At 38.6% G+C, this 116,349-nt stretch overlaps 9 protein-coding genes and 2 long non-coding RNA genes across 18 annotated transcripts; 5 read left to right on the top strand and 6 right to left on the bottom strand.

Moving 5' to 3' along the window:
• The first annotated feature begins 2,128 nt into the window (after positions 1-2,128).
• On the top strand, positions 2,129-7,768 carry ssr2 (signal sequence receptor, beta). The gene is made up of 6 exons (XM_028037032.1): positions 2,129-2,280; positions 4,117-4,278; positions 6,350-6,448; positions 6,985-7,093; positions 7,181-7,258; positions 7,376-7,768. The coding sequence occupies exons 2-6, from the start codon at positions 4,118-4,120 to the stop codon at positions 7,484-7,486; spliced, it is 558 nt and encodes a 185-aa protein (XP_027892833.1). The 5' UTR covers positions 2,129-2,280; position 4,117; the 3' UTR covers positions 7,487-7,768.
• A 1,251-nt stretch (positions 7,769-9,019) lies between these two features.
• On the top strand, positions 9,020-12,399 carry LOC114156087 (uncharacterized). The gene is made up of 2 exons (XR_003597904.1): positions 9,020-9,275; positions 10,125-12,399. It is a non-coding gene; the product is annotated as an uncharacterized LOC114156087 (long non-coding RNA).
• LOC114156085 (death-associated protein kinase 2) lies at positions 12,183-29,631 on the bottom strand. The gene is made up of 12 exons (XM_028036289.1): positions 29,172-29,631; positions 24,651-24,745; positions 21,211-21,432; positions 20,916-21,054; positions 20,708-20,837; positions 19,214-19,262; positions 18,998-19,024; positions 16,542-16,694; positions 15,607-15,652; positions 15,415-15,504; positions 14,210-14,296; positions 12,183-12,732 (listed from the first exon to the last, which is right to left on the bottom strand). The coding sequence occupies exons 2-12, from the start codon at positions 24,710-24,712 to the stop codon at positions 12,652-12,654; spliced, it is 1,086 nt and encodes a 361-aa protein (XP_027892090.1). The 5' UTR covers positions 24,713-24,745; positions 29,172-29,631; the 3' UTR covers positions 12,183-12,651.
• Positions 29,632-30,917: 1,286 nt separating this feature from the next.
• agr2 (anterior gradient 2) lies at positions 30,918-34,419 on the bottom strand. Of its 2 annotated transcripts, none has more exons than XM_028036290.1 (8): positions 34,322-34,419; positions 33,211-33,335; positions 33,041-33,104; positions 32,913-32,965; positions 32,745-32,821; positions 32,392-32,455; positions 31,266-31,349; positions 30,918-31,180 (listed from the first exon to the last, which is right to left on the bottom strand). In XM_028036290.1, the coding sequence occupies exons 2-8, from the start codon at positions 33,317-33,319 to the stop codon at positions 31,131-31,133; spliced, it is 501 nt and encodes a 166-aa protein (XP_027892091.1). In that variant the 5' UTR covers positions 33,320-33,335; positions 34,322-34,419; the 3' UTR covers positions 30,918-31,130. The 2 variants fall into 2 exon arrangements, with proteins under 2 accessions (XP_027892091.1, XP_027892092.1); XM_028036291.1 differs by having other exon boundaries at positions 33,211-33,331; positions 34,315-34,383.
• A 3,822-nt stretch (positions 34,420-38,241) lies between these two features.
• ppp1r10 (protein phosphatase 1, regulatory subunit 10) lies at positions 38,242-48,224 on the bottom strand. 3 transcript variants are annotated; one of them, XM_028036294.1, is made up of 20 exons: positions 48,107-48,224; positions 47,662-47,947; positions 46,504-46,572; positions 44,135-44,243; positions 43,951-44,037; positions 43,588-43,723; positions 43,447-43,498; positions 43,283-43,372; positions 43,077-43,205; positions 42,877-42,982; positions 42,665-42,768; positions 42,439-42,569; positions 41,638-41,797; positions 41,258-41,401; positions 40,842-41,088; positions 40,674-40,749; positions 40,382-40,588; positions 40,093-40,216; positions 39,663-40,022; positions 38,242-39,523 (listed from the first exon to the last, which is right to left on the bottom strand). In XM_028036294.1, exons 4-20 carry the CDS (start codon positions 44,239-44,241, stop codon positions 39,366-39,368), a joined length of 2,418 nt encoding a protein of 805 aa, XP_027892095.1. In that variant the 5' UTR covers positions 44,242-44,243; positions 46,504-46,572; positions 47,662-47,947; positions 48,107-48,224; the 3' UTR covers positions 38,242-39,365. The 3 variants fall into 3 exon arrangements, with proteins under 3 accessions (XP_027892095.1, XP_027892094.1, XP_027892093.1); XM_028036293.1 differs by having other exon boundaries at positions 46,504-47,947; XM_028036292.1 differs by lacking the exon at positions 46,504-46,572.
• Positions 48,225-49,672: 1,448 nt separating this feature from the next.
• Positions 49,673-53,655, bottom strand: LOC114156556 (uncharacterized). 2 transcript variants are annotated; one of them, XR_003597963.1, is made up of 3 exons: positions 53,532-53,655; positions 51,481-51,623; positions 49,673-50,633 (listed from the first exon to the last, which is right to left on the bottom strand). It is a non-coding gene; the product is annotated as an uncharacterized LOC114156556 (long non-coding RNA). The 2 variants fall into 2 exon arrangements; XR_003597964.1 differs by having other exon boundaries at positions 53,525-53,635.
• mrps18b (mitochondrial ribosomal protein S18B) lies at positions 53,346-57,048 on the top strand. The gene is made up of 7 exons (XM_028037059.1): positions 53,346-53,635; positions 53,728-53,890; positions 54,253-54,350; positions 54,430-54,498; positions 55,368-55,434; positions 55,510-55,569; positions 56,750-57,048. The coding sequence occupies exons 1-7, from the start codon at positions 53,555-53,557 to the stop codon at positions 56,947-56,949; spliced, it is 738 nt and encodes a 245-aa protein (XP_027892860.1). The 5' UTR covers positions 53,346-53,554; the 3' UTR covers positions 56,950-57,048.
• Positions 57,044-73,573, bottom strand: abcf1 (ATP-binding cassette, sub-family F (GCN20), member 1). Of its 2 annotated transcripts, none has more exons than XM_028037055.1 (24): positions 73,398-73,573; positions 71,914-71,960; positions 71,741-71,818; positions 71,297-71,420; positions 71,175-71,206; positions 70,677-70,763; positions 70,349-70,441; positions 70,174-70,272; positions 69,353-69,475; positions 69,058-69,158; positions 67,727-67,812; positions 67,512-67,651; positions 66,029-66,177; positions 65,478-65,561; positions 64,143-64,267; positions 63,723-63,835; positions 63,270-63,444; positions 61,766-61,840; positions 61,515-61,585; positions 61,400-61,432; positions 59,573-59,741; positions 59,428-59,492; positions 58,333-58,405; positions 57,044-57,366 (listed from the first exon to the last, which is right to left on the bottom strand). In XM_028037055.1, the coding sequence occupies exons 1-24, from the start codon at positions 73,456-73,458 to the stop codon at positions 57,200-57,202; spliced, it is 2,370 nt and encodes a 789-aa protein (XP_027892856.1). In that variant the 5' UTR covers positions 73,459-73,573; the 3' UTR covers positions 57,044-57,199. The 2 variants fall into 2 exon arrangements, with proteins under 2 accessions (XP_027892856.1, XP_027892857.1); XM_028037056.1 differs by having other exon boundaries at positions 70,174-70,269.
• Positions 73,574-76,611: 3,038 nt separating this feature from the next.
• Positions 76,612-88,247, top strand: c13h6orf136 (chromosome 13 C6orf136 homolog). Its single transcript, XM_028037057.1, has 7 exons — positions 76,612-76,815; positions 78,633-78,817; positions 80,219-80,908; positions 83,300-83,388; positions 83,473-83,673; positions 85,190-85,259; positions 86,523-88,247. Exons 2-7 carry the CDS (start codon positions 78,719-78,721, stop codon positions 86,664-86,666), a joined length of 1,293 nt encoding a protein of 430 aa, XP_027892858.1. The 5' UTR covers positions 76,612-76,815; positions 78,633-78,718; the 3' UTR covers positions 86,667-88,247.
• A 2,193-nt stretch (positions 88,248-90,440) lies between these two features.
• Positions 90,441-100,771, top strand: LOC114156554 (regulator of G-protein signaling 1). Its single transcript, XM_028037058.1, has 6 exons — positions 90,441-90,832; positions 93,121-93,662; positions 96,545-96,594; positions 96,754-96,887; positions 99,772-99,938; positions 100,263-100,771. The coding sequence occupies exons 2-6, from the start codon at positions 93,165-93,167 to the stop codon at positions 100,431-100,433; spliced, it is 1,020 nt and encodes a 339-aa protein (XP_027892859.1). The 5' UTR covers positions 90,441-90,832; positions 93,121-93,164; the 3' UTR covers positions 100,434-100,771.
• A 2,714-nt stretch (positions 100,772-103,485) lies between these two features.
• Positions 103,486-115,436, bottom strand: atat1 (alpha tubulin acetyltransferase 1). 3 transcript variants are annotated; one of them, XM_028036915.1, is made up of 12 exons: positions 115,079-115,436; positions 114,464-114,524; positions 114,123-114,214; positions 113,459-113,516; positions 113,265-113,378; positions 111,863-111,964; positions 111,353-111,398; positions 110,451-110,519; positions 109,125-109,338; positions 106,013-106,098; positions 104,557-104,611; positions 103,486-103,895 (listed from the first exon to the last, which is right to left on the bottom strand). In XM_028036915.1, exons 1-12 carry the CDS (start codon positions 115,168-115,170, stop codon positions 103,583-103,585), a joined length of 1,302 nt encoding a protein of 433 aa, XP_027892716.1. In that variant the 5' UTR covers positions 115,171-115,436; the 3' UTR covers positions 103,486-103,582. The 3 variants fall into 3 exon arrangements, with proteins under 3 accessions (XP_027892716.1, XP_027892718.1, XP_027892719.1); XM_028036917.1 differs by lacking the exon at positions 110,451-110,519; XM_028036918.1 differs by lacking the exons at positions 103,486-103,895; positions 104,557-104,611; positions 106,013-106,098 and adding an exon at positions 107,089-107,409.
• Between the last annotated feature and the right edge of the window lie 913 nt (positions 115,437-116,349).

Here is a 116,349-nt window from a genome sequence, read left to right as displayed (position 1 = left end):
AATATTGAGTGATGGAGAAACTGTATAAAGCACAGTACTTTTACAAAGAACTGTAAAAGTACTAATAAGCAGACAAAAATGTGATCTAGTGAAAGTAAAAGTACCACATCAACATTTTTACTTGAGTAAAAGAAAGTAAGTACTTGCTTTTAAAAATACTGTTGAATGTATGCTATGGTCTAGAAATATGAATACGTGTGCCTGTATGTATATATTTTTAATAAATCAATAGTATGCCAATTTAATGAACAATGCTGCAAATAATTCATGTTTTCATTTTGTTTACCTTCTGTGACACGGTTCACACTACTTGTGATTCTGTGCATCAGAATTTCAGAGATGACCTGCAGAGTTAAGTGTCGCTAAGCAATATAAGAAAGAGTAATGATTATAGCTCTGGAAGTTTTTATTTAACACAAAACAAAACCAATGTGTTACTTTAACGGCAGTAAGCACATCCAAGTAAATGTGGTCTGCCTGAGAAAGGCACTTTAAACACAACTAACCACAGAATAGGCACTGATCATTTCCACTGATATTTTAACTCCACTTTGTCATTAACTCCACAGATGGTCACGCCCAACTGCAGAATGAAAAAAATTGTGCAAAACATTTAAAGTTTCTGACACCATTTTCAAAACTTATGCCTGAGAGTTGCTTTTTGAAGCAGTTACCTCAAATAGTCATTGATTACTTTCCAACTATTGAACAAATAAAAGAAATCCCAACTTGACGTGAATGTGACATGTAGCGCAACATAAATTGTTGACCTAGCAAAACTTATCAGAGTTGATTCACACCATACAGTAATGTTGAGTAATCTGTAAAAGTGTAAAACATAAACTAGAAAATTCCTGAAGAAATTTAACCGGAGCCTGCCAAAGTGTGCTGGTTGGTTTAGACACAGCGTTCTGATGATAAAAATTAGCATCAATGCTAAGCTAAGCTAAAAGATTACACGGTAGCATGTGGAGAATCACAAGAATCTTGACTAACATGGACTTGCACCACTGAGTATGTTAAAGTAAGTGTATCAGTTGAAATTAGCCAAAATGCTAATGTTAGCATGTTGCATGTATGTGAGTAGCATGTGAGGTATCACTAGCATGTTGTCTTACATTCACTTCCTCCATTGAGTATACTCAATAGCTAATGTATAAGAAATAGCTAAAATGCTTATGTTAGGGAAAAGGCTCATAGTGGAAGGAAGTGAAATGCTAATATTTGTGCTAATGCTAATGCATTGCCTTGCTGCGCAAGGCAGCGCACTAACCTGAGAGGTAAAGTTAATTCAGGCTAATATTATTGCACCGCCGCTGGAGGTGCACTAACCTGAGAGGAATATTGAGGCTTTTATTTTGAAATTTTCAGCAAGCTTCATTTTAAATCAACGCATCAGGTATTTGAGATGGAAGCATCTCAATGTGGCTTTTGGCCACATAACAAGTGGCCAACAGCTTGGTGTGTGGGAGCCCAGAGCAGAAAGCAGGTTGAAAAACAGAAAGGTATGTCTTTATTTCTTACTCTCTTCAACATAGAGCCTTTAAAATCACAAAATAAAATCTGAATATTTTTCTATAAAACCCCCTGGAGCTTTGAGCATTAAGTCTAAGATATGATACTCCCTAGATATTCTACCTACCTGTTCTACCTATCTATAGGTTCTCAGTCATAATTTAAAGAAAGGTTTAAAAGTAAACCAACTTAAGTTTTAATTTAAATAAAACATCATTTGTATTGAGAGCCACTACAATAAATGAATGTTTATATGGAATTTTATTAAGAGGAGCTATTTTAGAGCCTTACATTTTTGTAAAAGTGTAGCAGATTAGGTCAGTGGCACTAAACCAAACTCATAGGTAACATTTTAATTTTGTTGAGTATATGGGTCTCAACAGTTTGCATTCCTGAGAAAAACACACGTTTGATGTGCATTGCAACTAGTGGTTTTTGGTCTTGCAGCTTGAACACATTAAAAACTTTTTAAACCACATTTTACGTTACATTTTACTGTGACTTTGCCGACCCCCCAAAACTGTTCTTAAGAAATTCCCCTGTTTATGGTCCCTCCCAGTAATGAGATGGAATTTACTCCCTTGGATTAATTCAGGAAACATAAAAAGTCTCTTTCCAATTCGCTTGCGCATTTCCACCGCCTACACAGCAGAGGCGCTGCCGCCTGCCCTGGTAACTTCCTTCAATAAGGAACACGTCATGTACTGAGCTCTCAGTCTGTGCCACGCTCGCTACTTCGTCTCTGCTGGAAGGAAAACACTCACGGTAACAGTCTGTCTTTAAGTTGTTTGGGTTGTTTTGTAGGTTAGGAACTAAAATGTTTACTAAACTAAATCTGTATTTAGCAATATAATTAGTTTATTTAAAGAACGGGGGTTTAATGCTTGTGGTTGTTACCACACTGGTTGGTCCACGTAAGCGTTTCACTAGAATGGCTGGGTTTTCGATTTCTCCCCAGAATGGCTGAACAGGGCCAAAAGGCCCTGAGTCCACCCTGACGACTCTGATGGCTCAAATTAGCATTCTTCTTCAATTGTAAATGTGGCCGTTGACCGTCAGGCCAGAATGTAGGAATGTGAATAGTCCATGTTGGGGGTGGGTATCTATGATACCTGCAGGAGATCAGATCTCCTGTAGGTCATGCTCTTCAGTTTAGTTTTGAAGCATACATGAAGTGTTTTTGGAGAGATGTGACCTTTTGCAGCTGATCCATGATGTTGTGCTGCATTATCCAGGTCATTTTGCCAAATGTACATAGAGTTTGCAAAACATACAATCTGTTTCAAGAAATATGCAAAGGTTTTTCTAAAAGAAATTAGTAATGTTTTTCTTTGAAATAAAGCTAAGAGGGTATAAAATGACAGTTTAGAAATAAACTAACCAAATTAATTGTGTTGATCCACCTCAAAAAAATCATGCAAAAAGTGTAAGCAAAAGAAATCTGGGAGACTTTGCACATGCAAATTTGCATGCAGCCTTTTGTGCTGTGGAGGATAAATAGGTGACTGCTTCACCTATTTAGTTCACAAGAACTAATGGCATTTATTTCAGTCATAATCTTGCGGGGGGGTGACCAAGGTTCCATCACTATGTGACAGCTGGTCAGCAAACCTGGCAAACATGATTGACATGGCAGCACTGAATGCACATGTGCTTTATCAGGCATGCATTGGGGTGCAGGAGAGACGGGTGGACTTCCTGGTTGAGCTTGCAAAAGAGTTCGGTAACTCTCATGTGAGTGAGAAGAAGGCACACAAGGAGAAACTGCTTCGGCAACAACCTTCCACACCCAGCTCAGGCAAAAGGGCGAAGTGTCAGGTCAACCATCGATGCAGGATGCATGTCCCGAGGCCGAAACATCATCAGTGACCCCTCACACCCCCACCATGGACTGTTCTCCCTGCTGCCCTCTGGAAAGAGGTTCTGCAGCATCCGGTGCAGGCCCGCCTGGTTCCGAAACAGCTTTTTCCTACTTGCCATCAGACTGCTGAACTCTTAACTGGACTGCACTCAAAAACTGGTCTCCACTTTATACCTTGCACATGTACATAGCTAAATAACTTCTATTTTACTGTCAGTCCTGCACTTTATATTTTATATTTAGATTTATATTCATATTTTATACTGTATTTTATTTTACTCACATTGGAACCTCAAACATTATCCTGAGCCGTATGCAACGAAATTTCGTTCTGTATACACCCTGTGCATTGAAAATGACAACAAAGTCAGTCTAAGTCGAAGTCGAAGTCTAAGGAACAATTGTGCAACTGTGAGATGCGTTGAGGCCATTACCAGGGTACTTCTAAGGTAATGGCCCTAGGTAATGGCCCTATTTACTGAACAAAAGGGCTTCAGTGCAACGGGCTTCAGGCCAGTTGGACTATCTCTAGCCTGAATAGGTATATGTCCAAATGGCCTAACTCCAGCCATTCTAGTATAACATATAGAGTCTGCTGTTTTGTCTGGAAATATAGCAGCATCAAAAAAAAATTATCAAATATTCCAGCTGTTTTCCATTTTTTCCCCTGAGCAATCTGTTGTTTTTAAGCTACCCTGATGTTTCAATAGAAACTGTGTATTGACTGTAACTTGCTCCAGGATGATCATGATGCTGCGTGTGTGTGTGCTGCTGGTGGTTCTCGCGCTGACTGCCGGAGAGGAGGGCGCACGGCTTCTGGCCTCCAAGTCTCTGTTAAACCGCTACGCTGTGGAGGGCCGAGACCTCACCCTGCAGTACAACATCTACAATGTGGGCTCCAGGTCAGTGCACGGTTATTGCTAGACATAAAACCGCTCTGCGGTGAAGCCCCCAGCTTTGACTCTTCTCTCTTTACCTACATGAGTATTTTAATTAGGCCTCCAAAACACTCAGCTAGTACTGGAACAAACCAGGGCTGAACAAAGATTGAAGAACCACTGCTTGAAGAAAGTGTCCTCTAAAAACTGGCTGTAGGTTTGGGAGTTGATTTTGAGTCCATGTTCAGCATGAAAAGGCCCAACTAGCTCATCTTTGATAATACCAGCCCATACCATTACCCTGCCTCCACCTTGCTGGTGTCTGATCTACTAGAGCGGCTTTAAATGGAAATTGTAAAGTTCCCTTTCATAGAACCATTTTTGCTCAAAGTGCTCTGTCACTGAGTTCTGCAGTTTGGAACTCACTTCCATTTTTTCCCCTGAGCAATCTGTTTAACAGTCATTCTAGTCTGTTGTTTTTATAAACAGTTATAGTAGGTTTATAAAACAAACAAAACTCTGGTTATGTCAAAAACAGAACTGTATCCATACTTAATGTTTTATGGTTCACTGTTTTATATGCATGATTATGTATATGTTGTCAACACTATGTTGTACTATTTTAAATTATTATTGCTTCATTTTTTACTAGTTTTAAGATGCATTGTTTAAAAGCCCATTTAGGGACAAATGCTGCGAATGTAAATTAGCTGTTTTAAGGACTATGGAACTGCTGTTCTGTTCAATTTGTCTATGTGTGTCTGTCCCTATGAAATAAACTTAAATTAATAAATATCTTAGCAATTTCAGTAGTGCTGCATCCCTCTGAAAGATTTTTTTTACAGTTTTGGATGTTTCAGAGTCACTTAAATTTCTTTTTTCTCATTTTGACTCAGGAAAAGAAGCTGCCTAATAATTATTCACGCATTGATATAGGTGTTGATCTCCTTAGGCCCCACCGTCACACATCAGCTGATATGTCTATATTCAATAACCATTCAAGTTTATGCAGCTTGAAGTTGGAAAATATGAATAAAAATGATAATATGGTCAAAACTAAAACTTTCCTAATAATTGTGCACACAGTCTATATGAAGAAACCTGAAATGTTCTGATGTAGATCTGTCAGCAGAAACTATTGGTGAGAAACTAAGCTTTTCTAATGTAAAGCTTTCAGTAAATGGCTTTTAGAAAAGTTTAATATTTTAATGTCAAATGTGCATCAATATTGATTCCTTAAGTTTGAGTCGACATAAAATCAACACAAATGTACATATAGATTACCGTTTAGATGATGATTCCTAACATTGATTCAATATAAAATAAACTAAATAAACTGCCTGCTTTACCACATTGAAACGTTGATTCACTCATATTTTGCTATCTGGGAAAAGACTTAGAGTAAATAATCGGACAGGTGAGACAAACATGATGTTAAAGAAATGGTTTAGACAAATGAATTAACTGTAGGACTGTGGAACTCTGGAAACCCAGAAGTAGGAGACAAAGAAGCACGGGAAAGACATGCAGCCAAGGAACCGAGGACCGGAGACGAACTCGGGTCAGCCGTGTATTTTATTACGCAGTTACTCTTTAAAACTTGTTTTTATTTAGAGCCTTACATATTTTGCAAGGTGTTAAAGAAGAGATTACATCTGTGACACTGACCACAGGAATCTATGAATAAACCAAACTTATATCTAAACATTTTAATTTTTGTTTGACTTCTACAGGGCTCAACAGTTTGTTTAATGAGGAAAATAACACGCATGTATGTGTTTTATCACTTACTGGTCATTATTGGTCCTGCAGATTGAACACTTTAAAAACTTTTCATATAAGAGATATGGGACTAATAAGGGACGTTATTGTAATCATATTACTATTGTGACTACTAAATACATCGCAGCCATGACATTTCAAGGTCCTTGTCAGCTCTGATAAGGTTCTAACTTCACATTTAACATGAAACATTAGATTTCACTGAGCCTTTACTGCCCCCAACCCTAAAGATGCTCTTAAGAAATCTCCTGGTTTATTGCCAATAATGAAATGGGATTTCCTCCATTGTGTGTCCCTCTTTCTGTCTCCTTAGTGCTGCCCTGGAGGTGGAACTTTCTGATGATTCCTTTCCTCCTGAAGACTTTGGAATTGTGTCGGGAATGTTGAATGTAAAATGGGACAGGATTGCACCGTATCCTTGAACTAAAATGCTGTTTGTTGCTGCAGTTTTCAAATTGTACAGATATTTATATTTAATCATAATCCTGTGATTTTATGTGTTTTAGAAACACTGGAACTTGTGGAATAGCAGTTTGATATTGTTTTTGGTGGTAATAAACGGATGTAAGCACTCACATAAAACTTTGATGTTTGAAAAAGCTGTTAAATTGCTTTGCTTGGTTTTACGGCATATGGAACGTACTTTTACACCAGTGACATTTTGATGTGAGTTTAATGATTATAATTATCACCAGGTGTAACAGATACATTCAAGAAAAGGAAACATGTCTGCCTTCAGAATACGTTCTAAGTCACTTTGGAACTGAGTGGTTTTCTGCCATTCATTCTTCACCATGAGTAAACTACAGACCCCAACCCGATTACCATGCAGAAAAAATGTTTGCTCATTTTTTTATCTGTCCTTACAGGCGTCAGAGAGGTTTGTGGTGTAAATCACATGGATGTTCTCTTCATTATGTCAGTTATCAATTTAACTACAGAAATCAGAGCTAGCAACGTGTCTCATACGGTGGTGTTACGCCCCCTAAAGGCAGGGTACTTTAACTTCACCTCAGCTTCTGTCAGCTACGTAGCCCAGGAAGGAGGACAGGTTGTGGTAAGATCAGATGTCTTTGTGGTGTGGTATGGTTAAAAAAGCTAATTTGAATATGAGTTTTATTTACTTGGTTGTTTATTTTTGAAGGTGGGTTACACCAGTGCCCCTGGCCAGGGGGGCATCTTGGCCCAGAGGGAGTTTGACCGGCGTTTCTCTCCTCACTATGTAAGCTGAACTGGAATTTTTTCCTCGTTAGAAAATATGCTGGTCATTTTACTTCTTTGCAATTTTATGCAACATATTTTGTTTGTGTTTAACTTGTTTGATTTGTGCTTCTGTTAGCTGGACTGGGCTGCCTTTGGTGTGATGACTCTGCCTTCTATTGGAATCCCTCTGCTCCTCTGGTACTCCAGTAAAAGGAAATATGACTCGCCAAAAGCCAAGAAGAACTGAGGACCAGTTTCTGGTTTTGAGGGATAGAGTGTGGGGACCCAGCCCATACCTAAACTAAAAGTGGAAATGGACAGTACCAAGGAAAATAACAGCAGAACGTCAGAATAAGAAGCCTAGGAAGTAAAGGGGGGAGTGGAAATGAACAAATTTTCACAAAACAGCACATCTGTGGTTGCTACTTTTCCAGCTATGTAAAATCGTGTAACTGTCGATTTTTGTAATCTGAATTTAATGTAAAAAATTCCAGAATGTTCAATTACAGATATTTGTTTTTTCTTCTAATGGCGCCTGCTTGTTTCTGTTCATCAGCCTAAAAGTGATGAACTTTTAGACTGAATCAAAATAAGATTCAGTTCCAAAGTAGTTTGGCCTTCATAATGTTTGACTTTTTCCAGGCTTATATTAGTATAAAAAGCTCTTTATTGAGCAAAGGTTTTTTTATTTGGAATTGCCATTTGTAATTTTTTTATTTTTTCTCCCCTCCAGGGGTCTTTTCTGGGCTCTAGTGTTCCTTATATGAAAGTAGGGTGACAGGAAAGGGGGAAGGAGAGAGGGAAAACATGCAGCAAATATCGCCAGGTCCGGGAATTGAACCCGCGACGGCCGCGATGAGGACTCAAGGCCTCCAAATGTGGGTCGCGCTATCCCCTACGCCACCACAGTACACCCCATTTGTAATATTTTTAACCAGTATGGTGAGTTTGGTTTACTACATTGGGGCAGACTTACTGTACTATGGAGAGGATCTTCAAAACTTTCCCCAGGACAAGATGAGGTTTTCAGTTTTATCAGCATTCTGCTGTTATCTTCATTATGAACGATTCTAGGTAAATACAATCTAATGTGAAATTTCTTTTTCTAAAGTTTTTTTAAAAGAAGCAAAACTGAATTTACAACATATGTTCAAGATCTTCATGACGTCACCGCCGTCCTGCAACTTTTAGATGTGCCTCTACTGCACCACACCTGAATAGAATAATTAGGTCATTAAGGCTCTGGAGAATTGATCTACACAAGGAGGAGGTAATTAAGCCATTTCATTCCAGTGTTTTGTGCCTGTGGCACATCTAAAAACTGTAGGTCTGCGGCCCTCGAGGACTGGAGTTTGAGACCCCTGGTCTCTATGGATACAGAAATACATTGCCATGTTTAAAGCATTCACATTTATTTTTCACTCTTGCTGGTTATTCTGTTTCATGATTTGGATCAAAATGAAATGAAGGGTTGCAAATAAACAAGCATGTAAAACAGTATTTCTTGCAGTGCAGGAACATAAAACATGAACACTGAACCAAAACTACAACTGTAAGTGTACGTACAGTTTTTATGACATGAGTGAATTTGCCCTCCCCAAACGCACACACACACACACACACACCTTCAAATCTAACAATTCCTGTCAAACGTTTGCAGTCATCTTTTCAAATATATTAAAGTTTTCAGAGGTCATCAATATCTTCAGAGCAAAAGCAGCACAAGCAAAAATTTTGCTGCATAAACGTAGCTGAGTTGATTAACAATAAATTTGTGTGTGTGGCTGGTTGACCTTTCATGACCTCTGGAAACATTAATATCTTTAAACCGATAGAACAAACAAGTTTTCCTCCACAAATGTTTGACTCCAATTTTGTTAGATTAGAAGAAGGTGGAGAGACCAACTTCACTCAGGTGTTTGTGGCAGTGATTGGGATGTACAGCTGGTAAATCACTGTCTTCACAACATAAGTTCAGACTCACCAAGCAGAAGCTGCAGGTCCAGACAAAGAAAGCCTAGAACAATGCACAGCAGGTAAGAGCTGGAACATTGCACTGGGCTGGAATGAATAAGCAGAAGATTGAATGTAGTTTTCTTTTTTAAGTTGCATTTAACTAGGGAAAAAAAAAATAGTTTTCCTAAAAAGCACTGAATTCAGCTGCAGTTGTAAGTTTTAACTCTTGGAGGAGCCATTTCTTAGTTTTATTTTGCTCTTTCAGAGGATTGTGCTTTACAAATAGGTTAGCACAATGTTTGCATAAATACAGTTAAGACAAGTTTACTTTGTTTGTTGCTATTTTTATCCCCTTTCTATAAACTACTTACTGCTCACATCTTGTGTCCAGAAACACGAGATGTGAAGCAGTGAGGTGCGGTGTGACCCCTAGTGGTTGGGCCGGGGTCTGCTGCTGCTTGCTTCATTAATCCTTGATCAGGAGGAGGGATTGCTGCAAAGTCAATATGTTTGTTTATTAATATCCCCATTAGCATCAGCAGCATGCTGCAACAACTATTCTTCCCAGGGTCAGTTAAATTATAGATTACATTTTCCAAAAATCATAATACAAATGAAGCATTAAAATAACACATTCTATTTTCAATCAGTTTTAAAGACAGACAAACTTTAAGATGAGATGTTTTAGATTCCTTTTGCATAAAAATAATTCCTTAATTTAAAGTGTACTCTACATGTATGATACTTGTACATAAAGCACATGCATGTTCAGTAACATATCTACTTTCATATACAAACATGCATAAACATCTTTTAAAATAAGTTATTTTAATAGCAGATTTTCTGCTATATGTCCATCCATCCATTTTCTGCTTATCCAGAGTCGGGTCACAGCATAAGTAAGGAGGCTTAGACTTCCCTCTTCCCAGGTGCTGTACTGCTTCCCCCTCCTGAGACGCTGGATGGCAAACCACGCTGGAATTGAACCTACAACTTCTTGATTACAGTATGACTGCTCCCCCCAGCCATGCTGATGTGGGAGCATGACTGTTGAGGGATTTTATTGAAAAATGTAAACTGTCTAACATGTTGGGGCCTGAGCGACACCTCCAGGCTCACCTGGTCCTCCTGCCTCTACAGGACACACACATTCATGTCGGCACATGCTGAATGCAAACAGGCACACACTTCTGTACACTGAAAATCTTGCAGTAGGAGAATATAATTTGAATGTCTTATTCTTGATGTTCTTGACAATCAGAGAGTTGTGTTTGATTTCACCTTCCTCTGCTGCTGCATAATGTTGTGGTGTTAGGCATGGCATTTAATCACAAGTTTCCTACTGATTGCTGTATGAACATGTGTGATTGGGTGAATGTAGCTTAAGGTGCTTCGAGTGGTCAGTAGGACTGGAAATGAGTGATTTAGCAGGATTTGAAGATGTTAGAACTAAATTAGTTGCCCTCTTTTGTAAGTTGTTTACTTTAAGCATTTAAAAGTTGCAGCATAGCAGCTCTCCAGAACTGGACTGGATGCAGCGTTGGCCCTTTGCAGACCTCATATTTTATGACTGATTACATTAGATCTTCAAGTTACCTGCTTTACATGCAAATAACCACAAAACCACATACAAATCCAGTTCAGCATATTTGTTCATAAAATAAATCTATATAAATAAACAGAGAAACAAATCTGTATTTTCCCAAAATAAAGTCACTATGCTTACAACTTGTAAGTAAAGGGACTGAGACATGCATATGTTTTATTTCTTCTTGACATTGATGTCATTTTAGAATAATTATTTGTTAAAGCCGAGTCCCATTCCAAAGGCTCATAAAAATCTATCACTTATTGTTTATTCCCATAATGTCTCATTTATAGGTATAAATGAGATATTATTTTTAATGTCTCATTATAAAGCATTCAAGATGCTACCTTATCCTTTTTTCTGACAGTAACAGATATTTAATCTCAACAGCAGTTTCGAAATAAGACTCAGCATATTAATCTCTCGTCTTTCATAAACTCACATGTTGATTCTGCTGACATGTTTCAGCAGCTTTGGCATCATAAACCATAGACCTTCTTGTTATGGACAGTGTGCAGGGTTATGTCTTGTCCTACTGCTTTGACTAATAATTCATCAGTAGCTGGTGCTTCACTCTATAACTGGATTAACATTCTAGACAAATGTGTTTAAAATAATGTCTGAAAAAGTTTAAGTTGTGCAGAGGGAGGTAAATAATCATGCAACTACAGTAGCAGAACGGAATTAGATGGAGTTCTTCATAATCCGTATTTTCTGTTTATTGGTCACCAAAACCATGCAGTAGTTCTCCGAGATGTTCTTGGAGATCTTGAGATGCTCAGACATCCCATGAGGTGAGTCATCTTTGGGTCTGTGACAGTTCCAGTACCAGATGGCCTGTCTTGGCAGCTTGGTTGGCCATCATCAGTGCCTGTTGGATGCCTCCTCTTCCCATGTGTTTCTTTAGCACTTATCAGTCTATGCAAGTAACCACATACAAACTGAGTTCAGTATCAGTTTGACCTGTTTGTTTCTACTCATTAAAGTCAAAATTTACACAGTAATCAGATTCTCTATTAAACTCTTACAAGTTGGTGGCCAGTGTTGTGGGTTAAGCTTTCTACTGTCTGTGTTATTGACAGGCTGCAGTATTTCTGTGAAAATATTTCTCTGTTGCGTTCATCTGCTGCTCTGGCAGCTCAACCATTTCTTTCTCTTCTTGAATTTTTTCCATCTTCTGTCCTTTTTAAAGGGAGGAAATCACTACGTTTGGCTTTTGATGTTCCCTCTGCACCCATTTATCTTAAGGATCATTTCTGCCTTGATGATATGGCTTGTTGGCCTCAGTATTAGGAATATAATATAGTGCAAACACATCCATACAAGATGAAACCTTTCTTACGCAAGTAAAAAAAAAAATTGTAATTCAATAATTTTAAGGAATTCCTTGACTCATGAGTAAACCATGAACTTAATTGTTTTTAATAAACAACACACAAACAAGCAGATATTGGTGGTTCTGTACTGGCAGGTGGAAGTGGAGATCCAGATCACATTGTGTTAAAGGCTGGGTACAACATTAAACTTGCTCTGCTTGCCTCCCACTTATACAGACAAAGAAACACCAAACATTAAAAACATTAAATCTTTCACAAACAATAGTACAAAATGAGTTTGAGCTTCATTGAAGACATACTATAGTTAAAGATTTTTAAGGCACATTATATCGACACATATTTTACAAATCCACCGAAATGCATTAAAACAAATACAAAAAATACAGAAACAAAAAGACTCCGACTTGGACGCCATTAGAACCAGTGAGTCCAGTTCGTTTGGGAGGCCCGATTTACTTGATCAGAGCAACAAAGTGTTTGACCTCAGGGATCCTTTAGAGCAGCCTGGACTCGCAGCACGTCTGAACAGTTCTATGAACTGCTGCTGAGTCTGCGGCGCAGCAGAGAGGCAGGCTTGCTCTCTGTTTCCTCTGTGTCACTTTCACATTGTCTCTGCAGAAAAATAACCATTTTATAATATTGTTAGGAACACTGACACAAGATACAGTTTACAAGCACACATGAAAAGTTTTAGTCCAAAATGATCTCCTTTGTTACATTTTTTTAGATCACTGCATTTTCTGGAATTTTTTGTTCAATGTTGGTTTCTGTCAACTAAAATGAACCCAAAGCTAACAAGCTAATGGTACAGCTAAAAATCAATATGTATAGCACAGTGACCAAAAGGTAATCTAGCCCCAAGCAATACATGACCTTGACCAATGACCTAGTAAGGCAGCAGAACTGAGATGGAGCTGATGTTAGTGTTTCCTGAGCTGACGAGGCTTTAATGTGTTTATTCCTAAACATTTCTTATCTGACTTGTGTCACTAAAAGCCTGGAAGACCCATTCAGAATTTCTCTCTAAAATAATCTTCATTATGATGCCGAGGGAAGATGATTTTACACTACATGGGCCTGTCCACTGGCCACTCAAGTCACCCAGCCCAAGTCATCTTAGCTCCACCTCAGGGCTTGACTTTGAGTCACACTCAATATTTCTTGTCATCCAAACATGAGTCAAGAAAACGTCAGATCTTAAATCACAGCTGTGCTGCATGGGAAAATAATCACACTGTGAAAGTCCAAATTCTGGTTGAGTGAAGGGTGTAACTCTACTTTAACATAATGTCAATGTAGTTTTATATCATACATTTTCTGGATTTTTTATGTTGAAAGTCGGTTCAATTAAAATTAAACCAGTATAAATGAGAAAAATCAGCTGATTTTGCATTGTAGCATTGTATTGTAGTTTCTAATAAAATAAACAGTTTTTTCCTCCTTATTCTGAATACATTTACAATACAAAGAAGGGATTAAATAATCATTTCCTCTAACATTTTTTGACACACCTTGAAATATTATAAAATGTACAGTACAGACCAAATGTTTGGACACACCTTTTAATCCAATGAGTTTCCTTTATTTTCATGACTATTGACATTGTAGATTCACACTGAAGGCATCAAAACTATGAATAACACATGTGGAAATATGCACTAAACAAAAAAGTGTAAAGCAACTGAAAACACCCCTTATATTCTAGTTTCTTCAAAGTAGCAACCTTTTGCTGTGATTACTGCTTTGCACACACTCTGCATTTTCTTGATGAGCTTCAAGAGGTCGTCATCTGAAATGGTTTTCACTTCATAGGTGTGCCCTGTCAGGTTAATAAGTGGGATTTCTTGCCTTATAAATAGTCATGAAAATAAAGAAAACCCATTGAATTAGAAGGTGTGTCCAAACATTTGGTCTGTACTGTATTTACTGTATAACATAAATAAAAAGGGACAAGAAATGAAGTAACCTGTGACAACTTGCTAATGTCACATCACTGGAATTTGATCAGTTTGTAGTTTAGAAATAGTCAACAAAGCTGTTATCAGACTGATCAGTGGAATCAAACTTTAGAATAGGTTTTATTTCCCACCTGCAGTGGATCTGGATTGGAGCTGCTCGTACATGGTAGCCTCAGACTGACGAGACGGTTACACATCAACACCATGTTGTAGGACATCTGAAGAACGGATAGAACTTAAGACTTAAAGCATGTTTGAAAATCATGTACAGCATATTGTATTAGTTGCTCTGTATTATATAAAGTATTCTAAAAAACAAAGAACTGTTTGGTTTACAAATCAGGAACTTATTCAGCATTAGGTAGGCGGTCCTAATGCTTGATAATCAGGGTCAATGTAATATTTTTCCATTATGCTATGCTTATTACCCCAAATACGCCTGAACTACATGAAAACAGCAACTCTCTGTAATTAGGTTGAACAGTTTTAACCAGGATTGTGTGGTTTGGTGTTACTGCAATAAGTGTGACAGTTAAACTTTTACTATTATGCATGTTTTCATTTTGTTAGTCTGTCATTGTGCCATACACCTCCTATAGTTTGAGTACTTAGAGTATGTCTGAAGGAGAGAAGAGTGTTATCAACTGATGCCGACTTCACTTCACTTTGCTTGTGTTCCTTCATAAGTGTAAAATCCTTCATTGCAGGACTTGGGTGGCATCCATTTTGGAGAACTGTAGATAGAATTAATACAAAAAATTGTCCACCAACCACTTAGCTCTTAGAGGGTAGCTGCAGAGGATCTGGCAAAGTTGCAGATCCAGAGGTGAAATTAAGAAATGCAAAAGACAATGCTGCTCAGATATTTCCCACATGAAATTGTAAGCAACAACCAGTGCTAAGGCAACACCTTTCACTGTTCTCCTGCTTACTGTCTGAAACTTTGCTTAACTGAACGCTGTAAACCACATTGACCCATAACCACACTGCAGAAATGTAGTAGCTCAGCCTCGGAAACAAACGGTCCCTTCCCTTCGTTGTTGGCCACACCTTTAAATAAATACCCTGAAAACTCTTAGTTTTGCTTCCCTCGCATACTTTACAGTGTAGAAACTTTCAAAAAAATTCAGTGTTCAAACTTTCAGTTTTGGTTCTGTGATTATTTCAAAAGAGACTTGGTGATAGCAGGGACTGTTTATCTGTCATACTGACTATTAAAAAGGCTCAGGAGTTAGCACTAATCATGCTGTATTCTCTTTACTTTATTGTAGAAAACACTTGGGGGGGTGGGGGGATCTTTAAAGATTAACATTTCACCGTAGATCTTTATACACACCTTCCATTTCCTTTTCGCGTTAAATTTCTTAAAGCTCCTCATATTGATTGAGGATCGGTTCCTTTTGTCCACCTGTATGCGAGTGATGGGCTAAAACAGATTAACAACAGATCTGTCAATTACTGGGAACTCCCAAAGTCATCATTTTAATACAATAAATATGCTATATGAGAAAGAAAGAGTTGCTGCAACCTTTATCCATGGATGTATAAGACATTCTTCAGCTGTCATTCTTTCACTGCAACATACAATAACATAAAATCATGATTAGATAGATGGATGAAAGGTGTTTCAACAATTGCCCTGATCTCCACTGTATTAAAATGTGCTGCAGCTCTTAAGTGCTGAGATTAATGTAGCAAGTAAATATTGTATTTACTTGCTACATTTTCCAAAACTACTGTATCTGGGTGTTGATGTCATTTATTTGTCTTTTAATGATTAATATGAGCCCTTCAGAGTGGACTGTTAATATAACATTCAATTAATTGTAATGAGACACAATTTGGAGCTTCAGGAAAAACCGTTTTATTTGAACTCTCTTCTTGGTGAAGACATGGTGTTTAAAAAAGGGTTTAGGCTGGTGGCCATTTAAAGTTCTAAAGCAGTTTCTGTTTGAATGCAGTTAACAACTCAATAGATATTTTTCTGCCATTATTTATCTCATGAGTAGAACAAAGAAGTTCAAACGGTACAATTTCTTTGTGCTTCTTTTTGACCTTGTGTAGCAATACTATTTACACTGCTTATTAGCATCATCTTCATTATTATAGCTTATAAACTGGCTGCATGTGCAAGCCATCCATTGTTATCCTCAAATGCAGGTTTATGTATTACATTCATTAAAAAGTAAAGGTCTAAAACCAACTAAAAGCTGATGAGGAATAATAATGAATGACAAAATTCGAACAAACTGTATGGTTGTACAAGAGGTCTAATGTAAAATATCATTCAAAACATGGAATCCATCAAACTAATGGGAACATTTAAATGAACCTTTGAATTTGATTTGTGTGAAGGATTTAAAACTAGAGTTCCAGATTATTTACATTGTTACTGCTGTTAAAGTTTAGTTTCTATGACATTTTATGCATGCACAAGATAGATACTGTACCTATGTTACATACTTGGGGTTTTTTATCAAAAGTTTCACGATGAAATCTTTGGCCATGGAGCTGGTCATGCTGAAGTAATGCTTATTAAACTGATAATTGGTAGCAATGACGTTCTTCAGAGTCTCTTCATCAGTCTCACCTTGGAATGGAGACAAACCACTCAATCTAAGGAGAGAAAGCACAGGATTAGAGAGACTACATTGTGTGCAGATCCCAGTTCATTCATTCAAAGTGTTTCTGCCTTTTCATTTAAGTGGATCTTCTTTGGTCATATGATGTGATATACAGGGCTTGAATCTCAGAGTAAAGACTGGACCAACTTTTTTCTGAAGGAAAACGAGTCAATAACTTAAGATCAGAGTCAGTAAGGTTCATCATTTTGTCTATTGTCCAGTAAAGGATACCTGAGCTGGTGTGCATACATATAGTTTTATAAACCTGAACATTTTTTTGGCCTACGCCATTTTTGCCTTTTGGGTGCACATACACTTGTTGTATCCTACACAATCCTTGTTATTCTGAGTTATTCTTTACACTTTGGTTGCTTTTTTATTCTGTCATGATTCATATTTTGTTCATTACTTTGATTTTGGTGTTTGCATTTTACTAAGTAGTTTATTTTTGTGACTAATGGTGTTCCATACCCAGCTCATTGAGTTAGTTCTTGTGTTCCTTTCTTAGTATATTGCTCTCCATTTTTATTTTAAGGTTATTCTCTTTTGTGGTTTAGTATGGTTCTGTTCACAAAATATCTTGTGGATTCATCAGATCCATTTGATTTGTTAAAACCAGATGGTGTGTGTTTATGAGTCACTTGTCCCTCAGGTCCAGAGTTTGGTCCTTCCCTAACAGTTAAAAGCCAGTCAGTTTAATTTCCTCATCAGATCCTTCCATTGTCCACTTCCTGACCTCACTTCCTGTTGCCTCAGTTGCATGTCATTATTGTTCTGTTTGCTTCATGTACCACTATTGTAAGTTCTTCAGAACTTTTTACTCTTGTTTAGTTCATTACTTGACCATTTTAAGGACTTGTTAACCTTAATTAACTCTGAGCTATAAATCATTGTGACAAACCCAGCCTGACGCATCTAAACATAAGAGATAAATCTGTCATAATCAATGACCCATTTTGATGTCTTTTCCCTTTTTTACATGTTCCTATCCAGCAGTTTAAAGGAGAAACCTGAAAGATTTACTTTCACAACTGTAGCATTACAGTTTCATCAAAAGAAAGGAAGAGATGTGGGATATGGGGCAAAAAGTTAAAAGGGGAAGAGGCGAATAAAGATAGAGAAAAGGAAGAACTATAGAAAATATAGAGGAAATACAAGGATACACAGTAGAAGTCTGTTTCTACGCCTGCAGAAAAGATAAAAAGACAGAATCAAGAAACTGCAGTGTCAAACACCACATGCATTTATAACAGCCATGTCAGTGGACAACACACGGTGGTACTAATTAATGAAAGATATACAACAACCCAAGAAAGTGTATCTGTGAACACCTGAATCCATACACCTGCTATGCATTTGTGACCAATTTCTTTATAAATACAAAAGATAACCATTCGACAAACAGAACATATTTCAGCCCTGATGTGCTTCTGACTAAAACCCTAGCAAAGAGATTATCAGCTAAATTTGATGAATCTGTCAGGTCTCACTATTCTGAAATTTTTTCCTATTTCAAATACTGGTGATCACCTGGAAATGTTGAAAAACAAAACTTTGAAACCCCTTCAAGAAGCTTACAGATCAAGGCAGATTTCAAATATTACAGAAATGTCTGACTAGTTATTAAGAATATTTTGCAGAATATTGTGTAAATGTATTTATTTTTCCTTTTGACGTGATTTGACAAACTAGTCATCTTTTTATTTTTTTTTATTTTGATTTTAATTTGATACCATTCTACTCAAAAGCAGAACTGGATACAACCATTTATTAAACTACACAAAGTTAGAGGCTCATAACATATATCTTATAACCTTCAATACAACTTAAATGATTTGCAGATTATTTCTATATAGAAATCCATTTATGTTTCATTAAGACGTTGTGCATTAAGTGTGTTTTTACAATGGAATACATTTTTAATTTTTCAAAACAAGAGATAAAGTTTTTGTAACCCATGACTTCTTTTAACTTCACACTTGTGGCCCTTGTTGAAAAAGGTTTGGACATCTCTGCTTTATGCATTTTCTCCTGTCCAGCTACAATTGAATAAACACCACTAGTGCCATTAAAACCTTAAAAAAATAAAGACCAGGCAACCCCTATATAAGCCAGGAATTAAAATTAAATCTAATGATGTGGAGACATCAACAGACAACAGAATAATCTCTGATCAGATTGAAGTAAGTCTTCACACTGCACCCTGTGCCATGAAAAGAAGAAGGAATACAAGTAGCAATGCAATGTACAGTATTCATGTCTTACAAGTGAGCCAATAAAATGATATCAACTCACAGTATATAGGTAATTACTCCGATGCTCCTGAAGAGAAGAGAAACACAAGATGCAGTCAATGGTTTGGAGTTCAGTTACTTCACAATAATAGTAGTAATAGCAGTAGGGCTAAACCTTTTCACAACTGTATTTCAAATGTAACAAAGATCCAGGTTTACACAAGCAGAAGGTCAGGTCTGATCATGTTTAAAAGGTCATTCAATTTTGAATTCTCACCACATGTCTGCTGCTGTGCTGAGAGGCTCGTCGCTGATCATCTCAGGTGCTAAAACATAAACAGAATCTCAGTTAAATTGGTGAACATTGAAGTCTGAAAACTAATTTTTATGCATCAAGAAGACTGAAAGACCTCATGTGTTCACAAAACCTTTTGTGGAGAGTTTTAATTATGATAGACTTATTTGATTCGTTTGTGCTTGTTTCTTCTTTTTTGTAATTTATTGTAGCCTGGTGGTAAAATGAATGTTCCACTTTGGTGGACAATAAAGATCCATCCTATTGCATGCTTTATTTTCTCAATCTATTAGTATGATAGTTATGTGGTTTTCCTGCTGCTCCAGTGCAGAGTGCTCTGTGCTCCCTTGCAAGTTGCTACTTGTACATATTATACAAGCATCTAAATGGGTGGTTTCTTCTTTTTTTCAGTGTGTATGTCTAGAAATTCTGCTGCATGCTGCCTTCTAAAGCAAAACCAAGAAAAAAAGGAATGAAAAACTTATGCTGTGAAGCTCAGTCAAAACCTTGGGGCTGAAACAAACAGCAACTGGATACTGTTCTAAGTTGAGCTGAAGTAAAATGAGTTTATGTCATCAAACTAAGGGAATGAATGTGATTAAATGTAATTAATTGTTTCATGTGGCTGGATGTGGATTTTCTGTGCTTTTATTTAACTCGGTCACAATTTTTACAATTCTACATAATATCCTCGACTGATGTTATTAAACATAATGGAAGAAATTAAAGTCTAAAACAATTAGTAGGAGACAAAATTAATTTCAGAAGTCAAACACTGGACCAAAAGCAATATTTCAAAAGTCTTCCATAAAAATGGCTAAACCTGGTGTTCTACTGGTGTTCTATTTGCAGTCTGGTAAATAACCTGTACTTGTATAGCACTTCATTTAGTCCAGAGATACTTCACAATACATTCAGTCATTCAGCCATTCACACGCTCATGATAGCAAGCTACACTGTAGGCACAGCTGTTCTGGGGCCGAGTGCCACCACTGGGCCCTTTGACCAAACCCAGAGCAGAGTTCCCCCAGAGTAATATAAGCCTGGCGGGCCACCCAGACTGCATGCGTCTCTCCTGCGCTCAGCATTTGATCAGCAGAGCAGAATCATTCCTGACAGAGGGTTTATAGTTGATGCATAGAACAGGGTATGAAGCTGAGAGCGCACCAATCACACTGCTGATTGGTCACCTAGCTCGCTGTCATGGCTACAGCTCTGAAGTTTGCTTCTCACTCAAACTACTGGACGATTTAGAAGGTGTTCTGACAGAAAAGAGGGCAGTCTGAAAGAGGCGAGGTTGCCATGCACCGGCGCTACCTGTTGGGCCCTCTGGCCACCAGCAGCAGCCAAGGAGGATAATGCGTCTTGCCAAAGGACGCAATGCCAGAGGTGGACAGAGTAGAAATTGAAAAGGGTTGAACTCCTCCCACCATCATGTGATCATCATTGCATAAAATCTTTTTTTATTGTCCTTACCAATGTACTGTGGAGTGCCACTTGTGCTTCTGTACTCCTCTCCTTGGCAAAAATGGTGAGCCAAGCCAAAGTCAATGAGCTTAATGTTGGGGTGCGAGGAACCTTTGTCCGACAGCATGATGTTTTCAGGCTAAATTTGGAGTAGAACAAATTTTTGTTATTTGACATTGTAGTGAAAAGTTGTTTTTTCAAAATGCCATGTTGTTACCTTTAAGTCGAAATGGGCAATGTTGTTCTTGTGCATGAACTTCAGTCCTTCCAGGATTTGCTTTAGAAACTCAATGGCCTCACATTCCAATAGGTTCTCCTTCTCAGCAATGAAGTCAAACAACTCTCCTCCACTAACACTAAAATGTTAAACAGAAGACTCTTACTATATATATATATATATATATATATATATATATATATATATATAGTAAGAGTCTATATACTGTATATATAAAACAGTATATATACTGTTTTAAATTAAACTTTTAAACAATTGACAGAAAAACACTTACAGCTCCAGGATGAGCACCACCTCTGATCGACTCTCAAAGACGTCTTTGAGGGCCACAATATTTGGGTGGTGTAATATCTGTAGTATCTCCACCTCTCGCTCCACGCTGGTCCTGTCCAGACCCAGACGGCTGCAGGCCGTTTTTCGAATCTTTAGGAACTTGCCAGCCCAGTGAGTCCTTGATGTCCTCTCACAGACTTTTCGAACCTGACCAAAATGCCCACTAAATGGGCCAAGAATACATTTAACAATCCAATCATAAAGACCCTACCTACAGGTTCTGGATTCAATGCCGCTTTGACTGTTCTAATACTAATCTATTGTGCTGTGAAAGAAAATCACTTAGCTCATATTATGTTGTATTGTATTTTAAATGTACCTGCTAATGTTATACCTGCAGTGATCAACTGAGTATGAATGTGGCTGAACTGCAGCAGGATGCTAAAGCTCTCCCATACTTCACCCAAAACCCAACAACACTTGGTCACCTGTTTGCAGGATTTTCATATAAGCACACGCTTTTCACACACAGCACAGACAACTTGGAGATACTTTGTTATATGTCAAAACCCTGTTGGTGACAAAACAGAAAGGGAGTGCCACCTTTCTGCAGACATACTCTTCTGTGGACAACGACTTTGCCATCTCCAGTCAGAAGATTTTAGCCATTTGACCATCTTTGTTTGTAGTTTGTGAAGAATCATATAAATGTACACAATTCCACATCGCATCTGATAAATGTTTCTCAAAAGTGTTCATGCTACCTGCAAATGCAGAAATCAGCAAATTATTAACATTGTTGCTTGAGTGCATCGGCAAAAATCTTTGGCTGACATTATCCTGACCGTTGCCTTCCTGCTCAATTCAAATCTCGCTTCGCGGACTGTCTGGGCTTTCTTCCATTCACGTGGTTTCCTCTGGTAGAATTTCCACCAGGCCAATCAGCAGACAGAAGGAAAAGTTGTGAACAATGAAGGTGGTTTTCTGTGTTGTTTTAGATTTGTAGTCTGTCAGTTTTAGTGATGCCAGTTTAGGAAGTGAACAAAGTCATTCAGTCCATGTTGGCCACGCTTCCAAATATTGGAAAGCAAGCGCCTTGTACCAATCAGCTCCTCTCTCTTTGCAGTAGAGGATGGTTGTTTACAGTGCTGGCAAATTCCAGTAAACTTCATTAAACTGCCACATTACATACATCACTGCCAAACGTTGGTGATTGGGTAAACTTTCAAACTTCAACAGATTCCTTTCGTCCAGGAAGTAATCATTTCTCAATAGACAAGAGTCCAGACCTTTTATGTATAGTACAGTAGAATAAGGACTGGCTTATAGGCTGACACATAAATTATCTGTAATTGGACAATAATTTAAAGGACTGAGAATCAAAGAAAATTTCTGGTATTCTGAAATATATGATGATGAAAATGGTTTACCTGGGAGTTATAAATGAATTAAGAGATTGGTGGTCTACTTGATAAATGAGCATGATCCAGTAATTATGCAATAACAGTTTTTCAGTATGACAAATTCATGTCTTTATAAATGCCACAAAACCAGCTACTTGTTCCTGTTACCACATTATTTATGAGTTTCAGGTTCATGGAACTATACCCAAACTTTCGGTACTTAACAAAAGGGGAAATGTAACTGCAGGGCAGGCTGATCAGAAATAGAGGTCAGATGATGGGAAAAACACAGCTAAATCTGAACTCCAAGGTGTAACTTTGTGATCACACCGCATGGTTTCAACTTAATACCATTCTGGGCTTTGTGGAAGAATATCAGTTTTGACTGAAAAACACAGAAAGACCAGACTTTAATAGACCAAAGATGAATGCTGACATGCTCCAGTTTCTAGGAGAATGTCCTTTGAGATAAAATTGAAGCTTTTATGCAAATCATAATGATCCAATGTATACAGAAGGAAAAATGAGTCTAGCTCCAGGAAGCAATCATTTCCTGGAACAAAACAAAACAACTGTTTTAGATAATCAAAACGATCTCAAGTGAAACATACAGTCCAGTGTCAGAAAGCTCAGTTTTGTTCACAGGTCAATGGGTCCTTCAATATGATAATAAACCCAAGCATACATCTAAAACAGGGATGTGAACTCCAATCCTGGCCCTCATGGACCAGTACTGCCCTGATCTAAAAACACTTAAGATCTTCTCAGATAGCCTGCCATGAGCCTTAACTGTCGTATTTGAAGATTGATGAGAACATTTTTAACAAGTAGAGTGGAAATCTGCCCTTTTAAATTTGAAATAGGTCGAGCCATTTGCTTAAAAGGAGTGGACCAAACTACCTGGACACCAATGCAGAATCTCTTTGGGAAGTTCATAGATCAGCTGTTGGCAATATCAATGGCCAGTGGGTTCATCCCTTGGCAGCACTGAGAAACCTGTCAGTCTGCCTTGTGTGGCTCCATCCAGAATCAATATGAGTGTAAATATGACTAAGACCAGATTTGTTTGTCCTACAGTCTCTAATAGTTTGATCTATTAGGCTTCTTCTCTGTTTAAGCAGCTGCTGGTTTTTGTGAGTAACAAACCAGGCTAACAGAGCCTTTATGATCAAGTGTTTAGTTAGACTGGCTTAGGTTATCCTGAATTACCTCTGTTGTATCGCTGCCTTGGCCTACAGAAGTACATACTGACTGATTTTCCTCTCTACTACTTTCTCCTACTACTCTTCATTTATGTTTTATCTGGAAATACTGCTGCCTTTAACTCCATGTTCTCTAGCAAGTTTTTTCAGTCTATGGAAGTTATACATGGCAAGTTATTTCTAGTTGTCTGTGTCTTCTCCCTGGAACAGATTGAGGTAATAAGTTCATGTTCTCTTTTCATATGAAGTGAGAAAAGCTGAAACTTTGAAATCTGAGGCAAAGTGCCAAATCTTCATTAAAGGAGAATGATGGAGAATGATTCATTGACTCAGCCACTGGCTTCACCATCGCTGAATGTCTGAATTAACTCCTGCAGTAAGTCACTAAGCTCTGCAGCAGGCTGTTAATGATTCATTTTTTGCCATTATTTGGAATGAAAAAAAGTAATAATAATAATAATGTTTCAATCACTTACAATAAAAAAGTTTTATCAAAACCATAGAAATACTAAGTTAGCATGAGCCAGCACTACTGAAGAACTTCAGAAGTGAGATGTGTTTATTTTAGACTTTGTAACTGTAGTGCTTTCAAAGTCAAATCAAACTCACATTTACTCCTTTTTTCTGCATATTTATAATGAATTTCTGCTCAAACACGTCACATTACAAGAAATGCAGTTTATCACTAAGTTGCACACGCTTGTTCATTTCACATTAATTAAACCAATCTCTAAAGGCCCAGATTGTTTCTAATACTTGATGCACATTGATACATACTGACTGCTTGTCAGTAAATCTACCAAACATTAAAACACACACAGTGTGTGTAACATTACCTGCCCAAAACTTCCTCAATCTCATAGAAGTCTTCCACATTCTCAGGCTTGAACAGGGCCATGTTGATTTGCTTCACATGGATCTTCTTTGTTCACTGCAGAAAGTAAAACAGTCCATTTTATTTTTGGATCACTAACAAAAATAATCATGCACTGTACAATGTCAACTCCACAATTTACGCCATGACCTATGAATCAGCTGGCCTCGGCCCCAATTTTATTCATTTTGGAAGATCGTTGATATTTGAAGCAGATCTTAAAAAAGGTGTAAAAATCCTCTTCTGCTCTGCTGTGAGAGAGGTTTGACTGACAGACTGGCCCACCAAGTCAAGTCAGGTTTATTTGTCCAGCACATTTCAGCAACAAAGCAGTTCAAAGTGCTTTACACCATAAAAACACAAAAATACAAAGTCATAGAACACAGTCAACAACAGAAGGATTACAATTTGTCAAGTGCCATCGTTACACATCGGAATGTTTATTAATGTTTCATTTTTTATGTTTCAAATGCAACTCTAAGCGGATGGGTTTTTAGTCGAGATTTAAAGGAACTCAGTGTTTCAGTTGTTTGCAGTTTTCTAGAAGTTTACTCTAGATTTGTGGTGCATAGAAGCTGAATGCTGCTTCTCCATGTTTGGTTCTGGTTCTGATGCGGAGCAGACCAGTATGGGGGACATTTTCTGCCATAATCCAAGAGCAATTATTATTGATTGCTTCGAAATAGGCACAGAAAGACCCTCAAATTTAAAAGCATGCACACAATCCTTCTCCTGATGCAAACACTATAAATTACCTTATTGGACATAACATCACATGGGTCTATTTCTTTTGTTTCTAAAGGATGGGTGGACGTGCATCAGATAAGAATATAACAGAAAACTGTGGCCTTCTCTCAAATGTATTACCTGGGAACATTGTATTATTCACAAAGGCTTTAATATTAAAGATAATGTGGGAATGATGTTTGCTGAGGTTAAAACGTCTCTCTAAAAGGGAGATATCAAATTTATGCTGAAGATGTTGAAGCACACGAACTATAGTACACCTTAAAATTCATGTGGGAAGAATGAGTGGCTGCATGAGAAACAAATATAAAATGCTACACAGAGTCAGGTTGCTGCTTACATATGTGTTAGGATCCAGAGTTATTTTGAGGTTTGTTTCTAATTTTGTGTTCCTTAGTCTCTGATTTGAGCAGTCTTGTTTTAGTTTTTAGATCTTCTTAGTAATTCTAACTTATTTCTTGTCTCTATTATGCTTTGTTATCCAAGTTTAATTATGTTTCTTAGATCTAGTTATTCTTTAGTATTAGATTTATTTTCCAGTTCTCTCTCTCTCTTCCCCCCCCCCCCCTGCATACCTTTAGCTCATCAGCTCAGGTCTTTTGTTCCAGCATTTACCCTCACAGAATTTCTCCTGCTCACACCCAATTCTGGTTCCTCTTCTTCTTCTATGCATGGAGTGACAAACTCAGAGGACAGAAACTTCAGTGGAGGACTCGTTACAAGCCTCCAATAAAAAAAACCGACTGGCAATCTTCAGTGGAGGATCCTTCACGGCATCGCAACAAACTCATTTTTATCAGTCATCAGTTCTGGGGTTTTGCAGACAAATTGCAAAACTCCTTTTTGTGGTTTGAGAGTGTGCTTCATGTTTTTGCAGGTTGTGTACGGCTGACTGTTTTTAAAATTTTCTAAAGAGCATTTTTAGCCTTTTTGGGATACTTTTTACCAATTTTGCTTTTAGCAACGGTGTACATTACAGTCGAGCCACTAGTTTCAAATCTCAAATTTTAAATTTTTTAATTGCAGGAGCAAAAGTGGCTATTTATTTAATTCGAATGGACAAAATGCAGGCTGGACCTCAACTTGATGCCGTGGCTCTGTGGAAGTGTAACAACAAGGCCAGGCTCAGGTTGGAGTTCTGCATCCACAGAGCCACTGGAGATTTGGAGGATTTTTTACAAGTGTGGGGTTTTAAGAGTGTTTTGTGCACCATTTCAAATCAGGGAGAGCTACAATATAACAAGCTGCTAATGTAAATATTTATTTATTAAGAATGTCCTGATTATGTATGTATGTATGTATGTATGTCTTGTTAAATTATTGTACAAATAAATGTTGTTAAAAAAAGATCTTCTTCTTCTTGAGATTTATTGATGGTTGGCAAAAAAACGTTACATGAGCAACACCACTGGTAAGGACTGTGAAACACATAAAAAAAATACACATTGTCCTATTACACAACTTACATGGTTTAAATAAACCAAATATAGCCTAAAACCTTCTGCTTCCTGAATCTTTTTGAAATAAATCAACAATGTCAAATTTCATTTTCATATCACTGAGGTTCATTGCTGGTTCCTTCTGCTAGAACCTGTTAAATCCCATTACTTCCCTGGTTTCTGTAATTTTTTTGTTCTGCTTTTGCTCCCTGTGTTCTCTGTGTGCTCCCGGTGATTTTTGGAAGTTCTGTTCATCATTTTTATTAAACATTCATCATCAAGGCACCGCTTCTGCCACTCCTGCATTCGGATCCTACTGTTAGACCACACATTATGACATTGTGAGTGTGAAGAGGTGACGCTTCTTGGCAACATTGTGTATGTGTGCTGCAGTTTAATGTGTTTGTAAACCTAATGCAAATGAAACCTGCACATGTTAATATGAAACTCCAATGTTGTACTGATGTTATATGTAAAATGCAGATTGGGGAAACAATATTGTCTGCACTTCTTGTGTTGAAATGTTTGTACAGTTGCTAGTACTGTAAACATAGATGGTAATAAAAGAAAATTGTATTTGTTGCACTCATTTTGAATTGAAATATTTGTGCAGTTGAATAATAAGAAAGTGGCTAAGTTGAATAATAACATGGAAGTGGCTGTTTTCTCTCATTTAATAAATTCATGTAACATGCAAACATGTCTTGAAGTAGAGCCTATTTTTAAGTAAACCAAATGTGTTGTATTTATTTGCATAAAAAAAATACAAAAATATTTCAACCTGTCAAACAGGAAATACACTTCTGGGATTTAGGGCAAGGTCATGTTTCATATGACCTAATAATATCAAATTATTTAATTTTTTTGTTTTAGTGGCAATGAAAGACTCTCTGATAAGAAGTCTGTAGACATCCCCAGTGAACATCCAGGGTTTGGACATTGTGGCGGAGCATCTGTACCTCAACAACAAACTGCACTGGTCCTCCAGCACAAAAACTTTGTACAGGAAGTACCTCCATCTACTGAGAAGACTCAGGTCTCAGTGTGTTCAAGAAACTGTTAAAAACATCTGACACTGTAGTGGCATCTCAAGTGTTTTATGCTGCGGTTTGCTGGGGATGTGGTAACACCAAGAGGGACACAAAGAGTGAGTGAGGAAAGCCAGCTCTCTCATCTAACTTATATGCTCTGCACAAGAGCAGGGAAAAAGAGGCACCAGTGGTGCAAATTGTAATGAACTGTACAACCATGAAGCTGAGGAATGGCAGAATACCAACTAGGATTTAGTTTTGGTTTTTGTTGTTTAACTAACGGTCTTCTAATTGTTTCATGAACCAAGCGCCTGAAATTCCCTGCCCGTGTCCTCTATTGTGTTGTCTATAGCTTTCGAAAAATACAAAGAAAGTCATGCCAAAAAAGGAATTGCAGTAAGAAAGTACTTCCTCATTAGGTGAGTTAGGTCAGCGAACACTGAGCTGTATTTCCCTTTCTACATGTAATGATCTGAGTGAGGTAAGGGATGTTTCAGTCACACAGAATTTATGATAATTTATTATTGTCCTTTAAAGTTTGTACTTGAAAAGTTGTGTTTTTGATTTCAAGTCAGGGGCCTATAAATTATATTTGTTCTATAATTTGAAGTACAGGACAATATAAACACCTTCATTATTTTTCAGCTGTACAAACAACTGTCCAGTAATGTGGAGTTTTTCATTTTTGTCAATTTTCTGTACTATAAAAAAGCCAGCTGCCCCTGGAAGTTTTTTAAGGCGACATTTTTCTTTGAACAAAAACACTTATTCAATAAGAAATGAGAATAAGTCATATTCAGTAACTATGACAAAACTTGCCATTGGCCCCTGGAACTTGGAATCCCCCCAATAAAGTCCAGCTGGTCACGAAAAAAGTTGCAGGCCCACTGGACCCACTGGACCCCGATCCAAACAAATGGAAGTTAGAACCATTACTATTTTATAGAGTAAATAATCTTAATGGTCAAAAAATTGATTGCTCAATAAAACACATACAACCTGGATGGCAACCAATTTACCCTTAAATGTTTATTAAAAGAGTAGTCATAATGTTTTTTGTTCTTTAACTCAACATGTTATGCGCTTCCGTCCCCAGTTCAAACCCTCTGAGTGTTTTCCCACCCCGCCCGCCGTGGAATGTCAGAACAAAATTAATGTGAGAAATAGGAGCAGTTTTGTTCCTCCGTTTAAAACAGGCCGTGGGCAACATCGCGGGAACTAAATGTATGATAAATAAAGCAAATGAATATTGATAGTAGTACTCACAGTCTCAGCCCCCGTTGTTCCTGCTACAATGTTCCGCTGTAAGGACTACGATCCCATGTATGACGGAAGCTCCCACCCAGCGGCGCGGCGGAGATCGGTGCTGGTCCCGAACCGGAGCGGAGCTGCGAGCTGACTGCAGGCTGCAGGAGGAATGCGGAAAACGCCACTCTTCTTTTCGGCTTTAGTGGCTCTTCATAAACGACGCACTGCTGCATTAGCTCCACCAGTTGGTAGTATAGGGCTGCGTATCCAGAAAATCCTGTTAGAGAAAACCGTCTACATCAGTTTCCCCTAGTGACATGTTTATGTTGCCTTGAAATATCAATTCCTCGTTTCTTTCAGAAGCTCACACAGAGAGTTAGAAAAAAAATCTACGTATCAATTCATTCAGTGGATAAAAATCACATATGAGTAAATTGTTGCATTCAAGAAAATTCCCTATTGCTAAAAATCTGTCAATCCTCCCGGCGTCACAACGATCACCCCGCCTCTGCCGGAGGGACAACACTCAGTCTTTTTACGTTTCGCAACACTCCACTTTTCTATCTATCTATCTATCTATCTATCTATCTATCTATCTATCTATCTATCTATCTATCTATCTATCTATCTATCTATCTATCTTATATATTCTAACAATAGAGAAAATGAAGTTAGTGGTTAGCATCAGTCCAACAGCTTCTGCCCCTATACAAAACAGCAAAATGCCTGCAAACACCAGTTCATTAAAATCCTACATATCAGTGAACCTCAGAATGATAAGTCCTTGTTTCAATGTGTGTGGGTGAGGCAGTCGAGTTGACTAGTCATGTTTTCAATATAACAGTGTTGTCTTGGTGTAGTTTTGGAGGGATGATAAAACAATACTTGTTTTGTTGACAAGTATGAGTTGTAATTGTGGGAGATCTATAGACTGGACAAGATTCACATTTATGATTTTACTGAAAGTTGATGACAGACCATGTCAAAAATAAAAAATAGCACTACAGAGCACAAGAAAAAACTTAAAATAGAAATGGGGACATGAGACAGTCCCCTGAACATTCAGTGCTGTAGGAATTACAGTGTCTATACTTTCCTTCTCCATGCTGAGAAAAATTCCTCAATAAGGTTGAAGAGTGAGGAGCAGAATGAGAGGAAGTCCATCAGAATCCTGTTATGGGTCACAAACCAAATCTTGATGTTGGACTGATGTTTTCCTCCCAACTATTTCCTCCTCAGCCTCACTCCTCTTCCTCTTCCTCTTCCTTTTCCTCTCTGGCTGTTGGCCTCGTCTAAATCTTCGTCCTTCTATTGTAAGAAATGTAAAATTGTGTTGTGCTCTGGCTATATTAACCATTTGCTTGCCAACTGATGGTTCATGAGATTCACCTTCAATCTATTTCAGAAAACTAATTGATCGATGGTTGATCTATCTATCTATAATAGATATTCTAACATTAGAGGATATACAGGATCTAATGCTCATGTATAGGAGAAAATCAGGATTCACATCAGAGCAATTTACCAATTCAGGTCAGATTTTAAAAAATTTTAAAAAGTCTAATGGAAACATTGTTTAAATGCTTGATACATTATGACAACTTGTTCAAATCTTGTGCATGTTAGGGCTGATATGACAAAATTATGTTTACATGTTGTAAAGGTTGAAACTATTTAAGGGAGACCCTTGTAATTCATGTAATCCCACCAGAGAGAGACCAAAGGACACCAGGAACACTGCTGAAGCACAACAAATAAGACACATTTTTGTTTTAATGTGTTGTATTGACAAACAAAAGAATTAATTCATATTACAGTATATTTGATTTATGTCAACATAAATCAAATATATGTCCAGACGATTAGCTTCACAAATTGTAAGAATCAGTACATTTTATTTAGGATGAAAATCATAAAGATTAGTGGTAAACAGAGTTTATCTGATGAGTGGTGACAGACTGGGTGGAGTCCAGGTTCTCACAGTTCACTCTTCAGGAGCTTCTTAGCTGTCTGCATGTTGGTTATCACTGAGGGAGAAACAAGAAGCAATGATTTTGTGCATTTCAGATGAATACACACAGCCTGCAGGTCACACACATGTGCAGCACTTACAGAGGCTGATGTCACCCGTTTCATAGGCGTACATGCGGTTAGAGTAGCGTCCATTGATGTCAGCCCTCACGGTCATGGATGGGTCTGTGGAGAGACGAGTCCTGGATGAGCGCAACTAGTCAACAACTGTGAGCATCTACTTTGAAGAGATGTCTAATAAACATCCTGGATTATGTGTAGGAATAAAAAAATGATTTGTCACTTATTCAAAAGGCAATTTGGTGACAAACTTTGTTTATTGCCTCTGCCTGTAAGTATATGGTTTGGGATTTGGAAAATGAACATCTTTCTGTGTACTAACAAAAAACACAGAGTGGGGGGTGGGTGGGAACAATACTTTGCTGAATGTGAATTTTACAGTATAACTTTTATTTAGGTATGAAGTAAAGCAGAGTGTCTGCCTTTAAACCAGCTGGCTGCAGTTTTTATCCCCAGAATGTTAACAAACACTGAGAAGGTAAATGATGAGCTGTGCAGGAGTGTGAGTGCTTCCACTATGCATAAATAAGTAAATACATAAATGTTTCATATATAGTATGCTTGTTTCTGATATGCAACTTAACTAGTTTGTATACGTGAACAGATAATTTGATCATTAGTGAATGATGGTGGTGAGTTCACAGCAAAGCAGATATCTTCTGCTTCTCTCCCTTAAACTTAAGTCTGTCCTGACAGATCAGAATTAAACCCTTGTATATAACAGAAAGACTTTGGCCTCATAATTCTTCTAAGACGGTAGCTAATTAAAATGTTTTAAATTTCTAAACCACTGCAAAGCAGAGGGAACAGGACCAGTGAAAGGTTTCCACAGAGATTCCCAGTTTGTTGATCGTGTGTAAACTGGTGAAATTGCTTTTTATTCTTCTTCAAAGTTAAACTACGGTTTAGTCAAGCAAAGGAAACACTGCTTATAATTATACTTAAACAGTTTCCACCTGGATTGGATTATTAAACCATATAAATCTTTAGAGAATCATATTGGCAACAAACAGCAGTGTTTGCTGAAAACACTGCTGTTTTCAGTGTGTGAAGGCTAATGTTTTAGACTTTAGTCTTCAGTCTACAGAATGAAATCTGTTAATTATGTAAAAGTATAAATAAAAAAATCTAGACGCAAAGCACTTACCAACAAAAAGGATCCGTGGAACATATTGTCCATCAGGGGACAAATGCTTGTCTGTGGTTTCATACTGGAAGGAAGAAAATCGACATGTTTGAGTTTTTCAGGACTAAAGCTGTTTGTCTGAACATCAGCATCTGTTCAGCTAAAACATTTCTGTCTATGTATGTATGTGATACCTCAAAAAACATAAATGAAAATTTGAGAAAGACAAACAAACTAAATCTGTCAGAAAACTGAATGATAACTGAATGGGTTGTAGTTGCACCTCAGTGTGAAGTATGAAGAATGAGCCATTATGCAAATTTAAAACACACTGGTTTCCAGGAAAACCTGACTTGGTAAATTGTGCAACCTACCATGAGATTGAGAACGACGAAATCCTCATCAAGAGTTTTCTGGATCTCATTGTTTTCAGAGAAGACCTTCTTCAGTGCTGCAGCAGGACATGGAACAGAAGCAGAGGCACAAGGTGAGGCACACATGACCAACATTGTTTCCCAACCACTAAAAACCCAGAGCCTTACCTTGGCTGTGTGGACAGTCCTCAAGGTGAAATATGACCATCAGAGGTTTGTTCCTGAAAAGCAGCACATTTCATTTACTGCTTTATTCAAGAAGCTCTGTGGTCATCCGCATTTCAACTGTTTCTTACCTTGACCTTGACCAGTAGAGAGCCTCCTCATATGTCTGAGCCCAGATCAGCTGGTCACCCCATCCTGGAAATGTGTAACAATATTAAAAGTTATAAGAAACTAGCTGGTCCCAGCATCTGTCACCATCCATGTTCATTCAGTCATGCAGTCTCAGCTGGTTGTTACAGACCTCTCGACAGAGTCTGTGGGATCCTCTTGCCAGTTTTCGGGATGTATTTGGCAATGGTGGAGGAAATGACCGCCAACACCAAAACAGCAGAAAGCACAGCCTTCACCATCCTTGAGGACTACTTTAAAGATAAGAGTCCATACAAAGAATACATGAAAATAAACCACAAATTTTGAAAAATCCCCCCAAAAAAAGGAAAAACGTTTGTAGATTTATATAACCACACTCTAACAACCTACCGCTGTTTCCATCCCCTGCTGGAACCGTTTTGTTCATTTTAAATAACATTTTTGCTATTTTTTACACACCTCTTATTTGCACAGTTTATAAATTATAAGAGGTTTATAAATCTTAATTTAATAAGATTAAATGTTATGCTCTTTAATCTTCTTTTTTGATGCACAAATGCACATGCACATTTTGCACCTATTTTAAGTTATCCTACTCAGTTGTGCATGAATCAGAATGTTATTTTATTTTGTACTTTTGTCCCTATTGCACACTATATCATTCCTAATTTTTTAAAATATATGTTTTGCAAATTTTTTGTGTGTGAATCTACATGCCTCAATCTCCCATCACTTTTTTGCTGTTCCACCTGGATGTCCCCACCGTCCCCATAGTCTCCATTCTGGGACAACATTCTAATCTGTTATTTCGGTTCTCAAACCTCCTTATACACATCAGCATTTAAAAATGTTTTTATCTCTGAATGGCAGACAATAAGTGAATGAAGTCTCAGGTTCTGTATGAAGACAGACAGTTATGAAAGACTCAGTGACCCAGTGAAGCTACAATCAATAAAGATCAATATATTCCCATAAAAACTAAATCTTTCTGTCCATTGCTTCTTACAATTTTCAAATCCAAGAAAAAAAAGGTGAAGCACCTACAGATACTTTACCTCCACACTAATCTTTGACAGTTTTTAGTTAATGTAGAAAATATTGTTTCTCTTATATAAAAAGGACCTGTTGGAAAAAACTAATTTCTTTTGTTAAAGACTAACTTCCGTTAGCTATTAGTAAATTTGAGAAGAGTTTAGCTATTAAATCTGGAAGGGAAGAAATTTGTCCTTCAGGTGAATTCTCCATAAAGACTTACCTTCGTTGTTTGTAACTGGTTGGACCAAAGCTTAGTGATCTCCTGCATGCTAAAGCTCACTTGTTCCCTTTTTAAGTACCTGTTCCCTGAGGATCCGCCCACTTCTTTCTCACTGCTCCCTTTCTTTCCCTCCTCAGCTGGAATTCCCGGGAATGCCTCAAAAGTTTGCAAACTGAACTCTGTTGGAAAAGTTGTATCTGAATTTTCTGAGCATTTTCCTATAGAATCACTGATGTTAAAGTACGACTCTAAACATTGATTAGTTTTATAACTAGGTACTAAATATAAATGATTTAAGCCAGTGTTTTTTCGGAACACCACAGATAGTTTCTGGAAAGGATTTTTCACATATTGAACAGGATTGATACTCTGTCAGTTCTGCTATTTAATCTTATTATCTTGCTCCCAAGTCATTGAGTGTATTGTTGGGTCACAGGAAGAGCTTGGCTCAAATCCAAGGACAGGTCAGCATCCTGAGCTGAACGATGATGGATTTACTGCACATCGTAACATAAAGTTAGAATGATCAGCCAGCTTGTTGTAACTCAATGTGTAGTCCATGTAGTAACTACGTTCATGAAAATATTTCCATCAGACATGAAAAATGCCACATTTCTTCAATGTTGATTCAGCTTAGTTAATCTTCTTCCAGGTCCATGACTGTTTTTGGGAAAGAGGAGGAGTTCAACGCCATTCTAATGATGAGTCAGCTCAAGAAGACTCAGTCACAACTGGTTTTATGTGATTTGCCCGATACACAAAGGTGCAACTCAGTACATATTTGCTGCAATGCATAGACTGTTGATTTGTCCGGGAAGACGGATGCAGACACGTCAACCTAGACAAACAAGAATCTCAACGTTTTAGGTTGACGCTGTTCATTTTCTTGTCTACATGCAATATGTCTACGTCCACAATTTTATAAAAGTTTGAATTTTTTTTTTTTTCCATTGTGCCAGTTTCCTTCTGCCATCACTATCAGGGGTGTCTTCACAAAGCCTGTAAAGAGGTAGCTCAATGCCTCCATTGTTCTGTCCCAGGCAGGAGTGAGTCTCTGGACATCCAATCCACCTTTTACTCACTCCATCAACTCTTTCCTTCTATTTCCAGTTTGCCAGTGACTGTTTCTACACTCAGTCTGAACCCCTGCTTCTCATTTTCTCTGAACCATACATCATAGCATGCCATAAAAGCACGTCCTGCTCAATGTTTAGCTTTGCGATGAAGCTGTTCTGCTGTGCTGTTTCCAAACCAAGGTCAAATCCAATAAAATAAAAGTTAGGCTGAGTATTGTAGATAGAGCTTTCCAAAAATAAAGGCTCAGTTCTAGATGTGTTGACTGAATTCAAACATTTACTGATAGAAGGAAGTAAAGCTTTACGAATGCCTAGTAAATTTTCTATTATTTCAGTGAGTACTGCAAGAAATAGGGTCACCCATAAGTGATAAGTGTTCAGTGTATTCTTATCTAAATTGGTAGGAAAGAAAACAGATTGAAGCATTTGAAATCTTTTGTGGAACTTTAGCATAATGATTGTACCATGCCTCTTGCCCAGTTTGTCATCAAATGCATGAGCCTTGTATCTTCAAGGCCTTCTTTGTTCAAGAAAAATACATTTTTCAAAATGAGCAAGTGTTCTGATGGACCTCTTCACCAACCGAGGACTAAAACAAACAAATTCTGTCAACAGTCACTTGTAACAGGATGTGGAAGCTGATTAGTGCTGAGGTGTCCTAACTCTTGCTTTCTGTCCGTTTTATTGTATGTTTTAGGAGTACAATGGTCAATATTTGCTCTCATGGGCTTGGTTAAGATCTCTCCCATTAACGTTTCATATTTATCAGTTACACTCAGCCCCGCCTTGTAAAGACGGATCTGATGCTGTGTGTGTATGTGTGTGTGTGCATAAAATGCACACAGAAACATGTTCCCAAAAATCTCAGGAGTCTCCGGGGTTTAAGCAGAGTTTTTTAATTTCATGTCTGATAGATGTTCACACGTCTTTTTCTCACTATCTGAAGTTAAATCAGACTAAACTTTTCCTGATTTAGGTTGGTTACAATTACCAAAATTATCTCTGTAATAGCCAGAAAACTTAGTGAGAACATTTCTTAGAGCTATTTTGTAAAGTTCTTTGACAGTATTATTATAGTATTTATATTCTATTTTTTTATTCAGTCTAGAATATCAAGACTGAATAGAATTCATGTGTGTATGATCTATTATTGTGGCAGAATATGAAGGAGTTTGACTGGGTCTGGTGATTTTTGGATACATGCCACTACTGTACTTCTTTTTTTTTTTACTTAGCAATCAATATTACAGTCTCCACAGAAACAATCTTGTGAAAACATTTGGAATATATAGTTTCCATGCACTGTTTCAATCTGTTCACAATAAATTCTGGAGTCTTATATACTTTATTGCCAAAAGTATTTGCTTACCCATCCAAATTATTGGAATCAGGTGTTCCAATCACTTTCATGGCCACAAATGTATGAAATGAAGCACCTAGGTATGCAGACAGTTTTTACAAACATTTGTGAAAGAATGGGTCGCTCTGAGGAGCTTGGTGAATTCCAGTGTGGAACTGTGATAGGATGCCACCTGTGCAACAAATCCACTTGTGAAATTTCCTCACTCCTAAATATTCCACAGTCAACTGTCAGCAGTATTATAATAAAATGGAAGTGTTTGGGAAAGTCAGCAACTCAGCAATGAGCCATGTAAACAGACGGAGCGGGGTCAGTGGACACTGAAGCGCATAGTGCAAAGAGGTCACCAACTTTCTGCAGTCAATCACTACAGACCTCCAAACGTCATATGGCCTTCAGATTAGCTCAAGAACAGTGTGCAGAGCTCTTCGTGGAATGGGTTTCCTTGGTGACCAGCTGCATCCAAGCCATACATTACCAAGTGCAATGCAAAGCATTGGATGCAGTGGTATAAAGTGGACTCTAGAACTGTGGAGGCGTGTTCTCTGTAATGACGAATCGCGCTTCTCCATCTGGCAACCTGATGGATGAGTCTGGATTTGGCGGTTGCCAGGAGAACAGTACTTGTCTGACTGCATTATGCCAAGTGTAAAGTTTGGTGGAGGGGGGATTATGGTGTGGGGTTGTTTTTCAGGAGCTGGACTTGGCCCCTTAGTTCCAGTGAAAGGAACTCTGAATACTTCAACATACCAAGACATTTTAGATAATTCATTGCTCCCAAATTTGTGGGAACAGTTTGGAGCTGACCCCTTTCTCTTCCAACATGACTGAGCACCAGAGCACAAAGCAAGGTCCATAAAGACATGAATGGCAGAGTCTGGGGTCAATGAACTTGACTGGCCTGCACAGTCCTGGCCTCAACCTGATAGAACACCTTTGGGATGAATTAGAGCAGAGACTGAGAGCCAGGCCTTCTTGTCCAACATCACTATGTGACCTCACAAATCCACTTCTGGAAGAATGGTCAAATATCCCCATAAACACTCCTAAACCTTGTGGACAGACGTCCCTGAAGAGTTGAAGCTGTTCTAGCTGCGAAGGGTGGATCAACATGACATTGAACCCTCTGGATTAGTAATGGGATGTCAGTTAAACTCATGTGAGGCAAGGCAGGTGAGCGAATACTTTTGGCAATATAAGGTATGTTAAAAGGTAATTAGACATTTCTTTTCAATGAAACTCTTTCAAATAACTGATTGATTGGAGCTATTGTAAACTTAAAAGTACAAGTTATATTTAGAGCCTCTAGTTCCATATCTTGAGCATTATATTCTGTGGAATAGTGACCACTGGTCACACTAACCAATTTAACCCGACGAGGCTTCTAAATTAATAAGTGTTTCAGCATTTATAAATTAAATATGGTATGTTTTACCTTTGTAAAAGTTAAAACCCATAAATACAGACAAAAAGATGGCGGACAACAACATGTTTCTAGTTTTAACAGTCTATAATCTGAGGTTAAATGTAAAAAAAAATCATTGGTCAGAGTCGGATATTACTTAATTTCACATTTCAAGTCTGCAAAATAACTGAAAAAGAACACACACACACATATATATATATACTGTATATAGGTGTTTGTGTGTGTGTTCTGTATTCATACAGATCTTTTTGTTCTAACAATAGAAATGAAGACATTTCACACAGGTTCGAAGGCCAAGACTGTATCAAAAAATAGAACAAAAAAGTTTGGAGGGAGCAACGTTTAACATTACATTCTCAAAGTCCCACAAGAGACAAAAAAAAAATCATTGTTTTCACAGAAAACACTTGTTATACGTGACCCACGAATGGATACATCATCTCTAACACTGACAACACAAACCCTTTCTGGGTTCACATGAGAGTACACAAGTTACAGGCAGTAGCTCAACAATAATGACCACAGTTATGCCAAGATTGTCACTTTAGACCCACAAATACAGGCGAGTCCATTATGCATGCAGAAAATGTCCATGTAGCACACTGCTCAGCTTTTTTAGCATCTGCTAGCATTTCGTATTAGTGACAAAAAAATAAAAATTGAAAAAAGTTGGACCTGCGTTGTTGGATTAGAAAAAAATGTATAGCTGCTCAGCTAAACCCAGTACAGTCTGACTGTGTTCTGTTTCACTAACCTTCAACAGTGAACATCCTTGGTCCAAACTACACTGGGGATGGTATTAACTGAAAGAATCTTACAGCAGCATAATATTTGGCACAAACTCCAAAGCCAAATTAAGAGGGATGTTTTGTTCTAAAAAAATTCTGAAAAAATATTTTGGTCAATGATATTCACGGCATGAAACACAGAGGAGAGCGATTCTATAAATAGCTGCAGCAACTCAAATATAGTGGTCAGGTCTTGTCTCAGTCTCACAGATCAAGAAAAACAATAAAACAAAATCACAACAAATACACTCGCGTCCCATCTCTGATCATGTTTCACAAATTCTGTTTGCTGTAGTCTCTCAAAGAGTCTGTCTGCAAAAGCAGATCTCATTGATTCATCAGCATAACTGCAGTCAGTCTGCCACTGTGGTTGTAGAAGACATGGGAAGCGACAGTGTCCCCTAGTGGCCATGCTGTGGGTGCTGGTTGTGTTGGTTAGGAGGGTAGTTGGGTGGTAGAGGTGGGCCGTTCACACCAGGGTGGTAGAAAGCACAGTTGCTTTCATATCTGCAACTTCCCTTCATCATGAAGTGACGACATACCGGCCTTTTGGACATATCTGTGACAAGGAAAGACGGTTACATAGTGACATAAGCTGGTTAAACAATTCTGGATGGTTTAAAACTCTTCAGTTCAATCTGTATGTTGAATAAGAAAATGTAATATCATCTCAGAATCTGTGATTTTAGCTCACGTACCATTCATGTTGTTGTGTCCTCCTCTGGGCCCTCCACGGCCCCTGCCTCTGAAACCCAGATCTCCACCACGACCCCGACCTCCTCGGTGGAAATGTCCTCCTCTGTGTGGGCCTCCTCTCATGGAGTCCTCTCCCCAATAGTTCCCGTTCTCTCCTCTGCCCTGTCCAGGCCGGGGCCCCATCATGCGAGGGCCTCCAGGGTTGTTGAAGGGCGGCCCATGGTTGTGAGGTGGAGGGGGATGGTTGAAACGAGGACCCCCAGGTGAGCTGTTGGGTGGGTAACCACCATTCATGGGCCCCTGCATGTGCATGTTGGTCATGTTGTTCATGCCTGGGCCGTGTCCCAGCAGCCCCAGGTTGACTGAGCAGAAAGAAGACATTAGTGTGTGTTCTGGAGGAAAGGTGCAGGATGGATCAGGACATGTGTTTACCTGGAGGTGGTCCTCCCTGTGTTTGAATCTGGCTCTGCTGCAGGGAACCCAGCAGCTGCTTGATCTTATCGGAGAAGTCTGGCTGCTTTATCAGCTCTTCAGTAGACTGACCACCAGAAGCTCCCTGATGACACAAAACAGGTATTAGCTTAGCTGAACAAGGTCTGTCTGCGTGTGTGTGTGTGTGTGGGTGTGTGTGTGTGTGTGTGTGTGTGTGTGTGTGTATTCTTTGAGGGCACTAGAAACCGTGCTTAAAAAGGAGTATCTGTTGTTCAGATCCCATCAGTACCATGATGGATGAGAGCAGCTCCTGCACGTTGACCACCGGAGCTGTAGGGGTGCTAGTGGTGCTGGAGGCCTGGGGGCTGCGGGCGCTGCTGCTCAGGTTGACCATGAGGTTGGCCAGGACCGGCGGCAGCTTGGAGCTCTCACTCTGGGCCTGCTGGGAGGCGGCGTCTGCAGGCTCACCATAGTCCTCATCCATCATAGATGAATCCTGTAATGAACAACACACACACAGCTTAGTAGACAGCATAAGACATCACAGTAGTGACTGAGTGCTTGTGGGTCTGTGTACTAACTTCGTCCAAAGGAATGAGACAGGGGGGCATGGGTTCATACGGCTCTGGGTCTGGCTCATGAGGGCTGTCAGGTACACTGAGGAACACAACAGGTTAGGATGAAAACATTCAAAACTGCTTTCAGTGTTACAAGCATAGTACAGACTTCTGTTTAATATGCACACTTACCTCTCTTTACTGAGGAAGATTTCCTGTAGGATGCCCATCTCACGCTCTCTCTGGGTATGTTTCTCTGTGCTGTTGGCTCCAGGGGTCACCAAGCTGCCCGCCAGCGTCAGGGGCCTGGGTTGTGTCCAGGGGACCCTTTCTTCCATGGTGTCATGTGAAAGCCGACGAGCCATCTCAAACGTTTGCCTGTCCATCATTAGCTCCCGCTTGGCAGCCTCACCAAAATCTTTGATCTTGTTGACATTGACTGTAAATTAAATTTAAATAAACTATTTAAAGGTACTAGAAGGGACAACAAATTCCTTCTTTTGCACGATATTTTATACAAAGCATATGTTGTGGTTTTTGTTGCAGATTTACTTTGTGACTCTGATCAGTTTCCTCAGGAAAAAGCATGTCTATTAGTTCACACATACCTCTCTCTGTCTCATCCAAATCAAAATAAAAGTAGTGCTTGAGCTGCTCTTCCTCGGCCCAGTGGACGGTTTTTTTCTTTTTGCCTTTCTTGGTCAGGCTCTCCTCGTCTGCACGCGGTTCTGCCAAGGCGTTGGGCTTCTCAGCTGAAGCACACAGGAACAGACATTGGTTTACTGTGCATAGTCATACTTATCTGTCAGTAGCATTTAGCGGGTTAGCCAGATGGACCATCTAGTCCTCCAGATACAATGTGTTTCACTAACAGGTTAGGTTCAGACTGCAACACACTACTTAGGTTTGTGACAATAATTGTTTCAGATTAAAAAGTAGATTCTTGTACAATGTCGGTGAGATGTAGGACAGATTTTTTGGACCGTACTGTTGTCAGCTGTGTCTGGATCCTCAGCAGGAATTGGGGTCAAAGGCTGCTCTGGCTCCTGGTTTTCATCAGCAGCAATCGAGGAAGCAGAGGTTTCTGGGGATGCAGGTCTAGCTGAAGATGGAGAATAGCCAGCTGGTTTGCTGTCAAATGGGTTTGTCTGAGGACAGAAAAGAAAAGAACAGCTGGTTAGAAGAAGAACTGCAGTTTTATAGTTTAAAACATTCAAGTTGAGTCCACATAATGAGCTGGGGGGACTAGCTCTTGCTGTGGGAGACACCCTGAGATACTGCTATGACTACATTACAAATCTGTGCAAATCTTTGTTGATATTCTGCTAATTTCACAATTCTGGTGCTTCCATTAAATAAACAACAACTACAATCACACTTGAACGAGCTTGTTCATGTGATAAGTCTTTCAAAAGCAAAATTGCCGTGAAAAAAGAAGTTAGATGAAACCAATCCACCAGACTGAAACCTTTTGTCATCTGTCTTTGATAGAAAGAGAAAGACAGGAGAAAAATAATCTATCATGCAAAGGGAAATTATTGAACTTGTTTCAACTTATCGTGCAATTTATTGGGTTATTGTTCATTGCGACAGGCATAGTAACACCAGTAGTGTGGAATCCGTAGCACAGAGTAGCATCAGCAGTATAGCATAGCATCAGTAGTGCAGGATTAGACGTATAGTATCACTACACTAATGATGCTATAGTATATTGTGCTATGCTAATGATGCTACACTATTAATGCATCACTAAACAAATGATAGTGTACTGATGCTACACTATCAGTACCTTGGTTGATGTTGGTGAGACAGCTTTGGTGTTAGCAGGAGTAGAAGCACCAGGCGGTTTCTTCTTTTTGATCTTAATCTCAGGCACTGGGGCCGAGTTCAGGGCGTCCACAAAGTCTGTAGCTTCCATTGCTGCAATGAGGGGGAAAAACAACAGCTCATATCAACACTGTTATTCCATTAACTAGAAACACAAAGCTGCTTTGTTTTTCTGTGATTAAGCTTACGTAGAGCTGGAATTATCTTCATTTTGATCTCTTTGGTTGCGTTTGGAGGCTGATTGAGAGGTTTGTATTTTTTCTCAAGAGGTGGAGCGTCTGAAGGACCAGAACTATTGGTAAAAAACATTTAGTGTTCAATTTGGCAGACTGAACTAGATTCATTTTCACATCACATGGTGGCACTGTTTTTAAAGATAAAGCTAAAAAACTGGCCTTACCTCGGCCTCTTGAGCAACGGGGCCTTTATGATGTATTTCTCGCCCAGCTGTGGTGCAGAGGACATCTTTTTAGGAGGAGTTGGGTTGGAAGCCTCCATCTCCAGACCTATCCAGTACAGACATATAATCATTACACATACACAAATACACAGTATATGCTGTATAACCCACAGGATCATTGTTGCTAAAGTCAAGCATACCTATGGAGCGAATCTTTGTATGGCTGGGTGCATGAGCTTTGGATTTCTCCTTCTTCCTCCCCTCATCTCCACTCTTTTCCTTCACATCCCTCACTGGCATCTTGCTCTCTTCCTTCTTCTTTTTTTTATCTTAAAGGAAAACAACAGTTTGTTAAAATGGTAGACTTTACAGTCTGTAAAAGAGTGAAAGATAAGTAAGTCTGTACCAGCAGGGGAACTGCCACTGCTCGAGACACTCTGAGAACGAATTGTTGCCATCCAACCGTCCACCAAAACAGCTGCCAACTTTCTCAATTCTAAAAATAAAGAGTCCATGTTAGCACTGCAACACAAACCAGCTTTTATTTAACTTAAAGTGAAGTAAACTGACCTTCTGTTTCTGCACTTTTGCTCAGCTGTTTCACAAGTTTTGCTGTGTTGTTCTGGGAAAACAATGAAAGTCAACAGGATTACTAAAAGTAGCTGGACATGTGACTACATGTGTACTCCGTCGGAAAAATAAAGACATTACCTGTTTGAGATGGTCTACTTTAAGAGGAAGCTTCTGCAGTGTGAGCAGGATGAGTTGAAGCAGAGGGCTGTTGTTGGTGGTTTTTGAGTAGGTAAGCCAGGAATTGAGCAGCCTGTAGCCACCAACTCTGATGAACCTGTAAGAAGGAACTGTTGATTTAATGAAGACTACAACAGAGTCAATCTCAGCTGTGGTTTACATCAGGATCCATTTTTACTAGCACATTTATACACCAACAGCCAACTGAACACATTTAGATCATTTGAGTGTAAGGAAACCTAGCTGTAGCTCAGGGACTAGGAGTTAAATGGAACACTATACAACGGATTAATAATGGCAAGATATGGCATGTAGAAGTCCCACCTGTTAAGAATATCATGAGATTTCGTCTGCAGCAGCACATTGAGGTACATACACCTACTGACCATCTTAGTAGAGGCTTTCATCAAGCTGCAAGGAAAAGAAAAGTAAGCAAAACTATGTTGGTACATTTATTAACAATGGAGGAGCAGGGGGCAAAGAGGTTCATCAGACTTGAACTTCTCACCTAAACACCTTCGGGACTCCCTCCAGACTGCGCAGCTCACCATCCTTTCCCAGCAGGGCTTCAACGCCTTTCAGAATCTCCCTGGGGTCAACTGGTCCCTTCGCCATGTCTGAAACACACACCGCTCTATGAATACACACACTAACAAGTCAAAAGCAGTAAATATTACATTTTTCACACACACATGGTTCTGGGCTCCATTGTCTGCCTGCCAAACAAAATCAAAGCTAAAACACAGACTGTTGGCTAAGAATAGCAAAATGCTTTGTGCTCTTCCACCACAAGGACTTCAAGACAACTTCAACTAAAGTGAATTTGGACCAACAAGGTTAGAATGACATCTCTGCATCAATTAGAATGCAGAGCCTCTACAGGAGTACAAGCAACTGGTACTCCTGTAAAACGCTGTCTGACTACACTAACTTGTCTGCATTGGTTCAAAGGTCAGACAATAACAGCAACATTAGTGGAGAAGTGCCCTACATCTTTCAGAACACTGAACATCTTAACTCATCATTTCTCTGGTTTAACAGGTTCCACAAGTTGAGACATCCACATACACAGATCTTATATTCCAGAAACTTACACTACTGCTCTGACAAGCACTGGTAGTTTTGCCTCATACTCAAGGCATGTAGCATTGTTCCCTGCACTCAATTGAAATCAGTCCAACAGGAATATGAGTTCCAAGTACTGCACAATCTCTCCTCCCACAAATTTGCTCACAAGAATAAATATAATCCCATACAGTGTATATTGTGTGTGTGTGAGACAACATATTTATTCCAGTTTAGGTTAAAAGTACAAAGTGAGAGACAGTGTTTATAAAATTGATCCATGAAGCACATCCAACAAAAATACATTTTATTGATTTTTTTTTTATTATTTCGGTTGAAGAAACAAAACTCTATTTTCACTCTATGTTACACAAAAACAAAAATTTGGACACACCTTCCAACTTATTTTCATAAATAAGTTAATTTTTCTTGGCTTTACACTATCTGCCCTCTAATTAACATTTTCTAAGCCCGAGGCTGAAATAAAACATCTTTCTCTGTTGACTACTGGTCTGACAGATACTCAGACCTGCAGGGAGCAGGACGGGTCATCAGTCCAACAGGAAAAGATTCTGATCACAAGAGAAACGGCACTGAGTTACAATATTTTGATTTGCTAGTATAAATTCTAAAGTAGTCAGAAAATGTAGAAATCTTTAACTTACACCCTTCACTGTGTGATCAGGGGAATGTTTCATTAATACGACACAACAGTGCCTTAACAGTTAAATGTGTTAGAAATAGAGGAAAGGGTATTTGTCACTATCATCAGATAAGGCCCAAACTATTCTTACCCCAGGCAGATTTCATTTTGCAGTTTGTTTCTTCTAGTCTGAAATAATAGTAACTTTTTGGAGTGGCCCAGTCAGTCCTGGCTTGAATCCTACTGACAATCTGTGACAGGAGTTTAGTATTACGGTGACGACCAGGAGGCTTACCAGCCTCAGAGACCTGGAACTCTTAAGGTGTAAGTCATAACAATAGTATAAAAAATGCAAAAAGCAGGTTAGCAATTTGTAAGAGGGTGATTGCTATGACGTCAAAAAATGTTTTCCATTGACTGATGTTACAAATATTTCTTTTAAATTTACAAGAAATGCAAATTATTTTTATGGAAAATTTATACTCATTTTACATTTTTTCCTTCACCTTTTCAGCAATACCCATCTCATTTCCTACAAGAAACAAACTTCTTGGGTGAATAAAAATAATTCAAAATCTAAATTTGCCAGGGATATGAGTAGTTTTGGACACAAATGTACATTGTTACTTTTAGATTTTCTTTACCATTATTATATGTCGCCTTTAAAAAAAGAAACACAGAAAGTAGCTATGTTTGACTTATACTGTCACATTACGTGGCAAAGGCCTAAATGGCACAAGGGAACGGTTGTATAACAAGTTTATGAATACATGAATACATTTTCCATTATTTGACTTTGTTAAATCATTTTAAAGTCATTATGTAGGTGATGCTTTAAAACAGGGGTGCCTAAAGTCGGTCCTGGAGGACCGGCATCCTGCATGTTTTAGTTCACTCCCTGGTTTAACGCACCTGGATCCAATGATGGCTTGGCCTAAGAAAAACATTGACATGCTGAGAAGGTTTATACTACCACCAGGGAGAGAACTAAAACATACAGGATGCCGGCCCTTGAGGACTGACTTTGGGCACCCCTGCTTTAAAAGCATGCATTTATCTCTGATTATTAATAATCAAACTATTTTTGTGCCAGTGTCTATTCAAGTGCAGAAGCCGTAGTCCTGCAGGAAACAAGTTGAAATGATAATGTCAGATTCATCAGATCTTACCCGTGTAACAGTTGTAGTAGAAGTTTTATATTGTCTCACACCTCCACAACACTGCAAATACCTGACACCCTGTAAATGTCACAATAGTTATACAAATGCATAGTCATTAAAATAGAAAACATGACCCTAATTTAGGTGGGGGAAATGTTATGGGTCACATAATGGTGTTACTGCACATATTCAAATCATCTGAGTGGATTTAGTGAGCAAGACTGCCACAGAATGTTTGCTAAAAAATCAAGCTACCAAGGAAGAAAATGATTTTTTTCTTGAGCACAATAACTACACTAAGCGAATCCTATTTCACAAGCACCCTATCCTTTGAAAGGTTGTGCTGATTTGTCCCAGCAGAGGCAGCCTACAAGCCTGCATCACCACTTCTCAACTAAGGGGAGGGAACTGCAGTCTGACTTCAGCTAAGTCCCACCCCCACTTAACCACTTCCTAGGTACACCAGTCCCTCATACAAACAATGGGTGTTGCAAACACCGTGATGGCCGATATCAGACATATACACCAGCGTGACCAACGAACTAGATCGCAGACAGTCTATGCTCGTTCCGAAAACATTAGAAAAAAACATCAAAAATCTTCATCCGGAAAGTTAGCGCCGAGTTGTCCGAGGACGGAAAGCAAATAAAGGCCAATCCACAATGTTTGTGCTTCGATGTACGGCTGGGCCACCATCCTGCAATCTTTATCCACAGATTGCCGTCTACACCACGCTCAGTGTCCATGTCCTATATTTATCGACAAAATGGGCTTCATATTGTGTCCCTACCGCAATCTTTATGTGCAGATTGCGGTAGATTTGCGATCCTTGAAAGAACCTCTATGAAACGCATTTTTCCACATAAAATTTCCGAAATATGTATTTCCTTTCTATCCTTAGGGCAATCTTTATAAACAGATTGCTTATGAAAATACTACCATTATCCTGTTTAAACTTTTTATTTTAACAATTTGTCCATCCTGTCTCACACACAAAGGAACGGGGCAATGCGCGCCCGTCCTCTTTAGCGTGTGAGCTCATACTAGAATATATTTGCCCAGAGCCAAACTATTGTACGAGCTCTGTTAGCTCGCTACCGATAGCTAGCCGTAACCTACAACAATTTCATTGGAGTAATGTCGATTTAACTTCAAAAATGAACTTACTATTGATACTATAGATCCTCAGCGTCTCGGCTATATTATGATGTACTTTTTCAAGCACTTATAGCTCATAATGCATTTATATGTCGTCAACCTTCATGGTTTTAATTATCATCAGAAAGACTTCTTATGGACTGGGCTGTGCTAGCTAAACGCTAGCCTTTTCTTCTGGACCAACTGGAGGCAAAAATAGTAATCAAATGTCCATTACTTGAAGGGAAAAAAATGAAATTGAGAAGAGCTGTTTGAAGTCCTCGACGGCTCAGTCTTCGGCAAAGCAATTTCAAACCTGCAGAAATACACAAAAACCACAAATTCACATTCAACTGACTGTTAAACACCCCCGTCCTTGATAATATTAAGGGATTTTATTATCCTTAGTAGTATTTTTCGCATTTAAAAACCACTGGTGTCTTATCGCTCCCCAAATTTTACTGTCTTTACTTACCTCTGACCAAATCCGCGAATGAGCTCGGAAAGGAGGGACTTAGCTTTTATACTGCATGACGTTTTTGACGTCATGACCAATAGTTTTGTCCATATAAGCACTAACAAAATGGTGGAAAACCGACCTTGCTTCTTTGCTCAAGGACGTAATGGCGAATCTCAGATGGTAGGGGGAAAAAATCCTCTAAAAGGCTCAAAAGTTAATATTAAAGTTGGTTTCTTTTGAATCACTCGGTACATAATTAAAATACTATGACATTCTGATGATTAAATAAAGGTTGTAGTCATTATTTTATACAGAAATTTTATTTCACATTCTTTTTAAAATGGCGACTGTTTTGGTGGTCACATCTATGTGTATTAGAGGTATAAACGTCGTACGTCAATGAAAGCTGCCATGTTGGGGAGGCATTCATCGTCCGGATTTCCCCTGAGGATTTCAACACAGCACCTAGGTCCTAGGAGATTCCTCCGCAAGATAGTTATGTACAATTGAGAAAATATCACTGATTTTAATGTAATTTATATACAATGTAGAGCATAGCGATTACTAGTCTATTTTTACCCAATATTTTTTCAGTTATCATCAAGTAATCATGCTATATTGAAGCACTTTTTTAACAAGACCTAAACTATATATTTTCTTTAAACTCTACTGTGCTTGTAATATGATACTCTGTTGGTAAAATGAGATGTCATACGCAAATTAAAACAAAAGCTAAGAAAAACTAAACAATTGGGGTCACCTCCTTTTTTTGATTCTACACTTTATTTCAATAGCACGAAGCCTTTTGGCAGACTTTTTATGACCCCAAAGAGCTTCACATTACGTTCAGACCTTTACCCATTTATGCATAGATTATTTCACTTATAATATGGAAAATAATGTCTTGTTATAAGTAAAATAATATGCCAGTGAAGCTAGCTAGTTAGCCTAGGCTGCCTACTTGCTGGTTCCACTAGCAATTTATTTTAATTATAACTTGGGAAAAAGGTCTTGTGTTTAGTTAAATAATCTACCAGCGGAAATAGCTAGATGGCACGGTCTGCTAACTAGCTAGTTAGCATTAACTGTTTACTGTCTATTTCCACTGGTAACTTATTTTACTTATAACATTGGGGATAGGTCTTCCACTGGTAAAATATTTCACTTATAACATGGGGAAACATTCCATATTTTCTCTTCTGCTTTTGCCTTTGCAGAATAAACTTTGTGGTGACAACTGCAGCTTTAACTGGGAACGGTTTTCCGTCAGGAAAGGTCTTGGAGGCAGCTAGGGATTTTGCAGTAGCTCTAGACTTTCTGATTCAGATCCATGGGTCATAAAATAGATCATACAATGTCATTCTGTCATTTTAGAGGTTCCAGGTTTTAAAAATATGTTTCAAATTCCATCTAAATTAAAATGTTTAGCAGTACCCAGTGAAAATTTCTGAATATTTTGTCTGTTTCCAGGACCGATCCCTGCTCAACACATTACTGATAGATGAATATTTACTGACACCGGCTGTTTAAGCATTAAGCTCAAAAACCTTCCTCTAAACACCATTAACAAAATATTCAACATGACATGTTTTAAGGAACTTTATTTTATTTCACAACTGCTCTTTAAATCACTCCACTGTCACAGTGTTAGAGGGCAGAAGCCCGTTTCCAATTCAGTTCCAGCTTAAATTCTCCCACACATAATCATCTTGTCTTCTAATGGTTTACGTTGTAATTGGTATAGATATAGAAAACCAACCACAAAAAGCAATAAATAATAGTTGATAATAATAGTCAGATAAGGAATCTGAAGCTAATTCTGCACTAAATGGACAGACATCAAGAATACATATTCCAGATAGCAAAGTATGAGTGAATCAATGTTGAAATATAGTCAGACAGAAACATTGAATTCACGTTGAAGCCTGACTTACATGTTGAATCAACATTAGGGTTTCAACCATAACTGATCAACTGATCAAACTAGTCAATGTTGATTCAACCATCATCTGAATTTGGATCTACATGCACGTTTGTGTTGATTTTGTATTGAATAAAAGTTAAAGAATGAATATTGATCCATGTACATTTTTTGGTCTGATAGGGCTACATCATAACATACCATTAAAAGTTTCTTCACTGGTGTTAAACACACAATTGTGTTGGCAGATAATGGGTATTATCTTGTTCAAAATTATCTTACATTACCATATTTCCAAAAAGGTGTGTACACAAACTTAGATTTTACAACATGGCATTAATATTGCAATTTATTTAGAAAAACAGGTAAGAAATGTAAACATATTTGACTCCTTCTTGGCTGACAGAACAAAATTCTATTGTCCATGGAAGAACAGCATCCATGATGTTAAGCCTGGTACTCTATGAACCAGGGAAACAGTATGAGTTGTGGTAATCCAAGTTTGACTCTGGTTGGTGTCACTTTAGATCCTTGATGCCTTCCTCCTGTTCTGGAGCATAACGAAGCCAGTTTTACTGTTGTCCTCGGCAGTCAGCTTTGGGTCAAACTGCAGAGCAGCAGCTGAAAAACACAACAATAAGAGTGAGGAAGATGATGGTTTTGGCCAATTAGAAAGATGAAAAAACATTTGAAAACCTTTGAAATATTAATGTACTGGTTATGAGTCTAAGAACAAACATAGAAACTGTATATAATGGTTCCACTTGTACACTCAGTTAAATTAATAAGGATACGTCAATGAATATTCATGAATATTTATATTAATATCAGCTGACATACAAAATCACACATTTGTCTATTAAGCATAGGGGCAAAACAATGTAGTAATTTTTCAATGACTTTTCACAGACAGCTTCTCATATTTTTTCTATAGCTTTCTGCCTCTGTAATTCAGTTCAGTTAAATAAAAATACTTTATTGATCCTGAAGGGAAATTAAATAACTATCGATCACACTTTCTCTCTCTCAGTCAGTCTCTCTTCAACTATTCTGTCAGATTGTATTCATGCAACATCAAGATTCTTACATCAAACATCCACATTAACTGAGATTATTATTAGAAGAGGCTGTTTATCAATGTATTTCTGGCAGGTCTGAAGATTTTTAAATTATTTTCTAACTTTTAATATTCTATGTTATTTAGTTGATTAAAAGACAGTATACAAATTTGCTAAAAACAATAGACCTAAATTTGAACTCAGTGTTGATGAAAACAAATATGTTTGGTTCAATAAAAGCACAGCATTTGTGGCTGTATGGTATGTGTAGTGTTAAAGCAAACTTTGGGCCAATGAATTTAGTTCTCAGATGCATGATTAGCCAGTGTTTGTTATACATATTACTGTGGTGAACATCCATTTCCATATCCATTTTCTTATCTGACAGTAAATATCAATATTCCACTCACTGTTTGGTAATTTATTTTCAGGTTGTTCCTATGAAACAACCTGAAACGAAGGTTGTTTCAGGTTGCACAACAAGCCAAGTCATGTTCCATGGTGGTATGTTTTGGGATGCAACAATCATAGAGTTTGATGGTACAATTATAGTCTGGGGAAGAAAAAATAATTTCACAATTATTATTACTGTATGTGTCACTTATTTACCAAAATGGATGAATAACGTATTTGTAATCTGAGGCTTTATTGTATTTCTCTCTCAAACTTTCATAGTTAATGTTTTCAGACAGTTGTTACCTTGTTGTTGTCAACACATAAATGTAAAATATAAACTGAAAAATTTATTTCTTTGGGTTTAAGTCTTTTTAAAATATTTGTGTTGGTGAGGTTCTATAGTGACACCAATAATAATAATAGGTTCTATCTGTCAGTGCTTTTAATAAAACTCAAATACTTTACAATAACATAATTTATGAACGTAGAAACTGCAACACATTTATCATACACTTAAATAATAACAAAAATTAAGTAATATCACCATTAATAATAATAAGTAAAAGTTGTCTGAGATGTCAGCTGTTGGGGTCAGTTTGAAAAGATGGATTATAAGTTTGTTTTTAAAAGAGAGGTATGAGTGAGTCTGATTTTCTGAAAGGAAGGAGTCTCAGAGGGTCAGGCTGCAATATTCTCCTTTAACTTCCATTTTCACTCTTCAGTCCAGTTTTCTCTTTTTTATCCTTCCACCTGGCTGCGCCTAATTTCCACGCACACGTAACACAAATGTTAGTGTAAGTGAAAGCTCTGATATTAAAATCTGTCTAGCTGACATGAACCAGACAGAACACCCAATACGTTAACATGTTACAGGCACTGGCAAAGAGCTGATGTGGTGACAGCGGAGACAGCCAATTACACGTTAGCAAGAAATTTAAGACCCAATCGATGAGCTTGTGGGCGGTCTCAAAATAAAACAGATTCTGCTTCAGGAGCTGTTTTCCGCTCGGTCATGGTGCTTGACCCTTCCCGTCCCCAAAGTAAAATTCCAGCACAATGGCGGAGCATTGACGCATCGCGTGACAAGAGTTTGGATCCACTGGAGCTCTGCCACAAACAGCTAGCCGGCCAGGGGATTAGTCATGTGGTGGAGATAAGAAGTGACATGGGAGGAGTTTTCTTCCTAAATGAATTGTGTTTTCCAGGGTGAAGCGAATGATAACCTATCAGGACAATCTGAGATTAAGCTATTTACTGTCAACAATTCAGTTCAAAGGTACTTTATTAATCCCATTGGGAAATAAAATGTAACTCGCATTAATTCAAATTCTTCAAAGAGTCATAATAGACAGTGATGGTCTACAATGAAAGATCTCCTGTATTTGAATCTGAATCTGAAGAAGCCTCTGACCAAAGACACTGTTTTCCCAAGACAGTATCATGAAGAGGATGGTCAGGGTTGGTCATAATTTTTTTGATTTTTGATGAAGAATCCTATTTTTTTCATTGTCTTCTCCAGAGGCTCCACAGTCATCCTCTTAACAGAACCAGTACAGAACCAGATTTCTTTGTCACGTTGTTGAGCCTTTCCAGGTTCCCGGTTCTGATGCTGCTGCCCCAACAGATGACAGCAGAGGAGATGAAACTATCAACAACAGACTTATAGAAGATCTGCAGCATCTTGCTGCAAACCTTGAAGGATCTTACTTCCTCAAGAAGTCCAGTCTGCTCTGTAGACGCTGAATAGAAACTTCCAGAGATCTCCTGTCAGCACAGTGTGGTTTATATCAGTCACATCTTAGAAATGTTTTGCACTGCTTACTCTGGTGACTCTGAGTGTTGACGCTGCGTGCACAAACCACGCCCACCCTGCGCACCATCAGCCTCTCCGGCTAAAACATGGTGCGTACCCTCTGACTGAAGCCGGAGACAGTTACAGATTCTCCACGATTAGAATCAGAACAAACAATGTGGTGAATTGGTTTAACAAGTAATATAGTTGATTAATGTACGTTCTTTAAAAAAAAAAAAAAAATTCCGTTTGAGACGACCTTTCACCTTTCACCTTACATCCCATGTGAAGACAAAATGGCCGCGTACGTGTTGAACATATCCAGGATATTTTCTCGTGAATTAATTTCAGCTTCATTCCAGTTTTATCGATATCGGGTATGATACGTTAGTGTCCCGTCAACATGGCCACCATGGTTCCACGGCGGGTCAGATGGACGAGTTTCTGATGTGATTTCTATCTGCTTTAGTCCTGCCTGCAGAGGCTGCCTGCGGTGAAGCCGCCCCCCCTCTCTGCTCTCTTCACACACCAGTTCGGGAGTTCAGCAGCATGTTGGCAGGAGGCTGAGGTCCAGGCGGCACAGACTGCAGATCGGTACAAACAAAGACCCTGGGATTACCTGGACAGTGAAGGTACCGGTGTTACACCATCTTATGTGACCACCGTATATTGTGACCGTAGGAGGCACTGTTGCATTTCAAGCAAGGGATGAGGGAGTCAATAAACCTATTATAGTAAAATAAAACTCTGCTATTCAAGTATTTATTATGTTTTTCTATAAGTAGAACATTCTATAAGGCTTTTTTCTATATTTTTCCTTTTGCTTTTGCAGAGGGAGGGATTTCCTCCCTTAAAAGCTTACGTTTTGACGTAGCAGTGTTAAAATGCAACAGCGCCTCCTACGGTCACAGAATGTGGTGCAACCAGCAGGGAACTCTAGATTCTTGGCCTTTGCTGCAGCTGTTGGTTGTACTATGCTCCATGTGTTTGGCAGAGTATGTTGAGCGGTACGGCAGCAGTGCGGTGTGGGCAGGCTACAGGAGGAACCATAAGGGAGGCATCCCGCCCCAGAAGACACGCAAGACTTGCATTGTACCATTCCTTCTCTGCAGAACTGACTTCTTTATGCTCTGCTATTTAAATAACCAGAACTCTGTTTTTTGTTTTGCAGAGAGGAGACAAGATATGTGGGAACCCCTGTCCAATTTGTAGAGATCCTAACATTATCGTCCACCATCAGGTAGGTGAAGGTTTGACTGCACACTTGATCAAAATGTCATGTTTTCCGTCCGTCCGTCCATCCCTCTCACCCTCCATCCCTCACCTTTGTCAAAAGTGGGTCAGGAGGGGTTTTCCAGAGTTGCACCAGCTGGTAAATACGCATCTGTGTGAAAGCAAATCTACATGATTAAGTTTGAAATAAAAAATATATTTTATATATTTATTTCTATTTCAAAATCCATTTTGTTGTTTCATTTTTAGATTGTAATATGAAAATCCATTTTCATGTCCCAGTGTCAGCTTCCAGCTGTTTTTAGACTGAACCAGGTGTGGATGCTGAACCGTCACTTTAGGCCAAGTTTTGTGAAATATTTCAGTTCAACATTCAGAGGCTGTTACCTTTAAAGATCAGTCAATGATTGTTATTCCGTCATTGCTTGTATTCTGTTTTTTCTTTGCTGGATCACTTATGAAGGAGGTGTTCAGGTTTTCAGATGTATTCATCTCAACTAATTCAAATGACATTCTCTGCATTCTTATGGTTAAATATCTTTTTCTTTTTTACAATGGAAATTTTAGTCTAGTATTGTTTTTTTGGGGGTTTTTTTACCCCTCCGGGGGGCTCTTTTTTTGTGGGCTCTAGTGTCCCTTATGTGACAGTAGACTGACAGGAAACGGGGAAGGAGAGGGGGGAAGACATCCGGCAAATGTCGTCGGGTCCGGGAGTTGAACCCGCGACGGCCGCGTCGAGGACTCAAGGCCTCCAAATACGGGTCGCGCTAACCGCTACGCCACCACGGCACGCCCTTAGTCTAGTATTGTTGAGGAAAAGAACTTCTTTTGGAGCACAAACAGAACCAGAATAACTCCTATTATCTTCACTTGTAGAATGTGAAATTACTCCAGCAGTTTATCAGCCCACACACTGGAATGGTGTATGATCCCACTCTGACTGGTAAGGCATCGTCTGACCTTTTAATGTAGAAAGTGTAGCAGCCACTGATTGTTCTGGTGGATCTCCTTTCCTCAGGTGTGTGTATGAAACAACAGAAAAAGCTGAATGAAGCCATCAACAAAGCAAGAGATGACGGTACGAAATTCTTAGCTTTTCTGGAACTCTGCATTAAGTCGACCAGAACTCCTGGCTTCATTTGGGCTCGCTTTTCCAAATGCATTGAATCGCTGGGAATTTAACATGTCATCTTATGTGTTATGCAGTGGAGATCAGGAGGGCACCAATAATATCAGGAATGTTGCATTTTTTCAAGTTCTGTTTCTTTTTTCAGCAGTGAATAATTGATTCAACAAATTCAGAAAACAGGAACTTAAAGTTTCAGGTTATTTTTCAACCCTTCTCAGTGCTTAAAATGTTTTGATCTGTTGAGCTTTACCAGAAATATGAGCTTTATCCAAAGCTTCATCTTCATAGATCCCCATCAATCCCTACCAACCTATTTAGAGTTTTCCCCTTTATCACTGCTGTCATTTTAGATAGAACTATTTTATCCTTTGTAAGCAGATATGTAATCAAATCTTTCTTAACATGCTCTCCATAAAGATGCCATAATAAATTAGACCCTTATCTAATCTATTGTCGAATATGCCTGAAAAAATAGTTGCTAATCAAGTATGTAATCATCTACATACTTGATGATTACGTCAAGTAATCATTAAAAATGACATGTGATTACTTGATGAGCTCTCTGAGCTCTGAAAGGATTCAGAGCAACTGAAACTGCTCTGGTGAAGTCACTGGTTTTCTTACAGGCTCACATGATGGGATAGTGCTGCTAGACCCCAGCTCCAAACAGAACGCTTAAAAATGACAGTATTTTGATATTTGGATCGACTTGGCAATATTTTTCTGTTTATAAATTGGATCAATTTTATGTTTGCATAGTGCCCTTCAGACACCTTTTCTTATGAAACAGCTTTATAAACAGACTTGAATGAATGTTTTTCTTGGTTACAGAAGGCAAAACTTCATATATATCAAGTTCAGCAGTTTGCAGATTACATGAAGTCGTAGCCTCAATCACAGAATAAAAGTCAAGTAGAAACAGTTTTCTATGCATTTATAGAAAATAGCGTTTGAATAAGCAACATTAGCTAACCTACTGTAATTAAGTTGCTTTTTTTTCTTAGAGTACACAGAGCTTTAAGCTACTTTTCTACTGCAGTATCATTAGAAAGTGAAAGTTACCAAAAATTCACTTAAACCTGGTGTGTGAAAACAACAGAAAAACTTAACCAAATATTTCTCCTTTCAGGTTTACTTCCTTTTCAGATTCCACATGTGGATTTTTCAGGAGAGGATTACTCCAACACTCATGATGCGGTTGGGCTCACATCACCTCCACCATTACTCAGCCCTAGTGAACCCTGGTATAAATGGTACGGAGAAATATCGCCTGATGATAAGAAAGTGGATCAAGTCAAGAAGATATACAAGGCTTATTTAAAACACTAGAGTCGTGAAAAATGCTTAAAATCTCCCATAGACTTCAACATGCCTGAACATTCTACTGACTTTCACAACTTTTAAATAAATAAAATGACAAAAATGCAAGTGGAAGATTCTTTTATTAAGTTTTGACAGATCATAGTTAAAGATATTTAATCTTCCTGCTTATGTGAAGCAGAAAGAATGACTGATATTCCAAATGTTCTGATGTATATGATTGTAAATAATCCATAGTCGGGGTCTCCCCTGGAAGTGATCATGGATTGACCTTATTGACCATGGTTTCTCCAAGGGCCTCCAACACTTCCCTCTTGTAGTCATCAAAGTCTCCCTCGATCTGGTTGACGGTGCAGTCCTCCACCACCCACAGCTGGCACTGAGTCTCCGTGATGAGTCGCGCGTCATGACTCACGATGATCACAGCTGCTCACAGGATCAGAGTATAATTCAGATAATCTGAAAAAAAAAACCCTCAAGCTTCTCTGCCTTCCCCCTATGGTCCTGCTGTCATCTGAACAAATACTCTGCACCATCAGAAACAACCAAACAGAGCCAGTTGGAGGGTGTTGGTGCTGTCAAACAGACTCATGTATGCGCTGCTCCCACCCTCCCTGTTGCTCTCTGCTACACGACAGCTGGTTCACCACAGCAGAGGCTGCCATGAATGCTCAGGCTTGTTAGCATAACCAATATAGCAGGTAAACGGTTTTCTTGGAACAGTAAATTGTTTTATGCCACCCGCACATTTAGTACAATAGGTTGATCGACAGTGCTAAAACCCTCTCGTGGCTCTGATTGGTTCTTTTTAACCAATCAGAGCCACAAGGGGGTCTTAGCACTGTCAATTGCAATAGTGGATCAGGAGGGAGGAGCTTGTTTTTTCACAGATTATCTGTCTCATTCTGTTATGACATGGTGACAGACTTAATATGTAAAACACATTTTTGTAAAAGTTGCACACTGCAGCTTTTTACCATGGCTGTTTTTGTCTTCCCTGTACTACAGGATATTAGAATGGTAAATTAAATGGACACAAAGCAATAAAAACATCAACAGGTACATCACAGAAGTTTGTCACTCATTTCAGAAAGTGAAACTCAAACTCATCACTCGGAGTGAAATGTTTGAAGCTATTATTTCTTGTCATTTTGATTATTATGGCTTACACAGCATGTCAGAAAATTAATTACATAGCCAATTTAAAAAAGGCTTAACAGATATGTCAGACGACTAAAAAATGTGTTGACTTATATGCACTCGGCATGGTTGGGGTTCCTGCTGTATGAATTCTGCATCAATGCAGCGCAGCTTAAGCTAACGCTGCTCTCGTGCAGAGACTCCTTACTTTCCCAGGTTCTCACAGCTTTTAAAATAAATAATTTTACTCACCTCCTTTGTATTCATTGATGGCCTCTGATAAGGCGTCTATTGACTCAATGTCCAAATTATTAGTAGGTTCATCCTAAAGAAAATACAAATAATATTTGACTTCACTCAGAAGTACAAAAAAAAAAGATGAAGATGAATAAATTCAGGTGTGGACACCATCAGTTCAGGTGGCGAGGCTCAGGATGTCTTTGGGACATCAAGTAAAAATGCAAAATGTCCCAAAATAAAGGCAAGTTCGTCCCACTGACTACAGCCCCTTCCACATCATCCTAAGTGATCTGCTGAGGTTGGGGGTCACATGTAGTGTTTCCCCCAGAAAACCTGCTGACTCTGGTAGGGCGCTCCACCAGCAACCAGAATGGCTCCACCGGGGTTTTGTGTTAAAAGGTGGCAATAAATTGAAAATATGACAATTATTTGTTTATTAGATGACATTTACAATACATTAACTACAAAGTCTTAAAAATGCAAAGAAATCATGCAATTAAAATTAATGTTTTTTGTACATCAGTTAATTAATTCTTAATTACATTCTTAGTATTTGTTAAATTAAGTTTCCAGTGTTTTCCTAAATGCTGCCATTTTGTTTAGTAATGTGCAGTGTTTTGATTTTCTGGTTGTGATTGGCTTTTAGTTATCCAAGTAAATGCAATATTTGCAAGCAATACTCTGATTGGATGAAAAGGACCTGTCTGAGATTGGTTGGAGGAGTGATTCAAATGATCATACACTTTACAAAGTTACATAACAGACACAGTAAATACACTAGTGGGGGTGGGGTGATTATCTATTAACATAATTTTTTGTTACTCTGCTGATTATCAAACTGTAATCAAGTTTTACAGGTTCAAATCTCCCCCAGCTGCATCTTATGCACCCTCACTGTATAAATATCCTTATTAAGTGTTTTGGAAGCAAAGTGAATTTGGCCCATAATATTGTCTGAGTGGAATTTCATCTAATAACTCAGAGTAGATTCTCATGAGTCTCACTTTAAGTTCTCCTCTAAGCACTGCTTGAACTAGGTCACATGTTAATGGTAGATTTCAAAAGGGCCATTGATACTTTGATGACTAGACAGGAAGCAGCTCTTACCAAGATAAGCACATCTGGCTGACGACAAGCCAACTCTGAAAACACAACTCTGGCTTTCTGGCCGCCTGTTGGAAGAAAATGCAGAGGGGATTAAAAATGGCTCCTCTGAAACAAACAGCCATGCGGCAGCTGCTTAGGTCCATACCAGAGAGTTTGGAGATCTGAATGGTGTGTGCATGACTTTCAAGGCCAAAGCGTCCCAGGCACTTTCTGCTATCCTGGTAGGGCAGGTTGAAGTTTCTCATAAGATACTCTGTTGCCGTCTCCTCCATGTTCAGTTGATCAGCATATTGCTGATTAAAGAAGCCCACTTTCTGTTGGAGACAAAAACTTGAAGGCATCAGCAGGTGGGACACAAGCAAGGAACACAAGGACATTAACACCAACAAAAACATTTATACTTCAGGACATTTAAAATAAGATCAGAACAATACATCAAAGGAATATTCTTCTATCTGCCTCACTACACCAAGCTTTAACTGACTGTCACAGCTCCAGGGTTACTGGTTAAAATTCCAGTTTAGGGATTTATTTTTCTTGCAGCTTGCATATTGTTCACTAGAAATGTTCCCTTTTCTCAGACTTAACTTGGTTCTTTCCACAGAGCAAAACATGCACGTTAACTCATAGTGGTCGGATGTCTGGTGACAAGTGGCCTTTGACCTGTGAACAAGGTCCCTTCCTCAAGCCTACCAGCTTAAATCTGCATATTGGCATTGTCCCAATACTTACACTGCACCCTACAGCGATCTATGAAGTATGTACTCAATCAAAATGAAGATAAGAGTTTGAGTGTGCAGATTACAAACATGCAAACATTTCAGAATTGAAATGTTTGCAACTGTGTTGCAACTTTGACATCCAGAATGGCAGGCTGGTCACAGTTTAGGCATTTGTGCACAAAAGATTTAATTAATTTCATAATTATGTATGAAGTTTTCCCTGCAATGACTTTCTGCAAAATATAAAATAAAATTTAATATAATTATCAGTTCCTGTGCGTTTTGTGACGAAGATTTTGAGACATCTTTTTTCAAATGCAACTTCATTAATGTTTTTAGAAAGATTTTCAAAACTGGATCTTGTACAAGAGATTTATTCTGCTTTCAAGTTTTAATATGATAAAATTTGGTCTTCTCACTGGGGATGAAGAGTTAAATTATGATATTAAAGATTTAATCCTAAGTTTTTATTCACAAATACAGCTTTCTAAAATTCACCACAATTTTTAATATTTTCAAAATGAAATAAATTTATTTTTGAAGGTGCTTAAGCTCTGCACCAAAACAAAAGCCCAATCTTTATTCCAATATATATATATTTTTAATCACTCCGCAAGGGGTCTTTTTGTGGGCCCTTGTCCCTTTTTCAAAGTAGGCTGACAGGAAAGGGGGAAGGAGAGGGGAGAAGACATGCGGTAAACGTCGTCGGGGCGACAGCCGCGTCGAGGCCACGTTGCCTCTGAATGTGGGTCGCGCTAACCCCTCCGCCACCATGGCACGCCCCTATTCCAATCTTTTAATAGCTTCATTGAAGATTTGAAATTCGTCTACCATTTGAAACATTTTCTGTTTACTTTCCTCACAGTTAGTTTGTGACTCTTCTTTTTTATTCCTTCTTTTTGCTGCTCAGTTTATCATATCAAACTTTTTTGTTACTAATGGGTGCCTTGTATTTTTAAAAATTTTTTAATAATGACAAAATTGCCATGTAATTGCAAACGTCACCTGCAGAAATTAATTGTGGGTAACCCACTTTGCCGAAGTCCGCCTACGTAGATGGGGGCTTAGCAGACGTGTGGAAATAGGACCCAAAATGGGCGGGGCGAAGGCTGGATGGAGAGAATGTGGGACCCACTGTGCACTCAAACCCTTCAACATGAAGACGCATTTGAAGGACACAAGGGCAGAACAAGGGTGGAAGTGCGAGTATCGGGATCAAGCCTTTATGTGTTTGCATTTATGTTACTCACCAAGCGGTGATTCTTCCTCATTTCACCCTTAATCTGTAAAAGAAAAAGTCTTTTGTTAAGCTAGCTGTACATAGGACTATACTTTAAAGGAGGAATTTCATGTATGTGGTCTTACAGGATTTAATTTTCCTGTGAGCAGCAGCAGCAGAGTACTCTTCCCAACACCATTGGGTCCCACGATGCAAACTAATGGAGAAATGTTGGGAAAAGTAAATAACAGAAGAAAAACTGCCATAATGTCAACATTATAAACAAAGTAGTAATTCATATAAAGTTCCCAGCCTTTATAATGCTCAATGTAGACATAATTAGCACCAATATCTAAATATGAGTATGAATCATCTACTGTAGGATTTAGACACTCACTCCTGGAGTCCATGTCAATTCCAAAGTCCACGTTTTTGAAGAGAGGCTTCTGACCCTCGTAGCCAAAGTCAACACCTGTATACAGTAAAAACTAGTCACACAAATATCAACAGACATGACATGTAAGCACACATAAATAAATGTATTTTGTTTGTATGTTTAAATTCCTGACAAAAGGTTTGTAGATTTATGATTTTTTGTTACTCTGCTGATTAAACCTTAATCCAGAATAAGGTTTCAAAAATATTTAGCATAAGATAATATTCTTAAGATGTAAAAAAAAAAAAAAAAAAAAAAAGCCAATGTAAACCCCTGCTAGACCTAGTTAAGGCTGATTGTTTTTGAAAGGCCATGTTTTTATGCTTTTAAAAAAATACAATGGTTTCAAAACTCTTACAATTTTGTGTCTTGCCACTATGCCCACCAGGGGGCGTTCTGCTTTAATCTAACTCTAATAGAAGGTCCGGTTGGTTTGGGGAGGTCCAATGCAGACTAAAAAAGCAAACGCTGGTCCGCCTGGGTTCGGTTGAAGTGAACTCTGCCACGGTTCAAATGCATATGAGGATGCAAGCAAACCGGGAGATGGTCACAGTGCAGCATAGACATAATAAAAGAATAGACCCCTCATTTTGTATGTTTACATAAACATGTATTGATGTTACTAAATAATATATTTAAAAAAAATATGAACAGCTGTGTGCTTTGTAAAATGCTCATCATACATCAATATCAGAATATTCTATTCTGTTTTCCCCACTAAGAATATTTAAATATGCTTATATATCAATATAATTCAAAAATACTTAAAAAAAAAAGTTTTTTGTATATATAACGTGAATAGCTGTTTGAATAAAGTTTCCAGTAAAAAAATAAAAAGAAGAAGTGTGTTAAGATTGATTAAAAGCACTAATACTTCATTGCGCCTGCCAAACATACAATGACTGGAGCCGTCGACCGCTCCAACATGAGGCGTTTATGTAGTGCAGGGCTTTCTGCATTCTGCACTGCGAGTCTAGAGCCAGAGGGAGAAATGGCTTGAGATATTTAACCAAAGACAAAAAACACTTAAATCTGATGATACTCCATTTTTGTTTACATTTTGTGAAAAAGGAAGTTGCGCTTATGTCTTCCTCTGAGGTCTTTGTGTTGTTCTGTAGTTGTTCTTGGGGTGGCGATGCCATGTTCAGCTGTGTTCTTATTAATAATAAATAAATGTCAGATGTTATTATATTGGTTTTAATCAATATTATTTTAGCAGCATAAATGTAATAGTGTCTACTTTAAATTAAAAGCAACTGGATCTGGTTATCATTTTGATTAAAATTTGTATGTTGATATCTTGAAATCATTGTATTTTTTGTTAAGGTTATAGCCCTTTGACATTCTCCTAGCAGCTGATGATTAGTCCAATAATTTCATGTTTGCTGGCTATATAACTGTATTTTATCCAAACTGAAGACTCCAGCTGGATGTGGAGAAGTGTGCGGGTCACAGCAGATCTTACTGTGCAGGCCCAGGATGGGTGGAGAGAGTGGAGGAGGGTTGGGGAAGGTGAACTTCACAGTGTACTCCTTTGGCCTCTTGAGCAGCTCTGGAGCCTCCAGGCTCTCCTCCTCCTGAGGTCCTTTCTTTTTGCCCTTTTGCTGCTTCCTGGTCAGGGCCTCCTTAGTCTGTTTCTCCTGAAACATTGAAATCAGTCTGAATGAGTGTGGTTAGCAATAATCACCCAACTGTTGCCAATTTAGCTACTTTGTCACTATAGCTGGCAACACTTCAGACAGATTTAAAATGTATCAGCCAAAATCGTAATCAGCAGGTCAAGCTTTTAAAGATGATACTATTACAGGTAGTGAAATGAGAAAAACCTTTAGTGTTCCTCCATGGTGTTATAAATTTGTTGTAATTTGCACCGCAAATGTGATTTTGTGTCGCAGTGTGGGAAGACAGCCATACTCACAGCCTGCTTGGTGGACTTGCCTCCAGCCTTCAGCTCTTTGAGTTTCTTCTCCTGTTTGTCATATTGCTTCTGCAACTCCTTCTGTTTCTGCACGTACATTTTCTTGAAGGTCACTTAACACAGAGGGAATCAAATATTTGAGGGATGTATTCTTTGCCAGGTGTTCATTTAATGAAAGTTACTTAACACCCCTGCCAAAAACCTTCTCCGGTTTTCCAAACATTTTCTTCATTTCTGCACAGTACTGCAGTCCTACAGCAGCTCTTTGTCTTCCAGAACATCAGTTTATCACAACATTCAATGATAATGAAGGAGCAGCACTAAAATGTTCCAGCACTGTACAAACTACTCACTACACATTCAGGAGCTTTCAGATAAAAACAACAAACTAATATAGCAGAAAGCATGTGTGATACTTACAATAGTTTCCTCTATAATAGTAGAGTTTTTGGTTGTCTAGGTGGATAATATCAGTACACACATCATCGAGAAAACTTTGGTCATGGGACACTATGAGGAGAGTCTTCTTCCAGCTTTGAAGGTAGCTGTAAGTTGATTTGCAGGGAAAAAAATCTAAAGTTTTCATACCATTCAGAGAACAAAAAGTCAAAGAAAAAAACATTATCACAGTGGGAAGCTAATCAGAACTAAATATGCAAAACATTTTTACAGTTGATCAGTTATACAGAAAGAAATGTTGCCCTATTTCCTCAGGAAATTTGGATTTATTGTGTTGTTGGGATTTAAACCTAAATTAATAATCCCCAAACAGCAAGCACCATGCAAAAATATACACACCCTCTGAGCTTCTCACATTTAGTGATTTTACAACCATAATGTATTTTAATGGGATTTTATCTGACAGATCAACAGAAAGTGGAGCATTATGTGGAAATGGAAGCAAAATACTAAACTTCAAAAAATATTCACAAACAAAAATGGTCCTTGTATTCAGACTATTTTAAAGCCCAGAGGAACCTGAGATGCACTGATCTGATACCAATATCTGCATCACTCCTGATATTTAAAAAACAAATTCTAGATTGGGTATCAATGACTATTAACAATCCATAAGGGCAGATCTATTCAGTCTAATTCTATGTGTTAAGTGACATTGTGCTGTACTTTTTATCTTATATTATATTTAGAACTCCTAATAACACTTTCTGAACCATTTGACAGAGGGTTTGTTGCCATTTAGTTTTACATGTTTGTCCAAAGCAGTCAACCTGTTGTTTTGGCAAGTTTCAGTCTGTTATTTATTTTACATCGGCTGTTTTACTTCTAGCTTCATTGACTGGACAATTTAAAGTTGTTGTTTGACCCACCAAAAATGTACAGCCAGAGGTGCAATGGAATGGTCCAAATCAATAAAATGACATAGTAAAAGTACAAAAATACGCTGATTTGAGAACCTGTGACAGGACTCGAACACAGATGTTCAGTCACTTTTTCATTCAAGTATTCACACCAGGGGGCCTCATTTAAAGGCACATCACACTCCAGATGTTTTGGGGGACAAAAACAAGAAAAGATGGAGAGCTTTCCACTTTTTCTCCCAAAAGTATAGAGAGTGTGTTGAATCCCAGTAGGCAATCGGCCTTGCATTTGAGTATATATTCCCTATTCTTCCACTTCACTGCTATGACATAGAAAAAACTCTAAAAATGAGTGCTTGTTCAAGGGATATGACGACTTTGGCTTCCTGTCGATAGTCTGAGTGTTATTATCTGGAATGAATGAAAGCTTCAGTACTTGTTCAGCCAGATGACAGCATTCAGGTCCAGGTGGTTGGTGGGCTCATCCAGCATCAGCAGGGTGGGCTCCATGAACAGGGCTCTGCACACACACACACACACATTAACAGGAGTTAAAAACAGAGCAGCATGATGTGTAGGATCAGAGTGCGGGTGGGCGATAGAGAGCTAAAAGTTTTATTGCAATATTTTGTGGTACTATTGTGATAACGGTAAACGTGACAATAGTAATTATTTCTTTTTTAAGTAACAGCATGACTGTGAATACATAACACGACACCAGTCACCTCGAGAAGTGTGATTTCTATCACTAGACTGGACACACTAGCTGGATTTAATCATATTTTCAAATTTATTGATATTTGTTGACATTCTCTATGAACGAACAGTGAAGAAGACCGTAAAGATAACAATCCCGACGGTACAAATGTTTTTGGGCGTTATTTAAACATTAATTTTAACTCATAAATCAAAATTGTTATTATGACTAGAAGTTTATCATGATGAATGATAAACACAATAAATGCCCACCCCTAGATTAGAGGATACCTAGCAAGGGAAACTCTCATCCTCCATCCTCCTGAGAAACGCTTGGTGGCTCTGTTCTGCATCTCAGGGGTAAAAGACAGACCGGCCAGGATCCGCCTGGCCTTGGCCTCTGCTGCTGCAGCTCCAATCACCCTCAGCTCTTCATACACCTGGCAAGGAGGAGAAGCAAGGAACATTTGTCACTTTTTAACCACCATGCTATAAAATGCTCATAAATAATCCCCATAAAAACCTGAAGTACAGCCAAAGAAAAGAAATGATTTTAATCATCAGAGCCGTCCGGTTGGATCTGTGTTATTTCTCTACACAGAGAGATAACAGCTTTCATTAAAGCTCTTTATGTTAGAAACCTGCGTGTTGACAGCTGGTGGACACTCAGCACTTCTCTTACAAGATGGAAAGTGTCATCAGTAGCAGAATGTTATCTTGTGAGCATTTCAATGCAGCTTTCTGTGTCAGTAGAGTAAAATGACTGGTTTAGTCCCACTTGAACTGTCTGATAGAGAGTTGCTGATGACACTTGCTTAGGATTTCCAGTAGTTCTCTAAGAAAAGCCCGTTTCCATGGTAAAAGTGTGCCCTGGCTCTGTGATGATAAAAATAATAATAATACTTTATTGATCCCCTAAAGGGGGAAAATTTTGTTTGTCCCAGCATTGCACACAATAACAACAATAATAAATAACAATGAGCATATAATGATAGTCCTAAGGACACACATATTGCTCAGTACATTAAATATATAAATATCTAATCAACATTTAAAACGCACAGCTCTAGAGACTATGTATGAATTATACAGTCTGATAGCCTCAGGCAGAAAGGACTTGCTGCAGCGTTCTTTAGCACATCTGGGCTGCAATGAAGTACTGTACAGTTTGGAACAGTACTTAAGGTCTGCAGTGCAGGTGGTGAATAGAAAGGGAGACAGCACAGTTCCCTGGGGCGCTCCGATGTTACATATTAGACGGTCTGATTTGCAGCTCTGTAATCTCACATACTGAGGTCTGGCTGTCAGATAGTCGATGATCCAGGTAATAAGTGATGCATCTACGTCCATTTTAGCCAGTTTCTCCTGTAGCAATCCTGGCTGGACAGTGTTGAAGGCTGATGAAAAGTCAAGGAAAAGGATGCGGATAATGGTGTCAGGTCTGTCAAGGGAGGAATACTACCTCTGCAGCAAGTATATAATTGCATCATCCACTCCAGGTGGGGTTGGTATGCAAACTGGAGAGTCTTGGTCTGCATCCACCAACCTCTCTAGCATTATTTTTGAATTTTTCTTCCAGCTTTCTCTTATACACAGTTCTGTATTCACACTCCACACTGCACATTGATGCGGTGCGGTGTGAACTCAGCTGCAGCCAGAGCCACAGCAGAAGGTCAGGGAAGCACTGTGGTGTGTGTGTGTGTGAGTGCTGAGGCAGCAGCAGTGTTACTGTGAGGCTCAGCAGTGAGAAAAGCAGCCCAGACGTCAGGCTCACCTTCTCCAGCCTCTGGGCCACGCTGTCCTCTCCCTTCTCCAGACGAGCCTGGAGCATCTTCTCCTCCTCGAGGAGCTTCAGGCGGCGGGTATCAGCTTTCAGCACAGCTTGCACTGCCGGGGTGTCATCAGCTATCACCTCTATCCATGACACACACACAGTCAGCGGGCGCCACACGGCTTCAGGAAGGAGAAAAACATCAAGAGTTCACTTACCCTGTTCACACAGCAACACGTCGATGTTGGGGGGGATACTGAGAGCTCTGTTTGCTATGTGTTTTAGTAAGGTGGTCTTTCCTTTGCTGTAAGACAAAATGAAAACAAGATGGTCCTGAATGAGAGAACTGACTGAATCTTAACACACAGAACCCTAATGACAGGTTAACACATGAAAACCTGCAGCTGGACATAATCAGTGTAGAAATCCTACAAAACATAACAATAAAAACCCTTAGTGATCAACCATTAGTTTCACTGTCTTCAGCTTTAAACACATAAGCTCCATAATTATTTTTAGATATTCAGCAATAAACTAAACATGCAGCATTTAAGGAAACAAATTAGAAGAGAACTCATTATAGTAGAGCCAAAAAAGGGTCTTAGAAGTTTCCTTAATAAGAGAATGTTCAACATTTTTCTAACTTTTTGGGTCAAATGTTGCTGCAAGTGGACAGAAAGTGGACTGCAGTGCAGGGCATTCTGGGTAAATACAACTAAAAAAACATCTGAACCTAGAGCTAGAGCAAGAAATGGGTCCTAGTCTTTCACCAAAGACAAAAGAAAAAGTTACAATTACTAAAGTCTGAAGCTACTCCATTTTTATTTGAATTTTGTAAAGAAAGAACTTGAGGTCATATCTTCTTCTGAGGATTATATTGATTCCTTCAGTAGTTCCTGGTGCAGCGCCCCCACAGGCGAGGGCGCTGCACTGTGATTAGTTTGGATTGTTTGACTCAGTGCAGTGTGAAAACAAACCACATCAGCTAAGAATATAGCAGATGTGGCAATTTTGGGCCCCAATCAAACTGAGGTTACCGGACTATGAGGTGTGAATAATCAATATCAATGTAATATTTTATTTTATTAATCAAATAAAAGTATCTGTGAATTTGAACTTTTTAAATTTGAAAATACTCTAAGATATTAAAATGAATGAAAAAACAAGGCTAATAGAATAAAATACTTTGTGTTGTAGCTAAATTATCCCATTTACAGGGACAAAAATCTGAAAATCTCCTAATAAAATGACGCTAAATGTCCCTCTGCATCAGCTCCAGCTTCTGGGGGTCCTGATGGGGCCCCACCAGGCCTGGCCCATGCTCCAACAGAACTAATCGAAAGAATAATCGATTGAGATTACTCAATTACTAAAATATTTGTTTACAACAGCCCTAATCAACTATATTAGATATACTACACAACTCAATAACAGTACAATTCTTTAACATGTTTGGTCACTGATTGACAATAAAATAACATTTTCTATTCTATTGATCAGAATTTCTATCTATTTTTTCTTATCAAATAGCAGCAAATAAAGTATTTACCCATTTGGTCCAACTAAACCATATCTTCTTCCTGCCACAATCAGAAGGTCAGCATTGACAAAAAGCTCCTTGCCATGAGCAGATATGCTGAACTTCTCCAGCTGAAAGACACACAACAATCTTCAACAACTGCTTCTGCTGCACACACAAGCTTAGCGTGCAAAAAAAGCTGGTAGGAATTTTAGAATAGACTACAATTACTCTTCGGAAGTTTCTTTGGTCTTTGTTTTCTTGTGTTTTTTTGGAAAGTACAAGAGAAAACTAAGTCAACAAGTTACTAAGGTGAACATGTTACCTTAATATCTGAGGCATTCTCCAGCATCGCCTGCCTGGAGGACAGCTCAGCCTGAGATACCGAGAAATCTCCTTCCAATGCGTTTTGAGCTCGGACACTTGCCACCTGACGCTCATATTCCATCTGGACAAGCACATCAACACAAATATGGAAATTCCATCCATCCATCCATTTTCTGTTCACCCTTGTCCCTAATGGGGTCGGGAGGGTTGCTGGTGCCTATCTCCAGCTACGTTCCGGGCGAGAAATTGCAAGTTTCTAATTGCAGCAATGTTTCACTAGAGTTAAGAGATTGAAATTTAGCAAAGCAATAGAAGCTTGATATAAAAATAAAACCACATGAAAATGGTCAATGTTGTCATTAAGGGGTATTTGAATGAAATTGTTGAAATTTGACTGTAAATAATGTAGAAATCTCTTTGGAGTTGTTTTGAAATAGTGATATGAAAAAGTATCCCCACCCCGTCTCCTGATTTCTTTGGTCTTTTTTGCATGTTTGTCACAGTTTAGTGTTTCAGAACATCAAGTCAATTTAAATATTAGTCAAAGATAATAGAAGCAAAAACAAAATGCAGAAATATCCATATGCATTTAACTTGATTTAATAATGTTGGTGAAATTTAAAAAATTAGATCAAACACACATCTGTTAGGGTTGCAAACAGTTTTGCTAAGTGCTAAGTGTTACTGCACCTCCTTTTTTTTAATAAACAACTCTTCTGAGGAGTACCAGTGTGTAGATTGAGCATCTGCACCTTAAATAACCCTTATCTATAATAGATATATATTTGGAGTAAAAGAAAGGTGATACATAGTTATTACCTGTTTTTTTTTCTTCTTTTTCTCCTTTTTACTCAGGTTAGCAAATGGGTCATCTGTTGCCTCCTTGGCCTGTTGTGCAATGACATCCTCAGCGCTCTGCTGGCAATAGCAGAGAAACACACAATCACATAGAGAACAAAGCAGGTGGCAGAGGAGCTGTGGAGGCGCAGCATACCATCATACTGTCACTTCCTTCATCATCTTCCTCATCGTCATCCTTATTATCAGCTATGTTCCGTTGTTGCTCAGCTGCTTTTCCTTTTCCTTTCTGTAGAGTTCAATTGCAACACAAAGGTACGTAAAGAAAGGCTTTTTTTCTTTTAGTTTACACTACACTCCAGTCTGCGGTCCAAGTCCTTCATGTGACACCTAAGAGGCATGTTAACCATGACATCCTTACAGCAACCACAGCCTTCTCAGGCCGGATGTCGCCTGCCCCTGGAAAGCCCTAACTCTCTACGAGAACTTCAACACACACTTATGTTTGAGCTCTAGTAATGTACCTTCACTACAGGTTTATCGTCATCTTCATCCAGATCTGGTTCATCATCACTCTGTCCTTGGCTCAGAGCAGCAAAGATGTTTCCAGTCTAGAAAACACCAGAGAGACATATCACGACCATGCCACACACTGCAAAGGAAGCCACAAACACACACATATATTTGCGTGGCTATCTTTGTGGGGGCTTTCCATTGACTTCCATTCATTTCCACAGCCTAAACCTTACTCTTATAATAGCCCTAACCATTACATACCTAACCCTAACCAAAACTCAATTCACACCTTAGTACTAAATCTGGCCCCTGACCCAAAAACAGTGTTTCCCCTTGTGGGGACCAGGCTACGGTCCCCACAAGAAGCAGTGGGTCCCTACAATGTAGTGTCAGGAAAATGGTCACACACTGCAGAGGGAACCACACACACACACTCACTGCATAGAAAACCAAACACACACACTCACTCCATAGGAAACAACACACACTGTTCCTAAGAGACAAACCGTTTTCTTGTTTCCTTTGCTGGGTGTGATGCCTGCGGAAACAAAGGCAAGTAAAGCAAATAAATGTTTAGTTGGGAGAACGTAGCTACGCTGATGGGAATCATCAGAGGAAAACATCATACCTGGTTCATCTTCCTCATCACTTCCTTGCACTGAGAGATTTTTCAAGGTCAGCATGACATCCTCATCATCCTTCTCACCCACATCCACTCCTTTTCCTTTCCGTCGTTCTTTTTTTTTCTGGGGCTAAAACGAGTAGTTCCAAAAATGATAGACTGTGAATTTTCAGACAGTAAACGCCAGGGGGTGCTGTTTGCCTCAGTAATGGTGACAGAGAAACCACTGTTCCTCAGCACTGTTAGCTTGGCCAGCCTGGTTCTTTGGTAACTGGTGGTCAGACAGCACTGAGGCTAACTATGACAGATGGAATTGAGAATGGCTCATCTAGATTAAAAAACAAAACATTTTCTTCATCACAAAAAAATAAAACACATTTCCAGTTGTCATGGAAACCATACCTCCCTCTGCCACACATAATTACATTGTTTTGTGTTCCAGTTAATTACCTGTTTTGTTTGATTGTCTTTCCCAGCAGCCTCATCAACCTTCTCAGGTTTGCTTTCAGTTGAGAGCTCTTCAAAAAACTGGAAAAACATTCACAACATAGTAAATGAGACACAGTTCATTTTCAAAGCACAAGATCTACTATGAGATTTTTGAGGAATAAAGATCTACTTACACTCTTTTTCCCCTTTTTGTCTTTCTTTCCTTTTTTAACTGTTTTTTCTGTGGGACGATTTGAGATAAAATTACACTCTTCGAAATTCAAGAGATCAGAGAATCCCCTTATAGTTGCCAAACTTTCACAGTGACCATCAGTCTGTTCCATAAGGTTGACAAATGTAGTTGTATTGTCTTTATTTTTTCGTCCCACATACTAAAATGCGTGAAAGTCATCTGAAGTTACGTAAAATTCAATATAATCAAGGGTTCAAGGAAAAATACTGTCATAAATTCCGTTTGGCATCTTATTAAAAAAGCAGCAAACAGAAAAGAACTATGAACCTTTTTGACTTTTTAACATGTTTACAACTCGAATACACATGAACCGACTGGTACTGGAACTGGAAGACATTTAAAATACTCAAAATAAATCAACAAGCCTTCAGGCTGGGTATTCAAAGAAAGTTTTTTGTAGTCCCAGAAATAATAATAATAAATATACAAGTGGTAATAAAAAAATAATGATTTAGGTGAATAAAACGACCAGAGAAAGGTTTTCTGAAGTATAAAAATGTGATATTTTGTGTGTGTGTGTGTGGGGGGGGGGGGGGGGGGGGGGGGGTGCGGGTGTGTGTGTGTGAGGTGTTTTGGGGGAGGTATAGGCAAAGTATTGAAGATTTAGGTAGTTAGTCATTTAAATGATATTCGTTTTGTAAGAATGTATCCCCCCATTTAAATTAAATTCTGTTCAATCTTCGTAATTTGTAAAAAGCATTTATCTCCAACTCTGACACAGGGCAACACAGAAGTACTCATGACAGCCAACAATACACACATTGTGAGGGTCATTTAAAGTGGCCATGTAACCGGACATTTCTGTTTGGGACTGAGGGAAGAAGCTGGAGTACCCAGAAAGAACCCATGGATACAGGGGTAGAAGATACAAACTGATGACAGAATTTCAGTCTTATAGAATCTATTATGTATAATGTATTATATTCCTAATACATCTTTACCCTCACCACTACAGCTTTGGGCTTTCTTAAGACTGGTTGTAGAGAATATTATCTGAACCTGCTACATGATAAACTCATCAACACATAAAGCCAACCCAGTGTCATAATCGCAATGTAATTTCTATTTTTAAAAAAGTAAAACGGATCCATTGGAATGAATGATAGTCGAGTGTACTATCTCAAGGTTTTGTCTGTTGGATAAAGATTTATTATGCAATATTTTTATAGTAGTAGTAGAGTTTTTAGACAGAATAAATTATCCGCATTGAAATCATCTTAACTGGACTTGGGCCAAAAGTTACAAGAAAACATATCCGGTATATGAGTTAGAACGGCCGTTTCAAAACTGCTTGTCTGCTGACATGAATGACAGTCTGCTAATACCAGCGATTACAATAAATCAACTGAGTTTTCTTTGACTCACATCTTGCTAGCTGGAATGCTATATATCCTTTACCCAACTTCACACAGTCAGTTTTCTCACCTGCCCCTGGAGCGACATCAGTGTCCACCCATTCTGTTTCTTCTTTTGCTTTTTTAGGCATTTTATTAATTTAACTGCAAATTTTCCTGAGTATGACGTTGCTTTAATTTCTATCAAATAAACTCAGCTAGTCTCACATGTACTGCGGCCTGATAACCCAATGATGCAATATCGGGTCGCCAAACGCAGTCGACGGAAACACGTGACCTTAGAATTTGCAGCGACGCGTCAACATGGGCGCCATGTTGGAAAGGGAAGGAACCCAATGACCATAGCGGCTGTAATCTGATTAAAAGTAGTTAACACATCCAGTGGCGGATATCTCTGGACACCTTCTATTGAGCCCTTCCCAGTCTCCTCCGCCCCAGCAACTCTCCATTTGTAAGTGCATTTGTAAGTACATTTACATTAAAAATGAATATTATCTGTCATTGTGACCTTGGGAAAGACCCTTGCCCCTACCTTATTATGTTTTTGTCTGCTGGTGGGGGTCAGAGGTCCCTGTAGCACTGGGTTATGGTGCTGTCTGGGCAGCTGTGGCTACTATCTCATAGCTTGCCACCATCAGTGAATGTGTTTAAATGTGTGAATGGCTAAAAATGCAGTGTGAATCACTCTGGGGTCCTCTGGACTTGATAAAGCACTACACAATACATGTCATTTACCATTTTACCATACATTTATTTTCTGCCTTATGAAGTCCACATGAATTTAGTTCATGTGCGTTTAAGAAAGAGCTTAGAATGAAGTGTTCTGGGGGGTTTTATTTTGGGGGAAAAAAAATGGTAGGTTGAAAAGCTTAATTTCTAACTCAAAACGGATGAAGTTACTTTCTCAAGAGGTCCCACCAAACAGGCCCCTTTCTCTCTCCATCCATGTGGAATCTCCACCTCTCCTATGGAAGCAATAGTTTTTGACATAACTACATCCCTTATTGATCAATTGATCAATTGGTGTCCAATTAGCTGTTGCCTTTTCAATAGTCAAGTCATCTGGGAAGACTGCATCTCTGTATTCCTAGCAACAAAATGCTCCTTTCCTGTCCATCTGTTTGTTTTATCAGGTATAGAGGAAAGATCCTTCCAGCTTTAAACAGATTGGTTACACAACATCACAAATCTAACCTTATAAATTCACAACACATGTTCAGTATATCACTAACCACACAACAAACAAATGTGACCTTACCTTGAATAACTGCTTCATGTTACTTTTACATCAGTGCCTTCCCTGGTGTAGAACTGTTTTCAGTTGCACCTGAAGCTGCAGTAAACATACAATTTACAACTAGCAAAAGGTTTGTGCACCCAAACAAACAGAGCCCTGAAGAGCCTGGGACAGCAGGCTAATAGTATCTTACATGACTGAGGCCATTTAAATGATAATTATACTTTTTATTTATAAGCACGTTTCAGCTTATAAAAGCTGAAAGGTTTTCCAAGCTTTCCAAGAGCTGGACAGCCTATAAATAAAGCACCTTACTTATAAAATGCTTTACAAATAAGCACCATATAAGTAAAGTGCTTATTAATAAGCCCCTTTATGTTGTTGACAACATAAACAACACATTGTGAGCAAAGGTTAAAAACTGCTACAACATGAACAACATGAAAGACAAATGAGTGTTAGTGGTGTGATGTGTGGGAAGGTAATGTAGGGTTTGATAGTCCCAGTGAGATTTGAGGAGGAAATTGAAAGTGGGCAAAGATTATGTTTTTTGGACATTCAGTTTATTCCAGAGTTGGGGAGCAGAGTATAGCTGAAAGACCTGAGTTATATGGTGGACAGATAGACAGACGGCTTAGACAGAAGAGAGTCAAAAGAGAAGCAAAGGGTGCAAGGTGAAAGAGATTAGTAAGATAAGGAAGGGTTAGGTTATGTAGAACTTTATATGTTAACAAGAGAATTTTTAACTCAGTGGTTCTGAATCAGTTAAAGTCTATGAAGGAATTTGTGGTAAACCAAAGAGCAGCGCATTGCCAAAATCAAGTCTGGATATGATCAAGACCTATGGCATAAATGGTGGTGGGGGTAAGTGAGGACCAGAGACAGTTGATGTTATAGAGATGGAATTTTGAGACTTGGAACAATAGAACAGCTGTTTTGATAATCAGGTCATACAGTGGAGACAGTGGTTTGTATAGATAAATCATTAAATATGATCAGATTCGCAATAGTAGAAAAAAATCATGATCCCAAGGAGGGACATGACAGAAAATAATTGAGAAACACTGCCCTTGAGGAGTTTGATCAGATGTGGAGGCTGTAAACTGCCAAAATGTGGTCAGAATCTGAACGTCAATGCAAGATGGCCAACTTCCTGTCTGGTGTAGACCGGTATTTCTCCTATTTTTTCAGGCTGACGACTTAACCCATATCACAAACATTCATGGACCACCTAACTTGAAATTGCCCCACAATAACACAAGACGTTATTGCTACCTTAAATGAAAATATTAGTCTCTTAATACAGTTATTGTTGGTTTCTTTATTCATCCGAGGTAAATACTATTGTTGAGGGACACAAGCAGGCCTCCTGACACACAGATTAAAGAAAATTTGAAAAAAAAAAAAAGAAAATACACTGGCTGCACAGTGGCGCAGTTGGTAGCACTGTTGCCTTGCAGCAAGAAGGTCCTGGGTTCGATTCCCGGCCGGGGTCTTTCTGCATGGAGTTTGCATGTTCTCCCTGTGCATGCGTGGGTTCTCTCCGGGTACTCCGGCTTCCTCCCACAGTCCAAAAACATGACTGTCAGGTCAATTGGTTTCTCTAAATTCTCCCTAGGTGTGAGTGTGTGTGTGCATGGTTGTTTGTCCTGTATGTCTCTGTGTTGCCCTGCGACAGACTGGCGACCTGTCCGGGTGTACCCCGCCTCTCGCCCGGAACGTAGCTGGAGATGGGCACCAGCAGCCCTCCCGACCCCATTAGGGACAAGGGTGAACAGAAAATGGATGGATGGATGGAGAAAATACACTAGGGGCATCAAGGATAAAAGGGGCAGGGGCTCAAGCTGCTTCCGCCTCCTACACCCACCTAATCTGCATGTGCAATGAAAAGTGAGATCACTCATCTAATAAAAAACAGCAGAGGAAGTTCTAATGTTGTTATCGGTGCTTTGAGGCTTGGATATTTGCAGTAAGTTCAGTCTCCTGTTGGTGGCAGCACCGAACGTCACTCCAAAGAGGTTAAAGAGAAAGAAGAAAAATTTGCAAATTTCCTGCATCAGCGAAAGCACCGTCGTTACGTTACGTAGTGCAAGGACATACTCAGTGGGAGTGACATTTGTTAAAGTTACCTGGATTACGTAGCCTCTTGCTGTCTCATCCGTCCTGCTGCTGCTGTAATTCTGTGGTTAAGAACAAAACCCTCGAGGCGAATGTGAGCAGCTTTCCGTTCGTGGAAGGAACAGAGCAGGAGGTCAGTAAGCCGGACTTGGAGGAGACTCAGCTGCTTCCTTAGCTTAGCACGAAGCTAGCTGCCGCTGTTCGTCATTGACTGTCACTGTTGACTACTCTGCATAGCAGCATGGTTATTATGTTTTTGTTTCTCCAAATATTCAACCAGATATACACAACTAAGGAAAATACGTAGTTATTACTTATTTAACCTGAATCCATGTTGGGTTTTTATACACCAACAGCTGCCATGTGTAGGTGTGTTAAACGCTTCATATGTGACCAATATGCTGTTTTCCTTCATCACACTGCATTTAGGACTTAGTAGGTTTAACAGATAATGTGCATTCATTTTTATAAATAATATTAAGCTCTTGTAAAACATCTGAAATTTAAATTAAGGCTGTTAAGGTTCTAAATTTCAAAACAAAAGATAGGGAGGCGGGGGGAGAAAAGGTTTTAGAATTAGGACGCTGGAATCTAGAATGAATCAATATTTAGCAATATACAGTTAAACCCAAAAATGGTCATAGGTTTGGCAGGATTAGGCTTAGGCCACTTTAAATTTTGCCATTATGTTCTTCCTACTTTAGAATTGTGGCTTTGTTGCTGTAGCTCTGATTTGTTCATTGTGTAGATTTCAGTTTTTTTGCTTGAGGTCTTGCTCTTTGAGCAATTCTATTTTGTTTTATAATTGCAAGAACTCTTGCTCTTTCGTTTTTTACTTTCATATAGTTGCTATGATGTGTAGCCATGGCAACATTGTTTATTTTTTTTATAACATGAGTTTTTTTTATGTTATGACCGTCATGAAACTGTCATACAGCAACAGTCTTCAGTTGGAGGCTTTTTCACATATCACCAGTCCTGGCTTCCCTACATTGGCTTCTGGTACCCTCTCAAATTGATTTCAAAATTTTACTGCAGGTTTTTAAAACTTTGAATTGCTTAGGTCCTCCTTATTTACAAACTCTGACACCTGCATACTCCCAATAAGATTTTTAAGGGCAAGTAATAAAAAATTTCCTAGATGTCTCTTGGTCCAGACTCTAGAGCACAGGTGTCAAAGTCCAGCCCTCAAGGGCCGGTCTCCTGCAGTTTTTAGATGTGCCACAGGTACAAAACACTGGAATGAAATGGCTTAATTACCTCCTCCTGTGTAGATCAGTTCTCCAGAGCCTTGCTAATGACCTAATTATTCTGTTCAGCTGTGGTGCAGCAGAGGCACATCTAAAAGTTGCAGGACAGCGGCCCTTGAGGACTGGAGTTTGACACCCCTGCTAGAGTAAAGAGGATTGTATTTTTTCTTTTATGGGTCCCAATCTATGGAATAATCTGCCTTCTTATATTAGGTATGCTCAAGGCTAAAATGGTTTAAGGTGCATCTTTACACAAATTTTTATTCAATACCACTTGTGATGTATTGTAATTATTGTAAGTTATTTGATAATTTATTTTATTAGAAACGGTATATTTGTTGACTTCTGTACAGCACATTGGTGCCGCTTCAGCTATTTTAAAAGTGCTTTATAAATAAATTTGACATTGACATACAGGTTGACTGAGATCTCAATCTTGAACTCAAGCTAAAGGAACTTTACGTTAGAGGAACTGTTTGTCTTTTCACTGAACATGTTTTTCTGACCATAAGTTAGAAACTGAGGAAGACTTGATAAAGAGCAATTCCTTATCCTTTTTCTAATGTTAGAGTTTTTTTTAATAATCATGAGGATAACATTGCCATCATATAATTGTGTACTCTTGCTGTGGTTTGGCAGTAGACACAACCCTGAAAAGTGCAGACAGTGGTGTGGAAATCTGACTCTTCTCTGCCCTTAGATTCAGCTTCAGGACAGCTGGCAGCTCTTTGGGCCCCCTGCTTTGCAGTGGGCTCTGGTGATGTTCAGCTGGTGACCCCTGACTCGATGGCTGTGAGCAGAGGAGGGGTGGCCCTCTGGATGGGTTGTCTTTGCAGCCAGAGCAGAAGGAGGCCGGTTCAAAGATGGAGCCGAAGTCTCAGCCAGGTAATCTGTTGGATTCTAAGATCACTATACATTTGGCATCTGCAGTCCTGCTCACCATCACTGGCTCCCCTTCATGTTTTGCATAACTGAGTGAATATATTCAGAAATAAGTGGAAATGTTCAAAACTAGGCTGAGGCAGTAGAGTAGTGGAAGAAACACTGCCACCTCCAGGTGTTAGTTATCAGTCACTTAAACTCAATGTTTTTAGACTTAGACTTAGACTGACTTTATTGTCATTCTGCATGCACAGGGTGTATACAGAACGAAATTTCGTTGCATACGGCTCAGGACAGTGTTTTGAGCTTTCAATGTTGTGAGGTTACTCCAGAATAAAAATAAAATACAGTATAAAATATGAATATAAATATAAATATAAAATATAAAGTGCAGGACTGACAGTAAAATAGAAGTTACTTAGCTCTGTACATGTGCAAGGTATAAAGTGGAGACCAGATTTTAAGTGCAGTCCAGTTAAGAGTTCAGCAGTCTGATGGCAAGTGGGAAAAAACTGTTTCGGAACCTGGTGGACCTGCACCGGATGCTGCGGAACCTCTTTCCAGAGGGCAGCAGGGAGAACAGTCCACGGTGGGGGTGTGAGGGGTCACTGACGATGTTTCGGCCTCGGGACACGCAGCGCTGGAATGAAATGTCCTGAATGGAGGGAAGGGGGGCCCCGATGATCCTCTCCGCTGTCCGCACCACTCTCCTCACGTTCTTCCAGTCGGAGGCGCTGCAGCCTCCACACCACACAGAGAGGCAGCTGGTCAGAATGCTCTCTATGGTGCTTCTGGCAATAAACTCACAATTTTGCAATATTTCAAAAAGAAAAAAATGAAGATAGAATATGGTTTTCTGGGATAAACTGGAGGGACAGTTTAAACACAGAGTTTTTACTGTCTCTCTTTTGATTGGAAAGTATCCTTCCCAATGTGAGCTCACATCCATTATTTGCCAACATTCAACTGGTGAGCACCCCTAGTGAGGTCATGAGGTAATGAGGACGGATGGATAGACGGGCGGAGGGACCGTCCATCCGTCTGTGGCTTTAAGAGAAATTTTTTAAAGCAAACCTTAAAGAAGTTTGCTTTAAAGAACTTCTTTAAAGTGAACCTGGTGCAGGTTGGTGAAACCTAGATGAGTGGAAAAGGACACCGAGGTTGTCAAATTAACCGCTAGTGATGTGTGAGCTGTAACTTCAGGTCAGAGGAGAGAAGACGAGGACAGTTGGTGGTGGAATGATAAAGAGCAGAAAGCATAAGCCCACAGAGTGTGTGTCTGTAGAAAATATTTGTTATCTTTAGTTAGCCCAGCAAAATGTCAGGTGTTTGTCAGCACATGAAAGTTTGTGTAAAGGAAACCTTGCATAAATGGTGTGTTAAGTGTTCAATGCTCCATCGTAGGTCTTCCACTGGCAGTGGATGTGTCAGCCGTGTCCACTAAGCAGTGCAGCTTGGGCTCTGCCCCCCCCCAACAGCCTGAGGTATCAGAAGCCAAGGCAACCGCTGCTGCACCACCCGCTTCACCACCCGCTGCACCACGCCAGCCAGCAGAGAGACCGGTGCTACGAGGAGGACTGGGAGGAGTCTCACAGCGTGTGTGTGCTTGTGCCACAGGAGAGACTGAACAGTCTGCACACACTGCTGAAACTACCTGCCTTCAGTCACATTCAGCCTGAAGATGTGATTACTTTGGAGAATCCCGGCAGAGATGCAGCGTTTTCCTTTCAATTGACCACTGTGGACGGCAGCAGGGAGGACGACATCAGCATTGACAATGTCCAGATGGCAGGAACAGACGTTATTCAGAGAGACTTTAGCTGCTTCACAAACCTGCTGGAAAGAGAGGATTGTCTGGTGCCATTTATGTATGGCTCCCAGTTTTATTGTTTTTGTTGTCCAAGCACACACCTGGGTGTTGGTGGATTGATGAAATCCTGCCAGAACCATGGACTGAACAGGACGGAGCTGCTCCTGCTGCCACTGTCCTCTGTGTGTCTGTGCAACCCGCTGGGCCCTGGAGAGGTGCTGGGGGACAGAGACAGTGAGGAAGAGGAGAAACTGGGCCTGATGTATGAAAGGCTCAGGCTAGAGGTGAGTTATTAAACATCTGTCCCAACTTTCCATCTTTCGCATCTTATAAACACACAACTACACACACAACCATAGGCGCAGATTCCATGTTTACTTCGGGAACAGAGCACAAATAGAGATTACCAAGCACCCATGTGTGATAGCTAACCTACACTTTTCATTGATTTGTTAATAACCACAACAAGTCCTGCAAGTATGGTGAGCACCATCAACGTGCTCCAGATTACTGGGTTGGACAGCGGCTAAAAGCTAGTGACATTACTATCCATTAATTTATTTCCACCAACCATACAGAATGAGCATGAATCTATCCCAAAGTGGTTGTAACGTCCTTTCTATCAATTATGGCTTGGTAAATTAAAGCTGCAAAAATTGCAGATTAAAAAGTAAAATGTGTGTTGGTGGATATAAGTTTGGTTTCTTGATGCAAGTGAAGACTAACCAACCTTTTTTAATATAGGACAATTAATTTAATTTTACATACCAGTAATTGCTGCTGTGAGTGACATAGTTTGCTAAATATTTTGACATATTTTATCATATTCTGACATTTTACAAAGTGAACTAGGTAGTTAGTCCAGTTTTTGTTTATTGAACTCTCCTAAATTACAGCTGCTGCAATGCACCACAAAAATGCAAAAACAGCTGAAGAACAACTCAGAGCTACTCTTCTTTTTTTATTGCTCAGTGTTTCGACTTTACTCCTCACAAACCCGTTGCTATGTAAACTGAGACTCTTTTATTTAAATTAAGACTTTTTACTAAACTGTGAAATGAGATTCTCTTGGACCTTGTGATCTAGTTGTCATAATGTTTACAATTAACAGTAAAACATTGCATCCCTTTTGCTGATTCTTTGCGTGATTGTGTTGTTTCCTGACTCAATACAAACAATGTGACACATGAAGGTCTTGTAATATCCAATCCAGTAATTCGCAGTATTCACATCAACAGTAGGCACCCACCAGTAGAAACATACTCCTGCACCATCTACACACCAACATGCTCCTCAGCAGGGAGTCTGGGGTTAAGTGCCTTGCCCGGCGGAACATCAGCATGTGACTGGGAGAAACTGGAGTCAGTCCTGTAACTTTCAGGTTTCAAGCAGCTATTGTACTCTATTAACTTCAGGTTTTTCAGTTGAAGTTAAAAAGATTTCTAGAAGGTTGGGCTGTTATGTTTTGTAAAACTATATTTTAGGGATGCAATTGATGCATAATCTGTGAGATTTCATACATCAATAGGAATAATCTTTCAATTGAATTCCAAACTACTAGATCTGGGAGCCACATCTGTTTGGACCTTCCTCAACAACTTTCAATAACTTGATTTAAAATGAAAAAGAACCAGTAAATTTTTTTTTTAAATTTACGTACAATTACAAATGCATGTTTTTGATAGTTTTTCAGTTTATTTCTGTAATACTTGTATTGAATTTCCACAAAGAATGACACTAAAAGTACTGGGGATATCGTATTTTGTTTTTAGATCCGATTTTCTTGTCACTGGGTTGGTATTTGTGCTTTTTTGCATTTTCACATCATTTTCCGTCCCACAGAATCCTTTCTGTTTTTGCTAAATTTTATCTATATTTTTTAAATCCTAAATATATGAAAAAAGTCAACAAATAATGACAAATTTCCCTTAGTAGATATTTTTATCTAAAATTACAAGTTTTGTTTTTTTAAAGTCATGTGAAATTTGTGCCTCTAGATGAGTTTTAATTGACTGTCATGAAAGTAAAAAAAAGACTCTTTGGTAAAGTTGCATATCGCTGTACCACACAGCACATCGGCTCCCCCCTTCCAGTGTTGTTGACATTGACTTGATGATTAAAGTCAAATGTCAAGAATCTTCTTTCTCGCTCTCTCTCTCCATCTCTCTCTCCTTCCCTCCCTCTAGTAGGTAATGGTTCTGAAGTTTTGTGAATCACAGGTCATCTTGAACTTTATACTCGTATGTATCACTTTCAGAATTGCCTTTTTTTTTTTTTTTTTTTACCCCTCCAGGGGGTCTTTTGTGGGCTCTAGTGTCCCTTATATGATAGTTGGCTGACAGGAAACGGGGAAGGAGAGGGGGGAAGACATGCAGCAAATGTTGTCGGGTCCGGGAGTCGAACCCGCGACGGCCGCATCGAGGACTCAAGGCCTCCAAATACGGGTCGCGCTAACCACTACGCCACCACGGCACTCCCCAGAATTGCCATTTTAACCTGCTACAATGTAATGAACAGATGGTCTACTAGAGTGAAGATTTGGTATCTCTTGGGTTAGAAGTTCAACATTTTAATTGTCCTATAGTTTCAGTCCCATGGGGAAAGCTGCAGGTACGCTGTGTCAGATTGCTATGAATTGTGTTCTAATTGTGTTTTTTTTTTGTTTTTTTTTGCAGCTTCCAAATTTCTTTATGACAAACCACGACTACACCATGTACTCAAATGATGTGGAATTTATCAATGGCTTGCTAAACATGAAGACCAGGTGACTGCATGTTCAGGCGGGATACTCTCAATGAAATATGCTCTCAACAGCAGCAGTAGATTTTTGCTCATTCTGTGATTGTAGAGGTCTTATGGGGTACCGACTCACACTGACCCTGTGGCGCTTCCTGTCCCTGTGCTACTACACTGAGGCTCGGCTTGATGTACTGAAGCTCACCAAGCACATGGAGGATGGGACCATCAAGGCTCGCTGGAGGATCAAGGGCCTTCCCTTTCATTCTGGTCTGCTGCGCTTCTACCGGAAAGACAAATCCCACCTCTACAGGTAACACAGTTCATTCACACTAGATACTAGTTCACTACTTTTACTTCGCAAAGCCTTCAATTGTTGGATTGTTGTTGTCACAAGAGCGCACACTAGGTGACTCATGGTTATTACTGCAGTATCAGCCAGTACAATTTCATAACTGGTTTTTAAATGTTTCACATTAAGATTGTAGGCAACCATCATTTGCAATGATAAACTGCCTACAGAATCAATTTCCTTTGGCAAATTCCTAATGCCTTGACGGCAGATTCAGTAATGTACCTGAACAAGCATTTCTGATACCCTAACCAGGTGTTACAGGGTTTCCCCCAGAAAACTTGCTAAGCCTGGTGGTCCACTGTATTTTTGTATTAAAAGATGTTAAAATGACAGGAAATGTAAAACATTACTGGGTGACTCAAAGACATTGCTGACAATACTTAAACCCACAGCTATAGAGTCTTAAAAACAACAAATAAAACAATACAATTAAAATAAATATAAATTATTGGCACTTTTGTTAAATCCAAATTGAGTCAGCATCTGCTGAAGGCCCTCCAGGCCTTCAGCAGATTCAGGGGATTCAGGGGCCCCATAAATGCTAATGTTTTAACACAGACCACAGATTTTGAATTTTTAACATTTGTTTATTCAGAATGACAAAGCTGTTAAATTTGAGTGAATGGGATAAATTAAAAGATTTCAAATTTTTTAAGATTTTAATTTAAGATTTTAAGGAGTTGACAAATGTACTTTGTAAAAGTTCAAAGAACTATCTTCATTGTTTATGTTACCATAGCTACAATCTGATGCTGTGAGTTTAATCTGGGAGTTTGAGCTCTGTTTGTTCACAAATACAGCTTAATAAATTACAATTATAACTCATTGTTTTTAAGGTTGGCTAATTAAGCTACCCTTTTCTCAGAGAATTTAATAAATCTATGTTGAAATGCCGTTAGTGGTGCTGATGTTCTTAGCAGAAAGTGTCAAATTCTGCTCAAGGCCTCATACAACCTTAGACCGGCACTGTATGATGAGCTAAATCCACTGAACTGGATACAGAGGAACTAACAGGGAGATTTCATTTAGTTTTCTGATCTCCGCGCTCTGTCTTTGTCTGACTGCAAGTAGACAAAGCACTTGATATGGCGCAGTTTGAAGCATTGTGTCACTGCAATAGTAAAAATAATAATAATAATACAAATATATTTAAAAAAAGCTCCTCCACAACCTTAACCACCGGTCCACTAACACACCATCTAAAAACACATCCATAAACTGTATCAGTGCAGACGGCCTGCCAGGCTTGTATTACACTGTTGAAAACCCTGAGAAACCAAACTAGTTCCTTTAGCCATGGTAGTCTTTTACTCTGAAGGGGCATCAAACTTCACATAGCAGTTCTTCTCAGAACATAACATGCTTAGGAGCGTTCTGATATCATACTGAATTCAATACCTCATCTGGTCAGATTTAATGTTTGAAGAATTGTTGGCTTTCTAATCCCACTCATTCTTAATATCATCTCTTCTAGGTCATATGATGCATTTTCAACTTTTTACATTGGACATGATGGACTCATTCATTGTCACAAAGTTGAAAAGGTGAGTTATTAGTTTCTTTTAAAAGGCCTTTAAATATTCAGATTCAAATCAGGTCCCAAAGTAAAGTACCACAAAATATTAGGAATACTTGACTTTCTGAAAATATTTCATAATGCAGCATAACCTTTACAGGTGAACTAATTAGACCTAGTTCAATTTTTTAAAGGCATCTGTCCAGATGTAAAATAATTCAGTACTTTAGGTGAAACTACAATAATCCCAAGTGTCTGATCCAAGAATCAACCACTGAATGTTCTGGATCAATGACAGTTTATATGTAAACATGCCGTTTCATTATGCTGATCATTCTGTAGCGCCCTGAGACCAGTCTGTGGTGTCTGAGAGTTTCAAGGCAGTCTGCTCTCGGAAAGGACATGTTCACCCACAGCGGAGGACACGGCTCTCCTTTCACTACCTCATATCCTGTTTCTGAGCTGGTGGCCCCAGCCACTGGCAGGGGAAGCGATCTTTTGGTCAGATCTTCCCAGAGCCCAACCAGAGTCCTTCTGCGTAACATCTCTGAATTCCACTAATATCCTCTGCTGGGTGTTATGGCAAAAAGGGAACTACCAGCAAATCTTTTAATCTAGATTTTTTTTCTTTTTAGTTTAAGATGTAGATTTAATATATTCTCATAAAACATATTTAAATAAAGCCAAGTTATTTGGGTAATTATTCTTATCATTTTACTTAACTTACTTTAACAAAAAAAGTACAAGATTAAATATTGGTTCCCATGTTTAATAAGAATAAGTGGCCCATAATTTATGAACTCATAGGGATTTCTCTGGACCTTAATTTTGTTCTGGATTAGAGAGATACAGTATAAAGCTCCATGTTTGATTATTGTTCTGGGTTGTTAAGTAAACCATCAGGAGTTTCTTTAGGTCTTGCTCTGACATTAAATGTCTAACTAAACATAACTAAATGTTGGTTGGTTCTCCATGTTTGATTATAAAACTAAATGTTGGTTCGAGTTGTTCTGGCTCCAAAAACGCCTCTGTTTTTTGGAGAGGCCTTTTCACCACGTGAAGGCCGCCTTCACTGCCTTCACTGCCTTCACTGCCTTCACCGCCTTCACCGCCTTCACCGCCTTCACTGCCTTCACTGCCTTCACTGCCTTCACCGAGAGCTAAACGAGAAAAAAAAATACTGGTGTTTAGTTAGTGAAAGGATAGTTGAAATGAAATGACTCCTGTGCTTTCTGTGGAGCAGATCCTGTAATTGTTTTGTGGCCTCCTTTCCTCTCCTCTCCTGTTCCAGGTGATGCCGGCGCAGCCCCCCGTCCTTCCCAGAGTAACGTCCCTCCTAGCGGGGGCTCTAGTGGCACTGGGAGTGCAAGAACATAGACCTGCTCTCAACCTTCTCCCCCCCATCCTTTCTTCATTGCGACAGAGCAAAAATTGACAGTAGAAAAATAAGTCAGTGAAATGAATGTTTGATCCTGAAAATGTCCATTCACCCTCACCTCTATATTGCAGCTTAAAATGAAACTACAAACAGATGTTTGATTCTTGCTGCCTCTGTGTTAGATAAACAGTCATAGCTTCTCTCTGCGTCATCTGTTTCAGTCCAGCTGTCCACTTAAACCCTTCCTTAGTTTTTGGGTTCAGACATCACAGAGTCGTCAGTTACTACTCCGCTGCCAAATGTTGTTCTACCAGAAAAGCTGCCGTTCTTTCACAACTATTAAAAGCATCAGATTTTAAAGATTTCTCTATTTGAAGCTTAGGAATAAATGTTTACATGTTAAAGATTAGCTAAGCAGCTTCAGAACAAATTTTCTACTTGCCATGAGTATAGAGTAATAAAAGAATGTTGAATATTCTCCACTAACTGACGTCCAAAAGAATATTATTCAGTAAACCCTCCCCATTTTAGATGACTTCTCTTTTGTTTGCAAATATCTTCAAAGTGATTATATTGTCCCTTTTTAAAAGTTGCTCTTTATCATTTAAGTAATCAAAACATCAAGTTAGCATAAACGGTGAGAAAAAGTAATCAAATATAAATGGATACATTTTGAACTTTGTGGTTGAAATTGCTGCCACCAGCTTTGTGTTCCTATCACTGCTTGGAAAGAATTTTTTTTTCTTATGACAACAAAAATCGTCACTGCTAGAGTCTTTGTTTACCTTTCTGACTTTCAATTGGCTCTCTAGAAGTTATGGAAATTTAGAATAGCAGATTTCTGAACATCAAACTCTGGCCTTAGAAGAAGTCACATGTGTGGAGAGCACTGTTTTATTTACTAAATAATCTCATATTTCCTAATCTGTCTGCAGTGCATGGGGATGGACCTGTCCTCACATTCTGTCTGGATTGTTTCAGTGAGCACAGCAACTCGGTGGCACATTTCTAACAGCTATCAGAAAACACATATTTTGTGTGAAGTATTTTTAGCTAATTATTTAACAAATGGCATCTTCACCGCATTCAGCCTACGAGCTGGTACAACAGCAGTCCAAATATGAGTTGAGGTTATGTGGAAATAAAATTTTGATATGGATCAGTGCTGTGGCAAAGACAGCCCCAGTTTCCAAGCCTTCACTGCTGTCGATAAAAGTGATATCTTAATAAATACATTTAACAATGCACATATCTTTACAATATAAATTATTTTGTGCTTCAACTGTAAAAGCAGTTTGTGGGTTAAAAGATGTATTCCTTCACTTCATTTTACCTACATTAAAAGTACACAAATAAATAAAATGCACTCATAAATGTTCAATTCTTTGAAGCTTCCTGTTGACTGGTTGGTTCTTAACATTACTTAAAAAGACCTTATTTGACAGTCTTTAGACAAACATAGGAGTTGGTCTATTTATTATTGTTTTTTGCGACTGCTGGAATTTCACAGCTGTGGGTCATCAGTAACCTGCTGTATTAAACAAATTTTCAGGTCCAAATGTGTTCAGCTCTGCATGTTCTAGAGTAAACTCTAGTGTGATTCCTGACTGGAAGAATAAACTTGCTTGATTAACATGATTCCTGTCTTGGATGTACTTGGGAGGATATATACAGAGCATATCAAAGAAAAATCAAAGGTGATGTTGAATTTCTGTCAATACTTTGATAGCAAAATTCTTGCAGTGGGGAAATATTAAATTCCTTGCCAAATGAGTAAGTTTTCTCACAAAGAAATGAAAATGCTGTTTAAAAAAAATTAGGGTTACTTTGTTTGAAGATGAGCATAATATTTACCAAAACAGCCAAATAATATATTACATAAATGTTTAGTAAACTTGTGGAATCATACCTTACTTGGTAAGGTATGATTCGGAGTATTCTCTCACCCTACAATGACTAAGATGGAGTAAAAGGTAAATAGGATGGAGTAAAATAGGTAAATTGGCCATTAGGAAGACCAATATTGTACTATTCCACACCTGTTGGAATGGTACAATATTTACAATGAAAAGGTTCTTTGATCTTTGCCATGTTATTGGACTAACAATATTTGAGACGGGCCATAATATCATCTGGGACATCTTATTTGTGACAGTGGTTATTGTAACATTTAAAACATTTTATCTGAGAAAGTACTGGCAATTTGCAAACACAGCTCCTGTTTAGCCTCTGAGAAGCCCACCTTTTCCAGGGCTCTAAACACTCCCACTACTCCTCCAAAGCATCTGGTTCACCAGTAGAAACTTGGGGTTTGGAGCTAAGAAGGGGATGGAAGAGATGAAATGGGATTCTCACTTAAGTGTTTCATGTGGTTGGTCAGGTGAATTTTGGCCTGGTACTCCTTTCAGAAACTCTTGACTGGTTTCCTGACTGTAACTTTGTTATCACCTTCTGAAAATTTTGTGCAGGACTTGAGGATTGAAGGCTGCCTTTGCTGCTCGGTGAATCTAATGTGCTTCTTGGTGTGTGTTGGCAATGGCTTAGTACCTTGGTGGCTTGTTTTGTCTTACTGGAAAACTAACAACTCATCTTCAGTGTTCTGTATAAAACTCCTAAGGATGGAGTATGATCACTACACTGTACTGTACGTTTTACATGGGTAAAAATAAAAATATTGTAAAAAAATAAAAACGTGCTAATGTTTACAATGTTGAGGACAATTGAGAGAGCCCACAGACTTGGACATGTGAGTTGTGTCCCAAAATACTACATAAATCTAACAAGGTAAATCTGCAAGAGCTGTTTTGTCTATGGGCAATAACTCAATGTTACTTTAAATCCTGATTCTGTAAAAAAAAAAAAAAAAAAGTTCCCCTTTCAAAGTGTGTGTAGACAAGAATGTAAAGAAACTGTTAACTTACTCTACCACATATCTGAACAAAGTCGATGGTTTATGAAGACAAGAAGCCAGGTGAGTTTTTAGTTTTTAAGGCTACATCTAAGCTCTACATATAAAATTTAAGATCTCAGATGATGACTATCACTGTTTACCGCAAAGTCAGATAACATTGAGATGAGAAAGCCAAACATTCAGTGTATTGCTGTGATTATTTATGATGCAAGTATCGATCCTCACCAGTAGACGTTACAAGATGTAACGTCTACTGGTGAGCCAAATCCTTCAGTCCACAGAGGGATGCAAGTGGACTAGCGCCCCCGAGAGTCAAGTTGTGTCAAAGGAACTTACTGTGAAACATAACAGCGGTGGGTGGGACCATGTGACTTCAGAAGTGGGAAGTGGAACTGGAAAACTGTGGCTCTGTTGGCCTTCACCTTCGAGAATATTTTTTCTTATAAACTTTATTCAAAACTACTTGAGATAATAGTAACATATGCCAAGCGAAGCAGAACAACGCAGTAAACGTGCTGCATAAAGACAAAATAAAATGCACTTCAGATTTGACAAGTTCACACAAAAACATTTTACAAAGACCAGAATAATCTCTTACATGGATTTCAAGGAGTCGTATCGCTTATGCAGTCAGCAAGTAACAGATCAATTATTTGAACACGAATTACTAAACCTCCGTTAGTTTAATCAATATTCAGTCTTGGGGCTTATTAGAACCCACCGAGTCTTTACGTAAAAACAAACCACAGTTATTTAGATTTGTTCATCGTAGGTATTCATTATCTCCAAATGAAATCTGAGGATCCTCTGAATCTAAAGGTGTTTTAGCACTTCACTGGTGTAACAGCGCCCCCACGTGTTGAAGACAGTGTGAGCTACTTAGCGCCGCTGTGTTGTCTCAGACGTTTTAAACCACTTTCCTCTCTACCCAGATGACATCAGCAGAAGTCTAAATTGTGCCTGAGTGTGTTTCTGTCAGCATGGCTAGTTACTAATACTTGCATACACTTTATCGAACAGTACATTTTTAGTCGTGTGTGAATGGGAGAGAGAGAGAGCGGACAAGTTGAGACAGAGGTGAAGGTGTGGTGGCAGCAGGCTTGACGACTGAAGGAGGAGCATTCAGTGTCACAAGGAACATTTGGAGAACCTGCTGTCCTGCCGTCAGTGAGGAGAGGAAACGGTTTCTGAAGGAAGAGGAGGCAGCAGCAGGACTTCCTTCCTTGGAGATTTTCAAACCGCGTCCCTGTTCGCAGCCTTACGTCCAAACTACTCGCAGTAAAGAAAGTTTACTAATCTGCTACACAAGAAGGTAAATCAATTCTGAGGTTCGTGAGTGATTGTGATGCGTTGACCCAAAAGAGAAAGATACGGTTCAAGTCCAAAAGCTGGTTTTTCCAGAGCTGTGTTGACTGCTAACTAAATTTAAGCTTTGTTTCAGAAAGTGGCTTTTTTTTTTTTTTTACCGCGTTCAGGTGTTCCAGGAAAAGGTCAAAGACTGCGGAGCTGACTAGAGCTCTCACTGCACCTTTAATCAGGAGCTTTACAGAAGTTCTGTCAACGGCAACAAACTTTGGTTAAAGTGAACGAGATTCTAAATATCAGCTGCGACCTAATATGTTGAGGGTTAAAAGGTGTTTTCCTTCATCATGAATACGTTGGTCGAAGGTTCACACATGTTTTTGTAAAGTAAAAATAATAATAACCCTATGAGCTAATGATGATAAACACTATTCAAGCCTCCTCATAATTTGTTTGCTGCTGCCGTGTTCTGATTCCATCCGGCAAAGCAAGAGACTGCGTTTGTACGAGATTTCATGCGGCACGGCGGTAATTTTTCATTATTTCAAAAAATACATATCCAGTATTCCTCTCTTGATTAATTAGGAAACAAAATAGGCTAGCAAATAAGAATAATTTAGGAAAAAAAAAATGCTCACATGTGAATTAACAATGCAGATGAGCGCCTGCATCAGGCATCTGTATAAATTAACTGAAGAAAGAAGTTTAATTGGTTACAACTCCAGTGAAGATGAGTGAAAAAGCCTTTGACACTAAGACTGGGCTTGAGGTTTGATTAAGTCAGGAGAGATGACAGACAGACTCCTGGGTTAAGTGATGAAGTTTATTTTCAGTGTTAAACTGTATCGTGGAAGACTTTCCAAATTTCAAGTCTCATCTATAAAGTAAACAGTGTTTGCCTCCCAGACCAGGAACTGCAGCTAACTTAGTTACCTTCTTAAAAAAGGAGTATAGTATAATATGATCATTTCTTTCAGCAGTATTTCGAGAAGTGCCACAGAGAAACAGTGTGGTTTTAGGAGTGCTAACAGTACTCTGTGAGACTCTGGACCAGAACCTCTGAGCTTCTATGGTAGCTGGCATGTTGACCCAGAGGCCAGCTGTATGCTGCTGCTGCTGCTGCTGCTGCTGCTGCGCTCACTCACTGGAAACACATGAGAGGAAATGATAAAAATTGATCTTTTTCTCACAGTTCAGGCCTTATGCATTAAGTTCTAAGATGTTCAGCTGTTTAACTTTTCCATGGTTTCACTTGATGTTTTACCAGCTAAATAACAAGAAATTCACCCCAACTTTGCTACTTTGAAATTAAATGGTGGTTGGTTCTACAGATACATTTAAATTACATTATGTAAAACAATTCAATATTTTTTGTCATGATGTCAGAAAGTGAAACTTGCATGTTAAATTTCTATATAACATATGAGGAGCTTAAAATTGTGTGTGATGATTCCAAACCACACAGAGTGAAATATTTCAAGCTTCTGTTTCTCGTAATTTAGCTTATTGATAAAGAAAACCCAAAAGTCTTTTATAAAAAATTTTATATTACATAAGATCAATAAAAAAGAATATTCTAAAAAGAAATATCAGGCTTCTGAAAACATTATTTATATTTAGACTGGTTGCTTAGTTGGGGCTCCTTTTGCATGACTTACCGCTTCAACGCGGCGGCCCGTGTGTAGAACTTGTCTGTGTGTTGTGGCTCTATGCTCTGAATACAGCCTCAGTATTTTTGCTGGACAATCCTCTGAAGGTTGTGGTAAGCCCCATTGCTGGTGAGCCTCTTCCTACCGTATATTTTCCTTCCACTCAACTTTTTATAAATGTGCTGTATGTTTTTCACAATATTGTATTTGTCTAAGATACAGAATTTTGGAGCTTTATTATCTGTAAGGAATAATCAAAATTTGTCTAAACTAAAAGCATGAAACATTTTATTGTCTGTGAAGCGAATCTGTGTGATTATGAATTTCACTTTTTTAAATGTGGTGCTAAAAATATTGATTTCTTTCACAATATTTTATTTTTTATGTACTTGTAGTTCTAAAGGATTTATGAAAATGATCTTTGCTCTTTAGCTTTTTCACCCTTTTAAGATCAGTAATTTGTTTTTACTATGACTCTATATTATGCTGTATGTTCATGACCATGAGAAAAGGGGAGCACTTAAGAACAAATTTAAATGAACTATATATATGTTTTGACAAGTTTCAATGATCATTTTTTTCAGCAATATCAGAAGTTGTCTCACCTTATGTTTCATGGTTTTCATTAATGTCTTTTGCCTTTTTGCAGCACTCCTGTCTGATGGTTTTAGGTTTCCTGTCATAAAGAGAAACATGCGTAGATACAGCTCTGAAGGATCCCTTCTGGATCCTGATGCCTTACAATGGAATAAACTGTCGCAGAAGAAGTCAGCAAATGGAAGCAAGAGAATGTCGGTCACATGCACACCTCATTTGAAAAATGATGAACTAGACGCAGGGTCAGCTGGCTTGATTCCAAGCATTCAGGAGCCGACACAGACACCCAGCGAGTTTAGGAGGAAGGAGCTGACCAGAGAGCAGAGCGTCAGCGTCAAGAACCTGAGTGAGTTGGGGAAGCAAGAGATGGACCACCTCAACGTGTGTGCGATCAACGAAAGCTGCAGGGCTTACAGTGACAGTCAGCTGGCTGTGGTGGTAGAGGACGTCATGGCTGGTGGGGAAAGAGAAGGCCAACATGAAACGTCTCTGTCAGTTTCCTCCAACCAATTCTCCTCAAAGTCCCAGGAAAAACGCCATCACAGGGCCAGACTCTCAGCTGCTAAGCTACACCTCAAGAGTCTCTTTGATAAGGTAGGATGTTTACTACATTTCCACTCAGTAACATCTCCTATCACTGTGTAAGAGCCAGGCCTGTTGTGATAACACATTTTGATGGACAATAAACTATCCCAGAAGTCATTGTGATAAAGGATATTGTTGAAGTAACGTAATGGTAATGCCATTGTAATGCAAGAACACATTCTCAAAAATCAATAATTAAAATTCTAATGAACATTTAACACTGGACCTGGAAGACATTTAAATATTAAAAATAAATAAACAAAACAACAAATAAAATGAATTATGAAGTCTCTATAAACAAAGTTGTTCTTCAAGAAAAAGAGCCTAATTCAGACCAAAGCACCAGAATGAAGACTTTTAAAATCTGGTTAAGAGAGAGAGAGGAAAGAGTAACAATAAATCATGAAAGTAGAAATGATTGATTATTTTAATTTATTATGCGATTAATTGATTGATTACTTATTGTGCCAGGCCTAGTAACAGCTACCATTTCATTCTGATACAAACTAGTGATACTGCCTTGTAGTTTTATGTTTATGTTTTACTGGAACTCAGTTTTAAAAACTAGCCTCTAACTATGGCCATAAAAAGGCTTTATGCTGATATGAATGATGACGTATCAGTGTGTGAATGATGAATATGCTGTGACTTCACAGGGGCCACTGTAGCTCAGTGGGTATTGTGGTCATCTTCTAATCAGACGGTTATATGTTCCTCCTGTCACATGTCGAGGCAAGTAACTCTAAATTGCTTAGCGATCATATTGGTGTGTAAATGTGTGTGTGTTTGTGAATATGAATGGGTAGCTCGAGTGTAAAGCGCCTTGAGTGGTCAGACTAACTGGAAAAGCACTATCTAAGTTCAGTCCATTAACCATTCGGACTAGTTAAAGTGCTATACAAAGTACAGGCTATTTACCACATGGGTAGTAATCAAAATTGTAGTTTTCGGGGGTTTTTTCTCGCCTCCAGGGGGTCTTTTGTGGCCTCTAGTGTCCCTTATATGAAAGTAGGCTGACAGGAGAGGGAGGGAAGACATGTGGTAAATATCGCCGGGTCCGGGAATCGAACGCGCAACGGCCGCGCCGAGGATTCAAGGCCCCAAACGTGGGTCGCGCTATCCCGTACGCCACCACAGCACTCCCCAAAATTGTAGTTTTAATCAAGCACACAGAACAGTGGAGAGGAAAAACTAATCACAGATGTTCCCTCTAAAAGAAACAGAAAGTTTCACCAAAGAAAACCACAAACTTCATGAGAGATGGATAAATAAGTGACTTTCAGGATTAAGATGTAAATGCAGAGAGGAACGTGAAAAATTCAGATTAAAGTTTCTTACTAAAACTACAAAATTAATAATTTTTCTATAAGCCTTTTAACTGGAAACATATGAAAACTGTTGGACAACACTGCAACAGCAAAGCCGTACAGGTTAGGTCAGTGTGTTGGACTCACTGAAATAAAAACATGGCTTCCGTTTTATGAGCTTTCTGTTCAGCAGAGCAAAACTATAATTACTCTATGAGAACTAAGCAGACTCTGTTGTTCATTAGTTATGAATTATTTTTAGAGGTTTCCTATCTGATCTATTAATCTCATTATGTTGTGAAGGAATTTTGGCTCACTCTTCAACATGTGTTAACCAGATTGAAATACTGTAATATTTCAATCTGGTTAAGGTCTGGACTTTAACTGGGATGTAGTAACACTTTGATTATTTTCTTTTGTAGACATTAAACATTAAAATGAGCTTAATAATTTCCATTTGCTTGATTTATTATTTTTCTCCTTTTTTCTCTTTCTACCAAAAACTGGATGACAAAAGTCTTTAGTCTGGTATTTTGGTCTCAGCTTTGGTCTTGAGTTCATAATTCATTTATTGTTTGGTTTATTTGGATATTTAAATGTCTTCCAGTTCCAGTGTTAGATGTTCATTAGAATTTAAAGTTTATTAATCTTTGAGAAAGTCTTTTTGCATTATTATGCCATTACCATAATGGCATTAAAATATAAGGCAATAGCATTATATTGCTTGAAAATGGTCTCAACAATATTATTGTTTACGGCAATAACGTCTGGGACAATTTATCATCTAGCAAAATTTGTTATCGTGACGGGCCTACATAAATCTTTGGGCAAAGATTTAGGTTATCAGTGACCATTTAGACTTTCACGTTCCCTTAAAAGTATTACATTAAAATGATACATTGAGTGTTCAAATACCCATATTTGCTACACAATTTAAAAATATTGACTTTTGGATCAATCACTATGTCAGCTGTCCAACAAGCGCAGATGGACAAATCTGCGCTTGTTGACTGCCTGAATCATGAACTGAATTAATCTTGATCAGTGGACCAGTTTAAAGCGCTGAAGTGAGGAAATGTGTGAAATGTGTCTGCATACACGCTGCCATTTACACAATCATCTACCCTGTTCTTACTCTGCTGTTATTGCACATCTGTTTTTGTGAAAAACTGTGTTGTAAATAGTTTGTCTTTGTCAATGTTCAACACACTTTAGGTACATTATTGGAAAAGTGATCCGACTCAGTTGCGAGTCCGATGTTTTTATTTCTAATAACTGCATTGTTGTTTTGTTTTTGTTGTCTCGTACAGTGTATTATTATTATTGCTATTATTGATGTATTTGTTAATCATGTTTTTTTATATTTTAGATACTTTAAGAACATTTTTGTGTGAACCTTTCTATCAGTTGTTGCTGTTCCAGTTGTATTTCCCCTTTGTAGAACAGCAAAGGCTATTTCTATATTGTTGTCTATTTTTGTTCTATATGTAAAATCTATACAAACAAATTCACTGTGAAACTTTGTAAAAGTTTCTTTTGGAAGTGACAAAAGATTTTCAAATAATTGTATGGGTTTTGTTTCAGAGTCCACATTCATCAAACTCAAACTTGTATAATGCAGAAGAGAAACACAGGTGAGAATCTTGCTTCACTTTTCTTCTGGCCTGCTGATAATTAACATTATCTGTAATCTGAATGTCACTTTTATTGTGAAGCAATTTCTTGTATTGCTACTTGTCTTTTGCTTGATCTATGTTTGTCTGTCTGAATCCCTTGCTTACCCCGGATCACAGTGCGACAGAGAGGAGGTCTCGTATGCATTTCATGCGCCAGTGGAGTCAAGTGGGCCATCAGAGCAAGGGGGGGATCAGTCACGATATGCTGAAAAGTTGGACCGAGTCTTTGGACACCCTGCTGTCCAGTCAAAGTAAGTTCCAAACACATTACTGGCTCTAGCAGGCGACGAGGATCTAAGCAGACTTGCAAAACTAGTTTAATTCTGAAAACCTGTGAAATCTTTTAAATGATAACAAAGGTGTTGCTGTTATCTGCTCAAGCTTCCCTTAAGTTAAGACCTGCATGATAAACAAGAACACACGCTGCAGGAAAAGGCCAAACCAGACAAAGGTGGTCACAGCCGGCTGTTTTACACAGGAGTCAGAGGAGCTGTATGGTTCTAGTCTAGGACTCAGATGCTCTGTTTAGCACAAGAGATTAGATTTCAGACGAACCGACCATAGAAATTGATGTGCAGCCTGAAGCTTCAAGGGTGAATACGCATGCTTCTAGGATCACTAAAACTGATGTTTTAGTGATCCTAGAAGCATGAAGATCCTAGAAGAATTTCCAAATTGGTACAGAATAATCTAGAAAACTCAATAGCTGATACCATTGAATTCTTTCTAATAAATATCAGAAAAATACAAGCCATTACAGTATTTTCATTGTCTTAATTAGGGCTAATCAGTAGCAGGTGATCCAGCACTCAGATAAATTAATGCATCCCTTTCCAAAGTTGCTCCTAGCTCTGACTTGTCAACTTCAATCTGTGTCCACCTCTTTGCTAACATTCTCCGGTTTTAAGCTGCTATGTCCTTTTCTGCTGGTGCAGAGGATGCACAGCAGACCACTGATCATCTGGCTGCTTCGCTCTTGATAGATAAAGCTGCCATTGGATGTTTACCTGGGTCAGTTTGTACCAGAGTAAGATGGCAGCACTGCAGAGTTGCTCAAAGGCATGGGTCAGAACTGTGAGAAAAATTTACAATTGCATGTGTTCTATGAACTACACAGATGGTGGACACACCAATGTGTCACACATTGACGGCACACAGTGGTGAGGATACCTGCCAGTCAAAAGAGAAGCATTTCAAACTGCCACAGACAGGGGTCTCAAACTCCAGTCCTCGAGGGCCGCTGTCCTGCAGTTTTTAGATGTGCCACAGGTACAAAACACTGGAATGAAATGGCTTAATTACCTTCTCCTTGTGTAGATAAGTTCTCCAGAGCCTTGCTAATGACCTAATTATTCTATTCAGGTGTGGTGCAGCAGAGGCACATCTAAAAGTTGCAGGACTGCGGCCCTTGAGGACTGGAGTTTGAGACCCAAGGTTTAGAACAACCAACTCAGACTGTCCTGTAGAAAACAAAGAGCCTGTATCACACAACCACTTTCCTTATGTAGAATGAGCTTAGTGAGGAAAGAGATAAAGGAAAACTTCTGATTACTGCGCTGGCCACTTTGTGTTCATCACCATAAGAGCCAGAGGTCAGGAACAAGTGACTGAAAACTTGCTTTGTAGCTTGGCTAGGGTCAACTTCAGAGACGAGTCAACAGCCCAGCCATGGTCTCTCAAACGCTTCGCAATCACACTAAAAGTGTGATTGCTTAATGTTCTCTAATATTGTATTTAAAAAAAAAAATCTCTGACAGTTTTTGCTAAAAGGTGTCTAACTAGTTGGGGATTAATTAGGCATATACTGAACTCTGATAATTTTTTTCAGAGTTCAGTAAAAGTCTTTCTGTTGTTATGGTAAACAACACAAACAGATTGTTTACCATAACAAAAATAATGCACAGGCGAGTTTAAAGGTGATTTTTGCACTTTAGGGAACACCTCATTGGACATGGATGATTTTTTTTTTTTTGCCTTACCTTAGTCATCTGACAGTTTTGATTGTGTCTTTTTTGTGTTGGTAGTCTGAATGGTTTAAATGGTTGTTTTCATGTGCAGTTCCATCTCAACCTTACAAAAACAGACATAAACATGCAGTGAATAAATTCGATTTTCAATCAGTTTTTTTGCACCAAAGGGTTAAGAATAAACACGTTCTCAATGAGGCTTTTTAAATGTGTAAATATTTGAAATTTTAAATTGACATTTGCGACAAAATAGACCAGCAATAACACAAAAGGTTTGCTAGGTAACTCGAAAGAAAAACTTTCCCTCTTGTCCCCCAGGAGGCTCCGTAAAACTGTCACCACGTCTGTCACATCTTCATTTTCATCAAACGTGTTAATTTATTTACCCATATCACATCTTCATTTTGTTTGCAAACATTTACCAACCTGGGCTTGTTTTGTATTTTTTTAAACATTAACATCTTCATTTAAATCTAAACACAGGTTTGGTTAAATTTATTGCTTAAAACAGAATTTTTAGCATTTTATTGACCTGGAAATTCTGTCTCACCTCTGGAAAACCTTCTGATCATTGTGATTAAAGGGGAAAACATCCTGATTTTACTTTGCTGTTATCTATGCTTTTCTTTTGTATGTAAAGGAATATTCTATAACTTGATTGTTCATGTTTTAGTATTACCCATATGTGTGAAATAAATCCATTAAAGCAATATCTGTTGTGCTTGGAGGAAAGCAGGTCAGCGAATCAGAGATTTGACTGAGTTAATGCTTTGAGTTGCAGTTAAACTTTAGGTTGAATCAACCTTGATTTATAAAAACAAATCATTTTGTTCCATCACAAGTATGTAAATAAGTTATTACACTAAAACCTTCAGCTACTTTGGCCAGTATACGCCCTATTCCCTTTGATCTTTTTCACATTTTGTTGCATTACAATCACAAACATTTCTATGTCTTTTTTGGTTGTCTTTTTACATTTTATAAGACTAACACTAAGTCAGTATAGTTGTAGTCTGCCCATCATCTTCTTGCATTATTCCGCTCAATTAAAATCTCTCTTCACAGACAGTCTGGGTTTTATCCAGTTGACTTTGATTGTCTCTAGTACATTTTTCTACTGGAGGTTACATGAGCTGAGGCCCACTTATGTTTCTTCTCCCGCTGCTAGCTGGTGTTTCAGTGTTTGGAGCATTCCTGCGTTCTGAATTCAGCGAGGAGAATCTTCAGTTCTACCTGGCCTGTGAACAGTACAAACACTCATCCAACAACTTCACTCTGCAGAGAAGAGCTAAAAACATCTGTGCCTCCTACATTCAAAATGGCTCCCCCCGAGAGGTACTACACTGCCTCCACACTGCTTTCAGACTGCATCCATACTGCTTTCACAATGCCTCCACACTGCCTCCACACTGCTTTCAGACTGCATCCACACTGCTTTCACACTGCCCTCACACTGCCCTCACACTGCCTCCACACTGCTTTCACAGGAAGCTGCAGCTGTAAAGCTTCTTTAAGATCAAAGAGTGGAATTTAATAACATGCTTTCTTTTTATTCTTATGGACTCAGTTGTTCTTCTAAACCCATGAAGGAATTTGTTAGCAGGTGAAGCTGCCATTTAAACCAAGGATCATGAATTTACTGTGTTTGTTCTCTTGCAGGTAAACCTGGATAGTAAAACTCGAGATTTGACTCTCCAGCTGCTGCAGGCTCCTTCTCGCAACTCTCTACTCCCAGCACAGAAACGCATCTACTCTTTGCTGGACACAGATTGTTATCCACGTTTTCTGGAGTCAAACATCTATCAATCTCTGCTAAAGGATGCTGAATAGAAGCCTCATAAACCTGACGTTCTGAGAGGCTCTGTGATCTCCACTACTCCTGAGTATAGGACACTTAAAAAATCCCTTTTTTGTCTGAGCATGAGATGGATCAATAAGAAATTATGAGCAAAACCTGGTTTGCCCAACTCTAAGAAAATAGTAGCAAGTAGCCGGGATCCATTCAACAACACAGCTAAAGCGGAGCCTCACCTTTATCCATTCCTCAGATAACTGTAATATACTGTAACTGTAACTGTCCATGTTGACTAATCACTGTTGTCACCATCAGAGATGGATGTCTATTAAAACTGAATGCTCATACAATAAAACTAAATGTTTTTAGGTGGGTGTGAGAGGTTTGGTTTATGACTGAGACCTTTGTGATCTAAGCCACGAAGCAACATGCAGAGAGTTGCTTTATGAATTACCTTCCAATTAATGCATTAGCAAAGAAAACAAAACTAAAAGTTAACATTTTTAGTCTTTTAGCTTTTCAATTTTAATTTTATACCATTTAGGTCTCATAAATAACATGCACATAATGGTACCCTAGAAAAAGATAGGCACAGGTCAAAAAGACATACCACAGCGGTCACTGGCTGTCGGTATAAATTTGTAGGTCGTCTTTAGAGTTGAATCAAAGCTGTGTGAGTGTTATGGGGCTGGAAGTGCTGAGCAGTGTTACCGTATCGGTGCAAAAGTGGTTAGATTGTAAAAACAGACATTTTAGTCAAAATGTATAAGGCACTATGAAATATGTAAGAGTATATGTATATACACTTAATCTTACTGCAGTTTCTTGACTGAAGAACTAAATTGCTCATTTTTCAGGGAGGAAATATCCACCAAGCCATTTTCCTGCCATCAGTTGAACATGAACTGAATGTTCTGCAGTTGTTTCTAAACATTAAGTCTTCTCTGAGCAGCTGTATGGATCATTGAGCACTTCCTGGGTTTTGTTCTCTGCTTACTGGAAAGAAAAAAAACAAGCCAAGCAGGAATGAGCTGTTGAAAAGGTTAAAGTTCCGTCAGCGCTGCTGAAATAGGAAACTTTAGAAACCTGAATGTTTCCACTCAGACTTCAAATTAGTTCAGTCTTAAAGAGAAACACGTAACTCCAAAAGGTGGACAAGTAAAATGAGGACCACAGATAAGAAAGAGGAAACATTAAGCAAGAAATTGCTGAAGAAGCTAATTAATTTCTGAAAACAAAGTAATTCAGTCCTGTTGGTGTGGCATACACTTTTAATTCTCATATCAGTCTCTGATCTCAGTTAACATTTAGTTTTACGTTTACATTGTTTTCATGTAGTTTCTGTTTCCTCTGTATCACAGAGTAATGCTTATAAAGGTATAACCTTTAAACCTTTAAACCCTGGAGGAAAACAGTGTCAGGCTGCTCAGTGTTATATTGACTTTTATGTTCATATCAGGCAGATAATACAGTTGAACGACATATGGTAATATGCATGGTAGTGGGTTTTTTTGTTTGTTTTTTTTTACCCCTCCAGCAGGTCTTTTGTGGGCTCTAGTGTCCCTTTAATGATAGTTTGCTGACAGGAAACGGGGAAGGAGAGGGAGGAAGACATGCGGCAAATGTCGTCAGGTCCGGGAGTCGAACCCGCGACGGCCGCGTCGAGGACTCAAGGCCTCCAAATATGGGTCGCGCTAACCCACAGCACGCCCAGTGGCTTTTATTAAAAATAATAAAAATAATAATAAAAAAAATAATAATTTGTTTGGACAGGTCAGAAGTTGAACAACCCCTGCAGAATGAGTCAACATAAAGAAACGCATCAGCAAAGGGCTGCAATTATAAACAGCCAGATGTCGACAGGAGATAAGCAGCAGTTCTTCATACTTAGAAAGTCAAGTTACAGGGTGAGTTCACCCAGAACAAAGGATGGTTGTCATGATGACGCGTTGCCGATAGATACAGGTTTGGCTTGTTTCATTATCATCATCAGACTCTCCCTCACTCTTTACTGGAACAGTGCAGTTAAAGGATTTGTTTTTATCATTCAGCAGATTTTGTTAAGCTAGTAAGAGGGTCCATGTTACCACTTGTATCAACATGACAACTTTATGTCAGTTATTTACAAATAATCCACCAACTGAATAAATAAACCTAACAATACAAATATTGCGGTTTTGTATTAATAACGTAAAGAATTGGGAATCAAATCCACACTAATAATCCTAATAAAGATTTACCAAATATATCTGACTCACTGACTCCAAAGCATTGGAGAAAGCTGTTTACTTTAACACTAGCCGATGAGGTATCATCCAGAGGTCAGGAGTTACTGGGCATGAGGCGAGGTAAATGGTAAAGTCTGATAATTCCAAAGGACTTCACACTGGAGTCAGTCATTCACTAATTATTACACACATTCACACACTGATGCTGGTTAGCTACATAGTAGCCACAGCTGCCCTGGGCAGTCTGACAGACTGGTGCTACTCTGAGCACATCACAGGCATATAATCATACACATAAATTCACAGTTATGGAGAATTTAGAAGCAGCAGTTAGTGTAATTCATAAATTAATAATAATAAAAAAAATCATAAGAAATAGAAGTGTGAATTGGCACACTTCTATTTACCTTTAGCTTGCTGCTGGTACACATGAATTCAATAAAGAGTTTTTTATTCCAGCATATTGGTTCTGTTTGTGAACTGTGGGAGGAAGCCGGAGTATCCGGAGAGAACCCACACACATAAGAGGAGAACATGCAAACTCCAAGCAGAAAGAAGAGCAGGGATTTGAACTCAGGACCTTCTTGCTGCTAAGCAACAGGGCTACTAAGTGTGCTACCATGGAGCCCTAACGTGGCACCAGACTGACCAGTGGATTTAGTGGATTTTTCCCCTCAATGTCACAGGTTATTGGAAACTGTGGAGTTCCAATAACAACAAACATCTGACTCAAGTATTTTGGCTTCACTGAAACTGAATTTAAAGTAAAACTGTTACAGTATAGTATCATGGAAGTGTGACTGTTCAGTTGTCACAGATTCAAAACTGCACTCCACACTCAACAACCGACTCAGAAACATTGGTTTGGAACATTCTGCTTAATTTAATACCGTAGTCCGGCTTATCCATGTGTGGCTACTGTGTTTATCTTGGTCATCCATGTTAGATGTTCCTGATCACCAAGGGCGGGTGCTTCTGTAAACCTGATTCTGCTTGACCCACTGTGCAGTGGAGTAGTTTCCTCCCACTGCCCATGACCAGTCTGGCTGTTTTCTGATATGATCTTTCTCTAGAGGTTTGTGGTTGCCTTCAGATGAGCTCTGTTTATTGTCCAACACTTTAGTCTTGTCTGACGTTGCATGGGACTCAGCGGCTGAATCCAGGTGCTTCTTTGTGCCATCTGTGGTAGTCAGGCTGTAAACATCATCACTCTGGGGTCCAGGCGGCGCTCCCAGGCCAGGCTGGGCTCTCTTCAACAGAGAGACAATACTGGAGTCATGAGGGCAGAGGGAAAACAAGCAAGAATGAATGTTTGATGAATATTTGCATCTGACAATTTCAATTAGATAACTGCCTCAGCCTAAATGTCAGTAAAATCACTTTTACAAATTCTGTATTTAATAACCTTATTGAAATGATGGGAGATGTGAGGAATGCTCCTTTAAGCTCTCAGCCAGCTGAAGGGTGTGTCAGTGTCTGGCCTTGAAGGCAGGCAGAGACATGCCAAGAGCAAGACACAAACATTCCTTCAGGAGCTTGAGCTGTAGCCTTAGCCTGTTTACGTTTTGCTATGACTGGAGCGCCACAGATGCAGATCTGTTTGCTGCAGCCAAAGTCACCAGCAAGGTGATAGCAGCCCAAGCTTAGCCACCAGCACAAGACCTGAATTTATCATTGACTGCAAATAATAGGGAGGGTCTAAACCACAGTTTAACACTGTCCGTCCTTATACCTGACTTTAGCTATAAGTGTCCAAACTTATTCCACACAAAAACGGCAGTCTTTTTCTGTTGACATATTTTTTGCCAGATACATTTTCTTTGCACACAGTTTTAGTCACTCAGTCTAATTTACTGTCTTTATCTAGCCAACAGTCAGAGCTGTAAAGTACTGTAAATGTCCACTCAGTGGTGTGTGAATACTTGCCAACCTGTGTTCGTTTTTCCAACCCAGTGCACATGTCTGATCTCCCATTGGTGTCCAACCTGGAGGCAGTGGGTATTTACACATCAGGAGGCTGAAAACTCTGGAGGACCAATTCTGACAACTTATATAAGTTTATACAAGCGTTTGTTCTTTTTACATTGCCTCATCTCTTTTTTTTAACTTTTCCTTATGCATTTCTGCCTCATTATGCAAATGAGCAGGGCGGTGCCTGTTGGTTGGTCAGCATTAAACTATGCTTGGCATCAAGAGGTGGCCAGCAGTTTATCAGCTGAAGCTTAGCAACTTTATTAGAAAATAATGCTACAACTCCTGACTCAATTATTTTTTGTGTGGACGCTCAGATAGAACGTGTGTTTCAGTTTCATGGACTCAAAGATTCACCGTTACATTTTTCATAGTTTGGATGAAGCGGCCACAGAAGTTGAAGCTTTAAGACCCCGCCCTCCTCATTTGCATAATGAGCCAGAAATGCATAAGAAAAGTAAAATAAGACGAGGCAATGTAAAACAAAACAAACGTTTTTGCGTTGTATAAGGACAACACAAAAGAAGACATATATTTCTTGACAAAAACATGTGTGTGATAAAAAGGAAAAACAACATATATATGTATTTACTGTATGCTTCTATTTTTAATTATGTCAGAATTAGTTCTCCATAGGAAACCACCAGTAGGTCCATTACACATTGTACATGTAGTTTTCTTTTTCCACACAGGGAGTCACTAAGAGTGACTCTAATGTGCAAAGTTGCTTGGACGAAAATAAATTAACTTTAACAAAAACACTTCACACCTTCCAGCCTCAAAATCTAAAGGCCACAAAAAATGTTACAAGTATTTACATTCCATGCTATTGAATTGTTGGAAGTATAGCTTTTTTAGACACATGATCAGTTACTGAAACATTTAAACTCAATCAGGGTTCAAGTATTCAAAAGGTTAGCCCAAAATTCCCAAAACAAAAAGTAGGAAAAGAGATTCAGTTCTTTTTGTTCACCTCACAAATTTGCTGAGGAGCACTTGAGGCAAGGGTTTCCAGAAGATCGGTTTTTCAAAACTTATCAAGTCCTAAAACATTCCCAATGAAATTTAGGTGAGGGAAATTTGCCAGATGGTGCAGCAAAGGGATGCTATTCTACTAAATCTCTTTCTCAAACATAAAAATTCTGATGTGCGTTTCTGAGGACACACAGGTCTTTACAGGCTGTGTGGTTTTTGGTCTCATCCAGAAAAGATTATCACTGATTCTGGACCAAAGACAATGACGTCTGTCTTTTCTGCATGAAGCGGAAACAAATCCTAATCTATTCACTCATGAATAGTTTGGATACAATAACTCAATGACTATAGAAACCTGAAAACCTGGATTTAATGACTAAAAATCTCCTGTAAGTAAAACTGTTTACACTCAACATTTCAAATGGCTAATCAAATCTTACTTGAGTTTCTGTCCAGGAGTCCAGCATGTCTGATGTCCATGTGTCGACTGTACAGGTTGGATCTGGCAACTAAACCCTTTTCGCTACTGGAGAAAAGTGCACAGAAACCAATGATACAAACAGAACAGAAATGGTGACAAAAAGCCAGGAAAAGCAAGTGAACTAAGGGATGGGGGGAAGCCAAGCAAAAATAAACAAATGATAAGAATAAAAAAATAACTCAAATGTACAAAACTGAAAAAAACAAAGGTTCAAACATAAGCTCAGGTAATTATATATATCTATATATATAGATATATATCTATCTATAGATATATATCTATAGATATATATATATCTATATATATATATGCGTATATATATATGTGTATATATATATATATATATATGCATATGAGTCTGATTACTTTTATGATCTTATGAGAATGTACCCTGAGAACTTTGGACAGTCTCTGATGACACACTCCTTCAAAGTTGCATGGCAGTGACAGGGTTAGTGGTCCTTTAAAAAGATCATTAAAAGTGGGTTCCAACTGTGATCACACTTTTCAGTAGTCCTGCAAATGATTTCTATGGGGTGGTAAACAGAAGTCTCTCCAGACTTCAGACAAGATATGTGTCTTGTATACAACTATGCAACATTGAACCAGATCTTTGTCATTTCAGAGTTCCTGAGGTAGTTACTGAAGTTTGGTTGTGATGTACATAATTAAACCTGGAGAGGGTTTATACTGTGTCTCATACAAAATGATTAATTTTGTATGTCTTGCTGCAGAAAGGAAGGTCCTAACCAACAACTATGTCTGTATGATTGGCACCATGTCCAGCTTGCTCCATATGTGGATTGTACTAAGCCATCGGTGCCCTTACTGTTTGTGGTGTAAAGGTGTAATAGTGGAGGGAAAGAGGAGCCTAGATTTAAAACCTCAGGGTCTAGTTTTGTGTTGCTGCAGAGAGAACAGATTTCTTTGGGACAACAAATAAGGGATGAATCAGGCTTTCCTTCCTAAACTTGTTACCTCAGAGAATTAATCCTCAACAAGCAGACACCAACTTTTAAGGACAAAAAGAAGAAGCAATCTGAAAAAAAAGATTTTATTTCATTGATACAAGTTCATGTGCATTTGAGTTAAAACCAAAATCCTATCTTAGAATTTAATGGGTTAAAAAAGACAAGCAGAGTTGGTTCACTGTACTAAACTTAGAACTGAAATCAATTTGGAAATTTGTCATTCTATTCAGGTGAAAGTCATATCCTTATTCTAAAACCAGCAGCTTTTCTATTCCTAATCAGGAAAAAAACAGCATCAATATCAAGCTAAGACAGTGGAGCGGTTGTTTGAAACAAACATCAGTTCCAGGGTTAATTAAAACCCAGCTGAGATCTACTGAGGGAACTGTCGACGAATTACCAGACAGACATGGAAATGGTGTTAAAAAGAACAAAGTATGTAAAATGGGTGAACAAAAAAACAATAGAAGACAAAAGAGAGAAAGAGATACACTATTACTAATCAGTTATCAATTATGACAAACAAAGTGATCAGTGACCAGTCTCTATGCAGATCTACATAGTGGACTAGTGGAAAACCAGATTAATGGAATGAATTGTTTCCATCTTCAAATCCAAACCGAGAAGCTTTTTAGTCAAGATTTATCCAGGTGCCCATAATGTCACATTATAAATCCTAAACATCAAAAACACAAAACTGGCAAATCCAGTTCTGTTTATCTATGTATTTAAAATATAAAGCCTTGTTTATTATGAAACAGGTATCTGTTTGGATCAGTTTGATTGGTGCATGTTTTCCAGCAATGACTCTTCGCTGTATGTGCGACGGAGCATGAGTCTTTGTTAGAGCATTGAGTCAGTGGCCTCCTATCCATAATATGTGACCCAAAAACAAATGCACTAGTAATGTTCCCAACCTTATAAAGCCTCTGCATACTCAGCTAGAATTCAATCTCTTTTCTAGAGCAGCAAAAAAAACCGTTTGTCATTATGTTACAGTCAAGCCTACCCTAGGGATAATAAATGTTTTCATGCCACACTCACCCAAATTTAAATACTACTGAGAATCTGACAATATTTCATAATTTAAATGTACTATTCACTGGCTCCACCATTCTATGACCCAATTATCCAAACAGCTGAAAGGAGTTAATTTTATTGTTTTAAGTTGCAAAACAATTTTCAAGTTTAGTTTATTAACTAAATCAGTAACATTTAATCAAGACTGCTCAGTCTGTGAGATTCTCAACACACAAAAAGTGCAAATGATTCACTGGCAACTGACAACAACGGCACAACAACAAAAAAAAATCAAAACATTTTCACACAAAGAACAGAACATTCAGTCCGTTGCAGTATTACGTTTTAAGACTTGATGTTCCAGGTGCATTATAAACAGCTGGTAGATTAGCTAATCTAACACCACGGTGGGTGATTAGTTCATTTCAACACCTGCTCTACAGGTGATCTGTCAGAGTTGGTGTGTTTTTTTTTTCTTATTTTGCAACAGAACCGAAACACAGAATTTCACATAATATCTACATGTTAAGGTTGTCAAAGTCAGATAACTGAACTACTTGCCTCTCCCTCGCTATTTTTTTCAAAATTAAAAAAAAAAATCGTACAACTGGAGGATCTGAATGTCAGTAATGAGGAGAAGGTAAGGGGAGGGACACCAAACAGGCTAGGACTGCCTCTGTCTATAGTTTGCCTATAGATTTTAAACTGAATGGAAAGGTTATCAATATTTCTCCTTACAAAAAGAATAAATTATTGCTGTATTTGCTGCTTCTTACTCCTAACTTTTTTCTGGTTCAAATGTGACTGCAACATCCATCCAGATGTTGTCTTTACAGTATGTATGCAGAGATTATGAAAGCTATGCCCACATAAAAACATAATTTTATTGCAATCATCAACCTTTAATGAAAACACGTTTATGATCACTGTCTTATTGATCTATTCATTTGCTTTCTGAAACTATGTGTGAAGGTGTGAAAGGAACTTCATCGTATTTTGAGCCACAGTAATATATCAATAAAGTAATGGCACATAAACAGATAATGTAGAACAGAGTAATTGTGTGCATGCAGCTCTTACTTGCTACGTCTTGTCCTGCAGCAGTCCATCAGAGGTGAATGTGGGCTCTGCTCCCTGCTGTCTCCAGCAAACGCTGGATGTGTGACACATGGAAGCACCCTCCTGGGAGAGGAGCCCGCACTGGGAGACTGGGAGCACTGGGAAGATACTGAGCGGTGAGGAGACTGAGGAGCAGCAAATGGCCAAGGAAGTGTCCTCTGCTCTTGGCGTACCGCTAGAAAAGAAACAAAACAAAATTTATATTTTAAGCAAAAAAATATATCTGATTATGGAGAACTTGGAAAAACAGTGAAATAATACCTATTCAAGTTTCATGGCAAAAAAATAATCTAAACTCAAGTTAAAAGAAAAAGAAGGATTTCCGCAGTTGTTGTCTATGAAAATAATAAATAGAAAAAGCTGTGTGTAAAAAACAAACATTGTTGCTGCTTTCACAGGGTTTCACAGGGCAAATGCAGCAACACATCGAATATCAGCATGAGCAATAAGAGGGGGGTTTACTGCAGTTTACTGGATCATCACCAAGTATTAAAAAAGCCTAACCTGCTGTTTCCAATGTAGCAGTTATCAATTTGATTTTATAACTTGCTCTGTCAGGTGGTATAAGGTCACAATACACCATCAATGTTCCAATCTTATTAAAAAGCACTGAACAATGCAAACTTGTTTTAACTGCACAAAGTAGTGCTCTCTTATATAAATGACATTTTTTCTTATAGAGGGACCCCTTCAGTGAAAAAAAGTATTAAGCAACATAAATATTTTATGTTATATATATATATATAAGGGCTGCACAGTGGCGCAGTTGGTAGCACTGTTGCCTTGCAGCAAGAAGGTCCTGGGTTCGATTCCCGGCCGGGGTCTTTCTGCATGGAGTTTGCATGTTCTCCCTGTGCATGCGTGGGTTCTCTCCGGGTACTCCGGCTTCCTCCCACAGTCCAAAAACACGACTGTTAGGTTAATTGGTCTATCTAAATTCTCCCTAGGTGTGAGTGTGTGTGTGAATGGTTGTTTGTCCTGTATGTCTTTGTGTTGCCCTGCGACAGACTGGCGACCTGTCCAGGGCGTACCCCGCCTCCCGCCTGGAATGTAGCTGGAGATGGGCACCAGCAACCCTCCCGACCCCATTGGGGACAAGGGTGAACAGACAATGGATGGATGGATGGATGGATATATATATATATATATATATATATAGCTTTACACATGCATGATTCAATAGCAATGAGGAAATGGAATGGAATGGGCCTGCAGTATTCAAGAGATCTTCAATGATAAACTGAGCTTTTCAGCCAAAACTCATAGATAACTAAAATGATGGTTTACCTTCTCTTTCCATTAAAGAATAAGGCTTAATCTCTCCATCAGGCTTTTTTACTCTTCTCAACTGGGACACTGTAAAAAACATAAAGTACACTCAGCTCTGGATGGAAGGTAACATCTTCTTTTGTTCATAAATTAAGTTTCACTCTTACCAATAAGGCAAAAAGATTAAAATGCATAAACTGGCCAGTTAAAAACTAGACTGTTATTTTATAGCACTTTGACATTAACATGAAGTGCATTGTAAGTAACATGTTTATTATTATTACTATTACTATTGCAAATGTTGTTCCATCTACCCAATTTCATTAAGTGCCATTGGCATCTTCATACTTAAGTCAAACACCAGCAGTAGAAGAAGCTTCTGAGATGTACAACGCAAATGTTGCATGAAAAAAAGAAATTCTGGGCAACTGTGTATTATACTTATTCTACTCAAGTTATTTTTTTGTTCTTGATACAAAGTGCAAATAAAAAAATTGTAGTTAATTATAAGGAAAGAAAGGGAACAACATGATGAGGCTGAGGAACATGAGAAAATTAATAAGCTCCTCCTAGAAAGCTGCATGTTCTCTAATCTGTAAGGAAAAAAAATTGTACCTAGAAATTAGGTTAAAATTTATTTTATTTTTTTGGAACTGAAATTAAAGCGAAAATACATTTTGAGTTGTCACCAACTAAAGACCGTCTTACAGCAGAATGGAAAAAGGGAAAAAAAGTTCATTTTAATCATGGTGAACAAAGGTACATTTAAATAATAATAATAATAATAGAGTACATTGAAACAAAGATATACAGACAGAGGAGAAATTGAAAGCAAATGGGTTTGTCATATTTTGAAGATGGCTCTGCTCATGAGCAAAATGTAACAACTGCCATAAAAAAATAAAACGGTTAAAAATTACCTGCTCTTTTGTAGAAGAAGTCCTCAAAGGCAACAAAGTTATTGACCTGCACACAGTGATAAAAAAGTTACATCAAACAATAACAATGTTAATTCTGAGAACAGCACATTTATATCACAGGACACATTTAATGGGGCTTCCAGCAGCTGCCGCACAGCAAAACACCTCAGCATGTTCACCTCCTGAACTAAATCAGATTAACAAATTAGTTGAACTTAACTGTAAGTTTCAGAAATAGATTTATTTACTTGATCAGCTTTCTAGTTTATGGGGTTCTGCCAGATTATATCTGTGCTGTTATGTATATAATAGGCCTTCCCAACGCTTTTGCTGCTCTGCCTAATAAAACAGAAGCTTTAAAAATGGAAGAGTGATCAAGTGAAGGACTTAACGTGGAATAAAGATTAAAAAAAATCTTGTAAAAGTAACCTATATTTTATCTTATGTGGTTGTCAGAGAAAAGTAAAACCATAAAAGAGATATTCACAGGACAGACATGACATGTCTCACCTGAGGAACGCTCTGCCTCAAATTGTAATGCTTAGCCAGAAATGCCAGCAATTTGGTGGAAGGTCTGTCATATGCCAACAACACTGGCTCCACGTTCTGATGCTACAGCAAAGAAAAAATGGACAATAACAGTTAATCTGTAGCAGAAAACTATTCTACAATAATAATCAGAGGGATATCATTTTTCTTCAGATGTTTACATGCATTTACTTAGTTCTTGGTAGAACTGCGTTAAAAATGCATGATTTAGGTCAAACATAGATATACTTCCACAAGCTTCTCCGCACAGTTTTATGGAGTTCTGTCAGTTCTTTCTGACAGAACTGGTGGAACTGAGTCAGGTTTGTAGGCCTGCTTGTTAGCTCACGTCTTTTCAATTTCCTACTGCACAGAGATCAAGGCTTTGTGATGACCACCACAAGACATTTGACCTTGTTATCCTTACGCCTGTTTCCATACCACTTAGCTTGATTGTATCCTTGGTCTAACCATTGATCAAGCTTTAGTTTTCTAGCCTTTTTATTGAGATGCTCCTTTAATATTTTCCGCATTTATTTTGTAAAGAGCCCAGTCCCTCATGCAGCAAAATATCACACATTATGGTTCTGCCCCCCGTGCTTGACAGTACAAATGGTGCTCTCCGGTAATCTACATTATTTTTCTTATGACTTCTACAGGTAACCTTCCAGGTGCAGACAGATGAGTTCCACGGACTTCAGCTGTATTACCATAAGAACCGTAAAGTTTAGAAAGTCTGCAAAATATGTGCAAAACAAAATGTACTACCGTTAGGGTGGTAAATGGTGCACAGTTGAAAAACATTCAATCAGTGATCCAAACTGCGGTCCGTTTGGTGACCACCACTATAGTGTGAAGTTAAGTCTTCCACATAAATTATAAATAGCAAACAGTAAACAGTCCAAGTCCAACTCACGAGAATACATGCAATTCAACACAGTGTGAGTCAGTTGCAGCACACAAAAAGATTTAAGTATTTAGTTACAGTATAAATGCATCAGACAGCCATAGTTAGTGTGTATGTTCTTCTCCAGCTGGAAAAAGAACATACACACTATCCAACCAACAAAAGGATTTTACTAAACAAGATGATAAACTTTTCTTCCACTTCATAAAGTGGAACTGTTAGCATTTCTGTCAGTGTCCCCTTCTGTGTAACCCTCTCTTTGAGACTGTTTTTTTCTCATTCCTGTTGAAAGTGATTTTGTTTGACCAATATTTGATCACCTAACCATGTCTATTTTAAATAAGTCTGGAACAACTAGTTGCTAATTAGGATAGAGAATAAGACCTGTTGATCCCCCTGCTGGCTCACATGCATCATTACAACTCTTATTCATATTTTATTACCCGATTTTTATGGTGAAATATCTAAAAGCTTTACCTGTAACATAAAATTGAATAGTTCTAGCCCATAGCCATGTCGCTGTAAGTTTTCTGCAATGTAGAAATCCAAAACACACAGTGGCTCTACTTCGATGTGCACACCATTTCGATCCTAAAACAAATAAGAGTTAAAGAACTGTGATTTGGAATAAGAAAATGAATAACTGTATCAAAATAAAGTTACAGACTCACAAGCAGAAATAACTTCTTGTAGCCAACCTTCAGAAATCCCACAACCACACCCCGTCCTCTGTGTGTAGAATACATGAGAGAGCTCTTTTAATGTAATTAACATCATTTTACAACATATTACACACATATACCATAAGTAGCCAACTGTTCTAGCTGACCAAATATATCATCAATATGCAGAGCATGAAGTCATGACACCTGATCGCATCCTGCCAAAAATCATTTCCAAGGAGTGCTTTTTCCTTTGCAATATTATAAACACTGATCCTGATAATTGTTCTTCAGAATATCTAAACTGTAAATAGTATTTATGAAATGTATATTTTTCCAGCTAGGAAAGCCAAGATATTATAATGAATCTTCTGAGGAATGTTCTGCTTTATCCCGTTGGGATGGACAAAGCAGGAAAATATTAAGCTCTTGGAAAAGCTTCACCTGAATCCTGTTGAGATTATTCCCAGGGAGTCAATGTAACTACTTTAAATAAATTCTACCAGTTCTAATAAGTAAAAATAGAAATATGTTCTAAGACTTTGTTCAGACTGCAAGATTTGGAAGAAAGAAAATGAGTGTGGAAAAAAACACATTAAATTTAAATGTTATGAACATGTTAGTCCATGAAACAATAGTGGAAAGGGAGTGAAAGCAAGGAAGTGAGGTTTACCGGCTGCTCTCTCCGTCCTTCATCAGGTACAACTGATGCTTCTGGAACTGCAGCTTGGAAGCACTTGTTATAGGAGCTGGGAGGTCTTGTGCCTGTAGTAGCACCAAAGAATAAACATGATTGCATTCAAAAATGTTCAGAAACTTTGCTTTCCTTGGTCCATGTTAAGCATGGTGCATGCAGTGATACCAAACTACCTAGCAGCATATTTGCAGTGAATCTGTTGTCAATATGTGATGTGGAAAACCATTTTGTAAAAAATTAGAAATATTTGTTCATCAGAAGATCCTTTTACCCGATCAACCCCCAAACAACCCTCACACAAAAAAACAAGAACTCACCTTTGCTGAGGCTTCCCCAAGTTCATCAAGAACTGTTGCAATTTTGACCCGAAGATCTGGCCTGTGAAGTTCCACACAGCAAAACAAACATGGAGAAGCAGGATTCAGCTTCTATGCACCACAAATCTAGAATAAACTTCCAAAAACTGCAAAACAGCTGAAACACTGAGTTTCTTTAAATCAAGACAAAATCCGACCTTTTTAGAGTTGCTTTTGAACCATAATAAAATAAAAAAAACAACATTGACCAACATATTTGATGTGTATGATTTTGGTGATGGCACTCATTAAAAAATTAATGTTTCTTCTACTGTTGCCTGTATGGTGGTTTCTTTATAACTTTGCAATTTTGTAGTTTTATTATGTAAAGCAGTTTGAACTGCCTTGCTACTGAAATGTGCTATATTAAATAAACCTGGAGGGATGGATAGATGGATGGACAAATAAATAGACAGATAGATTTTAATGGTCAAGTTTCTGAGACCTTCAAGAACTGCTGACTACAGTCCAGACTTTAAAAGAAGGTGATTCAACAGTGATTTTCTGAAGCCAAGTGAGCAGCACAGATAAACGGAGCAGTTATTTGCGTAAACACATCGTCATGTTTTAACCTACTTTTCTTTAGATTGGCGACTTGCAACAAGATTCTGGTCCAGAATGGAGATCCTCTCAGAGAACAACTGATTAATGTCAAAAGGAAACTCCATGGCGCAGACTTGCTGATAGCTGTGATATACTACAGTGCAAGGCTGAAGGAGGTTAGCTAGATGAGAGGTTTCAGTCTCACTAAGCAACCACTAAATAATTTAGCGAGTTACTTCAAAGATATCCACCGCTTAACCGTCGAAACCGAAACACCACAACCATGTAAGACTCCAATTTCTAATTCTACAAAAAACTAAATAATGCTGTTTCATCTACAGGGGTTATTTACACCGCTACTTCATTGTGTCGCTAAGGTACAGCGTCACTCCCAGTGTTACCGTAATAAGCCGTAAGTTATTGAGAGCACGGTCCTTGTTCTATTTTTTGCAGACTTGCAATCAACATCTCCAAAGGGGCGTCAGAGCAAAACACAGTGTAGTTATTACCATGCATACAAAGTAATGCACAATTTCATAAAATTAACTTCTTTCTTAGTAATTCTACTAAAAATTGTAAAGGAGCAGAAAGTTCTGGTTTTACGGTAAATGGATAACAGGAAAAGGATAGCAACCCAGGCGGTGATCGATTCTTAGTTCATTTAGAATGTTTTAAAATCTGCGCACAAGACCCAAATGATGCATCCATTTCATGCCAACACAATGGGCTTTTGTCTCTTTCTACTTACAGGCGCACTGTAAGCGAAATATTTCACAATAGCCCTTTTCTTAATATATTTTGTTCGCATTTAAAAACAACAACAACAAAAAACATGTCTACTTTATTTTTTATTCCTGTTAATAAATTTTGGTTATAAATCTTGAAATGCTCAAGTAGGATATGCTTTATTCGAATATAAAACGTGAAAGCTGTAATTTGCTCTACTTTTATTAGGGCTCCGGTTCCAGTCAAATCTCACTCTAAGCATGAAAGACAAAGGAACCTTGTTTTGAAAAGGGCTGTCACACAAAGGACACACACACGCTCTCTCTCCCTCTCTCCCTCTCACACACATTATGGTTTAATGTTCTTGATCCTACATTGTAGGCCTCAAAGTTGCCACAAGGTGGAAGCAAATTAAACTAAAAGAGTAGGTTACAATGTCAGTTTTAGGGTTTTAGTGTATAAATGAGTTGGTCTTTTCAGGTTTTAAAATACAAAAAAAGTCTCCATTGCAAAATGCTATTATAAAAAAGAGTAAACCTAACTGGCAACGTTGTTAATTATATTCTCCCAAAAAATCC

The sequence above is a fragment of the Xiphophorus couchianus genome, chromosome 13 (assembly GCF_001444195.1).
Source record: "Xiphophorus couchianus chromosome 13, X_couchianus-1.0, whole genome shotgun sequence".
NCBI lineage: Eukaryota > Metazoa > Chordata > Actinopteri > Cyprinodontiformes > Poeciliidae > Xiphophorus > Xiphophorus couchianus.
This window is presented reverse-complemented; position numbering and strand designations above follow the sequence as displayed.

Coding starts and splice junctions, on each gene's coding strand:
- atat1 (XM_028036915.1), bottom strand. CDS start 115,170: ATGGAGTTTCCTTTTGACATTAATCAGTTGTTCTCTGAGAGGATCTCC. Junction 114,215..114,463: donor TTGGGGAAGCCTCAGCAAAG/GTGAGTTCTTGT, acceptor GTGCTACTACAG/GCACAAGACCTCCCAGCTCC. Junction 113,379..113,458: donor ACAAGAAGTTATTTCTGCTT/GTGAGTCTGTAA, acceptor TATTTGTTTTAG/GATCGAAATGGTGTGCACAT.
- agr2 (XM_028036290.1), bottom strand. CDS start 33,319: ATGGTGAAGGCTGTGCTTTCTGCTGTTTTGGTGTTGGCGGTCATTTCC. Junction 32,966..33,040: donor CTCTACTGGTCAAGGTCAAG/GTAAGAAACAGT, acceptor GCTGCTTTTCAG/GAACAAACCTCTGATGGTCA. Junction 32,822..32,912: donor GGACTGTCCACACAGCCAAG/GTAAGGCTCTGG, acceptor GTCCTGCTGCAG/CACTGAAGAAGGTCTTCTCT.
- LOC114156085 (XM_028036289.1), bottom strand. CDS start 24,712: ATGGCCCTGTTCAAGCCTGAGAATGTGGAAGACTTCTATGAGATTGAG. Junction 21,055..21,210: donor GTGGTGCTCATCCTGGAGCT/GTAAGTGTTTTT, acceptor TTAACATTTTAG/TGTTAGTGGAGGAGAGTTGT. Junction 15,505..15,606: donor TTATACATCCATGGATAAAG/GTTGCAGCAACT, acceptor AATCTGTTTTAG/CCCATCACTCGCATACAGGT.
- ssr2 (XM_028037032.1), top strand. CDS start 4,118: ATGATCATGATGCTGCGTGTGTGTGTGCTGCTGGTGGTTCTCGCGCTG. Junction 4,279..6,349: donor ATCTACAATGTGGGCTCCAG/GTCAGTGCACGG, acceptor CTGTCTCCTTAG/TGCTGCCCTGGAGGTGGAAC. Junction 7,259..7,375: donor GGCGTTTCTCTCCTCACTAT/GTAAGCTGAACT, acceptor TGCTTCTGTTAG/CTGGACTGGGCTGCCTTTGG.
- LOC114156554 (XM_028037058.1), top strand. CDS start 93,165: ATGCGTAGATACAGCTCTGAAGGATCCCTTCTGGATCCTGATGCCTTA. Junction 93,663..96,544: donor TCAAGAGTCTCTTTGATAAG/GTAGGATGTTTA, acceptor GTTTTGTTTCAG/AGTCCACATTCATCAAACTC. Junction 96,595..96,753: donor AATGCAGAAGAGAAACACAG/GTGAGAATCTTG, acceptor CCCGGATCACAG/TGCGACAGAGAGGAGGTCTC.
- abcf1 (XM_028037055.1), bottom strand. CDS start 73,458: ATGCCTAAAAAAGCAAAAGAAGAAACAGAATGGGTGGACACTGATGTC. Junction 63,445..63,722: donor GCAAGTCCACCAAGCAGGCT/GTGAGTATGGCT, acceptor TCAATGTTTCAG/GAGAAACAGACTAAGGAGGC. Junction 61,433..61,514: donor TCACAGGAAAATTAAATCCT/GTAAGACCACAT, acceptor TTTCTTTTACAG/ATTAAGGGTGAAATGAGGAA.
- mrps18b (XM_028037059.1), top strand. CDS start 53,555: ATGGCCGCGTACGTGTTGAACATATCCAGGATATTTTCTCGTGAATTA. Junction 53,891..54,252: donor GGATTACCTGGACAGTGAAG/GTACCGGTGTTA, acceptor TGTGTTTGGCAG/AGTATGTTGAGCGGTACGGC. Junction 55,570..56,749: donor CAACAAAGCAAGAGATGACG/GTACGAAATTCT, acceptor TTCTCCTTTCAG/GTTTACTTCCTTTTCAGATT.
- c13h6orf136 (XM_028037057.1), top strand. CDS start 78,719: ATGGCTGTGAGCAGAGGAGGGGTGGCCCTCTGGATGGGTTGTCTTTGC. Junction 78,818..80,218: donor GGAGCCGAAGTCTCAGCCAG/GTAATCTGTTGG, acceptor GCTCCATCGTAG/GTCTTCCACTGGCAGTGGAT. Junction 85,260..86,522: donor ATTGTCACAAAGTTGAAAAG/GTGAGTTATTAG, acceptor CTCCTGTTCCAG/GTGATGCCGGCGCAGCCCCC.
- ppp1r10 (XM_028036293.1), bottom strand. CDS start 44,241: ATGGCGAAGGGACCAGTTGACCCCAGGGAGATTCTGAAAGGCGTTGAA. Junction 41,798..42,438: donor TCTCACCAACATCAACCAAG/GTACTGATAGTG, acceptor TTCTGTCCTCAG/ACAAACCCATTTGACAGCAA. Junction 41,402..41,637: donor TCCAGACACAGCTGACAACA/GTACGGTCCAAA, acceptor TGTGTGCTTCAG/CTGAGAAGCCCAACGCCTTG.